The 144179-nt window shown below is 44.6% G+C and overlaps 2 protein-coding genes across 3 annotated transcripts; both read right to left on the reverse strand.

Moving 5' to 3' along the window:
* Positions 1-21881: 21881 nt before the first annotated feature.
* Positions 21882-94785, reverse strand: LOC104048075 (neuronal acetylcholine receptor subunit alpha-7). Of its 2 annotated transcripts, XM_064438187.1 has the most exons (11): positions 93957-94785; positions 84797-84900; positions 67181-67320; positions 53728-53772; positions 51884-51993; positions 49418-49497; positions 46707-46874; positions 44469-44663; positions 43096-43182; positions 27910-28019; positions 21882-22674 (listed from the first exon to the last, which is right to left on the reverse strand). In XM_064438187.1, the coding sequence occupies exons 1-11, from the start codon at positions 94142-94144 to the stop codon at positions 22153-22155; spliced, it is 1749 nt and encodes a 582-aa protein (XP_064294257.1). In that variant the 5' UTR covers positions 94145-94785; the 3' UTR covers positions 21882-22152. The 2 variants fall into 2 exon arrangements, 1 of the variants encoding a protein (XP_064294257.1); XR_010370552.1 differs by lacking the exons at positions 21882-22674; positions 27910-28019; positions 43096-43182; ... (5 more) ...; positions 67181-67320; positions 93957-94785 and adding an exon at positions 81351-83180 and having other exon boundaries at positions 84797-84881.
* A 7220-nt stretch (positions 94786-102005) lies between these two features.
* SLC49A3 (solute carrier family 49 member 3) lies at positions 102006-124666 on the reverse strand. The gene is made up of 10 exons (XM_064438450.1): positions 124514-124666; positions 117910-118068; positions 116783-117002; positions 110799-110875; positions 110544-110681; positions 109889-110005; positions 108125-108277; positions 107417-107574; positions 106285-106397; positions 102006-103999 (listed from the first exon to the last, which is right to left on the reverse strand). Exons 1-10 carry the CDS (start codon positions 124640-124642, stop codon positions 103845-103847), a joined length of 1419 nt encoding a protein of 472 aa, XP_064294520.1. The 5' UTR covers positions 124643-124666; the 3' UTR covers positions 102006-103844.
* Between the last annotated feature and the right edge of the window lie 19513 nt (positions 124667-144179).

The following is a 144179-nucleotide window of genomic DNA, read 5'->3' on the forward strand; positions in this document are numbered from 1 at the left end:
TACTTTGCATTGTATCAAACACAGGAAACAAATTTAGACAATGGTGATAAGAGGAAGATGTGATGTAAAGGAATTTACTATAACAGACAAAAATAACTGCAAAGGTTTAGAGCAATGCATAAGGCATTTAGGGCAATGCCTATGATGAGACAGCTCTTCTATTCAAATATGTCTCCTGGATTTCTGTTGAAATATGAAAGTGCTGTCTCCAAATCTACTTTGTTCTGTTTTACACCTTTTTATCAAAAGCCCTGTGATTTATCTGTTTCCATTACACTAAAATGATTTCTTTTCATAAAGCAAATACTTTAAAAGATAGATACCCCATCATGACACTCAAAGTTCTTTCTGTCCAGTCTTACATAGTTTATATTAATTATATGTATTTTATATATAATAATTATAATTAATATAATAACCTTCCCTGTACACTAAGAAATACAAACCAAAAATGGGCATATTGTTCTGAACTTTCTTGCAAAGCTGTAGATATATGTTTTCCGAAATGAAAACAAGTGTTTTCAAACACCCCTATAAGCAAAATCCTTTTTCATTTGCAAACTGTAGACCAATATGAGTTGCAAAAGATTTGTTCATTCACCATCAGATACTAAATGCTTGTTTACAAATGACTGATTTTATTTTGACATCAACATTACGACGCCCTTGACAATCTTTTTCTATATTAGAGAGGGTACATGCATGAATATTTGATTCTTCCAATAACTTTTGTGCAGAATGAATTGTCTCCTCAGTTCAAATATTAAAATTTAGCTTTTTTGTTTCTTTGTTTCCTTTTATTCTGTCCCCTTCCCTTTTGAAATATGACTAGCCAACCGTATTACTTCAGGGTATTCCTGATTCCTAAACTAGTCTGGAGAAAAAGGATAGCTTTTGTTCCTAGGCATTACCCAAGGATTTCAAAGAGATGTTACATCCATGAGAATATCAGCTCCATTAATCTGGGGGTTTTTGTTAATTGCCAGACCCTGAAAAATTAAAAAGATACTAGAGCCAGAAAAAATTGTGTGGAAAAGCAAAACCACAAGATAACACAGAATTAATTTCTAAGAACCGGATGTGTCAGCCCTTGAAGACAAACTCAGAAAAGCATGTGCTTATTCATTCACTATAAACCTATAAAGATTTCTTGGTTTGGTTTTCATTCTGCTTCTAGTACTGCTCTTGAAAACAGATAATTTCTATCAAATTTAGGAGCTATAACATTTTTTGAACCTTCTTTATTAACTGTTATCTCTTTACCATGTCAGAGATATTTGCCCTTGGAGTCAGAGTACGTAATAATACCTTTCTTCATTTTTCTCATTGCCTCGAAAAACTTTCTGCTTTAAATTTGGCAAGCTAATTGAAAATGTTTTTGATGTCTTTGATGGATTCTGTTCGCATACACATATGTAATTAAACAGTGATGATGTAACATTGATTTTAGAAGGTTTCTATGTCTACTAAGTTTTATTTATCTCTTACTAGGAAACTAGTATTTTGGCATAGAATTTGAAACATTTTTTTATATGGTCATTACCTGATATTAAGACAGAAATAGTTCAAGAATGTTGATGATCACACTAAGGACCAGAGTTTGAGGTTGCAAGTGAAAAAAGTGAGAACAAGTGATTTTTTTTGCATGTGCATGGGTTTGTTTACACAGGAAATTGGACACTTGGGCAAGTAGATGGTCAAAATTAGTTGTTCATCCACCTAGGTGGCATGAGGCAAAGAAAGGATATACAGTACACATATGCAGCTGCAGCAATGACCATAGTCAAATCAAGTATGGAATTTCTTATGTATCATGTTGAAAATTCAATATTTACATTATTTTTATTGCTTGACATAGATATTTTTTAGTACTGGTTTATACTTTAACAACTGAAAGGAACTGTTTATGATATGAAAGCACTTCCACTTCTATGTACATGACAAAAAAAATCAATCTCTCCTAGATTCTAAAACCTGGAGATTAGGAAATATAAAATATTATTTCTTTGTGTATTTTAATGGTCAGTAGAAATATGTCAATACTGTAGCTGAAATTACCTCTGGAGGGAAGGGTACTGATAGCTAGGATCAGAGATGTCTTCATACAGTCTTGAAGAGATTTTTTTGCTGACACATTGAAAGATGACTACAAATATACAGAATCAGATAAATATATTTCAAAGAAAGGATGAAAATTCTTCAGGTGACTGAAAATCTGAGTAGAATAATTAATTCAGTCTTGGGCATTATATTTGTGTTCCGTGACTGTGAATGGTTGTGTATGGTCATGTATGTTCATGTCTTTTTTATGTGATATACAGAAACGAATGTTTTCAACTCGGATCAAGCTCACTCCATGCATCTATACAATATTCTAAAATTCAGTTCAAGTCTTTATAGATATTTATGGAGAAAACTTATTTTCTATGGTGAATTATATTGGTGGTGTCCCTTCATTCCCACAGGCAAAACTTTCTGATCAGTAGGCAGAGTTGCAATCAGGCACTCTTGACTCAATCTTGGTGTTATTTAGTAATCTTCTGTCACGACTCTTGCTTGTAGATTCTTTGAGCATTACTTTATAAAGTATTATCTCCATATAGCTAAACTGACCTAACTGTTTTACTTAATTCTTTCTTCATGTCGGGGGCTAAAAAGGAGTAAATAAGCCCCCTCCATTTCAGTGACAGCAGGTGCTTAATTTGGCTCAGTTGCACTGTAGGATTTAATTTTTAGTGTTAAAACTTGAAACAGATCCTGGGATTTCTAATTCTTTTATGGTACCTGTATATTGTGTGTAGAATGGTTGGTATGTGTCAGACAGGAAAACTTCATATTGTCCTCCTTAGTCAAGGCAGAGTATTCCAGACTGACAGCTGGGGTGGGAAATGGGACAAACCCCTCCATTCAAGGCTGCATTATGAGGCTACCTGTTCTAGAAAACTCAAAAGGGTATGAAGCAGGTATGATACTTCACTGATGGTTTAACAGAGCAACATTCCAGATCAGAGTGAACCTGATAGGAAAATCAGGAAAAAATAAAACAGATCTTCAGGCTGTATGGATACTACAGAGATTATTGTATATTACACATCCTTTCCAATCCTTAGAGATCCTGTTGGATTTAGCACAACTGTAAAGATTACATATTCTTACAAGGTTCCAGAATTCCCTGGATCCTGTGACAAGTGCATCAAACATTCATTCAATGCATCCATTCTTTGACTTTGTCACCTTCAGAGGGAGATGATACATCTAGAGCATCAGAGCCCCACAAAACACTGATTTCGTGTATAAAACCACACGCAGTAGGTGACTGAGGTAGACCACACCACCTGGAGTCACTGCACATTGTTGATTTTCTGTACGTGAAACACATGCCTAGAACATAAGAGTGGGGCTTGTGGGTCATGAAGGCAATGGCTTATTTTGGAGCAGCTGTACTGCTTCCTGCTAGCAACTATCTGCCCATCCCATTACAATGCCTGGTAAAAGGAAGGCCTGCTACAGGGGTGGCCCAGGTACTTGTGTGGCTGTTGCTGATCCACTGCAGGTTACTGTCTGATGAGCTAGTATGGGTTGTTTTGTTCTTTGATATGACAGGCTGTGATTATAACACCTCCAGTTGTTCCAGCACAACAGATAGGGCATCAGGCTGTGTTAGATGGTAGTGCAAAAGGGGGAAAATGAGCAATGAGAGATGGCTGAGGAGGGAACTGCATTATCTGGTGTGGCTGCTGAAAATCGCATCTTCTGCGCTGATGAAGTTATCCAGGACATCTGGGGTGGAGCAGATTCAGATCTACATCTCCCAGTGCTTGGACAGGTGCTCTGTACTTCCCTACCCATGCTTAAGAATAATTCAGCTGGTCTGGAAGGCAAGGCAGACAAATGGTCAATATATATAAGTTGATTCTTGTCAGGCTCAGCAGTCAGGATTTGGAAATGTGTATTGTTCTTTTTATTTTCTATATGGGTTTTTTTTGTGTGTAAATGGTATCACAAGCCACATTTTGCATCGAGCTATTATTTTTACATTGTTTCCTCAAGCAACAATTTGGTTTTCTGTTCCAAAGTGTAAAAAGGTGGAGTAAATACTCTGCCTCAAAATCTTTTTCCTGAAATGCTAATGCATGTTAATATATTACACCTGAATGTGAAACTTTAAAAAAAATTTTTAAAAAATACTGTTTCTGTTAATTTCAGGATGTCAAAAGTTGATATGGATCTGTCACAACCTATGAAAATGTTGCCATCCATGTACAGTTGGAAATGTCTTCCTACAGATGTTTTCTTATGGTGACTTACATATATCTTCAGATACTTAAGAGATAATCCTTGGTTTATATTGATAATATGTTATATGTATAGCCTGATACTTCATTTTTACCTATTTAAGTCAGAAGATGTCCTGGTTTTGGCTGGGATAGGGTTACTTTTCTTCACTGTAGCTGGCACAGTGTGTTTTGGATTTGGTATGAGAATAGTGCTGATGGCACGTTGATGTTTTAGTTGTTGTTAAGTAGGTGCTAAGTGTCGCTAGGTAGTGCCTGTACTAGTCAAGGACTTTTCCAGCTTCCAATGGCTGCTAGGGGCACAAGTAGCTGGGAGGGGAGGAGGCACAGCTGGGGCAGCTGATCCAAACTGACCAACAGGATATTCCATACCATACGATGTCATGCTTAGTATATAAAGCTGGGGGAAGAAGAAGGAAAGGGGTGGCCTGTTCTGAGTGATGGTGTTTGTCTTCCCAAGTAACCTTTATGCATGATGGAGCCCTGCTTTCCTGGAGATGGCTGAACACCTGCCTGCCCATGGGAAGCTGTGAATGAATTCCTTGTTTTGCTTTTCTTGTGCATGTGGCTTCTGCTTTTCCTTTTCATTATATTATTATTGTTATTACTGTTTTGCTTTACCTGTTCAACTGTCCTTATCTCAACCCTTGAGTTTTCTCACCTTTACCCTTCTGATTCTCTCCCCATCCCAACCCGGGGGGGAGTGAGCGAGGGGCTGTGCAGTGCTTAGTTGCTGCCTGGGGTTAAACCATGAAACAAGAAAATATTTTAAAGTGTATGTCATACATATATATGTTTTTCTGCGTCAGGTGTGTATTTTGCTCATGTGGATGGCACTTTCCAAGATTTTGAAGAATACATTGAAACCTTCCTCTGACTGTTGATCCAGAAACCTTCAAATTGCATAGGAATACCAATTTAGTGTTTCAGGTTTGTATGTTTTCATAAATATATCTCTAAATTAATTATACTTCATAGTTCAAAGGGCAAATTTAATTTAACAATCAGTTTGCTAAGCAGAAATAATAAGGAGGAATGTCCGTATTACTCATTAGATCTGTTTTCTTTCACATAGGGATGTACAACAGGATTCTTGGATGTTGTCTTCAGTCTATTTCCAACTCATGTTTTAATTAATTGCTTATTATTTATGCACTGTATGTTACATACTAACACACGTTATTCATAGTTTTGAACAAATCAATCACATTTCATGGGCTAGTGGGTTTATACTTTCTGATTTCACAAGCAAATACTTTAAAGGAATACTAAGAAGCTGTTCAGATCCAAGTTCTCAGTATTGTATTTGTTAAATCTTATTCTTTTTTCCTAGGGGGACCCCAGTAATTCTCTAAAATCTGCTTAAGCAGGACATTTATAGCAGCTGAACCAAAATAATATTATATGCTTAAAACACTCAGGGTAAGGAAGTTTGAGACTTTTATTACAAACTAATGGGCACATAAACAAGAAGGAAAAAATTGTTAGTTTATGCATAGGGCTTTCGGGTAAAATTGCAGTGATTTTGTACAATTCTTGATTGTGCCACAAATCACTAGGTAAGTAATTTGATCTCTTTTTATCTTTGCTTTCACTCATCAGAATAGATGATGAGATATACCTGCTTCCTTCCCCTGTTCTACCTAATTTAAAAGCTCTTCAGATTGTAGACAGCCAAGCGCATAAGAAACTAATTTTGATTGTTCTATCCGAGTTCTTCTTTGTCTTTAATAATGACAACCAACAAGTTTAGGAATACATGTATGGTAATACTCCCTATATCATTCTGAATAACCTGTTCCGTAAATCATAATTTCTCCATTCATCTGCCAGTTTCTACAAAACTTCTAATTCTTTTAATTTCCATTCTAAATCTGTCAGGTGACAATATATATCAGTCCCTTTGTGAAGATGGCATCAACTTCAACTTTTAGAAGCAGTTTTCGAACCGAATTAATTTACTTGCGCCATAGCTCTCTATTCGGGGGGAAAAAAGCTCCCATTTGTATATATTATAGTATAATATTAATTATAAAAACTAGTCTTCTATAGCAATAAACTGAAGTACTGGGAAAATAAAGGAGATGCCTACTGCTAGAAAATAGGGAAGATAAAGAACACAATTTTTAATAAACCTTGTTCCTCTGGGCATGAAACAAGGATTTAATAACATCTAGTACTAAGATAATTAAGTAAAAGCATTAAAATTTAACTCATATCCTCATGTTTAAAGTCTCAGTCAGGAATATACATAAGGAGTTTAATGGCAAAATTGGAAACATACTGAGAGGAATAAGCCTCTTTATGCAGGAAACAGTCTCTGTAGAAAAATTGTCTTTAGAATGATCAGCATAAAGTATTAATAAATACCTTAATCTAATTTTAAGCACCTATCTTGAATTTAAATAGTATTCATAGTCTATAATTCAATTGAATGGATGCTGTGCAGAATTAAAAAATATATTGTATATTAATTCCTGGGAAGCAAATTTAGGAAATATATTTTTCCTGTTAAGTTATTCTTTTACTAAATAGCTGAGAGCAAGTAGAAAATTGGTGCAGAATAGCAGAACTAAATTTTGTAAATAAAATCATAATCCTAAATATTCTGTGGAGGATTTCCTATGAACAAAGGAAAAAGAAGGAAAGACAAGATGAATCTTCTGGTGGGAAGTGCTCTGAAGGATTCCTATTTTCTATTTCTCCCCCTCTATGCAGTGTAAGGAGATAAAGACTGTAATTATAGTAGTCCTTGAGTTGCAGCCATGAACAACAGCACAAGGATCAGGGAAAAGCTGTGGCAAAATCGTTTTCATCACTTATTAACACCATCTTGTCTGAACTTCCTGGTATGACAGTGTCACTTCCATCCTTCTTAGTGCTGCTGTTCTATATTGTAAATGTTGTTGGTTAAAGAGTGAAAATTGGTGTACTTGTGATTCTGTGATTTGTGGTGATGCCAGTCTTGTCTGATGAAATGCTAAATATAACATATAAAAAGCCCAAGCTTCTAATACTCATGAAAATTTCCTGTACTTTGAATGCTAAAAAGGGAAAAAACCCTGATCATAATTCATGGTTAACCCATGGAAGTTCTCACATAAAGCATTATTGAGCAACAAATTCTCATTTGTGTTTTTGAACATCTTCACAAAGGTGTTTTGACTAGTAAGTATAAAACATGTAGGATTAATCAAACAGATTTTTTTTTTTTTAAGAAAAATGTTCTTTTGCTAAGTATAAGAAACTGCTACACAGCATAAACATTTGGGTGTAGCAATTCGAATGCTTCAAGAAGAGAGACCTCTAAGTAATCAGTTTTAAGAATGATGATTAAAAGTGTACTACTGGGATAATTATAGTGTTGACCGTCTCTTTCAAAGTGCCTCATGCTGGCCAGTGCTGTAAACAGCATACCTGGCTAGATGGAACCAGCAAAATAAGTGGGTAATATAAACCAGTGCATTGGTTCCTGCTGACCTGCTGCTCTTGCAAGCACAATCAGGAATAAGTAATCAGCAACAGAACACAACTTAGAAAAGCATCAGGAGCCAATTTCAATGCATGGTAAATTCAGTTTGTTAAGCACCTACTTTTGGGATTTCCTCAGTTTCCTGAATCAGAAAAGTCCCTTTTCTAAGAATCATTTTCTCAAATGCAAGGAGAAGGGCATGAAAAATGTGATAAATTTAGGTTCAACCCCTGTCCTAGCTGAGGTCTTCCCATCTCATCTCTTTTTCAGAAGCTAATCTTTGATGGGCCCACCAATTGTATGGGAAGAGAGTCCTGGAGCCAGAGTAAGCACTGGACATTTTATGGTATGATAGTAAAAGTCTCGGTGCTGGATTCAGGAACAATTCCCACTGAATTCAGTGAGACTGGATGCTGGCAAATGCTCAGCCTTTTCAATACATCTGTGTAAATTGAAGCAGGAAAAAAATTTTACTAGTGTAGTTCTGGCTGCCGGGCGAGCATATAACAGCTGTGAGATTTCTGCATTTTAGGTGATATGAGTGTTAAAATTTTATTTTAGAAAATAAATTAAAATAAGAGCTATGGGAATGTCTAATAGAAGCTGTTTTGCTGTTTATATATTATGCTATTTGCATAATATACAGAAGATCATATTTTCTGTAGTGGAACAAAAGATGTATACTGTTGCTATGATACCTCATCATGAAAATTTATTTGAGCAATAGAGATGATATTTTCTAACCACCTAAGAGTTCTAAATCCATTTAGAAATACTGCCTTCTTTTCCCAGGGAGACACTGCAGTCAATATTGCACAGCCAATACACAAGCAAGTCGGATAGAGCCACTCTCATGCCACGTTCTTCTCATGAACACCTGCCCCTGGTTGCCTATAGGAATATTACTGGCTTCGCTATAATTGTAAAGGTATTTTTCTGGTTTGTAATACATTTAAAAGAGTGTAGTCTTAACAGTTCAGTGTTTTCTGATTACAAGATGATGAAAAGCATTGATTTTAGAATACTTTTAGGAAACCTCCAGGTTTATCTTCTATTTTGGGAAGAATTTTTTTAAAGCCAGTTCTCTGGTCACTGTCTAACATGTAAAGTGTTAAATGCAATTCAAAAGTGTGGCCACTTTTGATCCACTGTGGAAATAAATTGGTATGATTTTATGACCTGCTGTTTAGTTGGCTGACACAGCATGAGACATCTGGGTTTTGTCTTATTGTACATGATAAGGTTAGTGATCGATAACCTTCAGGAGATATAGTTCCTCCCTACAGCAACACAGCTTTTGACAAGCACATCAGAAACAAGTCTGTGCTGCATGCAGGGATTCAGTGCACAGATACTGGGCACACATTCAGAGGCAGAGTGAAGATGAGGTAGATAGCTTTTTATTCCATCAGCTGATCTCCTTGTGTGATGGAAAGAAGGTTCCTGTGAAGTACTAGCCACTGTGCTTGGGCAGGAGGTGGGTAGATTCAACAATCTGCATGAACTGTTAAAAGTACGGCACTAAAGTAGCTCATTTTGCACTGGGTGGCAGCTGGTGTAGGTGTCATACTCTGGAAATAAGTCTGTAAATTCTGGCTTTGAACTGCAAATAATGATTGTTAGATTTGATTATTCCCAGCTGCCAGAGTTAGTCATGTCTATCACAGAGTTAGTAATTTTCATTAAATACTTATTTTAGAAATTTTTACTACACTGGTGAAAATCTGAATTGTGCTCAAGTTTGTGGACTCTGAATACTTAGAATATCTCTTATTTTTACTATGGCTCTGAAATATAAGAAAAGAAAAATGGAAAGTGGAAGATACTTTTGTATTACTCTGTTATTATACAGCTTTCTGCTGCTTGTAGTTATTTGAGGTCATTGTCTTAGCGACTTCAATATCTAACAGACACCAATAGCTCTTTCATCCAGTCGCCATAAGCAAGTAGAGCAAGATTTCAATCTACTGCTTACATATTGTCAGGGACTAGAAACTTGTCTCAACATTGTTGGCAGGCAAGTTTCACTACTAAAGCCTGATCTCTACGGCAGCTGAGCAGAACAGTTTAATTACCAAGGCCGACCCAGCAGGAATGTACGCCCTGTTATCTCGGAGTACTCATCCTCCACGCATACACACAGGCCCAGGGTCGACTGGTAACATATGGGGGGGGGCTCGGACCCTCTAGAACTTTCAGGCACCTTCTAGCTACAATACTGGGCATTCACCCCACCACCGAGGGGGAGGTAGGGGCATGCAGAACAGTTACTGACTATGCAAGAGAGCAACCTTATAAAAGGGGAAACCAGCGAAGATGATGGAGGAGTGATCTGGAACATGCCTCACCTCCACTGGCTTCAAAGATATATTAGATGCCTGGACTCCCACTGCCTGGACTGGACGGACTGCCACAGGTCCGTGGTGACAGCTATCGCAACAGTCCCGCTCTCTCCCTCTCTCCCTCTTGTTCCCTTTTTCACTTTTTTTTTTTCCTCTCTTTCTTTGCTTTTCTTTCACGTATCTATTTCTGGCCAAATAAAGTGACTTGGCACTTGATTCTGTTTTGAGTCTTAGTTCTGTTTCTGAGAATGTAAAAGGAACCTAGTCACGACAACACATTGGAGTTAATCGGAAGTTAAGCCCAGCCGCCCCCAACCTCCCAGAATTATCGGAGGTCAATTGGAAAGCAAGGGGGTTTAACCTCTGCCAAACTGTTCAACCCAACAGTGGATTGTGACACACATTACACCTGTGCTCTGCAACAGCTCATTGAATGTTCCAAGTTAATTTTACTAATGTGACCTTACATGGGATCCATAAGTTGTTGTTGGGAATGCAAGATGAGTGTTTCTGTACAAAACTGTAAATTAGATCTAGCACATTTTTTGGAAGCTCAAGTACTTGAACCATTAGTTTAGGTCTGTGGAAAGCAAAGGTTCTGAAGATGATTCAAAACAAAGAAAATCTGTGTTTGTATACTGAGGTGTGAATGTAGACACCGGACTGGAAATTCCCTGTTTGAAATCACCCTTCTGATGCCCTTGAGAAGGTAAAACAAGGACCTACTTTTCAATCAAGATACCTTTGTACTTTGGTAGTTAGTCCTCCTTGATCTCAAAGCTATTATAGCAATGCTGTTTGTAAGCAACAAAACCAGCAGAAATTCTTTACATCCATGCTATTGGTAACAATCAAAGAGAAGAGGTGCCATTAATGTTTCTTAGAATAGAAAAGCACAAGAATAAACTGGCCTGTTTTGTGAGCTTAAGTGTTCCTCAGTGTGCAGATCACTCACTCCTTTTTTTGTTCCTTCAGTCAGTAAAAAAAAAAGTAACTAGACACTTGTACTGTTTTTACTGAAATAAGGTCTAATTCTGCCTGAGTATAGACAGCATAGTCTTCCATGTCTGTCTGTCTTCACCAGAAGTACAGGATCAGCCAAAACCACAGCACCTGTTGTGGCAGGTGCACCCACCCTTATAGAGACTAGGGCCTTCAACTGTTGGAGCAGAGCAGCCGCTGCTTTTCCCACCTTACTTTTGCGCCCTGGCTGCCTTGCCCTGACTGCTGTCACAGACAAAGCCCTTGGCCAGTAGGAAATGGGCTTGACCATATATAACCTCAGGTCAGATTTGACAAGGGTATAATCAGAGTCCTGCCGAATGCAGTCAGGGACTCTCCCTTTAGGTCAGGACGCCGCCTAAGGTAACTGCTCGAGGTGGAGATCCCTCATCCTCTTACGTGAATGATTGCACATTTTGGATCCTCATTCTAAAAACCTTAAGGATTCTTAAGTTGGCTGTGCAGCGATAGTTCCCACCTAGCATCCTGAACCTGTGATTAGTTAATGTTCGTTGGAGCGTTGAATTGACCTTACTTGAAATAAATTTCATTGAAGTATAATATCTGATTTGTTTATGTTGATAACCTTCTGTGACACCGGTACATGCTTCTCAGCTGCAGTACTCCAGTAATGTCTATCACAGTATAGAAAGCGCTTTTTTTGTTGCATTTTTTTGTTTGTTTATTTGTTTTGTCAGTCAGTCTGCAACAGGCAGTGCTGGATCCATCCATCAGGACGGGTCCATCCCCATTAGAACTTCACCACAGGTCACCATGGTAGAGCCTTTCTCAGTTGCTTTCTCCATGCTAAGTACAAACGGAGCAGTGCCCAATCCAGCAACAAATCCTACACTGCAGTCAGAGAACAGGTGTCTACTTCTGTGCATGTTGTGGGGAGAATAATTCCCTGCCCAGATAAAAAGAAAAAAGAAAGAAATTACAGCCACCACTAGTATTCATTAGCCTTACTCCTGAGACTGTTTCATAAAATCGGAGAAGGCCTAGGAAGGATAGCTGAATGGGAAAACAGATTTCACCACAGCTCATCATTTTTAGAGATGTGTAATTTCTTAATGGATTTTGCTGTCAGGAAACTTTCACCTTTACTCCTTAGAAAGTTTACAGGTACTCAGTGATACCGGTCTTGGGCTTAGTTATGAATAGGCTGATATGTCAGCCAAGGGACGTTGCCACTGCCCTGATGGGTGCAGTGTTTTGCGAGTACAGCAAACCACTGCTAAATACTCAGTAGATGTGCACTGTTCACAAGTTGTTCACTGTACAACAGATTAGTACTCCCATGTCAGGCACCTGCCATAATCTTAGCTCTGAGCTCAGGATAATACAGAACTTGGAGTGAGATTTCCTCCTGGTGCAGAGGAGAACATTAGGACACACCAGGGAGTTGTTACTGTAAGGTAGTTAATATGTTGCACTTCTGGGAAGATGCCATAACTTATTTGCCCTCTGCCCTTTAAAAGTGGTGAATAGTATGGCAAGATGCTGCCCATGATGAACACTGAACCTTGAACAGCTGGTTCTGCCACTGGCCAAATCCCCATTTCACTTGTCACATTTGTCTGTTTGGGAATTCCATCAGACAGACTTCAGTTGTGCCATCTGGAAAAATATATCTCAACTGAGAGGAACTACACAGTCTGTCTGCGTAGTCTGTTATCTTGCCAAGGCTCTACTAATATGTGGTAGAAAACATATGGCCACTGAGCTACAAAAAGCTAGAACTATTTTGTGATGGTTGTTCAATGAGATAAAAGCCAGGCTCTTTTGGTATGTCTGTGGAAAGGAAGCTTATGTCCAAAACAATGACAAAAACCACTATACAGTATTTTTACACCAAAACCTATCTAAAATGACAAGGTTGTTGCTGTCTAATCATCCACAGTGCCTACCACTTCTGTCTTTTAACAGCGATGGAAGAAAAGCATGGGCAGATGTACAGTTGATTTTTTATCTCATCCAGTTTTGGAAGATCAGTAGTCTGTCTTTATTTGTAGATGAGCTACAGGCCCTGACATGCATCTCCAGGAACTGTGCAAAAGACATTTCTCTTTACAAATATGTCTCACTCTCACTACTGAATTCTGCCAAGTTCACAGGAATCTTCAGTGTTTTGCAGGTGCTTGTCATCAACCCTTAGATTTCCAAAAGCCCAGATTTTCACTTGGCAATCTTAGTTGTCTGTGGTGTAAATCTGGCTGCTTCTTGCTATTGACATCCTCCCAGAAATACCCAAATACCAAAAGTTGAGACTGCTTTTTGTATAAAAAGCATATTATTCTTAACCTGTAGAGGCAACTAACGAAAACATAGCTATGAAAAGGTGGTAAGTGGTCCACTTCTGATTCTGTGACACCACTTTAAATTTTATTTTTAGAGCTCTTTGGAAACTCTCAAAAAAGCCATTGCTGGTTTTGTGGTTATGTCAGAAGAGATGGAGTATATCTACAGTAGTTTTCTAAAAAGTCAGGTTCCTGCCCTGTGTGCCAGTGCAGCATATCCTCTGAAGCCCTTAGGAAGCTGACCTTGATTTCTCTCAGCTTTAACTATGTGAGCTGCTCATATATATGAAGGAAGAGGCTGGCCCAAATTTGCATAGCACATAGCACACCCACTGAGAAGTCTGCTATTTGTTATTACCATTACATCAGTTGAGTCTGTTTCTGGACCCTTGGTTTCAATCTGCTGCTATTCTTTAAGGCAAAGACTTCTGGACAGTGGAAAGAGTGTACTGAGGCACAGCCCTGGTGGCACACGTGGTGGTCAGTATCTTCACAGCTTGAGCCTTCCAGGTCATTGCACTACACCAGTCTCTGAGATCAGGTCATTCCCTTCATCTGTCTGATCTGTCTGGGACTACTGTTTCCTCTTCCTCTTTGAACAGCATGTGCTTAACGGCACTTTCCCAGGCTTGTGGTCTAGGTTTGTGGCAGCAGCATCCCACTTTACACTGATGTCACTTAATAATTAGAGAGACCTAAGTCTCTAGCTGTCCTCCTCATTACCACAAACACTACTTGCCATTCAAACATCCCCTGCTGAGAACCTGAAACTGTGGCAGTCTTTTCCGCTGATGCTACATCTGTTTGTGCTAGAATATGCTGGGTCACTTAATCCCAGAGCAAATTCGTTTTAAATTCAGGAGCAGCAGGAGTTTAGCATAAAGATTTGCTAAACTGGTAGTATGCACTGGACATATCTTCAAAGAATACCCAAGGGACTTTGACAAACAAGGCATTTCAAACATTGGGTTTGGAGCTGGGCAAGTGCTTGAGATGTTACACAGTCCTAAAACCTCAACTTCTCCTGTTCTGGATCTTATCCACCCTACCACTAATGTAGAAACTTTCCTTTTGTCACTTCCACTTTCTTTTGCTTATGTGTGCCTGTGTTTCAGGCGCACTTCTGCAATGATAGTTCAGCATTTAATTGCATGTAATTATAAAACTGGAAGCTTTCAGAACAAACATTTTTTATATTCTCAATACTTCTCAACACATACCATGTAGCCTGCTAATTCATTAAAGACCACTAGTTGCAAAGCTATAGAAACAAATTTCAATTTAGGAAGGCATGGTCAGATCATAGACATTATTGGTCCTCTTAGAAGTTGGGCACTGGCCTACAAGGGTCAGTCATCCACCCCACTATGGATGTTTTAAAAGTGCTTTATATGGGCTGAATTTAGCCACAAACTTCTAAGTTTAACAAGTACAGTTTAAGTACAGAGTGTTAAACTTCACAACAAACATTAACTAAAATACTCAGGTTTTATAACCTTGGATCAAAAAAAGTTCACCCAAGATCTTTCTGGTTCTCTGGTTTTTCTTTTCTACAAGGATTTTTGACAGATAAAAAGAAAAAAAAAATAAACAAGAAAAAAAAACACACCCACACCCTATATAGAAATACATTTGTTTGCCACAGAGTTCTAGGTGATAGGTGCTAGTTGTCTGTATTATTCTCCTGACATGATGCCTTCTTTTAATTGCCCCTAACTAAGAGGGAAAAGGGAGCCAGCAGCTGCCATTTTGGATAGACCTCATGGCCTGACAGACTCTCCGGAGATGTAACAGCCGTTCTGCACCACTCTTCTATTGATTCTAAAACGATGATGAAGAAAAGGTTACAGGAGATGCCTTGCCCAGGCAAATGAATTCACTGTTGCCAGTGATCTGTTCTGAACTGCAGATGAACCAGGAAGCTGGTCCACAGTTGTACCATTCAGCACTCCATAACTGGGGCCAGGGCAGGTACACTGTCAATGACAGGTAAACTTCTCTTTGAAATTCTGTTTTTCTGTTCAAAAACTTCACTTGTTTGAGCTGTTAAATGAAGATCTTGAATGCACAAAAGACCAAATCTAAACCTTTGCTAGGATGTTGAATGAAAACCACTTCCACAGGGAAGGATGCAGACAGGTTTCTTTCAAGATCTGCAATTATTTATTCTAAGCAAATAATCCAGGAATAAAATTTGGTGAATGGACTGGGGCTATATGCTTTTCCTGTAATGGAGGGTTTAATGAAACTCAAATGTGTAAAATCAAGGAAAAGCACGATTAAGATATATTAAACCTCATCAGTGCTGCTTTAGAGTTGGTCGTAGTTAACAAGAATTATTTGTACGTATAGTAATTGCATTCACTGGCAGTATAGCTACATTAAATAGTGAAGAAATTAATCCCAATATCTTAACAGAACTGATGGGATATGAAGTGATCTGTGAGGGCATGAATATTTTCAAGAACGTGATAAAAGGCAAAAGTATATGTGAGATGTCCCTCCTCTCCACTCGGACATCTCTTGTGTGAGCTATACTGGGAGCTGCACGTAGGTCTTGCAGTGACAAGGTGAGACATAAGTGAAATTCAGAATTTACTGCATTATGGTAGACTGAAGTGCATTTGTATGTATGAACGTGTAGAAATATGGTATACTTTTAGTTCAGTATTCAGTTTTGGACATTAGGACTGGTAGAACTCAAAAGGATGGGAGTGGTGTTGAAATTGTTTTCAGGACTTGCTGCATGGGGGCAGAGTTAAGGTGGCATCAGTGTGTGCTGTAACTCTGTACTTCATAGATTTCAGAAATCTGTACCTGAAATAACCTCAACCCTATTTTTTTTTCAGTATTTTCACAAACCTTTACAAGATAACCTTTTTGGGACTTTTTTTTTTTTCTTTTTGCTTTTCATGCTTTTTTAGTTAAAAAGGTCTTTTCAAAGTTCTATTGAGATGAAATTTCTGAGGAAAAAGAATTTATTTGTTCACTTTTAAAAATATAAAATTCTTGTAAAAATACCTGAATCTACAGTTGTAACCTTGAGGGATGCAAACACTTAAAGGATATTGGGATTCCTAAGTATACCTTCCCCTTATTAACATATGATAGAACATATGTTCTACCATTGAATGTAAATAATGGTTGTGCATTGAAAATTTTGGAATGCAATGTCATGTGTCTAAATGCCAAGAATGTCACAAATATGACCTTAAATTTTATTTTAATTAGAACTCAGTGGATATCTCATTGTGCTGTGTTGTGTGTACATTCACTTTTTGGATGTTGTATAACCATGTAAATTATTTCAACAAAAAATAATTTTCTATGTAAGGAAATAGATACTCCTAAACCCACACTCTTGTATTCCTTTCCTTGGTCTGAAATTTAGACCACTTTCTCTGATAAACAGATTTAAAAACCTGAGAAGATATAATGCTGGTATGAGATAAGCATGTGTCATGGTTTTAGCTGGGATAGAGTTAATTTTCTTCACTGCAGCTGACCCCAGCTGACCAAAGTGATATTCCTTACCATATGACATCATGCTCACTGTATAACCTGGGGAAGAAGAAGGAAGTGGAGGACGTTCGGAGTGATGGCATTTGTCTTCCCAGGTAACCATTACGTGTGATGCAGCCCTGCTGCCCTGGAGATGGCTGAACACCTGCCTGCCCATGGGAAGGAGATAATGAATTCCTTGTTTTCCTTTGCTTGCGTGTGTGGCTTTTGCTTTACCTGTTAAACTGTCTTTATCTCAACGCACAAGTTTTCTCACTTTTATTCTTCCAATTGTCTCCCCAGTCCCAATGGGAAGTGGGGGTAGTAAGTGAGCAGCTGTGTGGGGCTTAGTTGCTAAGTGGGGCTAAACCACAACAGCATGCACCCTGAAAATGCTCATCTTTTAGAGTTCTCTTTCCTGCAATAATAGCTTTTTTTAGAGTTTACCATCAGAAAGACTGCATGTTTTTTCCTAGTATTCTGTCCTTTTTCTACATTCTAATTGTATTTGAATTTATTTTTGTTCAAACATTTGTCTTGCCAATTTTTTTTCCATTAGTCAGACAAGTCCATCCAGACTGTGTAAAAACTGTGCTTTACTTGGGGAGATCTTCACCAGTTTCTTACATTAAATGAAAATCCAAAGGCAGAAGGTGCTGATAGCCTGCGTAACAACTCAGAGGTTTTTGTTCACAAAAGCAATTGGCTATGTGTTGTAGCACTAGGAAGGTTTTTCTTCCAAAATCATAACTGTGACATGATCAAGTTCTTGCAAATATTAAAATAGATGTCTCATGATGGATGATCATTAGGGCTTTGGTTACTACTAATAATCATTATTAATTTTTACTGATACTGAGTCAGCTTATGATCCTGAAATTTTGCCTTCTCATGTTTTTTTTAAATTATTCAGCCTAGCAAATTCATTTATATGCTCGAGATTAACAAGCAGTGATAAAATATGTCAATTATACATTAGGGAAATCGAATTCTGTTATGGAGGTTTAAGTTCAAATGTGTGTTGAAAGCACTTGAGACACAGCTGCTCTTAGTCCCATACTGGGACAGGAGAAAGATTGTGTGGATGATTTCTCTGATTCAACAGACTTAATAAGGAGTTGGAGTTAGAGGAAGAAGACCATCTTAAATGGTAGTGGAAAGCAGTTGTGATGGAGTCTAGGTTTAACAGGTGTTGTATCAAATTAAACCCAAGAGATACTTCTACTCTTGTCTGTGCAAGCCTGTATAGGTAGAACATTAGTAGCCTCCAGTTCATCTAACAAGAAAGGGAAGCAGCTTTCTGAGCACATGCTTTCTTACTAAATTGAAATTTGGAGTTTTATATGTTTTGTGTCCTTTCTCCTTTAGTCTGTATGTCATCAAGAGAAAAAAAAAAGACTAAGAAACAATTGTTTTGCTTATAATTCCAAACTGGATATAATTCTGGGAAGAGGAGGTCTTCTAGCCAATCAATCTCTGTTCAGCAGAACTTCTTAACGCAGACACACTCTTTCACAGTGTTTATTAGTTTCAATTTTGTCTTCGAAATTCTGCCAAGAGGAGCCTCACAAAAATAAAGGAACTTCAGCTGTCTTCACTTCTGTTTATTTCTATGGGGCGTTCACGGTGTTTGACACTCTTGTCTATAATCTCAGATTAGTCCAGTTCTTCATTAACATTCTTCAGATTTATATCATCCTCTTATCCTCAGTATGTGGTAATTTAGACTATGAAAATTGTTTTAGCTCTTGATCTTCTACTTCTTTATTGTAGTCACTACTAAAAAGTTAATGTTAATGGAAAGAACTATATAGTAAATAAATACTTGATATTCACTGTTGGAAGTTATACAGCCATACTTCTCACGGTGGTAGATAAAATAACAAACTTTCAAGTGTGACTAAAGTGTTCCAACAAGAATGGAAAACACATTGTTTCAGGTATATGTAGGTATTTGATCAAGATAGTTAAGGTGTTTCAAAAAAATTGGTAACCCATGAGTAAAAGTTGAAATTATGTTTGATGATAACAGGTTCTCACCTTCTGATGCTGTATACGTCCATACTCGTAATCTACCATGCCTTCTGGAAAATAAGGTACTCCTCAGCAAGAGAAAGTGCACAAGGGCCTTTACTATCATGTTCCCGTGTCACCAGGGGAGGGTAAGGCCAACACTCTTTATGCAATGTTTGTTTAAGTGCCTGGATTTTGTAGAGGATTTCTGGGTTAGTTTCTTGTTGTGATTCACCCTTTGCAATCAATCTGGGAATTTTTCCTTCTTTTATAATTATTACCTTCATGGCTGACTCTGTGACTAACTAGGGATGCCATGAACAGCTGTGAATCAGTATATACAGATGATGCATCAATCTTTCCAAGTGTACTGTAATTCTCAGGAAAGTCTTAAGTGCATTTGCAGTTTATTCTGCAATGCTTTGTATGCACAATAATAATTTTTCTGTGCCATCTTACACTAGGTCATTCTACAAATTTTGTGGTAATAGTGTTACTACCTTCCAAAAGGCCAAGCGGCAACTGGATATCAAAAGGATCTGCCTTACTTTGTCATCTGAAAAAGTAAGCAGCCAGTAATTTCAGTCCAGTGTAAGGATTTGTAAACTGCATACCATTAACAAAATTTGAGGTTTAGGACAGTTCTATAAGAGACAACCCAGCCCTGGAAAGCTAACAGTATAAGTTAGTAATCTATAAATGGAGTTTTTTTGTTTGCACTGAATTTTATAGAATAAAAAAATTGTTGAAATTAATTTTGAGAAGTTGTTTTCAGGTAGTTTCTGTCCTCCTCCTGATCCTAAGATATATGCATCCAGTTAAAAATACTCTTATACAACAACTCTGTATTTCATGTGAGGAAAGACGCTTTGCATTAGGATGCTAAGTTATTGTGGCGGTGTGATTTAACATTAGCTTTTATTTTTTTATCCTGTCACTGGAGATTACTTGCAAAAATGGAGATTTTCAAGAAAAAATATTAGTGGTCCTTGAGCAAGTGTGCTAAAGGTCATTTAGCATCCTGCATCCCAATCTGCAGAAGTATTTGGATGTTTAGGTTTTTTGTTTATTGGTTGTCCCCATAACTAAAGCAATAAATTACAATGAGCCTTTCAGCCACTGTCCAAGAGCAGAGCCTGATATAACTAACCCAAACCTCCCCCAGACCAGTTCTGCTGTTTGGTAGATGTTTCTATTAGGCAAACCCCTCTTGGATTCTGTACCTCAGCAAGGCCAATTTTGTAAGTAGAAGTAGCAAAATGGGCAGGAGAAAGAAACAGAGGTCATGAGAGTTTTCTCCTGCAGGGTCAGAAAGAGCTACTTAGAGCACTAGTGCTCCCATGAAGGAAAACAAGATCTCTCTGAAATATGGGTTAAATTTTCAGTAGAGGCTCTTATTATAAGCCGTTATAAGCCTTTAAGCTGCACCCAGAACTGAAGTAACTTCAAGAAGCACAAAAGCTAAGTATTATTCAAAACAGGTCACTGTAGTCAGGACCTCCGATAGCCTTTAGGTGCTTTTTTGAACATAACTCCAAGCAATGTGATAAATCTACTTGTGTGATGATCTAATCTTACAGCTACAGAGGTAACATTACAGTGAGGTCTTTACTTAAAGGGAGTCATCACCACCTAATGAAGAGTAACAGCAGAAAAGCTCAAGCACCTAATCCTAAAATAAATAATTGCGTATTCCTTCAGTCTGTAGAGCTACCAGCTTCACCATCACTTAGATGGAAATACTTGCCATTGAGTAGTAGCCCCATGATCTGTTTGTTTCTCTCCAACAGTGATGGTGGGAAGGATCCCATCATGAAGATATGGGAAATGTTAATTTTGGTACACTAACAGAGGAAGAACAGGAAGTTGAAAGTCAGTCAGAGAAGGTATTAGGTAGTCGTTTTCTTTTAGTGAACATTCAGAAAAGTGCTGTGTTAGCACAAAGAGAAAAAGTGTCTACATGAGACCAGATCCTTTTTTTAGCTCTGCTGTGATCAGCGGCCAAAATAAAATCACACAGATAGAGGTATCGTTCCCATCCACAGTAGTGAGTGGAAAGAATAATATGAGAGAATGGTTGAGAATATGTTTTTTTGCCCTTCTCTTCCAGGAAAGTGGCATAACTGGATTATTTTTAATTAATATAGAGACATTATATTAGAGTACTTACGGACCAAAAATTGATAATAAGCATTGCTACTTTAAAATTTACCAAATAAAATTAGCCTTTTACACACCCCTTTTAACAAAGCCAGACAGAGCAAGTTGTAATGGAGACTGTACTAATAGCATTTTCAAAAAGTACTACTTCAGTGGTCTAGACTAAATATGAAATCTGATCCTAATGAAATCAGTGGCAAATTTCCTACAGATACTGCAGAGACAAGATTCTTGCCCTGATTACACAGAGTTAGTCAGTATTAGGCATTAGGTTGGCCAAGTGTCAGAGAGATTTCAAATTAAGTAGACTGTCAAGATGACAGCAACAGTTAAGCAACAGTAGAGCTTAACTAAGAGCCATCAAGCCTAAAAGAAGGCACCATTAATATCTATGATTGTCAGCATGGAGAATGAATTTTTTTCCCAACCTCAAAACCAGCATTTCCTAATTAAAAAAAAAAAAAAAGAAGAAAAAAAAGAAGTATTATTCTGGGAAAAGTACATTCTGTTAACATATTTACTAAGAAAACATTCCAGTCACTGCAGTAGTAAGAGCTAACATGATGATAGTTTATTTTCGTAAATACAATATAATAAATATAAGACTGTGGAGATACATCTGTCATATTTGAGAAGTGAATGTCACAGCCACACTAAAGAAAAATGATAAAACACAAATATACTGAAACAACAAAATGCTGTAAAGCTTAGGGTCATCAATCATCATTTAAATTATTAACAATAGCTAAAAGTTCACAAATTCATAGTAACACACTGATACTAGTGTTAACTTGTAATAAATATATTGTAGATTTGAATTATTGTCTATTATTCGTCACAGACCATGACATAATTACACGTGGAACTAGTCTATGAAGTAAGCAGGAGACATCAATATGTTTACTATACAATCACTAACATCAGGAACAATTACCTCCTGAAGTTATTTTCATCCCCTTCTGTGTATGTAAGTACATATAAGCACATATAAGTACACTTCTCTATTTGAGTTAAATTATCTAGCAAAATTACTGGCAATCATCATATTGTGCTCATCTCTGAAATCCTTATGCAAAATCCTTTGAGACAGCTTCTATAAAATTTGGAGCAGACATGAGTATTGTAAATGTGCAAATGATGGCAAAAACAGTAAATGCAACCAAGCATAACCTGTCTATGACAGCAGCTGCAAACTTCCACTCACTGCAGATCTCTTCACCCTCATCTTGTTTCCTGAACCGCATTGCTATGAACTGAACTTCCTCTAGGATCTTCACAATCACTGGAATAGTATCCATTAAAGCCTTCTTCTGAACAAGCTCAATATCTTCCGGTAAGGGACAAGTAATCTTTCCGCTCTTGTTACCCAAATCATTCTTCTGGGGGCAGCAAGTATTTTCCATCACATGGTAGCTATAGATTGTGTTGCCATTGCTGGACTGGTGCCCGGGTAGGACATTCATCTCCATGCTGTTTACACTCAGGTGGTGCTTGGGATAGCTATATTTGCAAGACAGGGGTTTTATATTTTCCCCGGGCTTTTTCATTCGTAAAAACCAAGCACACCAATTCAGCAGCATGACACGGACCTGAAATAGAGTGATCATCATAGAAATAAAGGGGACTTCTGTGTATTTTAAACATTTTTGAAATATTTCATTACTATAATAGTTAGTCTGTATGGTACTTCAGAAAGACTGACTGCTTTCTGTGTTCTCCAGTTATCTGCTTTCAAATGCGGTTTTTCAGGGTCTGGCTTCTTCCCAAGAATGACTTTTTTTTGGGTATGTCTTGGACATAGAGGTGTTCAATGCGCACTTAGGTTATAAATCAAAAAAAGATACAAAATCTTACTTTACACAATGATTGTTGAAGTCCTATCTTTAGCAAACCATCCACAATCTCTCTAACTGAGCAGAGGGTACAGAATTGGCTGCATCATTTTCAACCATTTCTCAGATAGTATGGAAAGAGATATTCAAATATTTGAGGGGAACAATGTTTTTGTATGCATGTATGTGTTTTATATGTATGTGATTATTTTACATATGTATATGTAATATTGCACAATTTACATATAAATGTAAAATCAATTTAGATTCTGCTGAAAAAAAACCTACACCACAGACTAACAGCTGGTTTTAGCACATTCCCCACCTCCATCTCTATTGTTTAATTCTAAATAAACAGCCTTGGTTGTTGGTTTGGGTTTTTTATTTGAAAGCTATTTTAATACTCCTTTGAAGAGTTCAGCCACATAATACAGCAGGCCTTTTTTCAAAAGAATAATAGTAAATCAATTAAATTGAGTGCTACTATTAACTGCTGTCATTTCCCTGTGCTCTGGTGTACAACTGCTCTGGCACATCTCAAGAGCGCTCTAACCTGCACGTGGCAGATTGTTCCCCATATGTTTCTTGTCAAGGTCATCAAATAAGCTAACTCCAGAGAGAGCATCCAGCATTTTTTCCCAGTGAATCAACCTTCAGATGTGTTGGCTGAAATCTGAGCCTGCTATGATTCCTATTGTTAACATCGTTTGCTGTGAAAGGCAGTAAAAAGGCTGTGAAATCAGTAACATAGTGTGTGAAAAGCAGCAAACTAAATTAGTAAAATCTTGTAATGATAAAGTCCTTCAGTATTATGTATACAAAATGGGCATTTGCAATGTGCTTGTGAGAGACCCTCTGGGAAGATAGGTAGCCTCTTTCACTACTTTATTTTTCTGATTGCAAGTCAAACAATCTGATGTCCAGGAGAGAACAAACTTGACATCTGTTTCACTTCTGAGCATTGGCCCACGACTCCCTGTGTGATCCTGCTCCAGTCACTTTAGCCATGTTTGACTCAGGACCACAGTTTGCCTCCAGGGTTGTTTCAGATGCTGTGATATCTCCTGTGTTGGCACAGTACAGATGCAGGGATGGGGAAATAACAGCTAGCATTTGAGTTGCTGCTGTAGTGACAAGCATAATTTCAGAAAGGAGGAGACATTAATTACCACAGGTGGGAATAATAATAGTAAAAGCCAAAATAACAGTAAAAGCCAAAAACAATGACCTGTGGAAGATGGTTATACAATTTTTAAAATGTGCAGTGAGAGCTTTTTTGGGTCACAGCCCCATGCCATTTCCTGTGAGCATTTCTGCTTCTCTCCCACTAATGAATCTTTTATTCTTCATGCTGAAAGGCTGTTTTCCTGTGTTTCATATTATTCTGCTTTCATCGGGGTCTTTAAATATTTCATTATTTTCTCCATGGTCACCACAGGCAAATGGAAAACTATAATACAGCAGCCTAAAAAAACAATGCTGGATTTAATTGAACTTACTTCATTATAATGTCCTCTGAGTGCTTATGGACACAAAATGGAACATCACGGAACAAAATAAAGGTCTTTAATTTGTAGCAATATTTCCACAGTGTCAGTGGCAAAGGAGACAGATAAATTAGTTCTCCAGTACTGTGAAATTCCAAAATACTAAACCAGAGAAACTTTCTTATTAGAAAACGTTAATATGTCTGCCTTAGCTCTGGAAGGAGACATGAGGTGAAAAAGCTCTATTCTACAGGAATGCTACTGTTTCTTTCAAGACAACATGTTTACTCCTTAGGGAAATTACATTAGAAATACAAGCAAACCCATTTCCCATAGAAAAATATATGCAGAGAGGACAGCAACACAGCTTTTAATTTGCTTGAGCTTCCAAATGCCCTATTTCCTTGAAAACATAGACACTCAGGCATCTATCTGTCATACTAATTAATTCAGGAGGCAGCTGCAGTACAGGGATTTTTGGAAAACAGCACAGGCATGATGGTATGAATCTATGTTCTTACCTGCATTATTAAATTTGGGTTTCTGTAAAGGAAGAACACAGATACACCCGCCCTCAGAGGTCAACAGCCTAACCCTGCTGTGACCCTCTCCACCAAGGTCCTCCCCTAAACATAATGCAGCTGTACTGCTAGCTCCTATCACAGACACCTGCCTGGCCTAATCCAGAAGGGAGAGTCTCCAATTAAAGCTCTCCCGATGAGGCGCTTCAGCACCTGAGCAAATCTGTGCATGTCCCCATTCAAAACATATCAAAAGACAAGCCTGAAACCTGACAAACCATATTTAGCTACAGCAAAGAGCCAGAGTGCTCTTACCTTTTCCCACAAAACCCTTTCTTATCTCTGTGCTTGGTCTCTCCATATCTCTCACCTATGCAACAGTTTTGGCTGTCAGCAGAAGTAGGTCAATGGAGCTGTAACCCATGTCCAATACTACCCACTCCCAAACTGCTCCTTAGCTGAACCTTCTTTAGTGATCTTCTCTATGCTAGCTCAGCAGACATTATCAAAAGTGTTAAGCAGCCAGCAGCTCTCACTTCTCAGCTGAGTAGCCAACAAATGCCCTGACTGAACACCTCAGATTTAAACTCCTTTCTTGGAAAATGGAGGCACAATTCTCAGCAATGGAGTAAGGGGAGAAGCAAGCACCTACAGAGAGGCTAAATATTAACACACACATCCCCTCCCTCTTCTGGTTCAAAGGCCAAGCACAGACCCCTTGAGAGATAGGCAGGGGAAAGAAGCTGCTTAACTGTAAATAGTTTAGAAAGCAGGTGTTAAGGCAATGTGGTCAGTTAAATCCTCTAGGTCTGGAACTGCTCCCACACAAGCCCAATGCAACTTACTCCAGCAGCTAATTCCATTTAAGCAGGAAGTGAGAACAACCCTGTAACTATTAATCAGGGTTAGAGCTTTGCAATAAACTGACATCTGGCTCTGCCAGGATGAAGAGGGTGCAGGGAGTAAGTAAATGGTGGGGCTGTCTGTTGGGGCTGGAATTGCAGAGAACAAATTTCAGGTAACTAATTTCCTTCTTTCTGCAGATGGCTATCTCAGATTCCTGGATTTTACTGAGAAAAATCTTTCAGGGTGTTATTTGTAAGAAATATCTGACATAGGTGGACAGAAAAAAAAGATAATAATCAGAATTTGCCATGAATCCTAATGTCTGAGCCTTGCAGAGGACTAATGCCCACTTTTCTAGGGTCAGCCTCTTCCATACACACTTGGCATTTACTCTTTTTCTTGAGATCTCTCAGCCCTGTCAGCTTGCCTGGTCTACAGTTTTCACAGTCTACCATCTGTGCTTTCCAGTAGTGCTTTCCATAGTCTTTGCTTCCTAACTGTATTTTTAATGTATGCTAGTTCAGCTGTCAGGCCATTGAGAAAGGTTCCTCAACAGTGAGAATTATTTGCAAACTGTGTTTCCAGCCAAGAAAGCAAGAGACTGGTGGAGAGCAACAGCTGACTTGCAAGGCCTGTGAGCAGATTTCACATGAGCCATTGTCTCTAGGCTCCTTGAAAAGCAGACAAACCAAAAAATTGTTCACTGGGGCTGTTACGCTGCTGCATACCCTGTCCATGTAGACGTCTGAAGCACATTTACCCAGAATTGTGCCCTCAGGTGTTGCTTACATGCAGGGTCATCCAGAATTCACATGCTCTGCTGTCTTGAAAGTATGATGACTTTAAATGATACAGCACTTGAAAAAATAATCGTTAGTATGACTAATTGCTACTGGGCTCTTTTTTTTTTTGATTTGCATTGATGTTACTGTTTATTTTTAGAGAGGCTAAATTAGAAAGCTGCTCTGTACTCATGCTTACATTGGTAATGATGTAACATTTAACATCATGTCAGGATAATTGTCTAGCATGACAAATATGGTGAGTGAGATACCAGGGATGCTGTACAACCAGATTTCTGTGAAACCAGGTGGGTAGGTAGCTCACTGTGACTATTAGTATCTGCTCCTGCTTTCGTTCCTTTTTTTTTGTAAATACAAAGCATACCTTGCTATTCAAAAATCTATTCTTAGGAAAAGGAGAGAGAAAAAAGCATAATTTTCTTTTAACCTGAAAATCTAAAGGAAACACATTCCTCCTGAAAGCCAGCTGGCTTTGGTGCCAGGCCTCGCTGGGCTAACAGAGTCTGCTGTAGAGAAAAGAGGGTCCACGTGGTAATGCACTGAGAATTGATCAGATGACAGCAGACAAAATTGTTTTTTCACACAGAGAAGTGGCTGTGGCTTCAGCAGAAGTCAGATTACCAAGCCAGGGAAGTCCAGGGGCCTCCTCAATACAGTCGGGCTGAGGCCAACAGCATTGCCTTTCTGTTTCTGCTGGTGGTGCAGCAGCAGTGAGCTCCGAGCTGTGAGAAGCATAGCTGCGTTCACTGTTTAACACCCTCACTACACTGAGGTATTGGGATTCCTGATCTACCAGCACCTCAGGGACCCAGCTCACAACTGGAATAGCTGTAAGATGGAGTAAATTGGCTTCACCTCCTGTCTTTGTTTTGGGAGATTACAGCTCTGCACAAACGGCAGTGAGAATCTTTGTAAGGGAACAAACTAGACAAACTGCCCAGCAGAGACAAGTAAGTGCTTGTTTAGTGCTGGGAAATGTCCACCACATTTTATCAGTACTGGTGTCTGCTGGGTAAGAAATCAAAGGTGTTTGCCACGGGGTTAGCACTTGCAAAGTACGTGCTGAGCAAGATTACTCTGCCATGGCTCAACCATCCCATTGTAAATTTAAATAGAAAACCCAAATAACAGATACCATTTTGATGAAAATCAAATTTAGTATTTTTGTTCTTTCCTTCCAATAGCAAACGTGTCACATGTATTGTCTGTAGCTGACTCTTCAGATTAATGGAGAACAACTTCTGCCTCTCATCTATAACTAGTTTACTATAGCTTTTAGATTAGGTTTTTTTCCCTTCAGTAGGCTGTTGAATATTTACCACCAAAGCTGCTTACCCATTTGGGCATCTTTCCTGCTTGAGGGTCATGATGGTGAAACTGCAGAACCAGCACTGTTACCACCACAGACAGACCAACAATGACCATGATGCTAGCGAAATACTGAGCTGCAAGTGAAAGGAGGACTTGGTTAGGAAAGGCAAAAAAAACCAAAAACCCAACAAACAAAAGGCAAATAATATTCCTTGGCCATGCCCTGAGATCTACATTTGAGGAGCACCGCATCACATCCAAACATCCTCTTCTCTGGTCTTCCATATGGGAGCATTTGAGACCTTTTCTGGTTTTCAGTGTATCTGCTCAGCTCACTCCTTGCCAACAAGGGAAGGGCTATAACCAGTGAAAGGCATAAACTACTTGGGTTTTTTTCCCAGAAAGGAGTGCAGGACCCCCTGCTAAAGACCTGCTCCCTATCTGCTGCCAGGGCAGTGAGGAGCTGAGCTAACCAGACCAACTGAACACCAGCATCCCCAGCCCAGGGCCACCCCACAGTATCAGCAGAGCTGCTGGAGAGAAATGCTGTTCTCCTGGTGACACTGGACCCCCTCAGAAGCATCACCAGACCTTCTCCCTCACCTCACCACTGCTCACAAGAGGACAGGCATATTTGTCAGCACTGTCCTCAGCCCTCAAGACCACTTGTTTTGGTTCCTATGAAAGCATGCTACACCCTTGCTGAGTGCTACATTTAAGCCTGCTACACAGGAGAGAAATCAAGTTCCTGAGTGCCTGAACTGAGATATGAAACTGTATCTCCTAAGTGGCAGCACAACTTCATCATGCCAGGAGTGAGGCTGATGCACTGGAGTGTTAAGAGAAGTTATCCACAGGGCTAATGACATTTGAAGGCTGCTGTGGCAAAAAACCAGGGTGCATTACTGTTGGCTGATAGGATGGGGCAATGTGGGAGAGCACATGACAGTGCCCCAGACTACAGCCTCTTTCCACCTCTGGTCCTACCTCCTGCAGCTTGCAGGAAAAGTCAGAGGTTCAATACAGGCTCCAAGGCAAGTTTTATTCCAGCTCTGTGTCTTAATAACACTTCCCACTGGCTCAGCAGCAAAAAGCTTGCTCATAATAATGAGGTTCTCAGGGCTTGCTGAAACCAGTGCTGCAATTGCTTCAAGAGGTGGGCATGGCTTTCCATAGCAAAATGAATTATGCAGCTTGCAGCTGGATTAGAAGAATAGTCCTGAGCATGAGGTGAATTGAAAGGTCTCTCTTCTCTCATGAGTAGGTGCAACAGAGCCAACAGCCAGGCAGAAGCAGAGCAAACCAGGAACTCAGGTTTCAGGGAAACTGGCTGATCAGATTCTAGTATGCCCCATGTAGCACAAACACAGCAGTGTTGATGTTGCTGGTTTAATTACTTCCATAGGTCACTAAATAAATTCCATAAATTCTATGCATTTTGATGCCACCAGACTTCAACGGCCTGAAGTGGCCCATTTAAAATGGCTTTGGCTAATATTTTTCACAGATCCTTAGAAAATTAGTCACCTAGTTGAACTTGGAAACACCTTGGTATTATCTTACTCAAGATCCCAGCCAATGATTAGCAGAGGAATTGACACTCTCAGTTCTTTGTGCTGTAAACCCAGGAACAGAGGTCAGGAAACTACTACGGACACCTGGTAGTAAACAGGGAAAACAGTTCTCTCAAGAACAGACTGGGAACTGTAGGGGGCCTGTGGACCCTTAAAGAAAGATGTTTTATGTTTTTGCCTGGATATAAACAAGGAAGATGGCTAGGCGTGCATCACCTGCTGTCATGGTTTAGCCCCAGTTAGCAACTAAGCACCACACAACCACTCACTCCCCCCAGCCCAGTGGGACCGGGGAGAGAATCAGAGGAGCAAAAGTAAGAAATGTCATGGATTCAGATAAGAACAGATTAATAATTAAAATAAAACAGAAACAGTAACAATAATAACATTAATGATATAATGAAAAGGAAAATGGGTGGGGGGATGGACAGACACATGACACATGATGCCTGGGGAGGGGGAAAAAAACAACCAAACAACAAGCGATGCAACCGCTCACCACCTGCCGACTGACACTGCGAGTCCCCAACTGCCATCACTGATTCCCCCAGCCAACTCCCCCCAGTTAATATACTGGGCATGATGTCATATGATATGGAATATCCCTTTGGCCAGTTTGGATCATAAGCCTTGGCTGTGCCCCCTCCCCTCCTGGCTTCTTGTGTGCCTGGCAGAGCACGGGAAGCTGGAAAAGTGCTTGACTAGTGTAAGCACTACTTAGCAACAACTAAAACATCAGTGTGTTATCAACATTATTTTCTTACTAAACCCAGAGCAGCACTATACCAGCTACGGTGAAGAGAATTAACTCTATCCCAGACAAAACCAGGATACCTGCTTTTTGCAGGGGTAGGGGGCCCTTAAGTTACAGTGAAGTTTTCAGTTGGAAAGTAAGGATGGACCGAATCATAGAATCATTAAGGTTGGAAAAGACCCTTAAGATTATTGAGTCCAACCACTAACCTATCACTGCCAAGTCCACCAATAAACCATATCCTCAAGCACCACATCTACCTTTCTTTTGAATACCTCCAGGGATGGAGACTCCACCACCTCCCTGGGCAGCCTGTTCCAATGCCTGACAACCCTTTCGGTGAAGAAGTTTTTCCTAACGTCCAACCTAAACTTCCCCTGGCGCAGCTTGAGGCCATTTCCTCTCGACCTATAGCTTGTTACTAGGGAGAAGAGACTGACCCCCACCTCACTACAACCTCTTTTCAGGTAGTTGTAGAGAGCGATAAGGTCTCCCCTCAGCCTCCTCTTCTCCAGATTAAACAACCCCAATTCCCTCAGCCACAAGACTGACAATAGGGCATGGTACTTCAGCCCTATTATCAGTGTCAGGCAATCAAACGTCACAAGGTATCTGTGAAATGAGAACTGGCAGGTAGACTTAGGCAGCCCAGGTAGGTGCAGGTGCTGTATTCATTTCAGGGGGACAAAGCTCCAAAGCCCTGAGGTAGCCCAGCCTCCTCTAGGGCTGGATTTTGCCAGCCCTGCGGAATCAGCAGTGAAAGGGTGTGGCAGGTGCACCCACCCTTATAGAGACTGGGGCTTTTGACTGTTGAAGCAGAGCAGCCACTGCTGCTGCTTTTCCCACCCTTACTTTCCTGTCCTCATTTTCCGGCTGTGACTGCTGTCATTCACACAGCTGCCAACAGACAAAGCCCTCGGCCCAAAGGAAATGGGCAAATACAATCTCAGGTCAGATTTGACAAGGGTATAATCGGAGCCCTGACGGATGGCCTATTGAATTGGTCCTTCTCAGAGCATCAGGTCTGCAGTCAGGGACTCTCCCTTTAGGTCAGGATGCCACCTAAGGTAACTCCTCAAGGTTGAGATCCCTCATCTTATTAGGTGAGTGATTGCACATTTTGGATCCTCATTCTAAACCTTAAGGATTCTTAAGTTGGCTGTGCAGTGATAGTTCCCACCTGACACCCATAACCTGGGGTTAGCTAATGTTCATTGGAGCATCAAATTGACCTTACTTGAAATAAATTTAATTGAAGTGCATATATATATCTGATTGGTTCATATTAGTTCATATTGATAAACCTCTGCGACGAAGGGGAGGAAGGAAGTAGCAATGGCTGGCACACTTGTCACATTAGCCTTTCACGTCTCTAGTTGGAGATATGATGAAGGCTGTTGCCTCCTTTCCTGTGGCAAGACAAGGTAGACCAAATAGCCATTGCTGACAAAGGAATTGCTAGATCTTCTGCCCATGGGGCTCTGACTGAAAACATGACTCTGTGCTTACAATCCAGACCATGCATTGAGGCACAGCCACAGGTACGGATGGCCAAGACCTAGCTGGGCCTCCGTTCAGTGACAGTTCACCTGTAGGGGAAGGAAAGGACCTAGAACTGAATGGGTATGTCCATGAAGCAAGATGGTGCTGGGTCTGAAACGGTATCCATACCCACTCAGCACTTCCTGATCTTCACTTTCGGGTTTAATCCTATAATCCTATATTCTCTCTTTCTCAGCAGCAGAAAAACATTATCCATCTGCAGCACTCAGGGGAGCTGGTAGGGAAGAATTCTGTGCTGTCTCCCATGCACCTCCGTAAAAGCATGCCTTAATCCTCCTCCAGTCTGCTGGCTTGGCATCTCTGTTCTTGGCTGTCTTTATTGCTCGCACCAGCCAGATCAAACCCTTCACATGGTGACTGCTACAAGGGCTGCTGTCCCTTTTCACCTCTAGCACCCCTTCTGATCTGACCATGACTCGACTTTCCCAGCAACCTTATGAGCAGAGGTAGCTAGCTGCTGAAAGAATCAAGCTAAAATGTGTATAGACAACACTTTCCTTGGAGCCACAGCACTACAGTCTTCATTCAACCTACCCTAGACCCACACAGCCCTGAATTAGTTAAGTGTATTTCTAGGCCTCCACTGATGTTGCAGAGCACAGAAATAGGATGCTCTTTTGTGAGATGTAGTACAGGAGACAAGCAGTGAGCTTTGGTCTCCCCAGAAGCAGCCACAGTCCAGACATCAGACCTTTTTTCACCAGTAATTTAGGGTCCATCCTAAATCCTACAGCACTTATGTAGATAGGGCTTTGAAGCTGCTGCTCCTTCAGAGTCTTACCCTTACGTGTGTCTCTTGGCAGTGCTAAGTGCAAATCTGATTTTACAAAGAAACTCAGCCCCTTTAATTTAAATTGCAGAAGGGAAATGCTCAGCAACTCTCACAAAGCGTCTCTCCGTATCCTACTTAAGAACTCCTGGTTACTAGAACGTCGCTGGTATGGATGGGTCATCTTGGAGACTTTAACAAATTACTTCACCGTAGGCAGTATCAGGAACAGCAATCCCAACCCAGAGTGTATTTGAAAGAGCAGGGACCTTGTTGCTGTATGTCAGCTGTGCTGAGGCGCTGAGGGCAACGGACACCTTCCAGAGGGGAACTGGCTCATTTGTGCTTTCTGCCCTGGACAGCTGACATGGGCCAGGAAAAGGGACCAGAAGACCTGTGGTTGGAGCCCCTCAATATCCCTGACTTACTCAGCGACATCTCCCTTGGATACCAAATTCTGCACTGGTATGTGCTGAACTAGATGTTCTTCATGTGTTTTCAAACCTGCAAGCTGCTTTCTTCAGCAATTCTGTGTGAACAGAAAAGCTGTTTTGGATGCTCAGTTGATCTCTTTCAAGTAGTATGAAGTATTTGCACTTCTACAATTTATTTTCTTGCCTTTCTTTGCCAAAGGAGGCATGATGTAACATGCTACTGGGAGAGCTGTTTTAACATCTGGGAGTTGTCAGCCTCAGTCCCAGCACTGTCAGAAAATGATCAAGTGCTGTTGTCATAACAAGTACAGATCCAATACAACTACAGATAGCCAGATAGTCTTTTTAAAAAATTAGTGACAACAAATGTTTTTTCTTGCAGACATCCTCTGACATCACCTATATCAAAAGGATGGCAATGACTCATAATTCATAACTTGAGGAGCTTCCAGTACTGTTTTTGGACCTTCTGTGCCATTATCTGATGTTAGAGAAGCATCTCAGGATTATTTTAGAGATGTTTTGGAAGATCTGCTGCTTGAGTGGAACTGGATTATCTTTAAGGACAGATTAGGAGTAGTATAAATAAAGCAGCAGAAGAGCAAGATGGATTCTAGATGGGTGCTTTGCCTTGTTGACTTTATCACTGAACACTGACAGAAAGCAGTATATTATCCAGATTTGTTAACATAGTTAATCACAGGGTAGGCAGAGCTTCTCCACTGTGACCAGTTACAGTCTTCTCTTCCTATGAAATAGTGGGGGAGGGAGGAGTGTCATGCTCAGTATTCCCAGTGATCAAGTTGGATACACTGGTGTTCCTCTGTGTTTCTTCTTTGCAGGAAACTTCAGGTTTTGCATACAAAATGATGGACTGGTTTAGAGCTGCTCTGTCAGGTCATTTGAATCATTCAGTGCTGAGTGCTTCTGGTGAACTCTCAGAAAATGGGAGAAATGTCCCAGAGCATGCACAGCATGAGATATTCACTGCTTCTTCTTCTGGAAATGGTCCAGGTTAATGAACTGTACCCTGTGGAGGATGCAGAAAACCTCAAACACCAGCAGAGGTGATTCCAACCATCCTTCTGCTTTTCTCCTATGGCAGGGAACAGGGCTGGTGCTGGACAGATGCTGTTGCAGTCTACAATGGGTGATGGCAGTTTCTCATAGATCAGGGAAACCAAAAGGTAAGGAAGAGATTCCCTTGCTGGCTGATTTACTATTGTACACAGAAGAGGACATAGGCAGGAAAACAATTTCCACCATTGTCAAGATTTTCTGTAGCTGGGACACCTTGTGTCATCCATTAGCTCTCACTGACAATGGAAAGCTAAGAGCATCATCTCAGTCCAGCAGGTCCCTCATAACCATGAAATGTCTTAAAAGAGTGAGAAAATTCAAGATTGGACCCTATGTCTACCTTTTGGTTATGATACTTGTAGAGGGCACAGGGGCAGTATTTTCACAGTGTTTTCAAACTCTTTCTCCTTCCACAGGCTTTTGAAGAATAGAACTTGGTGTTTGAAAAGGAAAAGTGTGGTTTGGTTTTTTGTTTGTTTGTGGTTTTTTTTTTTAAATAAAGAAAAAGTGTCCAAGACCTGTGGCTTTGGGAAAAGCACCATTGGTCATGAGGCATGAAACCATAAGAGCTGCTGTGAATGTTTCGTGGAAAAGGCTGAACAGGGTCCTGCCGTCAGAAAGGCACCCTGCAGGACCATGAAAGGGAGGGGGGAAAAGCAGTCCACAAAATAAAAAAGAGACAGAATAAAGTGAAGTGGCAGCAGCTGAGGACATACAGGCAGATGACAGAAAATGTAGCAGGAGATTAATCTCATTTTCTCTCTCTAGTCAGAACCACTAACACTTTATGCTCACAACTTAAACCAATCTGTATCTCCTGGAGGTGGCAAAGCACCACATTGCTTCCTTGTCTTAATAATTTGCAGCCTCATTTGCTGTACGACTAACTGCAAGAAATCATCCCAAGCATCTGCTGCAAATATATTTGCAGTGTAAAACCTTCATTCTTACTGAAATAATGTAGGCATGATAAAGAATGGCAAGGAGGGGACATGGCTGCAAATATATCATGATAGTAGAGCTCTAAGCAGCAAGAAAGTGTTGTGGTTTTTAAAGAATCAAGTAGAGGAGCTCAGCAAAAGAAGAAAGAGAGAAATGCAGTTTTGTTCTCTGGAGGTGAAGGTAATTTTTATTTTGCACTATTTGATACGTCCAGCCAAAGTGTGAAGCCCCACATGAATTTCAATCATAGGAAGTGATGGTTCCTCATATTCATGAGCCCTCTGTTCCTCTTTCAGGCACCCTCTGCACACACCAACTTTCAGGTGTTCCTTGCTTTCTGCTATAAAACTTCTTCTAAAGCAAAATACAGATTCTTGATCTAAAACCAATGGTGTTATTTTGAAGAGAGCTGAAAGGAAATAATGATCTGCAGCACTTTGGAGTTATTTGGGCATGGAAAAAAATCATAAATTATTAAGCACTTCACCTGTGCAAGGGGGTGCCTTGGATTTCCAGGTGTAAAAAGTGTTTATGGGAGAAAAAAAGCCATCTGACTGGCTTGAGACTTCTGAACATTTCATTTCAAGATTTGTCTTTTTTGGAAGAAGCATGCCTTACCTGCTTTGACAAAGTACTTCAAAAGTGATACTTCCTCAGAGCACTGGCTAGGCTGGAGGAAGAGCAGCCAACTCAGAGCTTATTGCAGCTTTGATCTCAAGCTGAAAGTGTCCTGCTGTTGGTGCTCCTAGCTGTTTCTCTGTGTGACTACTTTCTGTGCCATCTGGGGCCTAAACCCAAAGACTGCAGTAGCTTTGGACCAATATGAGAGTAAACAGCTGGGTGGGATTTTCAAAGAAAGCATTTTAGGCTCTGTCTCTGCACAACGTCTCCCTGTTCTCACAGCATTGGGACTGCAGCACAGTAAACCAGAGGTGAGTGCAAGGTGGATGTGGGTGGGTGGAGGAGGGACCCCACAGACTGTGTCTCAATGAAGAGTGGAACAAGAGGTGAACCTGCTGCTTACTAGCACTGGGGGCTTAATGGTCTTTTCTTAAAAAAAACCCATCTGGTGCTGGAAGAAGCCAGGATCATGGAGGGAGAGGGAAAAGTGGGGACAGCTACAAAGTTTTCAGTGCCATCTGCCCTGAATGTTTCCTTTCTGGAAGTGATATTGCAGGCGGGGAGAAAGAAGGGTTAAGAAGCTGTGCTGATTATGCTTATAACTGTGTTGCTCTCAGTTTTTCACAGCAATGTCATTTGGCCATGCCTGACTTCAACATGGGCTGTGGCTTAATCTGTCTTTCTGTTTGGTTTTGGTTGTAATTAGGACCTGAATTTTTTATTTTAAGTCTGTGAGTCCAAACTAGCAGCTGAGACATTGATTTTTTTAAGGCATTCCTACAGCAGTGCAATATGAATGAGATTCTGGTCACTGCTTTATCAGGTACTGCTGGATGTTGGTAAGCATGACCACTAACTGTGTAATCTTAAGGAGGTGCTAGTCAAAAGATAGTCAAGAAGGGGCAGCGTTACAGTTAGGAATCTGTCTTCACTTAGGGGAACTTCCTCCTTAGTGACTTCTTAATGCATGGTTTGGTAGCCTTAACTACAAGGTTGCTTTCAAATGGAAAACATGGTTTAATGAAACAGGTCAGGGATATGGAGACTTTAAACAGGGAGGAACAGTGCTCATTAAAAAAAGGAATTCAGGCATATGTCTATTGCCTAAGGAAGGAACTCATCCTTTCTTCAGAGATGGTCATAAAACCATTACCAAAACTGGATCTGATAACCCAGTGCTATTTACATGGATCACATTGTATTTACAGAAATAAAATGCCCTTTCAGTTTAGATCTAAATGCCTCAAGTGTAGTTCTCAGATGAATTACCTAAGCCTTTTGTTTCAATGGGCAGGACCTGAGCTTGTACAAGAGCTCAAATTGAAATAACAGCATTTTTTAAATTTCATTTTGGTGACTGAACCAGGAAATCAACACGGCGGGTCATGAATATCCCTTCTTACATAATGCACTAGACTGGGTGCAATGGTGTTATGTGGTAGACGCAGGAAAGTCCAGGAAATCCTCATGAAGTCACTGGCATTTATAGTGCGAGACAATACTGTGCATAATTGCACAGGTTTTTAGAAGCAGAAAGAAAAATTGTTGTCATATACATGAGCTCTGTCACACAGGCTGTATGATTTTACCCAGTGATTGGTGCACTCAGACCAGTAATTTCAAGCATTTAACACATCTGGAGTTCTCTGCATTTCTGTATGTCTTTTCCTCTAGTAATGAACCCCAGCTGTCTACTTAAACAGACGCTTGATGAAAGAATTTTTAAAGAGAGAAATTAAAGGTAAGTCAAATAATGAGTGCAGCCAGACACACTTCCCATGAGGCATTATTAAGCTATACTAGGAAGGGTAAGTTTAGGACACAGCTGCTACTGTATAGTCCTGGTCTGAAAGTCTTTTAGGAGCTACACTCTAGAGATTTTAAGTGACAGGAGGGACCTCCAGGACCCTGTAGTGAAACAAGCCTTCTTCATGCAGTCAACTTGTGTTGGATTCTGGCCAAGCTGTTGTGTTTGTAGATGTCATGGGACTTTAATGCTTTTGATCCAAATGGCTGAGCTGATTTCTGTTGCTATGGGTGGTTAATTTTTTAAACAGAAACAGAGGCATTTTTGCTCTGGTTCCCAGGCTTCTTCTTTCTTTGGCATCACAGATGGGTTTGCAGAAGGGCAGGATTCAACTTTTGAAAGATTGCTGTGCCTTGCTTCACCTGTATGCATGCTGCTGAAAACTGGTTTTTGGAAATATCTTGTTTTCCAAAAAATGGAGGCTCTTCTGCAGAAAGACAGGACCAAACATGCTGCTGGGCGAGGGGTAGCTAGTTACTGATATGAATGCAAGCCCTCAAGAAAGCTGAATGAGAGCCAGGGGCAAATATAGTGACACAGCCTGTCTGACTAGAACATTTCTTGGCATGGAAAGGGGCTTTCTCACTGTGGAAAGGAGAGCTTTACCCATCACCCTGTAGTGTAGAAGAGCAGCAGGGTCCTGGTGTTTAAGGACATTGAGCAGACTGGTGTTGATTTCTAGGCCAAACTTTATCTCTTGCTCTTTACAGAAAAGAACTTGGTTTGTTTTTAATGTCTATGAGCACAGCAGTCAGAAGGCTACACAGAAATGGGAGTCCATCATGTGGGGAAATTGCACATGTGGAGACTGCTCTGGGCAGCTTTACAGACAGAATGCAGAGGACATACCAAGGAAAGTGGGGAGCCACTTGCAGAGAGGTAAAAAAACCCCAAATGTCTTGCCCCACCTTCTTCCTTGTGATTATTTAGGCTGAGAGTTGCTTCATTTATTGTAAATTAAGTTGAGGTCAAGGGAGAGTGGCATCAACTAAGAAGAACAGAGATATGATTTCCACATCTCTTTGCAAATAGCAGACCTCCGAAGCTAGTTTTTATCTTGGTGTCATAGTAGGCCAACTTTCCTTTGCTCCATCAAGAAAGACAATCCAAACAGCAGCCATGAGAATTTCCCATGTTATTACAGTTAGGTAGCTAAAGCTGAGATCAGAAGGTGGAGAAAAGTAAGAGGCACAGCATGCTAGGCACTAGTGGTTTTGTACTAGTAAAGGCTGGGAGTGTTCATCCAGGTTGAGGTAGGTGTAGATGCATGTTTGCTTTTAAAACCCCAGATTCTAAGAATATAATGCAGATCTTTAAAGTGTGTGGGGTAATTTTTTTTGGAGCATCTCTTCTCCCACATGCGTGGAGACCAGTGACAGTGGCTTTTCTGCAGACCGCCAATGGTTCTTTATACTGCAAGATCAAATTGCTTGCAGCCTTCTCAAACCACATGCTTTAGAAGATTTGTTTATTCCTGTAACCTGGCACTAACCATGCAGATTCTCCAAAAATTGAACAAGCTGTCCAAGCACCCTCCTTTCCTCACAGTGATTCCTAAGGATTTTCAGCTGGCCAGAGATCACACTGAAGAACTGTGATCAATGACTGGTATATCCAGTTCAGCAGCTAAAATACCCCATCTGGGATCACCTGTAGGATCACTGTTGAAAAAGTAATCTTTGTTACCCCATTAGAGTACAGATAAGTTTTTCAGAGCTCAAGAGCACACAGCCCAGCTTTGAGCACTTGCTGAACAAGGTCTGTTTGGCTGCTGAAGCCAAATGGGTGAGCAGTCTTTCCTTGCCTATTCTGAGTAGAGCAAGGAGTTAGGAGCTGGGCTTTTAAACTAGGAATACTATGGAAGGACGATTACAACCCAAATTTAAACAGAGAGACAGTGGACAAGGGTGAAAAGAAAATAGTGCTAGGTGGCCAGAGCAAGAAAGGAATGGTGAAACAAGGTGGAAGTGCTCACCTGCAGAGTGAGCAAATGCATGAAGCCTGGGAAATATGCAGGAGCAATTGGAACTCTGTGTGTGGTCATGAAACAATAATGTTGCTGGGATAACTGATATGAGGAGGGATATCTCTCACTACTGGAATGCTTTGATGCATAGGTACAAGCTCTTCAGGGGAACAGACAGTGAAAACAACATGGGTTGCCCTCTATGGAAAGGAGACACTAGGCTGTGAGAGACTTTATGGGATGGATGAGAACTGCTGGAGAGCTTGTGGGTCAGATTCACTAGAGGCCAACAAGAGTGGTGCTGTGGTGGGAGTGCATTACAGGCCACTCAAACACAGTAGATATGGGCATGGGGCCTTCTGAAAGCAAATCAGGGAAGCCTCTGTATCACAGATCTTTGTTGTCATAGGGACTTGGACCTCCCCGATGTCTGCTGAAAAGGCAACACAGTGTAATGCAAGCAGTCAAGAGGATTTCTGAAGGATGTCAGTGACAACTTCTTGATACAAGCACAGGACAGACCAACCAGAGGTGGTGCACTCCTGGCTCTGCTCTTCATTTGCAAGGAAGAAATGGTTGGGAAGATAGTAATCAATGGCAGCCTAGGCTGTAGTTATTATGAAATAGTGGAGTTCAAGACTGTGAAGGGAGTGAGGAATGAGAAAAGCAGAGTATAAACATTGGTCTTCAGGTAAGCAGAATTCTCATTTTGGAGGGAGGTAGTAGCTGGTACCCCACTGGAAGAGGCTCTGAAAGATAAAGCAGCACAAGAAAACTGCAGGGGCTTGAAGTACAGCAGCCTTCAACTGCAAGAAAAGTCCCTTCTACTACTCAGAGAAATAAGCAAACACATCAGGAATGAAGCAGGGCTAAGCTGGGAACTCATGGTGCAGAAGAAGGGTGGATATTGGAAGCAGGGGCAGGCTGTAAAAGGAAAACGCAGAAGCATCACCTGGGCATTAGGGTTGGTGTAAGGAATGTTAAAGTGCAGGAGTTGAGACTGACAAGGGAGTCAAAGACAACAGGAAGGGTTTCTATTACTACACAGACAGTAAAAAGTTGAACAAGGAGAGCATGGACTTGGTGCTGAATGGGGAGGACAATTCAGTGACAGTGGACAGAGATAAGGCCAAGACAGTGCATACTTTGCCTCAGTTTTCACCATCAAGGTCTCCTATGTCTCTGTGCTTACAGACATGATTCACGGATGAGGAAAACAACCAGCAGCATACAAGGATGGAGTCAGGGGTTGATCTGAACCTGCCCAAGTCCACGGGACCAGATAGATGTCACCAAGAGTTCCTAAGGGTATCATTCCAAGGCCAAAAGAACAATCCAGAGAACTACAGCCCTGTCGCTCTGACTTTGGTGCCTGGGTAAATTGGGGATCAAGTTCTTGGGGAACATTGCTGGACACTTGAGGGTGAAGGTGGGGACAGGGAAGAGCCAGCCTGCATTTATGATGGGTAAATCATGTCTGACCAGCATGATTGCCTTGTGTAATAAAACAACAATATTTGCAGAGAAGGGGAGAACAGTAGATATAATTTACATCAACTTTAGCAACACTTTTGACACAGTTTTCCACTTCCTGAGGTATTTTCCAACCTGAATTATCTTGTGATCCTATGAAACAAGAGCTTCCATTGCACAAGGATGGTCGAGTTTCAGAGCATGTAGCGTGACTTCGCCCCAGTGTGTCAAGATTCAGATTGCTTTTGGGCTGTAACAGGGAAGCATCAGATGACAGTAGCCACAGGATTGTTTTAGACATCCCTCATCTGGGTACCTGAAGTTAGTCTCCAGGGTGTTAAAATGCATCCATGTGCAAGGAGTATTTTTTACAGCGTTTCACAATATAAAATCTAGCTAATGAACAGATGAAAGAAACAGACTGTGTTTGACCTACATGACAACTTTGAGAGGTGTGTTTCTAATACATTTGATACGCTCTAATTGTTTGGGCATTAGGAAAAAACTTGCAACAATACATGTTGTCAACAAGGCATATTCATGAGAAGACTCCCTTATCATCTCCTTGACTTTGTGGTCCAAATAGGGTAAAAAAGATGTGAGAGGTCCTAATAGTTGAGCTAATATACACCTGGAGAAGGGGAACTTGATGCAACAGGGTTCCCCAACACTGCTGCCCCTCACCCTCTCCTGATATGTGATGTTCACATATCTATGCTGTAATAAGTGGAAATTAATCTGTTATTACAGCATCAAAATCTTTAATAACACATAATTACTCACAGCTTTTCTTGGTACAAATCTTACCTTCTATAATAGGGGACTGTATCAGTAGAAACTGGTCTGGTTAAAGCTAGTAGACTGGGCATAGGCAAGTGCATCCCTTTACTAATTCCAAATGGCTTTTGTTATGCATTACACAAGCAAAATTACATCAACACTGGTCCAAGATACCTTGTGTCTCCCCACTACTCACGAAGTTTCTCTTAAAATTATATCTGCCTCTGTGGAGTCCCAGGTGTATCTTCAGAGAAAGGTTTTGTTAAGTTTTTTGGAAGCTCCTGTGTGGCTTAGAGGCAAGAGTTCCTGCTGACTTTCAATAAGATGTCCAAGATATTTGGAGGCTTTCAGAAAGTTTTGCCTATGGGCATTGTTGCCCTCACTGTTGCATAGTCACTCTCCTTCCCCACAGTTACGTCTGAGGTTTTAATCCTTGAATCGAGATAATGAGGTTGTCTGAGTAAATGCTCTTGTCCTATTCATATAACTTGTACGAGGCTTTAATTATACAATGGTGAGGTGCACCTTCCATCAGCTCATAGATATATTGTTTAATATTTTTTTAATTTCTACTATCTGGAATGTGCACTTCAGTCACTATCTGTATGCAAAGATAGACCTTAGCTTAGGACATCATAATTAAACAGGTTCTGAGTTTTCCTGTGGTGTGCATACTTTATTTTGTGAACCAGAACAGGTTTATTTTTCTCTACTGTGCTATGGTGTCGGTCAATAACACTTTCTCCAGTTCACAGTTGAGAAACTGAGGCTCCATGAGATCAAGGTAAAGGGATGGTCCTGCAAAAACAGAGGATGTAACAATGTCTGTCTAGCTCATGTTCCCAAGATGATAACCTGTCCCATCATTTTCAGCACATATTAAAAATGTTCCAGCAATATATTTGAATTTTGACTGTAGTATCTGGAGTTGCTCTTGGGGTAGAGAGAAGAGGAGCAGAAGGATGCAGGCAGGGAAGAGATGCATAACAGCAGGGAGGGTGGGTGATGTGGAGGAAGAAAGATTGGTTTTCTCCAGCCAGCAGCATTGAGACCTTCAAAAGCTGTCTGTGCAAGCAACTTCATCCAAAGAGCTGTTGAAGGGACCTTATGGGTAAACTCAATGACTCCAGAGCTAGGGCTGAGCGCTATTCCAGTATCCCACTCATACCTTGCACTGGTGGTGTTGACTTTGTGCTTTGCCTACACAAATCTCCATGTTGCGTGTTGATTCTTTGTTCCCTCAATCCTTGCAGTTACCACCTTATCTGATATTTCCTGAGCCCTCATGTAGGGTCTTTTCATACATGCAAAAAGTAAAGCCTGGACAGAGACCTACTCCTGACATTGCTGAAAGGCAAAACTGTAGTTACAAAAAGAGCCAAATAGGCTTTGAACAACTCTTGAGAAGCACCACACATTGTTCACAGAGCAGAGAAAATCAACTTACCTATTAGTGGGACTGAGTCAGAAGTTGCAGGCATGATCTCAGCCACAAGCAGCATGAATACAGTCAGGGAAAGCAGGACAGTGATACCTGCAGGGAGAGAACGTGGAGGGGAAAAATGAGGAACTTGAACTCTGCAGCTGCTCCTCTGGTGTCTTTGCTGTTAATTATAACCATGTCATGATCTAAGGCTAAGCCAAACCTATGACTTCATGTCTGTCAGTGCAGATGAGAAATTTCACAAAGTGAGAGCATTTTTGGATGCAACTTCATCTGCTGCCCTTTCACTTCTCTCAATTATACCCAAACCCTTGCTCCTCTTGAAGTAATCTTTCCTGCAGAGTGAAATTAAGCTTGCAGAACCGGTAAAATACACTGCTTTTCCAAAATATAGTGTAAACAATGCCCAGATGGTTATTAAGGTATAGGAGATACTTGCACAGACATGTCTAGTTTTTGGCTATTACATATTATATAACACCCTCCAAAGAGCTGCAGCCTGTTTTAAAAGTAGTTTTTTGTTCTACCTGGAAAGACTGTTGCTAAACCTAACTGCCCTGGTGCTGAGAAATCACAAGGTCAATGCATGAACATTATCTCCTATTTTTGTGTCAACATTGTACTTCAGCTCAAATAGGTCTTTTCCTTGCACCCATCCTCTCTTTGATAGACAGCAATTGTATGCCCCATATCCTGTGTTTTACTGCTTCTAAGACAGGCTGCTCAGACCCCTAATTGTTTTACTAACAGCGAGGGTACTTCATACCATTTAAAGGTCTTTGTCCTGATTGGAATTGTGCACTACTAACTCATAAGGTCTTGCCCGGACCAGTCTTGTGTATTTCCAGCTCTCCCTGTCTTCTCTTGGAAGCACCCCTCCTGTCTTTATTGACACACACAACAGTAAGTCTGATATAGCCCTTCATTGGCTGTCACTGCTTTGTGTTCATGGGGGACTCACGGCTTGGTGTTTTGAGAGCTGAACGTGGAAGGTGAAAATCCAATGCCCAGCTACTGCTGCTCACAGCCCTTCACTCTCTCTGTGTTAGTATGCTCTATTTGAAAAACAGTTAATCAGCTGTGAAATGAGTTTAGACGTACTTAAGAACAGAACAACAGAGATGACAGAGTACTATCACTGCTGCCTGTACCAGCAACAACTTCTGCCTTATCCAGGGTAAAATCTAAAAGATTTTAGAAGTGTTTAGCACAGGATGTGTGAATGCCATACAGAAAGCTGTTACCCTGGTTTCTGCAACCAAACAAGTACTTGTATTGCTCCTCCAGGAAAATCTTTATGCATCAAGCACCACAAGTTATTTATTTTCCATTTTATAGGAAATGCTTATGAAACAAACGAATTCTTTATCACATACCTAAAGAAATCTTCTCCCCTGAATCAGCTGGCAAAAGGAAAACAAGCAGTGCCAGGCCCGATATCAGAACACAGGGAATGAGTAGGTTTAAGCCGTAGTAGAGGGTACGTCGACGCATGGTGATGGTGTACGTCACATCTGGGTATGGTTCTTTACAGCATTCATAGTACATCTCATTCCTCTTTCCTGGAACACCTACAGAGAGGGAGATCAGAGTAGTGGGGAGAGATGAGGGCTCCTGGGTAACCCTTTGGAGGCCCAAGAACTAATGGTTGTTGAGCCAATATGCGGCACCTCCACCACACGTTGTGCATTGAAGAGTGCTTCAAAGTGTCCTTTAGCAGTTGGTAAGGGAGGAAAGACACCCCCAAATAAGTTACCAGGCAAAAGACATTTCAAAGCACTTGTGGCCAATGATGCACATATGGATGAATAGATTAAAGGGGACACAGCACAACATGCCTCTGTTCAATGTTGTTTGAAAGCTGAAATATATGACTACAGGGTTAAATGAGCCAATGTCTTTAGCAACGTCTGAGGCAACAGTGCAAGACGTCTGCTGTTCTTAGTCCACCTTCTGTGTTTTCTAGGGTTTATTTTAATGCCTTCTGAATCATTAGAACCTGGCTTAGCCAAGAAAGGTCATCTGGGCCAGATCAAAACAGTTCTGAGCATCCCAACCTCAACAAGGAAAGATTTGCGAGCGGTGGCCAAAGATAACTCAGTAAAACATGCATTTTACCTTCCTGCATCCAGGGAATGGTGACAAACACCTGACGTCATGTTCACTAGACCATGCTGTGGATTTTCTATGTGACAGGTGCCACAGGTTCTTATTTTCCTGTCATTCTCTTATACATATTTGCTTTGTTTTGTCAGGAAAAACAGGATGTGGCTTAATTTTCAAAAGAGTTTAAGCTTAAAATCTGTCATATCTGAAGGTTAAGAGACATAGTTGTCCAATATAGTTGTATTGCAGGGTTGGCCGTGGTGACCCAGCTGCAGTAGACTATCTGAGATGCTGCATGGCAGGGACTGCAGCAGCCCAGGAAATGTCAAGGGAGCTGGAAGAACTCAGCACCTTGTACCTTTTAGGCCACCATAGCTCACCTCTTTTCTGTTTCTGTGCATATGACAAAAGATGTGACAATGGGTACATTTTGGCAGGATCATGGCAAAGTCTCCATAAAGGATATGCCCATGGCTTGCCTGGGGTGTTAATAGTTTTGCTGTATGAGCTAGATAAGGGCCTGTTTTGTCCAATCCTGGTCAGGGTTGAAGGCAATTAAACCACAGGCCAGGCTCTTAATCAGATATGCAAAGTTATTGGACAGAAATAAGCAATATAAAGGAGAACTGGAAAGTCAGGAATGCTCTGAAATGGATGGACTTTAGGAGGACTTCCTTACGGAGGACTTCCCTACAGAGTCCTTTAGCTTCTCACGAAACTGAACACCGATTAGGTTTCTTATTGTATTATTTCTCAGATGCCCTGAATGGTAAAACAACTGCACACAGTTGGTCAGTGACAGTTATTTCCTTGTCTGTATATCCAGAATGGAAGATGAAATGTCCCTCCTGCAAGCTCTCCTGAGGGTGGTCTAGGGTCTATAAATTTCCATAGCATTGCTTCTGATTTACACCTGCATAGATGGGTTCAAAATAACTCACTAGGAGCTCACTCTGAATAGGTAGATCTGAGCACAGATTCCTCTTTTAAAAATGCAGGTGTCTTCCAAAGCACAGAAGGGGAGAGAGACATGCTGAACTGTAGTTATTATGAACTGGTAGACACTTTGATGGTTTTCTGGGTGAGAGAAATGAGCTGTAAAAGCTCATTCCAATTTTGCTGAAACAGTATTTTTCACTCCAATCAGTTTTTGATTGACTTGTCAGAGTAGATGTGACAGTAGTGTTCCATGGACCTGCATAAGACAAACCCAAGTTTAGTACTGACAAGCTGCTCAGATGCCTCGGGACCAGTAGATTTCTTTCACAAACTCAGTTGCAGGCAATTGCTTCAGAACACAGTGTTTTCAGACACAGCTCAATGAATGTGGCTGAAAGGTTGTCTACGATCTGTGATTTTTTTTCTTTTTTTTGGTTTTTTTTTCCTATCTCTGCATATAAACTTCTAATATCTGTATTTCATGTCCCAGTGGGATTGATAATTTCTATATATTTGGGGTTTGCCTTTGAAAATTAGACTACTGAAAATTTTTAGGCCAGCTGATTTACCCACTAAATCCCATTCTCCATTTGAGATGTAGTTGGAAATATCAGCCTCGAGCATCTGCAGGTCAATCAACCAGCCACTGTGAGTCCAGGAGCCAAACTTCAAATCACACTTCTGCACATCAAAGGGGAACCAGCGGACATCAATGTAACATGTGCTCTTCAAAATGCCTGTGGGTAGAGATCAGTCAGAATGAAGCACATATAGGGCGCAGTTCATTTCTACCCTATTTGTCCAAACAATTTTGAGTAAGTTTCTGCTCCAAAAGCATGCGTGATGTATTCACAGCATAACCAAACGAGTAGGACAGGTGAAAGATGCTACCATGAGTGGAATAACCTCCCTTCCTGGGGGCCCATGAAGACCCCTCTCTCTTTCACTGCATCCTTCAGTTAGGTTGCCCAGAATATTCTGGCCATGCAGGAGCAGCCCAGCCTGTCTCCTAGTGTTGGCTGGCCCCAGCAGATCGCAGGCAGTGCTGCAGGGCCTGACAGGAGTGTAGACTAGATAGATGTCCAGGTACTGTGGCTTGAAGTACTGTGACAAGCTCTTTGAAGAGAGTTCCTTGTCAGGCCCTGCACTACACCCATGCCCCTTGAAAATAGATTGTTATGCTAAACCTTGCTTGATGCTCACCTTTTTCTTCTGTATACCTGAGCCTAGACACTCTGGATGTGTCTAGTCTGCTATCATTATTTCATGTGACATTTTAAGCATTTTAGGAGATGAATACTTGTATAGTGTTGCAATCTAATTATTTCCTCTCTTTTTTTTTTTTTTTCGTATTATCTGAGAGAAGAAAAAAAACAACTGAATAGACGCTCCAAACTTTCTTCTTGGGGCCACAGGTATGGCTGTGGGACTCCCCCAGCTGTCCAGCAGCATGGAAGTCTTGGAGGGTAGGGAAGATGATCTGCACAGCCTTCCTCACTGGCAGCTGGCGGCAAAGCACAGAGGGCATCCCTGCACATTCTCCTCCCTGTGGGCCTGCATCTTTGCAGCCTTCATCTTACCTCACCAGTTCACCATGTTCTGGCCAGCTCAGAGGCACTGTGTGAAAGAAAGGCAGCTTCTGCTTCATTGCAAAATTATCTCCAACACTGCACTTAGTCTGCCTGCGTGCTTTAGAACACAGGCTAATGTGAATCCCAGGTCTAAGTCACCTAACTGAGCAGAGTTTGATGTTTTGCAGTTTTGCAGTAATCCCCAAAACAGAGATCCTTGATTATTATCTTTGCCTGCTGCTGCAAAGGCTGAGGGCATTGTGGCATAGCAATGTGTGTAAGACCATGTCCCTGCACAAACACTGGTGCTCTGGGGTGACTGGGATCCCTTAAGTTGTCCCTTTATGTTCTGGGAGGTATGACTCTCACCATCATGGCTATTTTTGAATGGGCTACATGGAGGCTTTTCTCAGTTTCTCCTGAATCTTGGCTCTGCTCCTTTCCTTAACAGCAGACAGCTACCCCCTTCTTGTTCTTTCTCTGTACTCCTCCACTGATATTGTTTGTCTAATGGAGAGCAGCAGTGAGTACAGCCTGCTCTCAGAGTCACGGGAAATAAAACTTTCATGAAGCTTTGGAAGCACCATCTTCTCTCTTCCATGTTTTTCAGTGTCATGATTAATCTAGTTGCTTCTGTAAGCCCTTGTTGCCAGTCAGTGGTCTGATTACCAAGTTTTTCTTCTAAAATTTTGCAAAGTAGTTTGGCAGCAGTTAAATCCCTGTACCAAAGGATTTCCTGTGCTTTATACACCAGAGTTCTGTCATTACTTTTTCTGTCTTTACTCTTTTCCTTTTGTTCTTAAGGAACCAGTTCTTCACCATGGAGTTTGTAGCTCACCAAGAGATGAGCAGGACACCAGATCTGCCCATATAGGCATCCTCTGCATCACCTCCCTGCCTGGAGCATGGAGAAGGCTCTGTCTGGTACATACCAATTTTATTCCTGTCTCATGTGGCTCTCTGGAGAGCAACCCTACCCATGGGTCTGTCCCAGTGAAACCACAGGGGTGATATAAGAGGTCTCAGGGGTAGGGATCAACAGTGGACCAGCCATCAGCAAAGACCCACTTTCTCCCTGGTGGGCCCTGTGGAGATACTTGGATTCAGTCCACCAGCAGCTATGACAAAAAGCTGGGGTGTTTCTTGTCAACTACAGTGAGTGACTGCAGGGATAGCTTATGTATTTGCTGGTAGGTCCTGGCTCCTAGGCCCTACAGACTCTGAATCAGCAATACAGATGGAAAACAGGCTGAGGCTCAGGTCTGGCTGGCTGAGACCAGTCTCAGTTTGTCTTTGCACCCAGAGTTGTAGCCTCAACCTGGCATGGAGGACTTCACTGCAGAGGAATTGCTGCTCTTGGGGTGTCCTGTGGTAACATGACTCTTCACTCTCAAGCAAAAGCTAATTGGATTGCACATGAAACATGATGGGAGGGTGCACACCACCCTGCCTTAGTCAACACCTCAGCTGGGCCTCTGAATGTTCTAAGCAAACCTGCTCAGGAGCGTGATTTATTGATTTATTGATTTGTGAAGTGGAAATACACCACTGATAATGGACCTAAATTATTTCAGTAGGTTTGTCCCATAATTACAAAATTTCCACAGACTGCTTCTAAACACCTTGGTTTCATTCATGAAGGAAAACTGCTTGTAGTTATTCAAAGCTACACATTCACTTAAAGCAAACAAATGCTCTCTGTGCCCTACCTGGAGGAATATATTGGCAGGATCCAGAGTAATTCACCAGCACATTTGTGTGATATGTTGCATCAAATCTTTCATCCGCACTATAACACAGTATGAACGAAACAAAACAAAGAACAAGCAAGATGATGTTTGAGTTAAGATGTAGTAACTGTCAACATAAAAATAATCTTCTGGCTGAATTTAATGCACAGAGTCTGAATTAAGGTTCTATGCCTGGGAGAAGAGTCCACCCTCAATCACTGTTTTGGCTTCTCATAAACACTGTTGGTGTACACCCAGGCATGCTGCTTGCATGCTGTAATGTCCTCAAAGAAGTGAGAGGCAGAGCTGCTAGATGTTTCACAGCAAAGGCAGAACTGAAAGGAGTAGCTGTACACGAAGACTGGACAGTCTGGCTTTTCTGGGGATGCTGTCAGAATCAGGCAGCTCACAAGAAAAATCAAGGTATTTGTACCCAGATGTCTGCTATAAGAGTAATGGTGGCCTGAGGCAACAATTCTGCAGTCTTTTAGGATGCAGAGGGGCCAAGGGTTTTCTTCAAGCAATGGAGGAAATAACTGAGGAGAAGTTGTTTTAGATTTGTGGCTTGGAGGAGGAGATTAACTGAGCCTCTAAGAGCAAAAACCAGGTGAAAGGGACCAAGAAAAGATAATTTCTTTAGTATTCCAGCAATTCTGAGAAAATTAAGGGAGTAATGAGCTGGACAAAGACAAGAATTCTTCAAGGGAGAAGGTGTGGGGTCTTGCTCCAGAGGGTCTCTTGGGAAGAAATTAACTACAGAGGGTTACCCTGGCTGATGCTGTAGAACCTTGCCTGTAATGGCTATGTGCAGGTCTACGTTGCATGACTACACCATCTTACACACCCTGTCTGACAACCAGACATGGAAATTCAGATTCTCCATCCCTCCTGTGACCTATTCTTTATTCACATACAAGTCATCACTCCCCAGCAGGAAAAAAGGGTATCAAATTGAAAAGGTTAAGTGCAGAATGAATGACAGCTATCAAAAGACATAAAAGGCAGCAAGAAAGGTTTTTATAAATGCAAGGAAACAAGGAAAAGACAAAGGACCAAATAGATCCATTACTTGCTGTTGAAGGAAAGGAAACAACAGGGTGCAGAGAGCTGCAGTATCCTGCATCCTCTGTGCTTCACTCTTCACAGTCTGTGGCTCACCACAATTAATTCTCGCACAGTGGCAGGAGTCCAGGGCAGAATAGGGGAGGAACAGGTTAAAGACGTGTAGATAAGACAGATTCCGGTTGGCAGGGCTGATGACGTTTACTCTTGAGAACTGAAGGGACTTGCCAAAATACTCTCTGAAGCAGTAACAATTATCTGTGAGAGCTTGTGGAGAACAAGGAATGGCTCAGTGGATTAGGGAAGATCAAAGAGAACTCTGATTTTTTTTTGTTTTAAAAAAGGTCAAATTATAGACACATCAGACTAACTTCAAAGATAATAAGATGAAAACAGCTGGCACAGATGTTGGCACAAGGGCCAACTGCATCAAATCAATCTAATTTTCTTACTAACTCAGAGGAGGCAGGTGATATATCTGAACTTCAGAAAGCCTTTGCCACCTGATGTTCTTATAAACAAACTGCAGTAATACCAGGACCAGGCTATATGCCTCCTTTTCAAAGGCTGAAAATGAATAAAAAGACTGAGGAGTAAAATGTAGAAGAACACTTAAACAATTGAGGATACTGCAAGCCTCCTTCGGATATCTTGTAGTGAGGGCTTGGAATGGGAACAGATCTTGGTGAACTGGACACAAACAGAATGAAATTCAGTTTTGATGATTAGAAAGCATTACCCTTAAAAATGTCAGAAAAAAAATCTAGTAAGACGGCAAGGCTGAAGTACAACATCTGGGGTTTGTGACAGATCAAAAAACAAGTCCAAAACTAAGATGTTAATCAGAGCAAAACCAAAATCCTCTCCTCCTAGAAAGCCTTAAGAAAACATCTGTCTAGAGACTTTCCACTCCATTCAACACTGCAGAAATGCTGGCTAGAGAACTGGATTACCGCTCTGGAGGAAGAAAAACAGATTAGAGAGTGTTCAGAGGGGAACAGGAATGATGGAGAGATTTATAAAATATGAGTGATGAGGAAAGTGACAAGAAAATTTGTTTGTTTAGTTCAGGCAGGAACACTATGGCAGAGATATGATAATAATCTTCCAGGACAGCCATGGTAATTATAAGGATTGTTTTCTCTCTGCATTCACTGGGAAAAGGTAAAGAAGACATCTGCAGAACTACAGCAGGGAAGACACAGACAGACTCTTAGAAATATCTATTAGCTGGCATTTGTTTGCTTTTATTGTTACTGTTTCAAAAGTAAGAGCGAAATTCCCAGTTGGAAAAATCCCCAGAATATTAGTGAAACATGGTTGATTTTCAGTATCTAATGCTCTAGTTCTAGGCTCCCACTGGCCATTACATGTCTTGCTTACCTGTTATACAGAAGAATGTCCGGCACCCAAATCTGGTCAGCTGGAAATCGCAAGTTCTGCACACCTGGGTATTCATACTGATCCCAAGACAAGTAAACATCAACCCAGTACTGTTGGCAAACACATACATGAGATTATATGAGCTGGTAAATGTCTTTTAAGTTTTCTGGAATATTATGGGAACAGAATGGATTTTGCCAGTAGCAATAGCAGTAGTATGACAATAGTTTAATTCTTGGCTTTAATTATTAAAAAAGGTTGGCATGCATACTGTGGAATCCACAGTGTGGTGACTGAATGCTGTGAGCTGTAATTTAATTTAGGGTCTAACTCCTCCACCTTGTGGCATGAAGCCAGGCATACCAAACCTTTTCTGGTGGGCTGGCAGAAACACTGGCAGTAGGCACCTCCATGAGGCACACAGTTTCTGAGCTGAGGTGGCTTGAATGTCTTGGGTGTCATCAGTGGTACATGGACCATGGTCTGACAGTCCCTCTTTGGTGGAAATAATTTAATCTGTTACAAAGGTTGGGTGATTCTTTTAATAACCACCTTGCTATGAGAGGTGGGCAAGTGAATGGTATATCCCAAGGGATTGTTTCCGATCCCCCCTCCTCCACCCCAGCACAAACAGTAATTCAAGAAAGGTGCAGGCACAGCTTTTGCACCAAACTTTGTGACCTACAGCAGAACTGTATCAAAGGGCTGCAAGGGAAACAGTTACCAGTGCTATAACTGTGGAACATCTTTGCAGGGGTCCCACAGGCCCCATCCTAACAATCCTGTAGTTCTATAGGTTAGTCTGGGTTAGGTTTTGCAATAGAAAACAACTCATTTCTGCTGTAAATCCCAGCAGCTAGCCGAGGAAGAAACAGTCTTTCATCTGCATCCATTAACATGAGATAGTATTTGGCTGCTCAAGTCAAAGCAGAATAAGTTCAATCATTCAGGTCTCTCACAGGCTTTTCCCTCCAGAGCTGCATCTTTACTGAGCACAAACCATTACGGACATCAGTTTATAAGTGATAAGAAAAGACTATACCTCTTCCCGTATGCAGCCAGCAGCAGACCTGATGGGAAACTCCCTCCCCCAAAGCCCTAAGTGAAGATCAGTTTTGTTTATCCTGCATGGCCAGTGCAGGTCACTCTTCAGCTGAAGCAGGTTGCAGAAGAGGGAGGAGGAACAATTATGGATGAGGTTTGTAAAGTGCAAGGGAAGGCAATGCTTCCACTGACGTGCATGGGCACTGCCAGTAGCAATGCAGCATGGGGATCCTTGTGGTCCCTGGCCACCCCACCACCCAGTCCAAGCAGTCTCCACATAGTCCAGCATGGCTGCATTGCTTCTGTGTTCAGGGGCAAGTGCTGGGGATCTTTGTGCCCTGCCCTCCACAGAGGCACCCCTGGCTCCACATTTCAGAGGGAAGTGGGGATTTGCCCAGAAGAAACTGAGTGCAGGGTGCCTGGGTCTTACTGGCTGTCTGGTCTCTGTCACTGGCCTTGGAGAGGGCCTTGAGGCCCTTGAAGAGTGTCTCCTTCTGCTATGGTGTCACCATAACCTTGGGCTCTTCGTTACTAGATCCCTACATCCACTGGCCTAACAACACAGTTGATTTCACACTCCAAAGGCCAACAGGTCTGCCCAAAGGATTAACGTAGTCTCCTGCATTTAATTTTCAGCTCTAAAAGGAGCACAAAAGAAATTTCAGAGGACTCAGAATGCCTGCTTGTTTCACACCATAGACAAGATAAAAGACAGCAGTCTTGCTTTTCAGCCAAGAAATCACATTCAGTGGTTTGCTATTAGAAAGGGTTTTTTTGCTTTATTGACACAGGTTACTCACCATCTGCAGCCAAGCATTTGTGATCAATACCTGATTCTTCTCATCCTTTGAACAAATGGGGGAAGGAAATGGAAGAGAAGAGAAAAAGGGATGAGACTCAAAGTACAGCTTGATTACAAATGGAAGAGTTTTGGTTTCCTTTAGAAAACCCAGACTCTTGGGGTGAATAAACACAAACCTTATAGAGTAGATTGTGAGCTCAGTGCAAAATTACTCAACTGCATTATATGGCCCAGACAATAACGGCTCTTTTCTATCTTTTAAACCTACAGACCTCCTGCATTTATCGTAACCAATGAACAACAGAAGTGAAAATAATAGGTAATCACTCTTAATTTGCTGGGGACAGTAGGACTGCTTACCAAAAGCACAAGTTTTTCCTTCTAGCTAGTTGGTCAAAACAAGACAATTTCCAGTACCATGCAGCATGCAGTAGTTGGAGAGATTTTACATTATATTTGCTGCCACTGCAAAACACTGTTGAAACAGTGCTGGTAGTGCTCTTCCTTTGGAGTGTGTGTTATGTAGCTTAGTTCAGGCTGAAAGGGAAGAAAGGGCTGACCTTGGGCAAAACCTAGCACATGGCAAAAGGACACAAATGCTGCCTGAGAGGGAGCTAACATGGCACCTGCACAGAGCAGGAGTCTGTAGGTTCAGACACCTGCATGCAGAGGCCACAGGGAAGCAGCTCTGACTCACAAAGGAAACAAAGAAGCTCTCACTCAGCTTGTCTCCAAGTGCTGTGGGGAGCAGCAGGGTGCCCAGCTTGCTGCAGTTAGCCTGCAGGTGCAGGACCCTGTGGTGCTACTGCCACAGCCCTCCTCCCCTTAGAGTTACCCTCAAAGTACATATGCAAAGAAACTGACCCAGAAGCACCAGGAAAGATGTGAGTTATTCAAAAGCAGGCTGCCTCATCTCACGTTGAGCTGCATCATGAGGTGTGTGCTTTCTTCTGCGAGACCTTTGGTTTACTTATTGAGTGTTCCATGCAGGAACCACTGCATGACTGCAGACTCCCAGGCTAATGCATGAAGCAGAACTGCCTGGAGAAGCCTTCTAATTACTGATTCCCCAGCACACATGATACTGGTACTGCTAATCACTTAGCACGAACCCAGTCTGTGTCATGTCTCTTTTCTTCTCTCACTTGGGTTGTTGGACCTGCAGAAACACCCCAACCTAAAAAGGGAGACATCATTGATCTGGAGGATTCCTGATTGTTTGGCACTGTGGGCAGAGTTATCCTCTGCAGCCAGGCTCCTGTCCCCAGGGAAAGCAAACTTCAGGTATGAAACGGGCCTTTGCCATAGTCCTCCACGCAAAACTATCACACTACTTCCTCTGCTGCTCCTCTTGACTACCCTTGAGACAGGCCTAAACTGCTTCTGCTGCTGGGAGATGCCACACAAAAATCAGCTGGGATTTTATATCATGTTACACTGTTCATACATTTCATTTTCACCTCTCTACCGCTCCCCAAATTGTGGCAGAAAATATGTGCCTCTCTTTGTGCAAACCACAATCCACCTCCAGAGGCCCTGTCCATCTGATACTCCGTTTGTCCCCTTAGCTGCAATTGCTGAAACAATTGTAAGAAAGTCCGCAATAAGAGAAGAAAAATCACACACAGGATTAAGCTTGTTGAGACATGGTTTTTAGATACTACAGGATTCAAAAGGATAAACACCACCTTGGAAAGGTATAATATCCTAAAGTGAAAAAAACCAGAGCTGGTAATTGATGGGGTTATCAGGGCTATCTGTGTCAAATGACCTGGGAAATGAAAGCAACTCATCAATACAGAGGCCGTATCCTGGGGATACCCAGAGGCTAGCCCTTCCCCATCCGGCTGATGCCTTCCTGGCCACCAGTGATTCCTCAGGTGCCTTCTAGGGATGGTGAGCATGATGCTTGTCTGAGCTGCTCATTAAATCCTAGCAATACTTTGTGTTGCTAGCCAATAAATATCTACTTGATGATTGTAAGCTGCATGTGTCCTCCTTGCAAAGTCTTTCTGTGTACTGCTAAAGAAGCCTGAACACCATGACCAAAAAGATGGGCTGCAACAGTTAGGCAATTCCTTTACGGTGTAAAAGGAAGGATTTTCCCCTATACATTGCATGCTATAGGGAAGGGGAGGAGGGAACCTTCCTCTGTTCATTAGCTACTTGAAAGCCACAGGGGGATGCGTTAAAGTGCAATGTAGATCTGGTGGGCCTGTGGGTTTCCGGCATGTGGAGATGCCTCCTGTCAGGAGCCTTTTATGCGTGGCTCTGGATTTACAAGCAAATTCCCTTTTACCTGACATAGTAAGTTTGTGCTTGACAGAATCCATGTCTAAAAAAGAGAACATCTAGGGCTGACTTCTGTATTTCACAAAACAGTCTGCTGCCCTTATTTGCTCCCCTGTCACATCTCTGCGAGCTCCTTGTTCCAGGTCAGATGCTAATGACCTTAGTAATCAGCTTTGACTCCAAACAATTCATCAGCCATGTATTTCAGGTAGCATTAAATTTATTATCTATCTTGGATATGCTTTGCCTCCTTTTCACAGGGCTACTGTGCTCATCATGTTTGTCCTGCTTCTCAGATTTGTTTTGCAGTCAAAGGAAAGCTTGTCTATTTCACTTCTCAAGGGTTTATCTACAGTGTAACCATGCCCTCCATGGTCTTCCTTGTCTTGCCTTTTGATAATAGCAGTCAGCAAAAGCACAAAGTCTCACCAGGGCTTTAGGTCTCTCAGCCTTGGGGGAAAAAAATGTCACTTCAGGATGTTTTCATGGCCATTCAAAGTCTATTCTTGTCCTTGCCCTCAGGTTGCTGAGCTTTCAAAGGGCGTTTGTCTTTATGGACAGCAAAATATAGAAAATGTTACTTCCATATTCAGCACCAATCAACGTTATTGCAGGATGGAACAGCAAATTTTCCAAACAAGAATATGAGTTTGGCAGAAGTGCCTCGTTTGCAGAAGCAGCAAAACACACTTTACACTGGGCAGGCATTTGTCCAGGTGTAGCTCTCTTGCTAAGCCCCTTCTAAAGAAAGACTCCAAGGATCCTGGCCAGGAAAAGAGTGCATGCTGGGGCTTCCCAGGAGGTGAGGACTGTGGGAGTGTCCACAGTCTGAATCCATCCCCTGTTAGAGAAAGAGGATTTCAAGGGCAGAAGTGTTTATGGAGCTTTCAGTTTCTGCAGGTATGGTGGTTTACTGAGCCAAGTAGCTTTGCATCCTGTAAGGAGATAGTTTGGCCTTCGGAGTAGTCTGATGGCCTTGCCTTTCCAGAGCTGCAGAGGAACCACAGGTCCTGCTGACTTCATCATGACCTGTGGACTGCGTGCATTGCTGAGATACCCGGGCACAGGAAGGACCACTTTTGTCAGTTACAAAGACACTTACAGATAACCATGAGAGTGTCCCCCATACTCTGTCGCAAAAGGTCACTGGCCAGCACTGCTTTGCCTAAGTAAAAGCTAATTGTTGAGCTTGGGAAGTGCCGGAGGAGCTTCTCTTACTGTGTGTCATTGGTTTGTGCAGAGGGATTTAAGGTTAGTTTTGAGGCTGCCTTTCCTTCCAGGAGAAAACTTGAATAATCCATCATACTGCTTTTCCTGTGCAAGGTTTCTGTCTGACTTGGCACTGTCAGCCTCGGCGATGACCTTCCCTCCATGTTTAGCAGTCTCTCAGCCTCTGGCTCTCCCTGCAGCAAACCAAAGCAGCCCTGCTAAAATCCCAGGTGAGGCTGGAGATAACTAGTCCCCAGAGATGCTTTTCCAGCACTCCCCTGACAGTTCCCCTGCATTGCAAATGTTCAGCTCAGACAAACCAGTTTCCTTCTGGTATTCAAAAATGCTGGAAAAGCTAATGCTGTGGTCACTAGCTAGGGCAAAAGTTGTCCTCTAAATCCTTCCTGTCTTTATCTGGGTCACTTTCTCCCCTTTCTATCTCTGGCCTGAGCCAAATTAATCCTCTGCCCTGGATATCTGCTTATTCCTACAGCCACATTTGACCCGTGGAGAGTGTCAGGGTTAGTTTGGTTTATTCTTGTGCACATGCTGTGACATGTGAGTGTTTTAGTTTGGTTTTGTTTTCCCTGCTCTCAATCCAAAGCTTACAATGTATGTAGGTCTGCCTGCCTCCTGCACGGCTGCCTATCAGTAGATTCTCCCTTGCTCCGCCAACATCTAGATAAATATAACAGCCCTCAGCCATGTAATTATCTGGTTCACAGCACATGGACAAAAAACCCAAAGCCCTTCCTGGTTCACTAGTCACATCATATGGTAATGTGTCATCTCTGTAGCAAGGTGCTTGTTAACAGGTGACTGACAGATATGGTTAATCCTTGCCCTCTCACAGAGCCACAGAACTGGGAGTTGAAGCAGCCATTGATTTATTGCAAGACACGGCTCAGAAAAGACCCAAACTGAACAGATAATTCTCAGAGGTCACCGAAGGCCATACGTGGCTACATTAGTTAATTTCTTTCTTTCTTTCTTTTTTTTTTAAACACTGTTTTTGTGCCTGAATATGAGGAGGGATATGGTGAAGAGACATGGAGACATTGACATGGAGGCTTGGAAAGTTTTGTTAACAGAGGCATTGGTCTCTGCACAATATTTTGATCAAGAGTATCAAAAGGAATCGATGAGGCTTTCTAATGCCTGAATACTCCATCTATGGCTGCAACAGGCAGTCCTTTCCATTGCTGAAATACCCATCTGCCCACAATCTTTGGTTGATTAACTGAAACTCAGCTTAAATGCATTGTGTGGTTGAAGTTTCGCAAAACCAGACAGTTTGAGGAAAACATAGGTTGCCTTGGCAACATTCAGTAAGTATCGCTGGACAGCCTTTATATTTCAGGGGTCTCATTAAAAAGTTTTAATAAATGTTGCTATGGTAACGTCAGCTGATCAAGAGATACCTGATGCCTAGGTACTTCTCACTCACACAACTGGTGACTGAGGGTCTTCCAACACTACAGATTTGTGCCTCACCTGCCTTTTTGCCCACATTTTCCAATTTACTCTGCCACTGTGGTGAAAAAGGGCAGAATTGTTCTTGCCCTGACATGTCACATGATCTTCAACTACAGCCCAGGGCTGTGGGTACCTGTCTTAGGAAACTAATTTTATTTTTCAAAGATGCAGCTTCTCAGCAGTGCCTGAAGATCAGGACTGCTGTGAAATGTGTCATGTTATAGACTCCATCACTACGTTTGAGACTGTTTGACCTCAAGCACTTCAACAAACACCTGCACATCCTAGGGACTCTCTGTCCCCACACTGACACAGGGTCCTGGGGAAACTGAAGCAACCAGCTTTGTCCCACTATTTCACAGATGCTTCTCATGGAAACACCAAGAGCTGGGTCAGAGTGCCTCACATGCTTGGTTCCTGGGGGAAAGGACCAGCCAAAAGCAGCCAGTCCTCCATTAAAATTCCAAGTCATCCACACATAGCATGTAGGTGTGTTTGTATGGTGGTTTTTGTATTCTCCAGGGTGCATACCTCATCCTGAAATAGCCCTCCATGTGTTTTGTGCACATTTGGCAGGTGTTTCAATAAACAGGACTAGATACAAACTGTTATTCCAAGCTATTTATTATTCATTGCCTTTTTCAGTATTTGAAATAACAGGGACAGCAGTGGGAGGAGGGTTGAGAAAGGTCCCAAATAGGCCAACTCTGAGTACTTATCAGAGACACACTCAAGCTATCTACAAGGCTGCCTTCGTTTTTTCTTCCTGTATTTGCACTCTGCTGTGACAGCACAGTGAAGTAAGGGGACATAGGCCTGTTCCAAAACTCAAGTGAGCTCTTAAAGCCTGTGATCAGGGATGAAAAATGGGGAGAAGGTTTTTACTGAGGAGCTGAAGTCACTGTCTCTCAGGAGTTACACTCAGAGAACACAGTGTTAAAATATTAACCTTCCAAACACTGAGACTAAGAAATACTAGGTTCAAGACCACCCCAACAGCTTTTATTTAACTGCTTTATTGCACCTAGTGGCTTTAAATTTGTGACCATTTGCAGTGCCCCTGCCCCATGCAAGTTTCACAATACCCTGGCAACAGCAAGGCATGGCCAGAAGTTGTCTCTGATTTCTGGGGACCCTGCTGCCTTTCCTGGAAGAAGATGTGGAAAATGTTTTCCATTTCAAGCAGCTGAGTGCTTCCTGAAAGGATGAATTCCTTTGCCTGCTACTGCTGCTAAGTTCCTGAGGGATATTAAAGAAAACCTCACTTCAAATAAATTTTGCTCCTGTGCACTTTGGGGAGCCGATGTAAAAGTACTAAAGTCTCTTTAAAAATCCTTGATGGCTCAGATTAGTTACCCAAGATTAAGGAATATCCATAGGCTCAAGATCTAAATTCTCACAGCTTCAAACAGCATGCCTTTCAGCACACAGGCAGCAAATTGGCTAGTTAATTGTGAAATGCCCACACTGGATGACCACCACTGAAAACCCCAGAAGGAAATCGGCCATTCTTTTGTTAGAGCCATGGTCCCCAAGTACAGCTTGTGGAACCATGCCAAAAGAAAACAAACTGTTGAATTGCTGCTCACTAAGTGAGCCCCACACACACTTTTTGCCCTGAGCCAGTCAGAAGCCAATGACAAAAAGCTGCAGGTAAAATTCAGGTAATCAAGGCTTCATCATAATACGTCATGCAAGTGTGTGCACAAAGTAGTATTAGATGTGAAGCCATAATACCCATGGTGCCGAACTTCATTATGCTAGCAAACTCATGTGTCGCATGTTTAATTGGTGTAGTGACGTTTGATAATGCCTGACATTTATAAGGCAGCCAAAATACAGATTCATGGCTCAGTTAGCCCTGGCTTTCCCACTTTTCAAGCTCGTTCCATGGTAATGAAGAGGTCATTTATTCCAGAGTTCAAAATTGGTCACAGTAAGTGAGCTGTATGACCAGGAGAGAGAGTTTGGTATTTAACTTTAATGAATCTGTTGGTCTAGCTACCTATCTGTAATTTTTCTGCCTGCAGTTTTAATTACTACTATTTATGATCACTAATTACTGATTTTCAGCTTTTATAACGATGTCCAATCCGTTTTCCTTCTCATTTACACCATTTTGCATCAGTCTATCTGAATTTGTTCTCAAGCCTGAAATTTCTGCTGAAGAAAAAACTTCCTGGAATTACGTGGTTTGGTACAGTAGGTCTATACAAGGAGAAATAGAGTAAACATAGCTCACAAAGGAGAGGGGAAAAAAAGGATACTTCAGAAGGTCAAAGGAGTCAGTTTATGTCTCTAGCACTTATCAATGCTTTGTAATTAAATAAAATTCAGAATACCGGCTTCATAACCCTTTCCTTATTACTTCTCTTTTTCACATACTCCGTGTTTCAGTCTTGAGTGGTCAAGCTTATGTTGTTGATGTTATCTATCCATGAAAGATTGGTACAGGATATTCTATCACTATCGTGGTTTAATCTAGTGAGTACTGATACTATATTGCAAATACTATGTGAACAGGTGCTTCTGTTTACTGGCATATTTATATTTGTTTCCTTGAATCACTTTTCTCTTGATCTGGGTTTGCTACGTAACACCCAATGCAGAGATTTGGACATGTGATGGTTCTGGGAGGGGATGATCTATCTGCTGTAAAGTCAGTTTAGGAAGAGAGACCTAGAAATTTAACCCTTGAACTTTCTGGCTTTTTAATTCACCTGCAGAACCAGCCGTAGAAAGACTGCCCTAAAGGATGGGATGGTTAGGGGGATGATGGCTTGGCTTGCCCCAGGGTCAGCACCTCTGGCTGCCACCCTCCTCTGTTCCACTGGCAGGACCACTGCCAGCACTGGCTGCCTGGCAGCCCTGTGGCACCTCTTGCATCCAGCCACACCTTGCAAAGCGGGAAACAGTGCTTATGTTACATTAAAGCTTGCCGGAATGAATAAGCACATTTTCAGATAAGAAAGAAGAGCTGCTTTCACAAGTTGGTTGAGTATAACAAGACCCTTCTCTGTCTTGCAACTTATGAAACAAAAGTACTTAAAAGCAAGGAAATATCTGCTAAAGGCACTCAGGTTTGATAGAGATTATGTGAAAAAAATCAGACTACGAGGGCTGTATCAGACAGAAGATATCACAGGGCTGGGCATTGCCTTCCTCCAGCCTTCTCACCTTCACCTTATGGCATAGAATCTACTTGCAGGCAGCCTCTAGCTTTAGCAATTCTCACTCAATTGGAGAACGCTCCAGCAAAGAGCTCATTGCACACCAGCTCTTGGGGACTGAGTTCAAACGTCCTGCCAACTGAGGAGCAGATCACCCGGGAACTGAGCAGGCTGATGAGGGCAAGCCTGATGTGAAAAGATGCATGTATTTGAAAGTTGTTCTCTTACCAAACGTTTCCTCAGAAAAACCCCAAACCAACCCAAAATCAAAAATTTCCAAGCCCATCATGTCTGCAGTCTCTGATTTAGGGGAAAACCAGTGCAAGCTAAAGCTTGACCCCAGTAGTTTGAATCGGTCCTGGAGAAAAAACTGCTGTGCTGCTAAGCTAGTATGCTTCTTACAGTGGTAGTGAGTGCATCTGAGCACTCAGGGGAAGCACATGCAGACCTTTCCCCTTTGTTTCTCTGCACAGCAAGGCATGGACCCCGTTTTCAGTAGAAAAACTGAACCTTTGTTCTTTGTTGCACCACTAAGCTCTTCTGTTACCTTGTCTTGCTGCTTTCCAAACCCGTCAAGAACTTTGACACACTGCAGCAACAAAAAAATGCATTTTAAGTGGGATTGTTTGCAAGCATGTGATCAGGCTTGGGATGATCCTGCAGTCCCTAGGATGTACAATCATTTTACCCACTATTGAGTACTAGTACTATTACTAGTAGTACTAGTAGTTAGTAATAGTAATAGTTAGTAATAGTCAGTAATAGTATTAGTATCTAGTATTAGTACTAATACTATTTAGTACCTAGTAAATATTCCAGATATAGCATTTGTTTTGATTTTGCAGTCCAAAATACAGTAAAATTATGTATTTTTTGGCTTCTGCAAGTGAAAAATGGCTTGTGGGTAGTTGGGGTTTTTTCAGTATTTCTGTTGCTTCTCCCTGGGCAGTCTCTTTTTCTAGTTGTTATGCCCTCTGAAACAGGAGGAAATTTCCAGAAGAACATCTTAATAACCACGTAGGATTACATACTCAGGCAACCTGTTATCTGCTGGGGGGTTTCTGGGTCAGTGGCAGCTCTAAGGGTCAACATGAAGGAGAAAAGTACCACAGGACTCACCATATGCAGGGAGCTGAACAGCCAGACCCTGCAGGCTCCGCAGGAGGCAACATTGTCAGGGACAGTGTGGCAGCTAGGCCCTCTTTCTTGCACAAGTCTAATGAGTGTATTTAGCAGTGTACAGCCTCTGAAAGGCAACAACACAGTAGTTACTAGAAACCTCAGAGGTGTGTTTGCTTTTGGAAGAGGATTTTGAGGCATTTATTGTCTCTGCAGCATCATGTAGGCACCTGGTAGCACTCTTCTTAAAATTAGGCTCTTCATTTAGATTTTTTTTTTAAATGTGTGATATATTTCTGGTCTGGCGTGGTTTTCTTCTTCATACTCTTCTGCTGATTGACTGTTTTGTTTCTTTTTGTCTTTGTACATTTAAATTTGCAGTTTGAGGAAACATGCGGCCTAGAAAGCTAATAAAACAAGTGTTTCCTGTGGACCACCAAGTGCAGCGAGACTATCGTTGCAGTGGTACTGATGCACTGACCCAAAGATAATAGTAAATAGTATCACTAGCAGAAAGAAAGCTGGAAGATAAAGACTGTATTTTTTAAAAATATCTCTCTAGTGCTTCCACATAAAGGATGTAGACTCCTTCAGATAAATTCCCCTGTAAATGCTAGCGGAAGCAATGAAAAATGTCATTCATGATGACAAATGGTTTCTACCTAGTGGGCTCCTATCACAACAAGCCAAGGGAAAAATGCTGTATTTCCTCTGCTGTGAAAAATATCATGCCTCATTTCTTAATTGCTCTAGTCTGACCAACTGTTTCGGCTCTTAGACAAAATAAGAAGAGACTTTTTTTCCAGGTACTCTTGGATGTGGTCTACGCTTGCTTGGGTTGGCAGAGCTTGGCAGGGCCTGACAGTGCTCTGTGGGAGAGACCACCAGCTAAACGCCTTGCTGATGCAAGGTGAATGTCTGGCTTCTGCCAGGGAATGGTGGAGGGCAGGCTCCAAGCAAAAGTGACCCTCAGAAACTGCATACACATGAGATGGCTCAGTATGAAGTTGTCCTTATGCTTATAGGGCAAGGCAAACTGAACTGAGCCCTGCTGCTAAACTGGGGGTGTAACTGTCCCTCTTTCTGCTCATTCTTTCATGGATGTAAGAGGCCTGTCTTGGCTGTAGTTGTGAATTAATATAATTTTTGAAAAAGTCCTAACCCTAATGACAAGAAGTCCTTCACTTGCATTTGTCTACCACAACTGTGACAAGCAGAGAACATGTTCTTCATGGCTTTGAGTATGGTGGCACAGATCCTGTGCAGATAAATGCATGCTGGTAGGAGCAGAAAACCTAATCCAAGGTAGTCACACTGTGAAATTTTCTCCAATGGATGTGAGAAGAGGAGGTAAGATTCTAAGTAAAGTCACTTGTCAATACTATTTGGCAAACCACAGGGACCTCAGAGCTGTCATTCCCCTCTAAATAGCAGAGTGAATCTGGATTGTCATCAATGCTGTTCTCAGCAGGCTGGCTGCAGAAGATTAATTTAGATTTAATTACATTATAATACAGTATTTGTAGGAAACAGACTTATGGAGGCATGCCATGGAACCTGTCCCAGGTAGAAGTGCATTAGATGTGATACCAGGTCTTGGCAAGGGTAAAGAGTGAGTTTCTGTGAATATCAGTGGCAGAGCCCTTCTTCCTTGTATGCAACAACAAAACAGTAGACTTGTTTTCTGTTCTTTATATTGTTTTGTCCCACAGGGAAACCAGACCAGGGTCCACTGTCTCACATCTGTTGCAGTGACTACTTGCAAAGCATCCCAGTGAGTCCAGCAGTACTTTTGTATGCATTGGCACACCACGCTCCTCTGAGCACAGAGTTTTTGTTTCCTCCCCAGGGAGAATGGTGCATGAAGTTCCCTCAGGCTGGGACCTTGCCTAGCACCCTGGTCTGTTACGGTAATGGAGCAGTCAAGAAAGAGCCACTTCGTGCTTTGTTAGTTCATATACCATTGTCAAGACTGTGATGCTGTCTATCCCCTCCCCTGAGCAAGAAACAACTGTGCACCAGTTCCTTTGTCTTGCACCATGCAGGGCAGCTGAGGAGGCAGAGCCTACTCACCCCTGGCCTCCCACCTGAGTAAACAGAGGACGTGGTTTGCCCCATGGCCTGTCAGCTAATAGAGGTTACCTCTCCTTTGTGCCTTGCCTGCTACTCTTTACATCACTGTGGCTATCATGACTCTCCTTTTAAACAAACATTTTCTTCAACAGCTGGAGCATGCAGATGCTGCAGTCTGTCCAGCTTGCCATGGAGGCTGAGGAACTGTGTCCATGCTCACAACCTGCTTCCTGGTTTAGAGATCCATGGGAGCAGTGTTTTGTAGATTTTTCAGGCGGTTTGGTTTAGCCACTTGTTGATGCCACGGTGACCCTTCTTACCACAGGGACATAACTGCCAAAGGATTTTCTGTCTACCCCCTCCCCAAGAGACAGGAGACAGGCATCTTTTTATATCACGCAAGATAAATATTTCAGGTGACTCCAGATGTTTTTTAAAAACACCTTGAAGTGCAGTTCGCAAGACCATGAGCCTGGGACAAGTCATTAATGCTCTGAGCTGATTAACTTCTAGCATCTGTGTGTATGCAGAGATGGAAGGAAGCAAAGCTTTGTTTCTGGTGTATATGACCTTTTAGATTACCGCTTTGCTGTTATGGACAATCAAAGGGGAAGACTGGAATTAAATTTGTCGTAATGGACATTGACATAAAGTGCTTAAAGAAATGCTGATTTCCTGAAAGATGGGTTTCATACATGAATGTGAAACCCAGCTGAAAAAAGGTTTTATGTAACTCCTCCTGACTGACTTTGAAAATGTACAGTCACAGCCCTAAGGCTAAAAAGTTCCCTTCACCACCCCAACCTTCAAATTACTGCAAGAAAATACCAGTAGAAGAAGAAGGGCTGGAGCAAGATATTTAGCCTCTGCTAAACCTGGAATTGCTTGCTGAAATCTACTTGAAATTAGCTGGAGGATTTCTCTGTTTTTTCATTCATGAAGATGACTGTGAGGTCCTGCCATGAATGAGTGACTTTAATTGAGAGTACTGATTTTCTTTCTCTTCCAGCTCAATGCAGTTGCTAACATTTCAAAACAGAAAGCTGCTTACCCTGCCTGAGTGGCTGCTGCCTGCCTCCAGGAACACCACAACTGGCTGGATCTGCCACTTGTACAGCACGATGCTGGAGTGCGAGTCTTTTGGAGTCCTGCTTACCCCTCCAGGAAGAGCACCTGATGCACTATGCATTTTCAGAAAGATTATGAGAGCTTTAAAAAGTTTAAATATTTGAGGCCTCTGTCAAATTGGTTTGCAACCGCACAAAGGTTTGCACATCTCTCTTTATTCCTTACTCCTTCCATGACAGTGACAGTGTATTGGAAACCAGCCCATAATACTGACTATGGACAGGGTAGTATATGGAAAGGAGCACTAACGTGTCCAGCTGTTTGCTGTACTGACCAGGTGAAGATGGTGAAAATTGTTCTCCTGGCTTGTTTTTTCCATGTAGATGATAGAAATTATCTCTATATATCATGGTTTGTCATACAGAATCATCTTCATTATGAAGAAAAGGATTTGGATTATTATGTTAAAATTTTCCATGGGTTAAATCTCCAATTCTGAAAAAAGCATCTTGCAGTCAAGGCAATTAGAGGGCTGTGCCTCCAGGTTTTGCTTTCATATATTTCTAGCCTCATCTCAGGGCAGGCTCCTCCAACTGCATTGCATAGTAAAGACAAGATGGGAGAAGCCAATGCCATTATAATGTCTAATGAAAAAGTATAAGTGCAGTGATGCTAGCTTTGAATGCTGCATATGGTCTTCAGTAATTGCATCGCTCATGGCTCTGAGAAGAATATATTATTAAAAATTTGTAGTAACACATGGCTTCTAATTTATTGAATTCTTTCTTCTTCTTAAAACAAACTGAAAAATCTTCATAATTCATTTCCTTGCAGCTCATGTTGTGAGCCATCAGAGATGGCTGTGCTTTTGGGAGGGTATTCACTCCTCCAAAGTGTCAAAGCATGTACTCCAGCATTTAGCCAAAGACAGTCTGCCTTTACCTCTGATAGCCTGATTAAGAGGAAGAGTATGGTCCCTACAAGAGAGATCAGATTTGTTATGCTACATGGGTGCCATAGAGAACAGAACAGCAAGTAACTTACCACATCAATTATCTGCAGCAAGGAAAGCTGGAGCTCGACCACAAGGGGCTGGGAGTCATTCACTACCGGTCGTTCAAGACGATTGTAGTTTCTCAGCAGTTCTCTATACAAGCGTCTCTGGCTTTCGCCCTGCTGAGAGCCTAAGGGACAAGAAAGAAGGCATCTGTCATTTAGGCTGGTCACACTGTCCCCATTTTTTCTCTGTTTCGTTGAAAACCACCTCTTAATAGGTTTGTAATTTGAAAGCCATTCCCAAAATAATCCCCAAAATTCTGCACATGGGTGTGACAGACACATCTTTTCTGCATACATGACTGATGGGTTCTCAAAAAAAAAACCAAACTACTAACACTCTAACTTATTACTACCACTTCGGAAACACTGAACAGCCTTTGGGGCTTTGTTGGTGTCCCTCCTGCTGATGATCAGTGGAGATGTGGCTCCAAAACCACAAGGCAGCTTCCTGGAAGGCAGTCAGAGCACTTTTATTTGCTTTTTCTTATTTCCTGGAGACTGGCTGCTGTAAGCCAGATCTGGTATTGCTTGGACATACCGTGTGTTTAGCCAGCATGAACAATATGTATTCTTATTTCTTGGAGCTGATGTATCAGGCCCTTTTCTGTGCTCAGGAAACAGTAACAAGCCTTTTTCATATCCTCTTCAGTTTTGTGTGGCAATCTTTCCAACCTTTGGTTTACATGCCTTGCCATTTTCCTTCTGAGGGCAGCACACTTTGTTAACATCTAATGATGTGGTGGTATAAAGGCTAGAGTATTTGACAGGTACAGATAATGATATTGAATCTCTGGTGTTACATGCCTAACTCAGCTTCAACTGGGAGCAGCCTCAATGCAGAAGCTGTCACGCAAACACATGAGCATGTTAAAGACTAGGAAACTTTCAGTCTATGCTTAAATTGCAAGATGCCCGTTGCTCAGCTTTGGGGTGGGTATGGAGAGCATCCATCTAACCTGCATGACCATGTTTGCTTGGTCACAACAACCATGGATGGGGCAGGGTAGCAGTGGTGGGCTTGGATCTCTTCCCACGGCAAGTTGAGCACTTTGCCAGGACACACTGCCAGGACGCACTGCCCAGGAGCTTGGGTCCCCCAAAACAGTGTAGGTGTTGAGGCTTTGGCTGGTGCCAGCCTGAGCTTTACACAGGGTCATGGCCTACAGGTTCCCTGAGGCCAAACCAGTCATGACAGAATGAGTGCATATTCCCTGAACTGTAGAAATCTAATCCCTGGCAGGGTATCTGCACTTTAAATTATTATTACTTTGGACTGAAGTGTTTTTTTATACACTGCAGCTCCCAGTCTCTGCGTGACTTCTTTTAACTCTTGAGCAGAGCTCTCCACGTTGAGACCAGGACTACTCTCACAGTGGTTATGATTAATATCTTTTTGACAATGCAAACAAGCCATAACAACCAGTTCTGTCTTCCCCAGGCTCCTACTGCACTCAGCAAACCTTGCAAGCCTGGAACAAGCTGCTCTCCAGCACAGCAGCCATGCATTTTAAAGCTAATAATAAATGTAGTTTATAAAGAGTTTGTAAGTCTGTCTAATTGTGTTCTCTTCAGTTTTCCTGACGCTAAGGGGAGCTTTGTGGCTCTCCATTATGGCAGAGCCTGGTTAACAAGGAGGAAGAGAATTTTTGATTATTTTGGTAAGTTACATCCTGTTCATGAGCCCTCTCCACTCTGTGTAATACATTACATGATCACGGGGATGCAGAGGAGCAGATGCTGTAAGTACTACTCCAATAGCCCTTGCTGACATGTCAGTATTGGATGCTATGTATTCACCATCAGCAAAGACAAGCTCTGGCCACAGTATCTGTCCTTCAGCATCTTAAGTAAGCTTCCCTGCAAGACAGTGATTTAGGTCCTCTTTTAGGGCTTTAATACTTGCTTTCCAATGCCTCAGCAGACCCCGACTCCCTTGTGAGATCCTTCTGTAGAAAGGAAACCAGTGACAATCTCTACCCGTTGTCCTACAGAAAGAAGCTCTACACTTTGAGCAAATCTGCTGTCTTTTCACTCACCTGCCCACCCCACCACCACCCTGCCATCTTCCTATGCTTTAGGGACGAAATGACTGCCTGCACTATTGCTCTCATCTTGAGTACTTATGTAATATTTGCCTTTAGCCTTCCCTTTAAACTGGCTGCCTCAGCTATTACAAGCAAAAAGTGCCCTTCATGAATCTCTGGAAGTCAGCTGGGCTGCTAGAGTGCCCTGGTACCATTGCTGTCATGATGCATTAAAACAGCCCCCACCAAGGAAGGTCTGATGTGGAGAGATATGAGCATAACCTTTTGCTGTGTGCTTTGGGAAGCTGTCTTCATACTGTGTGCTCCAACCATGCTGAAGCCAGGTCCCTTTCCCTGTTAAACTCCATGAGCTGAAGGAGCCCAGTACTGCAATTTTGCACCTGGCTTTCCATGCTTCCCCTGTAACGGGATCCTATTACCTTGCAACGTCTTGTATCTGACATTGTTAACATAGCCTTAGCTGATCTATTCTTAGCCTGCCGAGTTGGTGTTGGAGATATGTTTGTGTGCTGCATGGTTTTACTTACAAAATTACGTAGATTCAGAAACAGAGGAGCTTTTGGGGTGTCCTGGCAAATAGCCATGGCACCTGTTGGTACCAGAAAGACCTGGCTAGTCTAATCACACTGCCATCCCTCTGCTATAGCTGCTTTAGAGAAGAAACGGAGGTGGGTGACAAGTCAGACTTGTATTTTCATAGACTTTTCCTTTAAATTGCAATCTTCAAACACTTCATGTTTCATACTCCAGAGAGATTTCCACTATTTTTACCTCTATTGCTTGTGCTAATGCATTGTGACCCTACATCTCTTTGCGCTAAATGGAGTGTTTGCTGGTGATGGGCAAGTCTGGATGCCTCAGGAGTAGAGATGGAATAAGCTTTACCACTGCCTACCCCTCAGTCGCAGAAATCTAACCAAAAGCCGTGGCACTGTTCCATCTTTTCAACTGGGCTGGAAGCTGGACATCAATATTTGAGGTTGCCAGGACAGTCTCCCAGTAGCAATGCCAGACTTACTTGCTGTGTAAGTTACAGAAAGTACAAGTAACTGGCAAAAGGCACAATGCCTTCTAGATAAAGGATCTCTGAGCAACAGAGAGCCTCTTATGTCCCACTGCCTCAGACAGTGTCCCCTTCTTTTCTGAATTATCTTTGAAACAGTAGGAAAACTGAGGGAAGAGCAGCGTATGATGTTTATCTCAAGTTTAACAAGACTTTTGACACCTTTCCAAGAACATCCTCATAGACGTTTGTCTATGCCTTACAGGCTAGATTAGTGAACAGTGAGATGGATTGAAAAGTGGCTGAACTGTCAGGCTCAGAGGGTGGTAGTCAACAGCACAGAGTTTGGCTGAAGGCCAGACAGTGGTAGAGTACTCCAGGGGTGGATACTGGGGCCAATTCTGTTTAACATCATGACAAATGATGAGACAGAGTGCACCTTCAGCAAGTTTTCAGATGCTACAAAACTGGGAGGAGTGCCTGATACAGCACACAGTTTTGCTGCCATTCAGAGGAGCCTTGGAAAACTAGGGAAATTGCTGACAGGAACCTCATGATGTTCAATGACATGAAGTGCAAAGTCCTGCACCTGAGAAATAACGCCAGGCACCAGGATAGGCTGGGGGGGAAACTGGCTGGAGAGCAGGTTGGCAGTAAAGCCCTGGGGTTCCTTATAGATACCAAGCTGACCATAAATCTGCAATGCACCTTTGCAGGAAAGGCCACCAGCATCAGGCAGAGTCTCATCAGTAGGTCAAGAAAGGTGATCCATCCTCTCTACTCAGCACTGGTGAAACACACCTGGAGTGCTGGCTGCAGTTCTGGACTCCTCAGGTCAAAGGAGACTAGACCAAGGACTAGGTTGTCCCTCAAGGTTTACTCTCTGAATAATCTGAAATGGTTCACTAAACTGCTCCTGGAGTTTACAGGCAATTGGGAGGCACAAGGCAACCAGTCCCCTGACGGTTTTGTGAAGAACTCTATGGACAACAGAGGTATTAATGGACTACATTCAACTCCTAAATACCTCTTTGAATTTCCTCCCATGCTTCTGCATGTGGAAAGAAGTCTGCAAGAAGCCCACTGATTGATCAACATGACCTATAGTAATCTCTTACGAACAGTAATCTCTTGCAAATACACGCTCTAGTTGAATTACATCTTCCTTTCTAGGATGGAATTGCTGAGAAATGCACAGCAAGGTAACCTGCATAGGAGCTATTCCTCTATTGCAGAATGCCACCACCTCCTCTAACAGGAGGTACAAGAAAATCTGCGCCCCCCCAAACGCATTACTGTGAGACCAGGGAAAACCCCAGGTAGGGTGGTTTTAGTTGATATCCTTTGTGCTGTATTAGGGAGTCCTATGATGTGAAGGAAGAACCTGTAGTAAGAAAACAGAAGATGGCAGGTTCCCTTTGGGCTTATTTCTGAAATGTATCTGAAAAGCTGTCTTTTGCCTCCTTTTCACCCCTCCAACATGCTTGTCTTGAATTATTTCAGCAGGGAATAAAGTAAGTTAGCTTACAGTCTGAGCTCTGTCTTTCCTTCAACACTCATGGGCTGCATGTAAGATTTCACTCCCTTTATTAAATGTTGCAATTTTCCAGACAGGTTAGGCCAAGAGACAAGGACTGAAACATGGGATAATTGCATATTAAAAATAAAAGAATAGCAGAGACCACCTCAGAACAAGCCTAGCAGCAAGTTAATAAATGCATCCATGTATTTTGACAAAGTGTGGATTCATAGCTAGAGGGAAAGAGGCACCTCTGATGAGGCTTGCACAGATGGTGTCTCATACTGACTGTGAGCCTTCACAGTATCTATAAAAGGGTTTGAATTCTCTGAGACACTACAATTAAATTAGATCAAGCTAATGTCAGCTCCAAGTCAGCAGCTGTGCATGCCCAAGCTCAAGCTTAGGCTCAGCTCCTCATGTCCTATTGCTAATGATGGCAAGGAGAGCTGCCTCAGCTGGCCTGCGTGTTCTATGGTGATCTAAGACATGCTGACCTTGGTGTAACTCAGATATCTGCTCTGGCTGCAAAGGTAAAAATAAAATAAATAACACAAACCTCTGGGTAGGAAAAAAAAAGGAAAGAGAAAAAGAGAGAAATAAATAAAAAATATATACAAATAACATAAACATAAAAAAAGAAAAATAAAAGGAAAAGGAAAAAGAGAAGGTAACAGAAAAAGAGAAGAAAAAAGAATTAAGAAAAAAAAGAATAAAGAAAAAGAAAAAAGAAAGGAGAAAAGAGAAAAAGGAGAAGAAAAAGCCAATAAGAAACAAAACAATAAAAATAAAAAAAGGAAAAGAAAAAGGAAAACAAAAAGACAAATGAAAGGAAAAAGAAAAAAGGGAAAGAAAAATAAAGAAAAAGAAGAGAAGAAACCTGACTAAAACCAACAAAGCCCTTCTTCCTTGTGTGCTGAGGATGGTTCACCTGCTGCACTGGTTTGTTCCTTCACAATTTTCTTGGCCTCTTGATGAGACACAGGGTTCTAGGCATACGGCTGTGGGCTAACAACAAACCTCTTCCACCTTCGCTGCCTGTATGGGATCCTCTGGGCATGGATTGCCCCTGCCATGCTTGACTGTCATCCTGTCCTCCCCACTGTGCCACCATAATCCTCCTTGCTACTTGTGTGGGTTCATGTTCAGATCTGCAGAAATGTTTGTTGGGGCTGGAGGCTGATTCAGCATTGTCTGGCAGGATTGGCTGTCAAAATTGCAGCTAGCTGTGGCCAGACTATCCATATGCCATCTCCAGGAAGGCAGATGCTTCCTCCTTTCTTAGAAGCTGGGCTGTCGTGTCTCATTTTGGCTGGTCAGTCCTCCTGCTCTGCTTTGCATGCAGAGCTCCCCGAGCTACAAGGCAAGAGTCCAGCCCTTGCCAGTTCCCCAGGTTTGCTCCAAAACAGGTCAGCTCCTTGACTGAGCATCCATGGTGTGGGCCACATAATTACTTGCTGTGTACAGTAAAGAATAAATAACAAAATATTAACAAGAGGGTAGGCAGATGCCATGGATTTCCAACAGGGGTTCAGCCACAGTACCTGTATTTATTGACCATTCCACCTCTGGTTCATAGTGTTCCCTGGTTTTATTTTCATGATCTTTGAACGTTTTATTGGGCCAACTGCAAGCTAAATGTTTTCTAGCTGTTCGTCATTTCTTTTGGGAGAGGTCTGAGCCTTACATACAAGTTATTGCTTTATTCATACAAGACTATGGGAGTTATTGGTACCTAAAAGACCAATGGTTTTCAGACCAAATATATTCTTCCCATATAACTTCATATTTACACATTTGCATGCTAACATGTCTCTGAATTACAAAACATGCCCTTTTTTAATTCCCTTCTCAAAAACAGTTCCTAGAATTGTTTGCATATACAACTTCTTTGCAGAGCACAGTAAGTTAAAATCAACAGCATATTCCTGGTCCATCACATTGTTGATTTTAAATATTTTGTCACCTGGTACTCCATAAAAGATCCTAAACTGCAGTAATATTGTGATTGTGGTAATTATTCACTCCCCTTGTACCTTCTGCCAGTATTTCAGCACATCTATGCCACTTCTTTTCTCTCTGTGTTGTTACTTTGCCACGTTCCCTCTGATTTGTTTTGTTTGTTGTTTTACTATTTCCTAAAAGAAATTGAGTGGAATTCTGGCCTCCTTTGATAAACAGTGTCATTAAACTGAACGGTATTGTTATATTTTTTGTGTAATGATTGTATATGACCTCGTTACAACTGAAACATCTACAGAGCAAAAAGCCATTAGGAAAACCTATGGGTATTGGAGCCAAATCCTAGAACTACCAAGTATTTTCCTAACAACATGCTGACTCTCCTGCCATAGCTCCTCTTCTATTATTTTCTTTTCAGTTTATCACTGTACTCTTACAGGGATTTTTTGCTATTTCTTTGGGAATACAAATAGAATGATCACACACACACTATATGCAGTTATAAATTATGAGGGAAGTAACAGGAGTAGCATAAGAGAAAAAGCAGGTTGTGTCACAGGCAACTTCATTGGCATGAAGAATTGGAATGGTAAGAGCACTCACAAAAATGTGGTATGTTCTAATGCTTTGGTAGGTATTTTAAAAATCCACCTAATTTTGTACAATTTGCAGATTTCTGAGAATGTAACACATGTTACTCAATCCCCAGAGACACAGATGTGTCCCATCTGCTTTTTTTCTTAAGCACAGCATTGTTGCTTTTATCTGTAGCTGCAAATGCATTATTTCTTTCTGCGTCCTTTGATTAAAATGCATGCCATCACACCTTCAGGGAAGACCACTCACATAAGAAACAATGGAATGACATCAGTGGCTTCAACCCTGTGTGTGCGTCTGTGCCTGTGACTGTGTTTGCGTGCTGTGTATTTGAATACCTCTCATTTAAAACCTCTTTTTAATCTACTTCCCTTCTGGGTAATCTTTGACTCTAATCTTTGGCTCTCGCTATGGTTTCTGCATCTTACACACAAAACTCATTAGATACGCAGAGGAATGAGAGAAATGCCATGTTTTCCTAGGCAAAAAGGACCTAATCTTCCTGATATTGGTAATTTCTGTTCTTTCACAGCAGATAAAAAGCTCCCAGCAGAGATGGGTATTAAAGGGTAAGCCAGGAAAGGTTTCATCTCAAAGACTTTAGGCACATGACAACCTGCTAAAAAGAGAATATAGGTCATTACATAACGAAAGGATGGGATTATATTTTTGGTCCTGCTGGCTTGGTGCAGATCTTTTAAAGGCTGAGATACATGTGTAAGGTGAAGAGACACACATTAAGATATTAACAGTGGGATACCTCTCAAATGTATGATAGTTATCTAAACTGCCTCATTGATCCAGGTCAGAAACATAACTGCCTATAGGCAGAAAGGGGAAAAACTGTAGTTTTAGTGTAAGGCTAGTTTACATTAGCTCCATGCAATATAACTGTAATTACTATAATACTAGATGTGGAGGGAGCACAGGAGGAGTGAGCTGGAGCAGTGATGATGAGGGGGACTCCCTTTGATAGATGTTACAGAGAGCTGTGGCTGTCTGAAGATGGCTTTGGCCAGCCATCCCGGGATTTGTGGGGAGGAGCAGAATGGAAGCCAATGGAAAGAAACAAAATCATATGACAAAAGTGAGATACCGGTGGTATGGTCAACAGTATACTGGAGTGGGCTTCTAGACTCCCCAGCCTCACTGGCTTGCAGAGCAGCTTGTCACATCCCTTCACCTCTACATGTTTCAGCACCCAAATCAGTAAACCAAGGGAAAGCCCTTCTCGGGAAAGCACTATGAACTTCACTAGCCAATGCAAGCCATGGCAATCGGCACAGCATTCACAGATGGCTCTGAAAAGGGTCACAGGGAATCTGCACCTCTCCATCAAAAGCCCACTCAATGCCATGCCAGGCACATGTGGAGAGCTCAGATCTGGGAAAACAATATGTGAACAGACAGGTGTAATGATTTAAGTGGAAACAGATATGCAAGTCTGGTTAGGGCTGAGAAGACAGTAAGTAGGAAGAGGGGTTTTTTTCTTAAACCCAGTGCAGATAAAAACAGTGAGAGAGGCTGCAATGAAATCTTCAGTTTACTGTGCAACACAGTTCTTCAGGCTCTACTTTTCACCCTGAAAATGTCACAATATAATTAGAAAGAAGCCCACACCAGGGTCAGCAGGACCCTGAAAGAGGAGGAAGATACTTTAACTTCCCAGGAAAAGAAAGATAAGTCCTTTTGTCCTCAAGACATGAAGACAGCAAAGATAAAAAACTAAACTTAGTTCCCCAAGTGTTATTCCTTAGTCATAGACATGCTTTTACTAGGCAGAGAAAGCTTGTTCCTTTTTTCATAATTCAGAGATGAAGGAGGGATCTTGCCTTAAAACCATTGCCTCAGTGTGTTGTCACCACAGCAGCGATGATATTGTTTAACTTCTCTGGGCAATGCAGAGGGCAGTTTGGAGTGGAAAATGTTTCAGACAGTAATATTGTGGAAACGAACCACCCAGTGTGCCCAAAGACGTTGCAGTGATGCTTTTCCCTTCTCCTTCTGCAGCGCTGGTCAGCAACAATGGTTACAACCCCAGAGATGGCTAGTTTCTGGAACAATGAACTTTCGCCTCGCCAGCCTGCCAGCTGTACTTGCATAGCAATGCAAAGCAGCAAAGGTACCACGGATGCAATAGGCAAGGTTAGTGATGGCTCCCCCTGCCCTCTTCCCGCATCGCTCAAGCCTCACTTGTTGCCTGTGAGCAAAGTGAGAGCTGCACTGGCTGCAAGGCACAGCGAAGGCACAAATGTCCAAAGGGAGCATGGATCTGGGAATATAGAGAAAGTTGCAAGCTTGTTGTTCCAACATCAGAAACTCAAATGCTGGATGACATGAAACATGGTGTTAGAACCCTGTGAAAGGCATGTGGGCTAACCTGTTGGAAATTTTGACTGCATCTTGAATGGCTGCTTATTTGTCCTGCTTTTCAGTGCTAAGTACCTGAACTGGGAAATATGGAGATACATTTTCCCAAATATGAAATAGTTTCCCACTTGGGAGGCAAAACTTACATAAACCGTCTACAGCTCAGCCCTGTTTTAAGCAGCACTGCTGAGCTTTCACTAGGCCAGGCTAAACTTGGTGCTTGTCTGTGTGAAAGATGCTGTGCTGGCTGGTGATAGTTTAGAGGTTTTGGCAGCAGAAGTGGCTGCTATCAAGGTATTTTTCCAAGGGAAAGAAGTCTGAGGCTTTGGTGGTGCAGGTCTTCAAAGACAAAGGGACCTGTAAATAGAGGCATGAAAATTCTTATTAGGGCATCTGAATTTATTTCCCACTGAAGACAAAAGCTGCTTCTAAGACTGCCTGGATGAGGTAAGTGGCTCTGAGCAAATTAAACTTCTGACCAATCTGTGGAGGTCTGACCTAGGACACTTGAAATTGTAAGAAGTGTTTTGTTTTGGCTGATTCAGCCCAGTTTTATATATATATATTTAGTTATATGCATAAAAAGTGGCTAACCATTGTCTGTATCATGAAGTTTACAGCTGTTTTTTCCCCCGACGCTGAATGTCACAACATCTCAGTGACAGCTAAGCATTAGCTAGCCTTGATCTGTCTGTTTTCAGAATGCTAGATGATATTGTCTTTTCCTCAGGTAGAGGCCATGACACCTGGTTTTGTTGGGATCAGTGGGGATATGAAATATGTAGCTCTCCTTGATGCACCCTGCCAGCCAAATCTGGCTGAGTCACTGATCCTGACTAAGAGCAGAAATGAGCTACAGGGAAAATGAGGTACTTCAAGACAATGATGATCTGGGGAGCCTGATTTTGTCTTAACTTTACTCTGTTGATTTAAAGCTTTGGTAACTTCAGTCTAATGCTTCTGAATTACATCAGTGCAAACAAAACAAAATTAAAACAAAATGGTTGCCCCATGTGTCCAAGTGGAGTATGACTGTCATCTTGCGATACAGTAGCAATGCCTGCAGATGCTGGATGCTTAGTCTCTGAGAGAGGCCAAAAATAGCCTGAAAACCAGAAAGTGACCCTGTGTTGTCTGGCTTGCCCTCTTGTATTCCCCAGCATACAGACCACCTGGGTGTGCTAGAACATTTTGACCCAAAGGGGAAATGACTTGCCCAGTGGAGAAGGATGTCTCCTCTCCTTACCCACAGACCTGCTCCCATTCGATCTATCTTTCCTTTCATCCTGCCCTCTCATTGTCATTGTCAGAAAACACGTAAGTAGATCTGGCGATGACAGGAGTACAGAAGTGCCTGGGCTGAGATACTAGTCCAGCAAATTTGAATTATAAAGTAAATGGAAACTGGAGATTCTAATATCTTTGGAGACTACATTAGAAGGCTTAGACCTTGAATGAAACACTGTTGAAGAGAGTATGCTGCAGGATAGCTGTTTGGCTATATTAGAAAGTCAAGTTTCTGCTTAGAGCTCTTGAAGCTGTCTAGTTGCCTTTCATGAATTGTGTGTGAAGCCTGAACAAGAATGGGTGCAATTCAAAGTTGCTGCCCATTTGCCACTTGAAACACTGACAATTGCAAACCATCTAACAACTATTTATTTCATTTTTTTATCTCCTCTTCCTATTGTTACAGCTGCTCAAGGTAGATTTCAGTTTGCTAATGACTTTTCTAAAATGACACAATATTCATGGGAATGTACTCCATCATCTGTCATGACCTGCTTTGCCACTTTGCAGACTCAAGGGAAGGAAGCTCTTCAAAAAGAGCACATGATGGATAAGAATTACGGAATATATTTCCTGCATCATTCTATGACCTACTACTTTTTTTTTCCAAACCTACTAACTCAGAGGTGATGAGAACACTAAGCAACAGCCTCCTCTACAGCCAGCCTATATTCAACATCAGTGAGACCCACTGCATAACACAAAGTTAGCTCTGGGCCTAATAAAGCCTCCCCAGGGCAACACACAACATACATTGACCCTGTGGAGTGGGTCAAGTGGCGTTCACTGAGACAACAGGCTGCTGGAGCACAGCATGTCCAATGAGAGGTGGAGAGACATTCCTTTGATCAGTTTGGGGATAAGAAAACAAGGGAGACCTCTTTTGGCTGCCTTCAGCTGCCGTGAGGAAGGGCTCTATGATGAAGCAGCCAGACTGTTCTGGGAGGTGCAGAGGGACAGCATTAATCAGATACACATTGCATCATGGGGCATTGCCAGGGTATCAGGGGACCCTTTTTTTATGTGGAGGGTACTCACCATAGCAGATGCCACCATCCTTGGAGATCTTCCCAGCCTGACTGCCCAGGAATCAACCAAATAGAGCTGTCCCTGCTCAGAGAAGACAGGTTGGACTAGGCAACCTCTGGAAGTCCCTTCCAGCCAAATTATTCTACTGGTCTATGAATCTGTACAGATCAGATACTCTCTCACCTCAGCTGCCACAAACGCATCTTTTCCAATTTACAACTTTCCATTTTCCCTCTTGCCATGGTGGAGATCTCAGTGATCAGATATTCTTTTCACATAGCCACAGCTGAGCTTCAGGGAACATAGTGTGCAGTCTTGTCAGCCCAATCTGCAAACTGACTTTAGGCTGAGTCCTCAATGTGAAATGAGATCTTCTCAAGCCTGCCCCTTCCCTCTAAGACCTTTTTCTGTCCAAATCTATGTTGCATTAAGGACAGAAATGAGGACCGTGGCTTTCTCTGCAACATTCTGGAATGCCAGAAGTACTGAAGACATCAATTTCTGGAAGATGGTACAGATTGCAGACACCCATTTCAGTGCTCTGGTAACCACAGCTTCTCTGCACAAAGCCAACCGATAGCAAGGCAAGACCAAGTCACCTGCACTTTACTGTTGACATGCATAAGTACTCAGGTTGACTACAAGTTCTTGTTCCATTGCAATTTACTGACTTGGTTGCAAGCCCCAGGTGGGAAGACTGTTATTTCCAAACACATCACCTGGTTCTGGCCTCAGCCTTGTTATCAGCTGCTTTGCTCAATTCAGAAAGCGCTTGATATGCAAAACTTTCTCCAAGCCATATTTGCTCAGAAGTGTGTCCCAAAACAGCAACAAACTCCTGTCTGCCTTTTTCATTGCCATGGTTGCTACTGATTGCCAGTGCTAGTCCTACCCGTCTCAGGCAGATTTGCTCTCTTCCTTAATTAGATTACACAAGATCTCTCAGCAGTAGGCATCCTTGAACAACTATGTCAGGAGTGATGCATAGGGTTTTGATCCACTTTAATCACACCCTAGAGCTGGAGAGACTTCATATTTCCCTTCTAGCTTGTAACATACAACCAAAATTTTGCACTACTGTTTGTTCAGGATGTACAGTTGAATTGAATGGCGTTTGGGTACATGCGTTTCCTTGAAAACCACAGCCATCATGTTCAGATGGAAATATTTCCTGTTTTGTGACTGATGTAACCCATTCTTATACTCTGGAAAGAGTTATTTCATCATGCAGGTGTGAGAAGGATTGCTGCTCTTCACTGTTCTCACTGCATCACAGAGACATAAGATACCTCTTTCTTTGCTTGGACAAGTTTACAGTTGCTGACAAGATCATCCAATATGTTACCACCATCACCAACACATGTTGTCCTCCACATGTCTTAGGACAAAAAAAAACAGAGGGAGAAGAAAGGTCTGGAGCTGTCCTGAGGACATGAATCCTGTGCCTGGAATGGGAACTTCTGCTCTGACCCCATCATAAGGTCCCCTGCATGGGAGCAAGGCTGAAGGCTCCCAAGGCACCATCTGGCATCATCCCAAAGACCAGATAGATGCCACTTTCTCATGCACTGTATCTGCTTCTGGACACCCTCCTACATGCAGAATGCTATACCAACAGGTGCACATAACAATAGGTGCTGGTGATGCCAGGGTCCAAGTGCTTTTTCTGGACCTTCCTGCTTTTTCCAGCGAGATTTGTGGAGAGTTAACACAAGAAGATTTGGCCCAGATGGCTATCAGCAAATGTGCATGGAAATACCTCCAACTTTCCTGGAGTTTGGCAACTTCTCACAAGCTTGGGCCAGCTCTACAGTTGCAGCTGTGCCTGCGATAATACAGGACAGCCTTAGAGCTCCGCCAGTGAACGCACACAGAAGATTAGTCACTGAACATGAAGTCTGGTTCATTGAACTGAAAAGTCAATCTCAGGAGAAAAGCAGGTACAGCAAGTTACTGTAGCAGAGAGCAACTCATAGGAAATTGTATCAGAGATTTGCCTAGGACTCTGCCTGCCTGTCTTAAATGTGTTGACATGTTTCTGCATTAATGTTCTTGATCATAGAGCAGCGTGACACCTATGAAGAGACATGTGCTGTAACAAGCACATTCAGTCTCACCTGTCTCCAAGATATGTGATGCCTTAGCATGCTTTCAGAATCCAGAGTGACCAGAGTCTGGTGTCTGTGCTCCCAGGTATTATAGTTATGGCAGGAATCTGGCAGGAATCTGTTTCTGCAAGGTGCATGTGTGGCATCTTTTTAGTCAATATGGAAGAAAAGACTGGCTCGTACAACCAAAGGTCTTCTGCATATCTTTTTTATTTTAAACTTGCATCAGCTGCATTGTTATCTTTGAAACTGTATATCATTCAGTGGGATGATACAATTCAGAGCATCACACAGACAATGTGGGGAACTGAGGTGAATGAAACCTTCAGACCTCAAATTAAGAGTATGAAAGATTCTAAATTATCTGACTTTAACACCTGGTTCTAGCCTGGTAACATTTATGAGATCTGAAGGTGGAACTCCTTCACCAACCACCTAAATTACCGAAGACATTACATTGTACTCTATTAAGGCACAGGACTTCTCACATCTAATCAACAGTGTCTCTTTGGCGTAAACCAATTCAATTAACACACCTCACTGCAGTTCCATCAGTCCTACCCAGCTGAGGCCCAAAGTTTAGACTCCATATATAGGTGCTTAAGTACCAGCCTTGGTTCTTCCTGCTACACAGATCTCTAAACTCGTGTGACCTCAGTCTAACTAGCTCACGTTAGAGCAATTGTAGCTTGGCAGCAGAATCTAGCCTTTTGAGACTGTCTTGCCAATGCTACTGCTGCTGCAGAAATAGCACCTGCTTGCATGGAAGTGAACCAAGAAAAGTATCCCTGTGAGGATTTGCTCCTAAAGATCATCAGTTGTGTTCTGATGTGATCACTAGTTCACTAGAGCTCATCTGAATCAGCAAAGCTGTGAAAAAGCATGAAATGAGTGTGGCGCAGGAATTCAACCTCACATATGAGTGAGACAAAAAAAGCTGTTTTGCACCAGCAGGGTACACCAAGTCAGGTTGACTTACTTCAAAATTTACATCTATTAGCTGGTTAGTTTGCTTGCAGCATCGCTGCCATAGGACTTGTCCCATACTGCTGAGCACTTACATTCCCAGTGGACTGCAGAGGAGGGTCTCTGTCCTCTGCTTGCCTTTGCCTTTGCTGGGCTTGTCAAAGCCACATGGCCAGAGTATGACCCTGATGTCAGGCTGCACAGAGCAAAGAAAATAAGAGGTCTGACTCTGCTCTGTGTGGCATGTGTTGCACTCTAGTGGCCTCACTTAAAAGATATAAAAGCACAATAATTAGAACACATGGGTTTACTGTAGACTAGCAAAGTGCATGCTGAACTTCCCTGGTGTTCAAACCCAGCAGGTGCCTGTGCTCTGAGCTGAAGGCAATGCATCTTGGAGAGGCTAGGTGCCCATGTGGTCACTGGGACATGTTTTTCAGAAGGACAGCTCCGTTACAGGGTCATCTGCATCATAGCTCCCAGACTGCATGATGCTCAAAGAAAGGAGCAGGACCAGGGCTGATCCCTCCCTTCCAATCTCTCCCTGGAGCAGGGTTTTCAAGTCCCTGCACCTGAGGGTGGTATGTAGCTGCTGGGACTCACAGGATCCTTCCACCTCCTGGGTGCTCCTTCAAGGATTGCGCCTGGCCTGGAAGGGATGTCTGGCTCTGAGATATGTCATCTGGGATCCAGGGAGGCTGAGAACAAGTTCCCTGATTTTCCCTAGGGCCCATGTCCCAAGAAAGCACCACTAGCTCCAAATTCTTCAGGAAGGAGGGCTGCACTGAGCAAAAATGAATGACATGGCTATGAGGGCTCCTAGCAGTAGTGGAAGCAGAGTAAAGTTGAAGCAAAAAGTAGTAGAAAGGACTGGAAAAAATGATGGAGTTCTTCACATTTTATTTTGTTTTGTTTTTTACCTAGTCCTTTTCACAATTTTCCTGCCAAACAGCCCTGCAGAAGTTTTCAGTAGTTGAGAAATTGTTATGAATTCTGTTGAAACAACTCAGCACTATATAACAGTGATGTTAGTTATGATGGACTTGCTGTGACTTCCATGTGGGTGCACTGAGGAATCCATTTGGACTTCATTTGGAACCTGTTGTTAAAAGATTCTGCTACAGATGAAATGCTAAAATCATCTTGACTTTTTTCTCTTCTGCCCGAACTACTTTTTTTTTTTTTTTTTTCTTTAAGACTGTCCACAAACCAGAAGTCAAATACAGAGCATCTTCATCAGAGGCTCATTTCACTCTGCTTTAGCAGTTGTCTGTAAAGGTGCATACTTGTAAATTTTGGGTAAAAGCATCTCACAAAAATCCTCTGATTTATTTATAAAAGCAGGTTGTGTCTTCATGTGCTTCTCAGAGAAATGAAGCATCCCCCCAGTGAATTAGTGATTACTCAGAACGTAAAAGACAGTATTTACATGATACACAACTGCTCAAAATGGGACTGCACACAAAGTGAGTCACGTCATAACTAGCTGCTATCACCTGCTTGTTAGTTCAGCTCCTGGAGTAGCACAGAAATGTCTTAGAAACAAAGATAGCAAAGTTCTTAATTTAGAAAGGTGGGGAAATATTTTTCTGCAATACCATTGGTTCATTAGGCAGCTGAAATGTGGAGCTGTAATGAAACGCATGGATGTTTTGAGATTCAGCTAAACTCATGAGGAATTATCTGCATGGCATGAATAGTCTAGTGCAACACCACATGTATGTAAGTTCCCCATGCCCCTGCAATTCTGAAATATGCAGATCACTTTCTCTGCTTTAAAAAGACAGTCCTTTCTCCATGCATACATCATGGGTAACATGACATGGTCTGTCACTCCTGGAATACTCAGTTTTAGAATTTATAGTTGCTGCAGGCATTCATGTTTCATGTAACAAGCTGTAGGGAGTAATAAAAGCACATTTTGTGTACAATCCTGAACATCTTTCAGGACTGTGGCTATTTCAGCCTCACTTCTCACTTAAAAATTCTTTATTGTCAGCCTTGCAATCCTCCATGTTTTGGAAGAATCACACAGTTCCTACTTTTGTTTGTATCATGCTGAAACTTCAGAAAATAGCTTGGTCATGGGTGAAACCATAGACTACAGAAGCACATTATTATTTTTATTAGATGTTTCCAACTTATACCCATCACTGCCTGGAAGAACTCTTATTAAACATAGTAAAAGTTAGAAGAGAAAAAACAAACCAGAAATAGTAAATCTATGTATTTATGCAGCTATAAATCTTCCCAAATGATGCATAGAAAGTAAACTGTTACAAGTTTTTGTATGGTCATTTTCCTTTGTAGAACACCACCATTTCACTCTCACACCTACAAGGTTCTCACAGCCATCCTGTCCAGCCTGGAGTTATAATTTCTCATCCCCAAAGAACACAGACATGTTAATTTTTTAAAGGAGAGCAAAACCATATTCCTTCTGAAACACAATCATTCCAATTCACTTCTGAAAGTAAAAATGCCTCTTTTCATCAAAAAACACAACAAATCCAAACCTTTTCCTTTTTTAAAAGTAGGTGCCCAGCACTGTAAGATCCACAAACTTATTCAAACTGATTACAAAACTCACTGGACTCTAACAAAGTTCAAGCTACAAGCAGATGCAAGTCCTTCTGAAAATAGAGTTGGGGTAAAATATGACTAGTGCTTAGAAAAAATAAAAACAAAGAAATGGACAACCACAGATGAGCTTACCTTTAAAGAAAGACAGGAACAAGGATGCCCAGAGACATAGTCCAGAATAAACAAATCCCAAGCACTTTTTCGTGAGCATTGTCAAAATAGGCTGGCTATCCTTCCTGAGCAGAGGGTGAAAAAGGATGAGGTCTTGAGGACAGCCCACAATGACTGACGGATTTGGTAATTACAGTAATAAGACATCAAACCAGCTTCCTACCAGGAGACAGACATGCATTTGCTCGTGTGCTTCTCCAGTCCCAAATCACCTAACTGCTGGGTCAGTAAATCCAAACACAAAGGGGTTGGTTACTTTTCTTGGGACTTACATTCCCGGGCACTCTGAGTCTTTTCTTGGTCAGAAGCAAATGCTAGCAATCCCTGCACACAGCTGTGTACAACAAGGAGGGGGAGCGTGCTGCCTGGGAGATGCTTTCCACATCCCCACAGATTGTTCCTAACTCAAGAACAGCACATCTGCAGTGCTTCCAGTGCTTGCACTCGAGTGCCTCTAGAGCTGTTTCCCAGCAAAATGAGTTTGCGTCCCTCTATGCTTTCTCTCAGCTGCGAGTGCAACTTGCAGCAAGCACCTGTGGCATGGTCCCCCTACCATACACCTGCCCTTTCTCCCAGCAGAGGTGGCTGGGGAGAGATTCAGTAGTGCAGAAGTCGGGGAAGGTGAAACTAGCCAGTTTCCTGCCCTTTTTAATGTACATATTCCTGTGATCACTTCCACCAGAGGCAGAGAACAGCCCTGAGCATCCTCTTCCCCAGCTGCCCACTGCTGCTGGGTCACAACTGTGGAATTTTGCACACACCCTGGCTCTCCTGGCACAGCTTCTCTACCTCCCCACTCCATTTATTCAGCAGCCAGGCAAAGGCAAGGCAAGGCAAAGGCTTGAATATATTTCGTGATATTCATCATTTGGGCCTTTTTTTTATTCTTTTGCCTGTTCTGCACTCTCACTCACTTCTCTTTCACTGAAAACAGGTGCAGGACTTTGCACTTCCCCTTGCTGAATTTCCAGGGGCTCCTGCCTTGGCAGGGTACAACCCTAGGCTGACACAGAGAGCAGCACCAAGTTGTGACTCTGTGTAGAAGGGATTTGCCACCGCAGCAAGTCTGCACTGGGCAGTACAGACTGGTAGCAGAGCAGAGCCCCAGGACATGGGGGCAGAGGGTGCGGTGAGGAGGCGGCCATGCCTGGGACGATGAATGATGGGGCATGGGCTGGCCCTGGAGACCATGGGCTAGAAGCATCTGCCCTGGGACCAGCTGCAGATATCCGGGCCTGACGCTGGGCAGCACTTGCTTTTCAGAGGAACAACAATATAGTACCTAGCTTGTATAGAAGGACCGGTCAGCATCAACATGCCACCCTTCCTGGCCAGAGGCTGCATCACCATGCCCGCTCTCTCACCAGGCTGACCCCAGCAGCCATAGGGCCCAGCAGACACATAAGGAAACAGTGGCCATAGCACCAGGAGAAGCGGTGGTGAGCAGCACAGGTGGGGACAACAGGGCCAACAGGATTGATAGCACTACTGAGGCTTCTTCTGCCCTTTTCATGCTTCATTTCCTTTTATACGGTAATTAGATCAGAGAAGCCAGGACCACAAGGGGCTGGTGTGTGCCCCAGCTGTGGCTTGGCCCTGGTTTAACTGGCCTCTGAGGCACCCTCCCAGTGTCACCAACGACAGGGTGGCTTCCTGGGGAGCTGGGAGGGGCCCTTGGACCTGCCAGCCCTCCTCTTCAGGGCTTGCCAGGCCCCCAGTGTGAACGTTTGCTGCCTCAGCTACGTGTGGAGGGCCCAGACACCGCATCTTGCTCCCCATGGGTGGGAATGGAGATGGAAGGGGCACTGCTTGGCCTGCATGAAGGGCTGGGCTGGGGGCAGGAGACCCCCTTAGGAAGCAGCAGGGCCAGGGGCAGCCACAGCACTGCCCCCTCCACTCCTCAGCAGCACGGGCCTCCCCCAGGTCCATCCGATGCTGGGCCTCCCAGCTGCAGCAGCGCACAATGGTGTCAATCAGATAGTGGACAAAGCTCCTTGTGCGCCTGCCCAGGGAGGCCCACAGCAGCTGTACCACAGCCTCCTCATCCAGGCCAAAGTATTGCAGGCTGGATTTGATGATGCTCTGCGCTGCTGCTGCTTCCTGGGCATCCTCAAAGAACTGCCCCAGCTCCTAATGCAGCCAGGGCAGCAGAGGATGGAGGACAGCAGGATAGATGCGGGAGATGGATGCCCAGACACAGGCATGGAAGCTGCCCACTGGAGCCCAGGGCAGCAGCCCCATGGCCTGGGGTGCTGCAAGGTGACAGAGGCTGTGGGCAGCTGGCTGTCCAGGAGCTTCTGCTGTCAGGTGGACAATGACTGTTGGTGCCGCTGGCAGTGGGATGACATGCTCCTCAAAGTCGTTGTCTGCCCGCACCAAATGCACGATGGAGCTGACCCTCCTCTTGCAGAGGGGGCACTTAGGCTTGCTCTCAGCCCACCGCAGGATGCAGGTGTAACAGAATTGGTGGAGGCATGGCACCACGTAGCTGGCCTCCTCCCAGCTGTCTAGGCAGATTGGACAGCGGTTCTCCAGCTCCGTGGCCATGCTCTCCATGAGCTGCAGAGAGCTGGGGATGACAAGCTGCTCCCTCTCACTGCTGCTGCAGCAGCAGGCATCATACTAGAAAAGGAAGAGAGGATGCAATTGTTAGCTGGCCCAACAAGAGATGGAAGAAATGCCCATGACCCTCAAGAAGGAAACCCTCCCAGATCCCCAGGGTGAGGTTTCCCTGCACCACTCACCCTCTGCTGGTGTAAGCACGCCTCCTGGGTGCATCAGCTGCTGGAAGTTGTCAGGGCCGAGGAAAATCCTCCAGTGGCTCTGGGGTCAGTAACCAAGAGCTGCACTCAACAATTCCCTGCATGACACTCCAAACCTCACATACTCGCTCTACAGCAGGCTGAACCAGAAGCAAGGAGACAGTAAAAGTAGTCTCTTCTGGCAGGCAGAGCTCTCTGCTGTCCAGGGCTGTGCTCTCCAACACTCGCTTGCCATTCAATGCTGAGCAGGGTTCAGGGATAGTGATTTAGGACCAGTTCTGTAAAGGGATTACCCTTGGTATTTGGCACTGAAGAACTGTACATACTGGCGTGCTTTAGGTTGTGTTTGCTCTGGGCACAGCTTTGTACAGCAATAAACACTCAGTGGCACGGGCACAAGCTTAGAACCTGACTGTGTTGAGGACCTCCACAGCTACACCTTAGGAGAAGCTGTTGGTGCCAACCCAGTGCAGAGCCTTCCCAATTCTTGGTAAAGGAGTGACAAGAAAGATGTGTTTCCAGGGAACCACATGCTTCTTTACTACTAAAATTCCCTAGAAAAGGAAGACGCTGGCACAAGGACATCAGTAATGTGTATTTCTAAAAATAAAAGCAATGTATTAATCCACAGCTTTATCTAGTTTTGTCCAGTAGGTCAATTACAATATCACCGGTTTGGTAAGCCATGTGGAAAGCTGCCATAAAGACACAAACAAAAGGGTGAAGGCAATACCCACTGACCTTAAGATCACTGTAGATCCTCTCAAGTGCCATTGTAAAGCAAATCCAAAAAGTCACATCAGTAAAACCAGAAGGCATTAATCGCCTCCTGCTGGCTCAGCTCCAGGTTTTTTACCCACTGTAGGTTTGTGTTCTACTTCTTTGCATATTTTTGATGTAAACATGGTGAGGATTATTGTCAGTTGTGAACAACCTTATGATCAGAAACTTGTTTCCCTTTCTCCACTGAGTCTAGCTCAGAGACATCCTGTCATTTCCCTTGCATTTGGGATTTCACTCTGCGTACAGCCAGCCAAACTCACAATGCTGATGAAGCACAAAAGTCAGGACAAAGGAGGACATCCACTTGCCTGCGGTGCACCAGATGGGCAGCCTTGCTTCTTCATAAGATTATTTAAAACCAAGTTACAACACGTAGCAGGCTCTCCAGTTCACAGAATCACAGAATCATAGAACAGTTTGGGTTGGCAGAGACCTTTAAAGATCACCTAACTCCAACCCTTCTGCCACGGGCAGAGGCACCTTTCACTAGAGCAGGCTGCTCAAAGCGCCATCCAACCTGGCCTTGAACACTGCCAGGGCTGGCGCATTCACAACATCTCTGGGCAACCAGTGCCTCTCCACCCTCATGGTAAAACATTTCTTCCTTTTGCCTAATCTAAACCTGTTTCGGTTTAAAACCATTGCCCCTTACATGTCTGGACCAAGAGTTCTCTCAAATATTTCCACCTTTCTTCTTAGGTGGGTTTGGCACTGAACTGCCATAGCCTGAACACTACAGAGTTTTGTGTGCTTTAACTGCTCCTTCTTCTCCTTCCCCCAGTGTAACACCCTGTGAATAGGCTCTGTACCGCCTGCAGAAGGCAGAGCTGCATCCACGGACCTCTGTGCAGAATGACCCAGCCGTAGTGCAACATGAGGTACCTTGTTCTGCTGAAGAGCAAGGGTTGGGGAGAAGAGTGGAAGGTGCTGGAATGTCTGTGTCTGTGACACACCAATGAATGTGTGCATGCAGACAGACAGCCCTGACCTACACCAACAAAACAGAAACACGAAACATGGTAGAAACGAGAAACACCAAAAAGGAGAGTGCTAGTTTAAAGAAGCTGCTGAACAGTGATGAGGGTTATGAAGATAACCACACCACAAGCATCAAGTAAAGGCATGAAGTCAGCAAGCCCAGGACCACTGTGGAATGAGTCAGCATGGGAGACTGCTTATTTGGAATGGGATGAAGATGCTAAAAAGAAGAATACAGCAAGGGAAAAAAGGGATATGAGGAGGAGCAAATCATGCAGGGGAGGCTAATCATGGAAGCGGATGAGCTGCCCTGAGCCAGTTGGGCACAGCAAAACAGGAAAATAGGTCTGTTTTGCTCTGACCATACGTGTGTCTGACTTGCTTCTGTGCTCAGAGGAGACCCTGAGATGCTTTCCTAAAACTGGGGCACACAGATGGCACTTCCTAAAGCTGTGAAGTTCAGCTCAGTAGGGATAAATGGTGACCTGAAAGTAAACTTTCCATTTCGGTTTCCCCAACTAACAATACCACATGCGGAAACTTTATTTGCGTGACTCGACAAGGTTTAGAGTTTAGAACCATCGCTCCTTGTCCTGTCACTACAGGTCCTAGTAATGTCTCTCTCCCTCTTTCTTATAAGCTCGCTTTTATACATTGAAAGGCCACAATAAGGTCTCCCCTGAGCCTTTTCTTCTCCAGGCTGAGCAATCCCAACTCTCTCAGCCCTTCTTCATGGGAGAGGTAGTCCATCCCTCTAATCAGTTTTAGGGCCCTCCTCTGGATCGGCCCGAAAAGGCCCATGTCTTTCTTGTACTGGGGGACACAGAGATGGACACAGAACTCCAGGTGGGGTCTCACAAGAGCAGAGCAGAGGGGGAGAATCACCTCCCTAGATCTGCTGGCCATGCTTCTTTTCATGCAGCCCAGGTTACAATTGGCTTTCTGGGCTGCAAGCACACATTGCTGGCTCATATCTAATTTCTCATCTACCAAAATCCCCAAGTCTCTCCCCACAGGGCTGCTCTCAATCCGTTCATCCCCCAGCCTGTATTGACAGTGGGGATTGCTCCCATGTGCAGGACCTTGTGCTTGGACTTGTTGAACTTCACGAGGTTCTGTGGGCCCAATCCTCAAGCCTGTTATGGTCCCTCTTGATGGCATCCCTTCCCTCAAGCCTATCAACTGCACCACTCAGCTTGGTGTCATCCACAAAATCACTAAGAGTGCACTTCAGCCTACTCTCTGCCTATGATGTTAATAAATATATTGAACAGGGCAGACCCGAGGAGAGACCCCACTTGTTACTGGTCATCATTTGGACGTCGAGCTGCTGACTGCAACTCTCTGGATGTGGTCATCCAGCCAATTCCTTATGCATATGCTAATCTGTCCATCAAACCCATACCTCTCCAATTTAGAGGCAAGAGTGTTGTGGGGGACACTACCAAAGGTCTTTCAGAAGTCCAGGTAGATGACGTCTGTAGCTCCTCCCTTGTCCACTGATGCAGTCAGTCCACTGTAGAAGGCCACTAGATTAGTCAGGAACAATTCACCCATGGTGAAGCCATGTTGGCTGTTATGCAGTAGTACCACAGCAAGAGTAACTATGCACTCTGGACAACGCCCTGATGCTGCTACTTGCAGCAACGCCTCAGAATGGGAAGAAAATGCCAGGTCTGGGGGGTCAGATCCAGAGCAAGAGAAACACCAAATTCATTACCATAGGACTGCAGACTAGCAAGACAGTTGTTTGAACCTTTAGATGCAAAAAGCAACAACCCCAGAATTACAGATTCAGACCAATGTCCAAATGGATCACAGTGCATTTGTACCCACATCAGTATCTCAAAGGAAGGAATTCCTTTGCAATGGGACATGCTGAGCAATCCCAACACTGCTAATGAGGTGGAAGAAAAAGGATTTTTCCTACTCCAAGAGAGACACCCTGCTCCATTTCTCCAGCCAAGACTTCCAAAGCGTGCTTGACTTCTACTACAGCTTTGGAAGAGGCTAAATCTCTTTGCTCCCAACATCATCATAGACTTTTAAGTTGCTGAATGCTGTCCATGGTGTAAATCTGCAGCACCTACCCTCCCACGGAGGCTGGGGGATGTTTCCTCTTGGTGGCATGCATCCATGGCTTATTTGAACACTTAAATTATTCTGCCAGAACAAGGAGTTGTCAAAAAGCTATGCTTTCAGCTACTCCCAGACAACTGATTTCACCCTTTTTGATCTGGGCTTCCTCACCTGTTCCTTTTTCTGTCACTCCACATCCCTGGACAGAAGGCCAAGTGTTTAACCAGCAGCCTAGGGTGACGCACGTTTTAGGGACAACCACTGTGAAATGTGAAGGCTTACTTGAGCATGAAGATGGCAGGCCTGGTCCTTGAGTATTTACAGCTTGGGGATGTTAGAAACAGGCCCATACCTGGCCACAAACCCAAATCTTCAAGGCCTTCCTTTACCAAGAGTAGAACTATGTAGTGACAGGGTAAGTGCCCCCTAAGACAAGCCAAAGTGAGCACAAACATAGTTACAGGCCAGGGCACATGTTCTCCCTGGGATAACCACAGCCTCTAACACTGCACCATCAAATGATGCTACCTGAACTGCTGTCGTCCCCCCCCACCCCTGAGCTGCCTGACAATTCTGATTCCTGCACTGTTGCAGGAGAACAGTGCTCAAATCACACGCCTTAAAACCAGCCAGAACCAAAGCTGTTTACGGGTTTCTCAATCACATGCAATTAGCTGTCACTCAGCTTGTACTTCTAGTCTCCTAAGAGGTCTTGGGCTGCAACCAAGGAGGACAGTTGGGCAGGTCCTACCTTAATTTGGGTCCCAGAGCTCTCCCAGAGGGGAACAGTGCTCAAGACAGAGCAGAAAAGCAAAACGCAGCTGCAATTGCTCCGTGCAGCAGGAAAAGAACAGCCTTGTCACCATCCTGACCCAGCATTAGGTACCCCCAAGCCACAGTGAGAGAGAAAAACACAGCCCTGGAGTATTATTTCCCTTCCAGGTTTAGGGCCACAACTTCACTCTGTACTCCAGGCACATCTGCCTCTGCTCCTGAAGACGAGAGTCTTGAGATATTGCCTACTCATGGGGGATGGCAAAGGTCTTCCACGTGTTAAGAGGAGCTGCAAATACAGGCTCCTGGGCTCAGGCCACGCATGCAGGTGATGAGCCTTGGGGTCTGCTGGGAGAGGTGAGCAGCAGAGACAGGCAGCTCGGCGAGGGCAGGGAGGGTGCAAAGGGCTGCTGGGGACAGAGTCAAGCCCTGAGCCTCTGCCCATGTAGGGGGCATTTCTTCCCGTCCCCTGCCCCACAGCAATTGGGCTTTTCTCTGCCGGCAGGGCTGGGGCACGTGGGTGCCACAGAGTCCTGGTGTGGTCTCTGGGAGTAGGCAGGCTGGGAGCTGCGTGGTGGCCCTGGACCAAATCCCCAGCACCGGGATGCTGAGCTGCAGGTGCTCCCTCAGCCAACAGGGGAGACAGTTCGGCACAACCCCAACAGCACCATGCCTTGCCTTTGGTTTTGGAAGGCCAGGGCTCCTCTGGCTTTGGTGAGACACACAGGGGCCTCCTGGCCCCTGAGAGCCTGGGACTCAGCAGATTTCATTTCAGACCTGCTGGGAGGCCTTACCAGGACGAAGCAACCCCCGCAGCAGCTCTGAGAACACTGGCCATCCTTGGGCCTGGGACCCTGCTGACAAGCCCAGGCTGGGGCACAGGGGGCATTTTGTAGCTGAAGCCAGAGCCCAGATGCATGCCTGGCAGCAGGACAGACTTTTTGTGTACCATCATGAGGCATTTGGTGTTTGCAAGCATGAGGGTTTTTTATTTGAAATTAAATGACCTTCCCCTCCTGTTTGCCACCCCCCACGCTGAAACTGGTATTTGCTACACTGTGGTTATGCAGCAACCATCCTTCCTACCCCCTGCACTCTACTGTTGTAAGGTGTTCCTCCTGTTGTTGTGGGCAATGGTCTGAATAGTTACTTGGGAAGACAAACGCCATCACTCCCAATGTCACCCCATTCCTCCTTCTTACCCCAGCTTTGTATACTGGGCATGAGGTCATATGGTATGGGATGTCCCATTGGTCAGCTTGGATCAGCTGCCTTGGCTGTGCTCCCTCCCCTCCTTGCTTCCTGCCCCTGGCAGAGCATGGGAAGCTGGAAGAGTCCTTGACTAGAACAGCACTACTTAGCAACACTTAGCACCTACTTATCAACAACTAAAACATCGGTATGCCATCAACGCTATTCTCCTACCAAATCCAAAACACACCACACCAGCTACAGTGAAGAAAATTAACTCTACCCCAGCCAAAACCAGGACACCAACCAAGCCCTGTGGACTGCAGCAGGCACTGCCAGCCCATGGCCCAGCTGACAGGGGCTCAATGGGGACAAGGGGTCCCTCCCAGGAGTGTCCCAAGACAGTGCCTGGCCAAGATGCGGGCTGTGCCGCTATCCTATGCAGTGCAGAGGCAGGGGCCCTGCCCTGGAGTCAGCTCTGGCTGTCCTGGCCACGTGGCAGGGCCCAAAAGCATCTCTGCTCTCTGCTGACCTGCAGGAGACGGACACACTACCTGAGATGCAGCGCCACTTTCTGCTGCAGCTGTACTGGCTCCAAGCTCCAGCCCTCCCTCCCAGCCTCACTTGCCAACGGCAGCTGGACCGACAGCTTCCCCCTCATGCTTCCGCGGGGTGGGCCGCTGCCGCCCAGTGCATGCGCACAGCCACAGCCCCCGCTGCATGCGCGGGCCGTGAGGCGCATGTGCACCACCCCTCTTGCACTCAGTCCGCATGCCCAGTCCACGCGCAATGCCCACGCCTTGCCTGCAGCGCCGCGGCCACATCCACGCGCAGGCACGAAGTCCCCCTTGCGGTCCTCAGGTAAACTGCGGGCACAGCCAACGCATGCGCGCTGCCCTCCCTTGCCCGCATCACTGGGGTCACCGCCCGGAGAGCACAAGGGCACGTCGCCGCCTGCTCTCAGCCCGCGGGACGGCTGCCGCGGCGCGGCGCTGGGCGGTCTGCAACGACTCTTGCCGCCCCAGCGTTATCCCTGCGCGGGCGTCCCGGCCACTCGCCGCCCTCCCCCGGGGCTATCCCGCAGCACAGCCCCCATCCCGTCACACGGGCCCGCTCCGACTGGCCGTGTTTACTGCTTCCCCGCGAAGCAGTAAAAAAGCGACCAGACGCCGTCCTCGCCGCTGCTGCTGCTGCCGCCGCCGCCCACCGGCAGGCAACGCAGCATTTCTGAGCATCGGTGTGACCGGGGAGTGCGTGCAGCCCTGAGCTGCTCCGCGGTGCCCGCGCACCACGACTGCCCCTCTGCGGCCACAGCCTTCCAGGAACGAACGGGGCAACCGCGGACCACAGCCCCGCCCCTTAAGCTGCGCCGCGCAAACGCCCTCGCCGCCGGAGGAAGTGCACATGCGTGAAGGCGGTGCCTGCGCAGCCTCGGGAGCCGAGACCTGCCGCTCCCGCCCGCCCCCACAGCGGGCGCAGGCGCAGTGAGGGCAGCGGCGGGGCCGCGGGGCCCGCGGGCGAGAGTGGGCCGGGGCGGGGCGGCTGTGCGCGGAGGGCGACGCGCTGCCGGGGCGCTGCTGAGGCGGGCGCGCCCTTTGGGTGGCCGCGGGCGCCGGCCTGTCTTCTGCATGCAGGGACCGTCGCCACCCGGAGCCGAGGAATGCGGCAAAGCCACCCGCAGAACATGTCCCAGCGGTACTGAGCCAGCCCTTCACTACGCGTACTCTCAATTTAAAAAGGTTCCCACGCTTGCCTCAGGCTACTCAGTGGTTCCTGAGTGCACCCAAACAGGCGCAATTGCCCCAAGAAAAACCCAAAGCAGTCCCAGGGCCCCAAACATCCAAAACTCTGCTTCAGACCCCCAAAGACTCAGCTTCACGGGGTCCTGAACACCTGCCTTACTAACCCCAAAGATCCCAACGTTGCCCCAGGGCCCCAAAACACACCCAACACTGCTTCAGCCCCCCCACCCCAACCTTCCTTAGCAGCCCTTGGCCCCCCTCCCACTGCCTCACCTGCTGTCTAAATGCCCCCAGCACCCCGTCCCTATGCTAGCAGCCCAAAACTTGCTAAACACTACTCCAGGGTACCCCCATTTACCCCCACATCCTCCCTGAATATCCCCAGTGTTCTCCAGTCTTGTCACAGTATACTCCCTGTTTGAATGCTCACAAATACCTCCAAACACTCCACAAAGAATGTCTTGCAGGTGTCACGAATACCTGCAAACTCTACCCAAGTCCCTCCAAAGTCCCCCAAATCTGCCCCTCAGCCCCCCAAAATCCCGAGCCCTGTTTCTGAGCCCCTGAAAGTCCTCCTCCAAAGCCACAGACCCTAATTTCCCACAAAGCCCCCACAAACACTGTCCCAAAGCTCCCATGAAACCCCAAATATCACCAAATGTGCCATAGTTCTTGCTGGCTCCAACAGACCCTGTACCCTGTCCAGTTTTCCTCAAAGAACCCAAAAGTTGCGCCAGGCCCCCAAGAAAACCTTGCCCTACTTCAAGACACTCAGAAACTTCCCCAAAACCCTACCACAGGACCCCAAATAATGCCTCAAAATCTCCTAGCACTGCTGAAAGCCCTATACCTTCCCCAGTGACCCTAAAGACTCCAAACTTGCCTTATGCTCCAAAATCCTCAAAGTGTGCCCCAGGAATCCAGAAATACCCTCAGTTGGACCCCAAACCAATGACCAGGGCTACTGAAGAATCTCAAACCATGACCAATAGTCCCCGAAGATCTCTGAACCTGCACTAGGGCCCTAAAACACCCTAAAGCTTGCTCTGTCACCCTCACAGGAAAGTTTCTTCTCATGTTTAGGTGGCTCTTCCTGTGTTCCAGCTTGTGCCCAATGACCCTTGCCCTGTCACTGGGCACCACTGAGAAGAGTCTAGTCCCATTGTCCTGACTCCCACCCTTTAGATATTTATAGGTATTGAGGAAATCCCAACTCAGTCTTCCCTTCTCCACGCAGAACAAACCCAAGTCTCTCAGCCTTTCCTCATAAGGGAGATGCTCCAGTCCCCTGATCATCTTGGTAGCTCTCTGCTGGACGTGCTCGAGCAGTTCCCTGTCCTTCTTAAACTGGGGGGCCCAAAACTGGGTACAGTACTCCAAATGCGGTCTCACTAGGGCAGAGTAGACGGGGAGGATAACCTCTCTCCACCTGCTGGCCACACTCCTTTTTATGCAGCCCAAAATACTGTTGGCCTTCTTGGCCACAAGGGCACGTTGCTGGCTCATGGTCAACTTCTTGTCTACCAGCACTCCCCGGTCCTCCTCAAGAGAGCCCCTTTCCAGTAGTTCAGCCCCCAGCTTGTACTGGTGCATGGGGTTATTCTTCCCCACGTGCAGGACCTTGCACTTGCTTATGTTGAATTTTGTCAGGTTCTCCTCAGCCCAGCTCTCCAGCCTGTCCCATATCTCGTTGGACGGCAGCATAGCCTTCTGGTGTACCAGCCACTCTTCCCAGCTTGGTATCGTCAGCAGACTTGCTGAGGTTACACTCTATCCCATCATCCAGATCACTGACAAATATGTTGAACAGGACTGGACCCCTGGGGAACACCACTAGTGACAGTCCTCCATCCAGACTCTGCCACGTTGATCACAACCCTATGAGTTCTCCTGTTGAGCCAGTTCTCAGTCCACCTCACTGTCCACTCACCCAATCCACACTTCCTTAGCTTGCCTGTGAGGATGCTATGGGCGACAGTGTCAAATGCCTTGCTGAAGTCAAGATAGACAACACCCACTGCTCTCCCTTCATCGACCCAGCCAGTCATCAAGGCTAACAGATTGGTCAATCATGATCTCCCCTTTGTGAATCCATGTTGACTGTTTCGGATAACCTTCTTGTCCTCTACATGCCTGGAGATGACCTCCAGGATGAACTGCTCCATCACCTTTCCAGGCATGCGGGTGAGGCTGACTGCCCTAGAGTTTCCCAGGTCCTCCTTCATGCCCGTTTTGAAGATTGGAGGGACATTTCCTTTCCTACAGTCCTTGGGCACCTCTCCTGTCCTCCATGACCTTTAAAGATCATGGAGAGTGGTTCAGCAAGAACATCTGCCAGCTTCCTCAGCACTCATGGATGCATCCCATCGTGGCCCATGGATTTGCATGGATCCAGTTTGCCTAGGTGATCTCTGACCCAATCCTTCTCAACCGATCTTAAGCGTTCCTTTCTCCAGACTTTTCCTCTCTCTTCTGGGGACTGAGATGCCTGAGGGCCAGCCTGAGCAGTAAAGACTGAAGCAAAGAAGGCATCCAGTAACTCCGCCTGCTCTGCATCCTGCGTTGCCAGGGCCCGTTCCTTGTTCAGCAGTGGGCCCACTGTGTCCCCAGTCTTCCTTTTACTGCTGATGTATTTAAAGAAGCCCTTCTTGTTATCTTTGACATGCCTTGCCACATTTCATTCCCAGTGGGCCTTGGCCTTCCTCATTGCATCTCTGCATGCCCTGACAACATTCCTATATTCCTCCCAAGTGGCCAGTCCCTTTTCCCACGTACTGTGAACCTCCCTCTTCCATTTGAGGTTCTCTAGAAGCTCTTTGCTCATCCATGCAGGTCTCCTGGCTCCTCTGCCTCTCCTCTTCCTCCTGGGGATGCACCGATCTTGAGCTCAGAGAAAGTGGTCCTTGAATACTGACCAGCTCTCTTGGACACCCCTGCCTTCCAGAGCCCTAGCCCATGGGATTCCTCCTAGCAGGTCTTTGAAGAGGCCAAAGTTGGCCGTCTTGAAGTCCAAGGTTGTAATCCTACTTGTTGCCCTGCTTCTACCTCGCAATATCCTGAACTCCACCATCTCATGGTCACTGCAGCCAAGGCTACCCTCGACCCTCACATCCTCAACCAGCCCTTCCTTGTTTGTTAGGATAAGATCCAGCAGCACATCTCGCCTTGTTGGCTCCTTCATCACCTGCATCAAAAAGTTGTTTTCTATGCTCTGCAGGAACCTTCTGGACTGTGCATGGCTCACTGTGTTGCTTTTCCAGCAAATATCAGGTTGGTTGAAGTCCCCCATGAGGGCCAGGGCCTATGACTGTGAGGCTACTTCCAGCTGTCTGTAGAAGGTTTCATCAACTTCCTCTTCTTGATCAGGTGGCCTGTAGCAAACAGCCACAATATTGTCGCCCATATTTGGCTGTCCCTTAATTTTTACCCACAAGCTCTCAACTTGTTCTCCTTCCACTCCAAGGCACAGCTCAATACTTTCCAGTTGCTCCCCCACATAAAGAGCAACTCCCCCACCTCGCCTTGCTGGCCTGTCTTTCCTGACAAGCCTGCAGCCATCCATGACCACATTCCAGTCATGTGAGCTATCCCACCATGTCTCTGTGATTGCAATGAGGTCATGGCCCTGCGACCACACACAGACCTCTAGTTCCTCCTGTTTATCCCCCTTGCTGCGTGCATTGATGTACAGGCATTTCAGAAAGGTGCTTGAGCACACAGGTGAGGAGTGTACAAGGACCCACTGTAGCCATGCAAACTCTTGAGGTGTTCTAGGTTCCCCCAAAGCCTGCCAAAATCCCCCAAGGATCCTAAAACGTGTCCTAGTGCTGGAAAAAGAGAAAAGGAAAAGGAGAAAGAAAAAAAAAAAAAAGAAAAAAGAAAAACCTCCAGCAGTTTCACAGGCTCATAAGATCTCTCCCAAACACCCCTGAACCCTGTCCCAGCATTCCCAGTGTCCCCAAACTCTGTGCAAGTTCTCCCAAAGACCCCTGCACCTTGCTTCAGGTCACTGTAAGACTTCCCTGAAAATCCTGCCAAACTGTGTTTCAAGTACCTCATTTGCTCCACACAGTACCCAAACAGTCCCAGTGTCCCACAGTTCTGCCCAAGGGCTCCAAATCACCACCAAAAACTGCTTAAGGACCCTCAAAGACCCAAAACCCTAACTCAGAGCTGTCATAGGAACATGGACACCCCCAAACCCTGACTGTGTGCCCCCACAAACCCCGAAACCTACTCCCAGCCACAGCACAAGTCCTGCTTCTAAGCTTCCCAAACGTTCCCAGACTCTGTCCCAGAGCCACGAAACCCCACCAAAACTGGCCAAAGTGCCCCAAACACCTCCAGACTCTGCTTCAAGGTCCCCGAAAGCCCTCCTGCAACCCAACTCACAACCTGTCCCTGGGGTCCCAATGACCCCCTCCATGCCCTGCCCAAGTACATGCAACTCCTCCCAGTCTGGCATCAGGGTCCTGAAACACCCTGATAACTTGCTTCAGGACCCTCAAAGTCATCAGTCCCTAGACTCTGCCCAGCTGCCACCAATGAGCTCCAAACCCTGCTCCAGAACTCCTCAAACATCCCCTAATCTACTCCAAGTAGCCTCTACTGCCAAACCCTGCCCCAGGATGCCCAAACACTGGCAAACCATTCCCAAGAGAAATCAAACATCCCCAAACCTGCATGACAGGTCTTGAGGCTCTGGGGGTTGGAAGGAAATTAATCTTTATCTCAGAAATGTATGAGGCACAAGAAGGTTTTGTGTAGCCCCAAAGTATAATTGCTTTCAACTTTCAACTTGTATCTCTCCGGTTTACCGAGTCCTTCGCTCATGGCTAAAGGTGTTTGAACGCAGTGGTCCCAAAAAGGGTCAATAACAGCTCACAGAAGGACTACTCCAGCCATTGTCATAATTTAGTTTTTTCATTACGTGTTGCTTCTACTTCCAGCTCCAATCACTGCAATGTTTTTGTATCTATACAGTTTATACACAGGTTTGGGTTTTTTTGTTACAGGATTTTCTTTTTTTTTTGAAGAAACAAAAGGTATCTTCTGCCTTAAAGTTTCACTAGATGTTTTTTTTTTTTAACATTTTGATTACAAGTATGTTTTTACTTACTTAAAAAGACAGTCAGTGTCTTGTTACCAATGTTAGTTTTGTTTGGTTGGGGGGGTGGTTTAGCATGTAAACAACCTCCACCCTAACTCCAGCAAGGGTGACCCAATCCTGTAGAGGCAGGCCTTCCTGTGCTGGTGTGCAAGTAGCTGTGGAGGCAATGTGGACTTTGCTGGTATGTTCACTGGCCCCTGTGAAGGGTGCAGCTTGGGAATACTGGACACTGACAACTCATTCCATGACAATGCAAATGATCTCACCTGAGCCTTTCTACAGATCTCTAATGAGGCAGCTGTACTAACAGGAGCATCCTTAGGGCTGCTTTTCTTCAGTACAGCCCATGCCCTTTTCACCTTCCTGGCACTTACAGCCAAGTCTGACCAGTACAGGACAGGGCAGGCAGGGACTGTTTGGTCTTCAGACTGCAGCTTACCTCACCCCCAGGCTAGCGTGAGCTTGACCTTCCTCTGCCAGCCCCATGCAGTCCCCATGGGAGGCTGCAAAAAGAGGGTAGAGAGAGTTGGCTGCTCTGAGGGAATGCAGGAAACCTGTAGGGGTATCTCACTGAGCAGAGTTGCTCTAGAGATAGGTGGTGATAGTGTCCTGCAGAAAGTCTTTTGACTGAGCTGCTCCAGGGTCCTCAAGACTTGATGCTGTGCAGGAGGAGCAACCTTTCTTGCAACAGAAATGTTGTCTTGGCCCCAGCTGTGCACAGGATGGCAAGAATGCATATCCCTGCCTGTGTCAGAGGGCTTCTCTAGGATCCACAGCTGTGATGGTAGCAGTTGATTGACCTTTATGTCCCTCTCTTTCGACTTTACAAAAGCAGAAGGCCTCTAGTGAGACCAGACCACAGCTAGCACCATTCACCTTTGCAGGAGGCTTTCTGCAGTACCGGTTTCCTAGTGACCCCTATAGACTTATTGTAGAGGTCTCTGCTAGGGTTACTGGGGTCACAGAAGGTTTGTTAAGGCAGCCAGACCGCTCCTTTGGCAGGGAGAGGACATGGGTCCACCCCCCAGCATACTAGGCCAATGCCTTAACAGGAAAATCCCTCTGCCCTGCTTTCAGCTTAACACTTTCCACAGGCTTTCCAAGGAAAGGCACATCTAAATGTGAAAGACAGATGAGTTATGCACCCTTGAGAAGAAAAGTGTACAGCACTAAGCTGACTTCAGTTATGGTGGCAATTACAGACTAGTACAGAAATTTGAGCCTCTTGTGTTCTAAAGACAAAATGTGAAGTTAGCTGAGCCAGCAGAAACAGCTGATGCTGCAAGGTAGGTATTTGAGCAAGCTACCTGGCCTCACTCTTAGAAGTCCCATAACACCTCTATGGCATGCTGCCGTGGTATGACAAACCATATAGTGGAGGAGCAACCTGCATTAGTGGAGAGAAAAATCTCCCCTTTCAAATCTCTTACATGCTTGGATAAAGATAACAGTGTCTCAGCTGGTGCAAGGCAGACTCTCTGACCAGGGCAACGGCAGATTTTGGAGACATTTGCTAGCAGTATTTCCTCACTCCTTTAACCTATCCTTCAAAATAGAGCTAATGTAGTTTAACCTAAAGCTAATTTCATGCTGTCATTTTAAGGATCTGAGATACCACTTCACATCATCATTTTGTGCACAATTTAATGCACATCTGGCAAATACAGAGACCTTTGGTTTGTGCTACATAGCAGATCTGATGTACCTATAAAGTACTTCTTTAAGTTTAATATAGTGAGAAAAGATTAATCTTTTCTTAAAGCACCCTTTATTAAAAAACATAAGCATTTGTAAATATACAAAATTATAAAGTACCAAGTGCTTCTTGCTTCCCAGTACAGTAGGACGCAGGAGTGGCAGGTAAATTTCATGTTAATCTGCTTTGTGTACTAGGTCCAGGGCTGCAGAACTGACCAGCTAGTTTTACAGAAGTCAGCTAATCTCATTCTCTGACAGGTCCAAACTGGTCTTGTTTAACCTCAGTTTCAGTCCTCCTTCCTGCTCCTTTCGACAAACATCAGTGCTCACTGGTGAGATCAAGGCTGGGAGCTGTAGGAACTAGCAGGCTCTCTAAAAGGATGCAGCCAGGTGTTTTACAAAGGGACGGATTTCCAGTTGCTAATGGGGAAGAGAATTCAGGCACTGAGAGGGCTCCTCTGTACAGTGTTCCTCAGGGAAAACCCATCCTTTGCTTTGTGACCATCCTTTAGCTGGACTGGACAAAGCCAGTCACAAGTCCACTTTGCATCAAGTTCCCTTAATCATCAAGTACTCAGACCCCCTTTCAAAATGCATGTTAGGAAGCATCACCAAGTCCCATCTATCTTGTCTTTTACTGCTGAAATATTACGGGGTAAAAGTTCTCAGGTGGTACACCTAGACCTGAACACCAAAGCAGGACACTGGACTGCTGTGGAAGTACTGTAAAAGGAAAAATCCAGTTGTAGCCATTGCAATTGTTAGGGTAAATGAACTGCAAATGGGATCTTTTGTGTCACTACCCATCTCTTCTAACACTGAAGAACAGCTGTCGGTTGCAGAGAGAACCAGGTGTTTGTTGATATTGTTTCTTACTTGGTCTTCCCCAAAAAAACCCTTTGCAGAAACTTATGACAGGGCTAACTTATGACTTATCCCTGCATTCTCTAAGTGGTCACGTTTGCCTGTTCTCCTGCCAGCTTCCACCACCCCAGGCACTGCTGTGTCATCCCCCCAAAAGAGACCCGCCCTCTCAGTGTTCCCCTATAGGAGAGCATGACTTGGCCTGCGGGCGGTACACTACCCTAACCTTGCCCCAGCAGGTTTGTCGTTTTGTGGAAAACTTAAACCACTGGAATTGCAGGAGAGGCAGAGAAACAACAGAAGCCTGAGTAAAATAAGCTTATCCTTAATGTCTCATCATCTGGCAGGGGACCAGAAAGCAAAGGAATACTGCCACATTCTGTGGCTTTCTGTTATTTTCTTTTACAGGTGGCACTGTAAGAAGGGCTTTTCTTTTCCTGTTTGTAGGAGAGATCAAAGGGGTTCATTGTAACAGACTTGTGTTAACAGATCACAAACCTACACTTCCCTGCTGCAGTGGAAGGATGCCCAAGCTCCTACCACCCTTCAGCTAGGATGTACTCCAACCTTACAGTGGAAGAGTTGTTATGCTGTACAAGAACAACAGTCGTTAAACAGAAGTTTTCCACTAGGTTTGTGACAGACATGGCTTCCACCCCTCTGAAAGCTTCACCCTGATCCAAATACACAAAAATTAAAAAATGGCTGAAGTATGATGCCCTTCTCCTCTGCAACATTTATTTACCTTGAATTAAGTCAGCTAAAAATCCCTGCTACCTGCATAGTTGTCCAGTCCCACTTTGACCTTTCTAGCAGCATAGCCTTTCTTAGAGCCTGGACTCACAAATAAATACAAGATTGCGGGAGGCATAGCAAAGGTGCCCCAGTGACTCTGCTCTAGCTCTTCCTTGCTGTGCAACAGGACCCAAATATCCCAGTCTGCCAGCTGAGCATTTGCAGTCATGGTCCCTGCCCACAGGCCTGAGTCCTTCCCTTACTGGGCCCTTGGCATCCCCTTTTTGTCCCGGTTAGGCTTCAGGAACATCTGGTGTTGCTGTATCTTCTGCCTTGTTCAAATCACCACTGCTTGTCTCAGCATGGAGCCGCTTGTAGTCAGTGTGGAAGAAGATGACGTAGAAGCAAGCCATAGCACTGCAGAGGCCAGCCAGCACCAGTACTGGAGCTGCAATCAAGATACACTTTTAGATGGTGAATTCAAAACTCGCCACAGGGCCACAGGTGCAGAAGTCCAGAGGTCAGCTCCCCAGCAACTACACGGCCTGGGTGATCTCCTCCCAAGGGCTACTCCTGAGGACAGTGTGCAGCTCAGAGTGGGGCAATACCGATTTGGTAACAGCCAAACCTTGTCTTAGGTAACACTGGCACAGGATTTGGGTGAAATGTGGAAGGTTTCCAGGATTCTTGTCCTGCTCCACAGGTTGGAGGTCTGACACTGGTGCACAGTGTGTTTGTGGGAGTGTGTGTTTCTGTGTCTGTGTACATGTTTGTGTGTTGTGGGGTGGTGAAGAAAGTTACAAGAAAGACTGAGTCAAAACACTTGAGCTTCATAAGAAAACACGTCCACACAAGTAGTGCTTCTTGTTATATTATCCAAGAGCAAAGTGTAGGAAAGGTTCAATAAGAATAAACTTTAATAAAAGAAAAATTTATATTGAAAGAACCTTTTCTGAAGGAAAAAAAAAAGTAAATTAAAAAAGCTATGGAACAAGGCCTGGAAGTAGTTGCATTCTCATTCCAGCAGTGTCTCAAATAAACACCACCATGCCTTTCTCCACGGATGTCCGTATATGTATCAGACCACAAAATGAGTAGGAATGGGTACCTAATCACAAGATCCAACTCTGATCTGATGAGATGGAGAGTTGCAGGTTTTCAGACATGAAGCAGTGAAATTCCTTTTGGGGTATGTTATTGTGACCTGGACAGGCTGGAGAGCTGGGCTGAGGAGAACCTGACAAAATTCAACATAAGCAAGTGCAAGGTCCTGCATGTGGGGAAGAATAACCCCATGTACCAGTACAGGCTGGGGGCTGAACTACTGGAAAGGGGCTCTCTTGAGGAGGACCGGGGAGTGCTGGTAGACAGGAAGTTGACCACGAGCCAGCAACGTGCCCTTGTGGCCAAGAAGGCCAACAATATTTTGGGCTGCATAAAAAGGAGTGTGGCCAGCAGGTGGAGAGAGGTTATCCTCCCCGTCTACTCTGCCCTAGTGAGACCGCATTTGGAGTACTGTACCCAGTTTTGGGCCCCCCAGTTTAAGAAGGACAGGGAACTGCTCAAGCACGTCCAGCAGAGAGCTACCAAGATGATCAGGGGACTGGAGCATCTCCCTTATGAGGAAAGGCTGAGAGACTTGGGTTTGTTCTGCGTGGAGAAGGGAAGACTGAGTTGGGATTTCCTCAATACCTATAAATATCTAAAGGGTGGGAGTCAGGACAATGGGACTAGACTCTTCTCAGTAGTGCCCAGTGACAGGGCAAGGGTCAATGGGCACAAGCTGGAACACAGGAAGAGCCACCTAAACATGAGAAGAAACTTTCCTGTGAGGGTGACAGAGCAGTGGAACAGGCTGCCCAGGGAGGTTGTGGAGTCTCCTTCCTTGGAGACATTCAAAACCAGCCTGGGCACAGTCCTGTGCCCCCTGCTCTAGGTGTGCCTGCTCAAGCAGTGGGGTTGGACAAGATGATCTCCAGAGGTCACTTCCAACCCCTACCATTTTGTGATTCTGTGATTTTAAGCCCTGTTGCCTACCAGCTGGTGGACCTTGTTCTGGGGAGTTTCTGCTCAGTCAGGCAGGATATATTTAAAAGGTGTTTGCCAGCCTTTGTGTTTCAGTGTGTCCCCAGGACTTGGTGTCAGTACTACATAAATATGAACCAGCTGAGAGATCAAGACCAGTGTTTAGCCTGCAGTGAAAACACATTTGTGCTCCTGTTCATCTCAGTTGCTGTCTCTTCTCCTGACCTGCTAGGAGAGGAAGGGAAATGCGGAATAAGTCAGAACAAAGCTGTACTGGGATGTTACAAACCCAGGCAGCTGTGTGTGTGGAAGCAAGGGAAGTAGATTTCACTCGATGCATTTGTAGTCTTGGCCTCCCACACTGCAAATCAGTGCAGGCTGTGCTATGTGGACAGTGTCTTTCCCCCAGAACAGCTGCTTTCCAGCTGGGTAGAAGCTCAGGTCTCTGCAGGGTTGCTCTAGGAGATATTTTAATGCAGAGCCAGCAGCAGCATTCATGGCACCTTAGAGGTCTTCCCATTTCAACCTTGCAGGCCGGGTTTAGCAGGAGCAGCAAGGAGTGTACCATCAGGTTCAGAAAGGTGGCTAAGAGATATGCTACAATAGGAATCAGTCTTGCAGGCTCCCTCACAGTGAGACCTGGAGGAAAGTCGGGGGTATGTGGGGTGCAATCAAGGGTCCAGCATAATTTCTCAAGGACATACTTACTTGTCCAGTCCAGAGCCCCGTCCTGGTCAAGGGCGCAGGTGGAAGATGGATCCTCAGAAACACGCACGGTGAGGGCTTGTAGCAGAATCATTAAAATCACACCTTCAATCTGGCTGTGGGGAGAAGCCAACATACAGTCATGGCACCTGCCCAATTCATCAGTGTTGCAGAGAAAGTGAGGCCCTTTTATAGAGCAGGGTTCTTCTAGCAGAGAAAGCTACTGCCAGCTTCCTCTAGCCCAATGCATTTAACTGGCTGTGGTTCACAGGGTGTTCAGGTCAGCCTTTCAGCATACCCCCAGACACGGGGCCAGTGTGGCAGGACCAATATGTACTCACTCTGGAGGCAGGCAGGTGTTGAACTACAGCTGTCAAGGAACTGAGGATTAGTCACTGGGCAGAGGCTTGGAAATACCTCACTGCACAGTTGAGCGTGGGAAAAAGTCATGCTATGACTTCAGCCTCCTCCTCATTCATAGCTGGCTGGCAGCAGCAACAAAGTCCACAACCAGTGGCAGACAACAGCCTTCAATGGCAGTGTCTAATCCCCCCTTTGACTGATGTTTCATGCTGCTGCAGCTCCACCTAACACACACATATGGCACCAGGCCACGTATATCACAGCTTATGGCTCCAGCAAGTAATTCCTGCTGCAGTCCAGTGCCAGTGTTAGGCATGTAAATCGATCATGGGAAGATCTGCCACTGCCCCATCTATTGTGACCAGCTGCCCTGTGAGTGATGAGCCCCATCTCCTTCAGCAGAACACTGACACCTGAAAAGTCCCTGTACTGCTGTGGGAATGGGTACCCCTCTCAGGCCTACAACCTGCATCTGCTTCAAAAGCTGGGCATGGTTAAGTCCCGCTTTGTGCCAAGCAAGGGAGACCTTCATCTTGCTTCTTGCTTTTCTTGCACCAATTCCACATACTCATCCTTGCTTTAAAACCTTCAGCTTTTCAGCTCTGTGGCTCAGCCAGCCAGCTCCCTGCTTGCCGTGGTCATATGCATGGACGCCAGAGAGAAGTTTGGCAGGATGGCTAGTACTGATGTCCACACCCCTCTGTGTGTACGTCTGTGTGTATGTGTTTGAACCCAAGATCAGCTGACAACTGGATTTAACCTGCCTGCTTACCTTGCAACAAAAATCAGGCCTGTAGATGTGCCTTCTCCCACGGGGTAGGAGCACTCCACAGCCAGCTCCATGGCAATGGGGTAGATGGCAAAACCAAAGAAACCAAAGAGTGCGCTGGTGATTGCCAGCGTGACAGCCTGATGCCTGAACCGAGAAGTCTGCAGGCAGAAAAGCAACACCAAAGTCTCAGTGTCATCACTGCTGCACAGGTCTCTGAACCCATAACCTGCAGGAAGTCCCAAGGGCTCACTGTTCTCACCACTACCTTCCCTAACAGTTCCTGAAATTTCCCTTTTGCCTCCAACCCTCTAGAATCAACAAATGGCTACATGACGGAGATTTATCTGTTGACTTTAACAACATTGAATTTTTTCATTTTTGTAAGATGGATATTTAGCAATTCCATTTCCTTCTTGAAATAATGGTCTCAGGGCCAGCAAGCAGACAAACATGGTGATCCAACATAAGGAAGTAAAATTATGCCAATTTATATCCTGAAGCAGTCTGTCTCAGGCTCCAAGGTGACTGTGAAATCCTCAGTGAAGTGTTTTTCTTTAAAACATTCCTAGCCCAGAGAGGTAATTCCAAAGCGTAACACATAGCTTAATAAATACTATGACATCAAATGACCTTGGTTTGAGTTGATGATTTATCGGATGGCAACAGAACTAAACCCACAGGTATGGTGCAATGCAAGGGAGAACTCACCACTGCAAAGACGATGCTGGCAAGTGCACTCAGACAGAAAGAAATCTTGGTGGACTCTATGAACTTCCTTGTCCAGTCGACATACAGCCCTAGCAGGAAAGCACCCAACAAACCACACACTGTGAACAGTGCACCATTCAGGCCAGCAAATTCCTGGAAGTCAAAAGAACAAGTAACTGAGCAACTATAACAGTTAAGAAAGAGGTTTTAATGTTACTGACCCATCTGCCTGCTGCTAGTGGGTCACTTACTGAGGGAGAATAAGCTTCCCTGCCCACTGCAATATCTAAGGGCTCTGCAGGGCTCCAAGTAGCAAATACTGGGGCACAGTTGCTGCGACAAATGTGTGGAGACAGCAGGGTCACAGCACTTCCAAGGTCTCAATGGATGACAAGTCTCTGCACACGGCAAGGGAACCTGGGTGCAGAGCAGCAGCAGTTCCCTGCCATTAAATGCTCCAGCCCAGGAGTGAGACTGTTCTTGGTTCCTTCAGGAGCAATCAGGTGCCTTGACCACACTGGTGGTAATGGGTCCAACTGCCCTGGGATCTACTCTAGTATATAATCATGCTCCTGGCCCTTTTCTTACCAGGGACCTGCACTGGCAGAATGCCTTCCGCAAGGCTGGCAGCCCCAAAGCATGTTAGATGAGCACAGCATTGCCTGGCTGTAGCAAGGTCTCATCTGAGAGGCAGTGAGCAGTAGTTAGGATAGGATACGTGCGCCGTTGCCTGCAGTGACTATCTTTGCTTGTCCTGCTCCTTCAGATCCTTAAGAATTCAAATGCAGACACCAATCCTGAAAGCAGGGAAGCTTTAACAAATTTGGGTAAACATTTTTGGGAGCCTCAGGGGCAGAGTGGAAGGAAAGGGTATCTGGAATAGTTTCCAGGGGCTAAAAGGCCAGGGCAAGACAGTCACACACAGACAAAAGCATCATGAAAGACAGAAAGCAAGGTTGCAAAGTCTAAAAGGTTTCCAGTTAAAAGTCAATGGAGTGTGCAAATGTGACCTGAGCATTGATCCAGGTATCAGACCTGGGAATTGAGAGGGAATGGGCAGAGACCAGACCAGCAAATGTGCAGACAGAACAGATAGAGAGGTGTTTTAGGAGGACCTCCATGGAGATACAAGCAGCAGGACTGAAGTACTGCCTGCCTGAGGAGAAACATGGGAACTGGGGCAACCCCTTGCTATTGCAGGGAGAGAGCAGGAGGCACCAGCTGTGCGCACACTGTACTCAGCTGCAAAGCAGCACCTGCTCGGTGTCATGGGAAGGATGGGGAAACAGCTGCCTCAGTACCTGCCATTTTCTCTACTGCCTGGCTTCATGTAATACTGTGCAAAGAGGAAAAGGTGCTTGCATCAGCCTGCATTCAGGTTCACTCTAGGGCCTGCCTGGGCCCCATCCTACTCTGGGGAAGGTGTCAGAAGCCTGCACAGACATCAGTGCTCTGGAGAGGCTTAGAAAAAACCCATTACTCTTTTTCCCTAAAAAGTGTTTGAGGAATAAAAGTTTTTTATTTGCAAATGGGAGCCTGGCCATGGGCAGTAATGAAAATGCAGATCATCCATTAGACTGAGATATTGACTGTGCTCTGGATTAATGTGCTGCTTAATCTATATTAGACAATGTGAGCAAATAAGATGTGAGACAGAGCAGCATATTCAACTGTCTTAATTTTGCTCCGAGTCCCTTCTCAGGGAAAATTTTTGTATGGAACATAAATGATGTGGACAATGGGAAGGAAAGGAGGAATACTCACATTTGAATACCCCTTTTCACAAAGAATCTGTTCTAGCAGAGCTGAAAAACAGGTGAACATCCCAATTCCTCCTCCAAAGCACACTGCCAGAATGATGTATGGCTTGTTCCTCAGGAGCTAGAGAAAGAAGTTAATGTATCATTTAAACAAGTGGAGGGCAAAAAAGGCCTGGCTGTGACAACAGACTTGAGAGTCAGTGGCTCTGACCCCTCAGTTGGAAATGTTGACAGGGCAACCCTGTGATCATTACAGAAGTTTGGCTCTCTGCTGTCAGTTCAGCCAGAGGACAAGTTAAAATGGGTACCATGTATGGAGGAAGGATCTTTTCAGTGCTCAAATTCTTCCTTCACTTTGCCATGTGCTGTCCTACCTGTTACCACATCTGCTCAGAAGGCTCAGGTTGTGTGGTCCTCTTGAATGAGCCCAGGTGTGCCTGTTTGAGCTAGACAAAGGGCAGCCAGCCCTCAGCTGAATGGTCAGATAGTGTCTCTTGCAGCTTTGCTGTGACTGGTCTCCTTCAGGGGGCTTTCCATGGCAGGTTTGGTGGACTGGAGTTCAGAGACTGCTTTGACAGTAGATTCCCCAGCACATCCCTGTCTGGCAGGGCTGCATCCCTCACTCCAGCACTGGTTTCTCTCTGTGCTACAGCACTTACCATTTTGAGCCCCGTGAGGAATGGCTGGGAGGTGGAGTTAGTGGCACTGGCTGAAGGAGGTGTTGGAGGAACCTTCTCGTGAATCCCCACAGTTGCTAGAGCACAGGCTGTTACTGCTGGGATGGCATAAACACCCAGCTACACAACACAAAGAAAAGACATGTTACCAGTCTTTCCAGCACCACTGCCTCCAAACAAATAAATCAGCTGGACCCTAATCAGCCAAGGTGGCTGATTAAAGCAGTTTTCATTTACCATCAATGGGATGTGCTTTCCTTCAGGAACTAGTGCAGGTGACAGCACATTTGCTATAAGAATACCCAAGGGATTGGCTGAAAGGAAATAAAACAGAGAGACACTTTTTTCATGCAAGCAGTCAGAACCATGTGTCCACCCCTACTGCCAGTCAGCACCAGAGCTGCAGTGTGCAGCAAGCAGTGAGTAAGGACAGAACAGGCACATATAGGGAGAAACCAGGAAAGGAACATTTGGAGACTGTGTAAGACTGTGTGGTCTTACTGTTGCGACATCTGTTCCCTCAACCCTATGAAGTCCATTCTATAAACCTGCCTCCCTACAACCCGCTAACTTGTGTAAACTGGTTTTCCTCTATGACTTACGGTGTCTGCACCCTCACAAGGCTGCCCAAGTAAATGCGAAGCTGAAGGGACAGAACAAAGATGGACAAATCCATGTAATCTGTCCTGATGTTATATAGCAGCAGTAACAAATAGAGGTCCTTTCCCTTCTTCTCTCCTATGCCATTAAACATGTATACATATGGATAAGGTCCCCTTCTTGAGGGTGAAGAGTCCCAGCTCTCTCAGCCTCAGCTGGTGTGACAGACACTCCATTCCCTTACTTGTTTTAGTGGCTCTTAACTGGACTTACACTAATATGTCCATGTCTTTCTTGTACTGAGAAGCCTAGAACTGGACACAGCTCTTCAGATGTGGACAGGAGACCTCCCTCTAGCAGCTGGCAAATGGTTGCCATTGCTCTTCTTTGCCAAAAGGGCATGAGAAGCAGGAAAGCCCTATAACAGCTCTCTAAAGTCACATTAGGTCATTCCTGACACCTTTCAAGCCAATACATTTCCTGAGTAAAGCTCAGGCTGGCACATAAGTTGATGTCTGCTACCAGCTACAAAAATCACATGGCAGAAGAGAACACTTGTCTGTACTGGAGGAGGGGGTTGCATTGTTATGGAGCTGGAGCTGAGCAGCATGTAAAGCAGCACTCCTGTGACTCAGCTTGGAAATGTCCAAAATTGCAGGAGACAATTTTTTAACGTTAAGGCGATGTTCTGCAGTCAAATGAGTAAAGCTGATTTTCTGCTAGTGTGCAGGGATGGGATTAGGAAAGCCAAAGCCACCCTAGAATTGAGTCTGGTGAGAGATGTGAAGGGCAAGAAAAATGGCTTCTACAAGTACATTAGTAGCAAAAGGAAGGTCAGGAAAAATGTGGCCCTGCTGCTGGATGGGGCAGGAAACTTGGTGACAAAGGACATGGGAAAGGCCAAGGTATTCAATGCCTTCTTCACCTCAGTCTTACTGGTAAGACTAGCCTTACATCCTGAGACCAGAGGTAAAGTCTGGAGCAAGGAAGATTTACCCTTAGTGGAGGAGGATTAGGTTAGGGAACGTTAAATAGACCAGATATACACAAGTCCATGTCCATGGGACAGATGAGATGCACCAATGAGTGCTGAGGGAACAGGCTGTTTTCATCGCAAGGCAATTCTTGGTTATGTTTAAAAGGCTGTGGCAACTCCAAGAGGCTCCTGAGCACTGCAAGAGATTGAATGTCACTCCCATCTTCAAGAAGGGCAAGAAGGAGAATCCAGGGAACTCCAGGCCTTTCAGTCTCACTTCAATCCTTCAGAAGGTCATGGAACAACTAATCCTGGACACCATTCCCAGGCACATGAAGGACAACAAGGTGAACAGGAGCACTCAGCAAAGGAGAAGTGCTTAACCAACCTAATAGGCAGTGAGGTGACTGGCTGGGTGGATGAGGGGAGAGCAGTGGGTTTTTTTATCTCAGCTTTACTAAGGCTGTTGACACTGTCTCCCATAACATCCTCACAGACAAGCTGACAAAGTACTGGCTGATAAGTGGACAGTGAGATGAACTGAAAGTCAACTGAAGAGCTGGGCCCAGAGGATTATCATCACTGGCATGAAGTCCAGCTTAAGGCCACTAGTGGTACACTCCAGGGGTTGATACCGGGGCCACTACAGTTCAACCTTAATGAAAGACCTGGATGATAAAGCACAGTGCACCCACAGCCAGTATGCAGATGATGTGACACTAGGAGTGGCTGATAGAATAGATGGCTACACTGCCATTCAGAGGAACCTCAACAGGCTGGAGAAATGGGCAGAGGGGAACCTTGTGAAGTTTAACAAGAGGAAATGTAAAGTCCTGCACTTGGGGAGGAACAACCACATCCACCAGCACACAGGTGCTGAACAGCTCAAGAAGGAACTGGGGTGGGGGGGTAGAAGTCCTGGTGGACATCAACTTGACCATTAGCCATCAACACAAACTCATAATAAAGAAGGCCACCAGCATCCTGGACTGTATTAGAGAGTGTTGTCAGCAGGAGGTGATCCTTCCCCTCTACTTGGCATTAGTGAGGCCACATCTAGAGTACTGTGTCTAGTTCTGGGCTCCCCAGTGTGAGGAAGGCATGGACTTACTGGTCCAGCAAAGGACCAAAAAGATTATTAAGGGACTGGAGCTTCTGTCATGTGAGGAGGGACTGAGAGAGCTGGGACTGATCAGCCTGCAGAAGCTGCTGGAAATCAGGTTTGCAGAGAAGTACATAGGGTCCAGGTAGACTGCAAGTTGGCCATAAGCCAGCAATGCACCCTTGCAGAAAGGTGTCCAACAGCATCCTGGGCTACATTAGGAAGAGCGCTGCCAGCAGGTGGAAGGCAGTGGTCCTACCCCTCTACTCAGCCCTGGTGAGAAACACCTGGAGTGCTGAGTCCAGTGCTGGGCTCCTCAATACAAGAAGGATAAGGAGCTAATGCAGCAAGTCCAGTCATGGGCCAAAGACCCATGATTAAGGGACTAGAGCATCTCTCATACATTAAGAGGCTGGGTTTGCTAGGACTGCTCAGCCTGGAGAAAATAACTTTGATCAGAGGTTGTAAAGGTGAGGGAACCAGACTTTTCTCAGTGGTGCCCAGTGGCAGGGTAAGAGGCAATGGGCACAAACTGTAACACAGGAAACTCTGTCTGAATATAAACTTTTTTACTGGGACAGTGGTAAGTTGCAACATCTCCATCCTGTCATCAAAACCTGACTAGACATGGCCCTGGCCAACCTGCTGTAGCCAACCCTGCTTGAGCAAGGGGTTTGATGAGATGACCCCAAGAAGTGCCTTCCAACTTTGTCTTTTCTGTGATTATGCTGAGGCATCATTAACAGTGCTATAGCACACAACAACCGTAGCATTTCTACTCTGTACTTGGGAAAGTACTAGCTTACAATCCTGGTGAAAAGCTACCTGGTTCTAAGTACATGGACACAGTTAAACAGTTTCCAATGAGATTGATTAAAGCTTCTCTGTTGGGTAACATGCACCCAGGCGTTGTAGGGGACTGACTGAAAACTACTGTCAGGTGTTTCCATGAACTACCAGCATGCCGAAGCTGTTCCAGTGGCATGGGTGAGGGGTGGAACTGTAAGCACTGGGCTAAATTTGAAAAGACTAAGTGAGACTATCTGAGTAATTACAGGGTTTCAGCCATCTTCTTTTCCTGAGAAGAGAAATGATATGAACGTAGACTAAGAATAGAAAGGAGATCGTGGAGTTAATCACTGTACATTATGGTTCAGGGGCCCTGGTGGATTAGCTTGCAGTACTCTGCAATGGGGCTATGTGTTTTGTGGACAGTAATGCTGATGCACTAAAACTCTGCAGGGTGCAGAAAATGACATGCTGACAGATCAGAGTAAATGAAAAATCCCATGGATGAAGCAGAGGCCACTTCAGTGGATTCAGACAAGTCTTTTTTTCTCCTGATGCAGGAGAAAATCTCATGGTCTTCACAGGGGACCAGTTCTTGGCCCTGCACTGCTTCTCTGTAAGTCTCTACAAGTGATGGGGAAGACCAAGATACGATAAATACTGAAGAGCACAGCTGAGTCACAGTGATTTCAGCTGCTCAGCAGGATCCAGAATGCACCATTTTTTTTGTCTGCACACCAAACACAGGGAAGCCTACCCAGAGGCACTAACAGGAGCTGTGTGGATAATGACAGGAGGCTGTAGGACCAGTTTCTGTGTCAGCACTGATACTGACAGTACAGCAATGCTGTGTGCTGCTCTGCCATTAACACATGAAATGGGTTTTGATAAATCAGAGCAAGCTAAGAGAAAAAGCTCATGTGATCAACAGGCAGACATGGAGATGTGGGAATAGGCAAAGGGAAATGTGCCTGTAAAGTGACTGGGTTGGGGCCATTCAATCTTTCTAGACAAAGGACAGAGGAGGTGACTCTGTCCTGACTACCTGACAAACAGGTGCAACAAGACTGAATAGCTGGAGGATAAGGAACATAGAGATGAGAAGTAACATGTAGGCATTTGCCAGTTTGCCACTGGTGTAAACAACAGCAGCTGTGGCAGATACTCCTTCTAGGCAATATTTAAACTCTCTCAAAATGAAATCCTGATTTTGTACAGCAGACAGTAGTGGGTGTAACCAGATATAATTTATGGAAGCCCTCTACACAGCAATAAGCAGGTGTTGCAGCATATAATAACAGCCCATTCAGTCCTCACACCGACATCTCAACATGCTACAGATTAAACACCATCTTGGGTTTCCACTGCTCCTTGCTATTCAGTTTTCTTCCTTCCCATAGTTAGATCCATTTGGTCCTATAAGGACTGAGAATGCTATATGAAAGAAATGCTCTTTGGCTGCTCTGGTTGCTCTCTCACTTAAAGAGAGCAAGTTGTCCACAGGCTGGGGTCCTTCAGGGCAGTGAAGGACTGAGTGCCCAGTGGTCCCTGCTAGTAACTGTATTCCACCACACTGATAATGGAGCTCCTTCTCTAGCAGGGAAGGTGAAGGTCTATCTCAACCCTGGGAAAAAAGGTAAGCCATCAGGTCTACCCTATTCTAGCAAAGGCAGTGCAAAAATAATTTATTTTTCTGACACCATAAATCCATTCTTGCTAAACAACAGCGCAAGTTTTCTGGATTTTCAGCAGCATTGGGAAAGCAGCTTAGGGGTGCTCCTATACTGCCCTTTTCCCCATGCCTTCCCGTTCCCCACAACGCCAAGGCAATGGGGAGAGAAGACAGCTGTTGGCAGATGGGGGTCCCCCACATATGTAGGTACTGAGAGATTTCCCAGCTGGAGCCAGTGAGCCAGCCCAGTTTCTGGGGCACCTCTCAAGTCCTTGGAGAAAGGAGGAGGACATTTATTCTGACTGCTTGGGAAAATGTCACATGGAGGGAGGAAACAGGTCTGTCAAGTGCAGTATCCTGCCTCTAGCAGGTCCCAAAGGAGCCAAGAGAGGAATGAGATTAGAGCAAGTGTATCTGGTGCCTCCCCTCCAGTTTTCCAGCTTTCAGGCACTTTGCAAGGCAGATGTGGTTTCTGCATGGGTAGTCCTGCTGCGTTTAGGATCCCAAACGTGTTTGCATGGCCAGCTGAGTATATTTTATCTGTGTGTGCATACATACCAATTGGGAATACACACTCAGCCTTGCTACCGGATGAACTGGTGGACAAAATTGCTGCAGCAGCCTCACTTCTATCCAGTTACAGAATACGGCAACTGTGACTACTGGCATCACATGTATTTTGGACACCTTTATAACAAACTGCAGAATTAAGGCCACTACAGACTTTATGTTTAGTAACACTTAGGGCTGTCCCCAACCTCTATGATGTTTAGGCAAAGATGATCACCTTGTCACAACAGAGAGGAAGAAGGTTGGGAGCCTGGATGTCTTACTTTGAACTTTGTACCTGCCTGTGGCTAAGGCATGCTTCTTGCTCCACAGCATGGAAATGCCTGCCTGTCTTGCAGGGCCTTGAAGGCACTGGTTTATTGCACATGGCTATGAGACTCTTGGGTGGAGCTGTATTTGCAGGGCCAAATGGCTGTAGTACAGAGGGTTTCCTCTGGCTGCTGCTTGTAAAAGGCAAACAAATGCTAGCAAGTTCTGTGAGGCAGCAATATTACTTGGCAGCTATCACTTACACATTGATGCAATCATATTTGCTGTTGCTCTCTGGTGGTCTGGGAACCATAGTGCTGCCAGTTTAGTCGGTGAAAAGATGATAAGGGGCTGTGCCAGTGCACAGAGGCATTGCCCAATAAACAGGTACCAGTAACTCTGGGAACCCAAGCTCAGGAACTTCAGGACGCTGAACCCCCGGATGATGCTACCTGTCATGTTCAGCCACGCGCTCAGGATCACCTGCAGCAAGCAGAAACAGCCAGCAGTTATGACCTGAAGCCTGAAGAACAGAACTTAATGCAACAGAGTAGCATGAGCAGGGTCTCAGATGTACTACAGGAGATGCTGGGTGTTAGTAATCATAGCATGGAAACTTGCCTGCAGATGACCCCCACCCTTTTGGGCCACTGGAAGATGAGTTACCTGTCTCCTTAGGGAGCAAGGTGGCTGTCCAGGCCCCACGTGAGAACCACACCACAATGCAGCTTATGCAAGACAGCAGACACTGTCATGGTATTGGTGAGAAATCAAAAGTTCACTCTGTTTGCAAGTTTGCACCATCACCTGCACTTTGCTGTCACAATCTAAAGATCATGGCAATGAGTCATCCAGCATATGGATCCTGCAAATGCTCTTCTATACCACTAGCATGCTAGTGTTTCATTGCCACATTCCACAACACTCTTGCTTCTGGGAAGACTGTGCAGAGACCCCAAGCTAGCTTAGCATAGACCAAGCTCTGAACTGTCAGGGGTCTCTTGCTTGCACCGTGCCCTTCTACTCCTTAAACTCACTCTGCAAACAAAATAGCTGCGCTAACACTCTTCCATAGCAAACCCTACCCAATTACAGCAAGTTCTTCACAGAGTCAGCCCACAGCATCTGTCCCCATCAGTTGGCTAAGGCAGTAAAAACTGAAGCAGGAAAAGGCAAGTAGGCATGCAACATTTTTCTGACTTTTCCCACTGCTCCCCAGCTCAGACATGATGTGACAGCTCTTACTGAACTAGGACAGAGCTTTCAACATCCTCATCCTCAGCAGCATTTGGCAAGACTCCTATCCACAGTATGCATGATAGTGCTTTGTGCAGCTACTGCTATGTCTAGGTGAAACACCCCCTAAGGAAACCAAAACAGTTTAACTCACGGCACATCTGAGCCCCATGCTGTCGAGAACCCATGTTGCCACCAGACCAAATGGGATCGAGATGAGGAGGTACACTGTTGAGAGCCAGTTGACCATCTCCAGGGAAATGTGGAAGTAGGCAGCTGTCTTATCAGCCACAGGAGCAAACGTCAGCCACAGCTGCAGAGTAGAGAGCAAAGATGGGTAAGCATGAACACCTCCACCAGAACAGAAATTCAGCATCTCCTCACACTGTCTAACTGAGTTGTGAAATGCCTCGCTACCTTAGTCTGTCCTTGAAATTAGGATGTTAAGGCTGGTAACAAAAATTCAAACCCCCAGTGTCTGCAGTTCCTCATTCTAGGCCTATTTTACCACTGATATCACCATTATCTTGGCCAAGAGCACCCCATCCATTTCACTATGTCATGCCCAATCCCCTAGTCCTTCTGCTGGGAGCTGGCAGAAGCAGAGGTCAGTACCGTTTTCTATCCCCAGGTTGAAATAGCCACTGCAATAACATACACCACTTCTTCTCCAAATGCAGGAACTGTAGTTCCCACACTCTTCTCTCCTGAGCTCAAGCCTTAGAAGTGTGTTTATCTTGCTGTGATTTCTGAGTTTAGAGACAGCAAAAGCTCCAGTGCATGCTAATCTGGGCAGGAAGTCATACATCAGCACACACTCTTCACTACACAGTGGGCACAGTAACTGCTGAAGGCGACAGAAGGTCCACTGAACACCCAAGAGCCTGTTCTCGCTTGCAGTGGAGTACAGCTGCAGCTCCCACTGCCTTCAGCATTCAGCTGGCTGATTGGGTAGCCATATCCCATCACTAGATGAAAAGGACAGAAATGTTTCCACCCAGAGCCTATTTATATCCTCAATTACAGGAGAGCCCCCTTTACACCTCCTTTAACAATGGAGCATGTGGGACCACCAGGGAAAGCAAGTGCACTGAAATGCAAACCACCTGACTGGTACTGATGTTGGAGGGGTACTGGCTCCACTTTCAGCTCTCCCTCCCTTTGCTTTAACATTCTTCTGGCTGAGATTTTGTTTTCTCTTCTCCTGCACCTCCCAGAGACTGCCTGTGGCCTTCCCCATTAATTGCAAGCCTGCTTGGGCACTCCTGTAACCTAGAACAGATTACAGCTGTTCTCATCCAGCCCCCATTTCTAAGCTTCTTTGTTGTTCTTTCTGATACCCTTGTAAGCCTTTAAAGGATTCTCAGACATGGATCCAGCCCTCTTTGTCCCCGAATCAGTGCAAATCCTCTAGTTTTCTTCCTGCTCTCATTCCCCTTCTACCTCCATCTTCTCCAGGTTCAGTTCCTCTACCCTATTGCCTTTACTGTTTTCACTCCCACACAGACTCTCCAGGACCTAATTCACCTGCAGGACCCAGTTTCCCTCCACCCATTCCAAGGGAGCCCAACCTTCATCCTCCCTCCCCCTTCTGCAGGAGGTGGGCTGTGAGCCACCAATTCTCTGTCTGCAACGGTAGCAAGGTGATGGATGAAGGCAGAACCCCATACAGACTCTACACTTTCGCAAGCCATAGGTGTGGGCTGCAGGAGACAGCATAAATAAACACAGCCCCAGAATTTTCATACCTCAAAAAGCAGTAATGATATATTGATGCATCACACATATACCCAGGTGCAGTCCTGCCAGAAGAAGTACCAAAAATGTTTTCCATGAAAGGCAAGCTGTTGACCAGCATCTACCCTCCTCACCAACAAATCAAGATTCTAAAAGTGAAAAGCAAAATAATTTGCAGAATGCTAAGTGAATACGATCAGGCAGGGTGGAAATTTTGCCATGTCAATGGGGGTATCATCTAGCAAAGGCTGCCATATGGAACACTCTTCGCTGTCTGGCATACTGTATAGATGTGCGCAATGCCCCTGTGATACCTTTTCTGTCAGCTTAAAAAGGAGGAGCCAAGGGGTATGACTTGCATGAAATGGGACCTTCTGCTTTGTAACAGGCAGAGGCACAGCTCACCAATCCCCCAGTCAGGCATTGCCTGCAGCAGCTCTCCCAGCCCCAGCATGCTCTCTCCCATGCACCCGGACACTGCTTTGAAGGTGATGTAGGATGTCCTTCTGAGACACGCAGGCTGCCTCGTCCTCCCCTGGCACCAGGGCCTTACACCAGATTCCTTATCTTCAGGGTCAAAAGGGCCACACAGTCTGGAAGCAAACAGCCCCTGTCCTCAACTGAAGGCACCCACGCTGACACAGCAGCCTACGAAGTAAGGACAGAGGCATGATCTTTGGAAAGGTCAGATCCCTGCCTACATGTCACTTTTAGCCTCTATAGCTCTCAGGAGGTCTAGCAGGACACAACAGGGATGCAGCAGCAACAATGTGTGCATGTGTACCTACAGGGGCACTGCTGGAGCAGACAGGCGTGGGTGAGGAACGTGCACACCCTACCCTGGAGCATGCCAGTCTCCACTTGTGCAGCTCTCCTTCCTCTTCCAAGTACACTAAGTGGAGGTGGAAGTCCTCCAGTCTGGTGAGTCAGGAACTACCCAGCCAAGTATGAGCCAGCTCCAACCCTCTGCTCCACTCCTCCTCCCCAGCTTGCTCATGCTGACAAGCACAGAACAGGGCAGGAAACACTCTTGGTTTCGTTTTGTGCATTTCTCTGTCCCCAGTGCTAAGGCAAGGAAAAGTTCCACCTGTGAAACACAAAGTTCCCACCTGTTCAGTTTTACTGGAAGGAGGTATTTGTCTCAGCAGTTCACTGATACGGCAGCTGTCAGCATTCCATGAATACTCTTAAATATCAAGTCTTCAGATTAAAAAACCCACACGCTCAAAACCACAGCACCAGTTTGACAAAACAAATCTGGGCAGCAAGCGCAGGCATAGTTACGTCACCCCTCACCAGGAGTGTTGCAAGAGACAGATGGGGAGCAATCATCTAAGCTTAGCTGTGGTCAGAAGAGCCCCTCTGTCCAGGACTTCAAGCAGCAAGTGAATTATACTGGTGACTACTTTTGGCCTCTTAAAATAATGCAAGGATTTCTTACACTACATTGTCAGCCAGGGATTTCCGGACTAGCTGTATTTAGGAAATGAGAACCAATCCCTGGTAAGATAGTACCCACTTTGTACAGCAGGGAGAGGCAGGGGCTTTTGAACTCTAATAGATTCAAGTAAGGGGCTGTTTATCATTGGGTAAAAGCCTCCCTTATACTTATCCCACTGTGCTCTCGTTAAAGAAGCGATTTCATATGATGGAGCAGGAGGAAGTAGGGAAGAGCGCCCCTTTCATCACCACATGGTCTGGCCTGGCTTTGCTCAATGACAATCCTAAACCAGACTGAATTAAGGAATACTTCTTTCTCAGCCTGCCCTTGCTGCATTACTGAGTGTGCTTTCCTGCAGTTAAGTTCCTCCTACTTTGCCTTCCTGATATTGACAGTCTCCCCCTCTCAGAATCATCTCCTGTCTGCCACTGTCAGTGTCATTGAAGGCCACTGTTAGAAAGCAGCTCGTGTGCATGGGTAAGACTGGGGAATACAAGGCGTTGTCCTGGAAGCTTGGTCCAGCACATGAGGTGATATGTTCTTTCAAAGTCAGACAGTCCAAAAGTCATGTGTCCTCATCATATGCATTTTGCAGATAGCCTGACACAGGAATACACAGAACACAGTGCTGCATGCCACATCTGCAGAGGAATTAAGGACACATCTTAACTTGCAAGGCAATTTTTACACCACAGAACCGGTAAGTTAATCTTTCCATCTGGAACTTTTAAACAGCAACCAACCACTTTAATTTCATGGCCTTTCAACCACTCCCTCCATTTTAATGTGATTTTTATCAGGAACATTTAGGAGAAACTTCAGTATCAGGAGTTGTTTGGTTACAACTTTGCATGTCAGTGTACTTGCCATTCCAGACCTTTGCAGTGGCTTAGAAACAGTACTTCCACTTAGGATATTTTTAATTTACTCTGAGGGTGACAGAGCACTGGAACAGGCTGCCCAGAGAGGTTGTGGAGTCTCCTTCTCTGGAAATATTCAAAACCAGCCTGGACACCATCCTGTGCCCCTGCTCTAGGTGTTGCTCCTCAAGCAGGGGGGTTGGACAAGATGATCTCCAGAAGTCCCTTCCAACCCCTACCATTTTGTGATTCTGTGATTAAGCACCCAGTTTTGAAGTAGTGAAGGTCTGGCTTAAGTTAATACTGTGGGAGAATAATACTGCAGACAGTCAGGAAGTTGGGAAGAGACTGGGCAGACAGACATCTTTTAGGGTTACAGAGTTTTCAGCAACATTACTCAGGACACAGTTATACTTGTAGATGCATTGAAAGGAAGGACCTTTTTGAACTCTCCAGTTTAACTGGTAAGGTTTCAGCAAAGTCAAAGACTGACATGACATCCTGGAAAGGTTTTTGTACAGCTTCCTTCACCCATGCCATCACCATCCACTTCCAGCAGAGTGGTTTTTTTCCTGTTGCATGATGTTCTTGTGCTGTGCCAATTTAACTGCAAGCAAGCAGTGGGACTTCACATTGCTTTTCTGCAGGACACTTTTACATTCTTAAAGGATACACTGATTTTCTCTTGAGAAGGCACGTTTATTTTTTTGGTTTTCATATAGAGCCAAACTGTCACTATATTTTTCCATTTCTCTACTCCAGTACTCTTGCGTCATGGAATACCTACTGTTCCTTCCCAGCATTTAAATGTTTGCAGGTTGCAGTGCCTGATCTTGGCTGCCAGACAGCCTGCATTCACAGCATGGTAATCATAGAATCATAGGACAGTTTAGGTTGGAAGGGACCTTTAGAGGCCATCTAGTCCAACCCCCCTGCAGTGAGCAGGGGCATCTTCAAGCAGATGAGGTTGCTCAGAGCCCCGTCCAGCCTGACCTTGAATGTTTCTAGGGATGGGGAATCTACCACTTCTCTGGGCAACGCATTCCAATGTTTTTACCACCTTCATAGTAAAAATTTCTTCTTTATATGTAGTCTGAATCAACTTTCTTTTAGTCTAAAACCATTATCCCTTGTCCTGTCACGACAGGCCTTACTAAAGCATCTGGCCCCATCTTTCTTAAAAGCCCCCCTGAAGTACTGAAAGGCTGCAATAATGTCTCCCCAGAGTCTTCTCTTCTCCAGGATGAACAACCCAAACTCTCTCAGCCTTTCCTCATAGGAGAGGTTTTCCACCCCTCTGATCATTTTTGTGGCCCTCCTGTGGATCTGCTCCAACAGGTCCACGTCTCCCCTGTACTAAGGATGACAGGCAACTGTTTGGTATCATGGCCAGCACTGATGTAAATGGTTTCTACCGTTCTGGGCACATTCAGGAGTACATCTGTTCAGTGCCGCACCCCTGATGGCCATGGGAGGACAGCGTGAAATGGCCTCAACCAGACATTTCCCATCAGGAGGGATGGAGGGACAGGATGGCGGATGCATTTATCCTCCATGTCTTAGTAAGCAAATATTTGGGCTTGCATGCTACAAAGTCATTAAAGGGAAACTTTATGTGTTTGTCTTGATAATTACTGAATTTAGTTTTAATCTGTTCAACAGATGGGATATGATCTGGCATCCCTTTTTTTAGGTCTTTCAGGATAAAGTACCTGTAGGCAATAAGTTCACATTCCAGTATATTTAGTGCAGAATCACTCCTATACTGTTCTGTATGTGCAACAGATCCCAAAGGGAAACCTACTTGCTCCTTTTTCTGACTAGACAAATCTGCTGTTGCAATCCAGCAATAAGACAGAGCTAACTCCTGCTCCTCTATCCAAGGAGTTTCAACACTCTTCTTAGGCTTGAAACATGTGACCCTCTCAGATGCTGAATAGTTTCTATGCCTCCCATGGCCTACGAAGTGGACTCGGCAGCAGTTTCAGCTGTGCTCCTGAACACATTCTGCTCCATCCCAGTCCGGCTTGACGCCGCAGCACTTCTGGACTGCACACACCCTCCTGCCCCATCTTACCCTTTCCCCCATTACCACCCCTCCATGGCCCCGGCTCCCACCGGTCAGAAAGGCAGGTGTGTAGGCCGAAGCCGCAGCCAGAGAAACAAAGTTCAAAAGGAAAAGCCGCTTCTTCGGTCCCTACAGCACGGCCAGTCTGAGGCTTCTCTGCAAGTACAACCGAGTTCCGGTGCTCCAAGGATGAGGGGGTGGATCTGAGAGGGCACTGGGGCAGAGACCTGGAGATTGCCTGGCTGCTTCTAGGAAGAGATGGGAGGTGGTTTTGGCTCAGGTGAGCCCTGTGACCCCACGCTCCCTCGGCGGCAGCAGCAGCCAGAGCTGCTCGGCACAAGGAGGCAGGAGAGAGGGCTGTTCGCTCTGCCTGCTCTGCACCTCCTCCGTGCGCTCACGGCTGCTCGGGTACCCCGGGGCTGCCGGCAGCCGCCCCTTTCTACCCCCCCGTGCGGGGCCGCCGTCGCCCCTCCGGAGAAGCGTCCCCGCTGCCCGCCGCGGCCCGCAACGTCCCCCCAGGCTGCGGGGCTCCGCCAGCCGCGGGGCGGGAGCGGCTCCCCGCGGCGGGGCGGGGGGTGCGCGGGGGCGGCAGGGGAAGCCGGGCGGCCGGCGGGTCTCGGCTGGGCCGGTGCCGCCCCCGCGCCGCACTCACCATCGCGTTGGAGCAGTTCAGCAGGCACACAGCGGCCAGCAGGAACCACCGCCGCCGGTAGGTCTTGAACTGGGCCGGCCGCCCCACGCCATGCTCCCCCAGCAACCTCGCCGCCTCGGCACCCTCCATCACGGCACGGCACGGCACGGCACGGCGCGGCACGGCACGGCACGGCACTGCCCCGCCCGGCCCCGCCCCGCCCCGCCGCGCCGCGCTCGCCGGCCTCCCCGGGGCGGCCCCGGCCGGGCCGACGCCTGCCCCCCGGCCTGCCACGGCCCGGCTCGGTACGGCCCGGCCCGCAGCGTGGGGCAGCGGTGCGGGAGCGGCCAGCGGAGCCGCGCCAAGCTGAGCTGCAGGCGCTCCCCGCGGGTGCTGGGCCCGGCCCGGAGCTGGCTGCCGGTGCCCGCAGAGCTGGGCTTGCTCTGTTGCGCTTGGCAGAGGGGTGAAGTCCTGTGGTCCAAAACGGGACCGCTAAGGCGCTCGGGGGAGGAAACTCCTCTCTTCCCCTGCGTGTCTTTGAAACAGCAGCAGCAGCAGCAACATCGCTAATGCCTGCTGAGAGCTCCGCGGGACTGTAAAAGTCACCGTTAAAAGTCACCTTTCCTCGAGGCAGCGCCAGAGCGGCAGCTTCATGGTTGGGGGTGCTGGTGGTACTAGGAGGGAGAAGCTTTGTGGGAGCAGCCCTGTCTGTGGGTGACCACTTACTGGAGTGGAAAAGAGACCAGAGTAGAATAAAGGGAGGGTGTTAAGACCCGCAGGGGTCTATCAGCTGTGGGGTGCGGGAGTTCAGTTACGGCTTCATATGACTGATTTTGCTGCAGGTGGCAGTATCTTCTTCCCCCGGTGTAAGACACCCACACTAGCTGTTACCTCCTTCTCAAAAACCCACCAAGGGAAAAAGCCAAGGGTGCAAAGCAAAAGCCTCCTTCACTCCTAAACAAGACCTGTGCCTACCGGTTGTCTGGACATCAATAGCGCCTGGTCTTTCTCCCAACCCTGAGATTTGATCACTCGTACACAGCCCACATCCTCACAGTTCAGTCTCAGAAGTGCCGAGCAGACTGGCCAGTGGATTCCTGAAATGGCTGTAAGGAACTGGCCTCCACCATGACATGTCTTGCTCAGCCCTTTGAAACCTTTGGGCCGGTCCTCACCACAGCCTACTAAGAGCACAACATCCTCTCAGTCAGAGGCTGGGGTCACTTACTAGGAGAAGGGCTTTATTTCAAATGCTTTGGACATCTGGAAGAGTGGATAGGGAGGGTTATCCTGCATGCTAGTATTCTCTCATGAACAATTTTAGCTGATATTTTCCATGCCACAGGCAGGGTGGGGAGCGGGAGGGAGAGAGAGGGAGGAGGTAGAAGAAACCCTTTCAAACCCAAGTTGAGCTTGTCGATGCAGGATAGAGAGAAGCATGTGTTGTTTGTGCTAGTGAGCAAGCTTTACTGACTGATAGATTGTGCCTTCCGGTCTCCCTCAGCTGGAATTAGGGGTTGACATTTAGTAATAGGAGGTGGCACTATTAAGGCAATATTCATGATTGACCTGTTCCTATATCTACAAGTGCCTGATAAGGTTTGCCTGGCTGGTAAGCTGCTGACAAAACAGCATTGTTGTCCATATGCTGTAGGCTGATGCACAGCAACTTCTGTCCTGCTCTGAAGAGACATGCTGTAACCTGGGTTGTGTGCATGAGTTAACTGCCCTCCTCACCCATCAGTGCTGGCACATGGGGAGAAACTTGTACATCAACATACTAGAAAGAGGCCCGGGTGTTTGGGACAGCAGAAAGACCCAGAAGACGGTGCTCACCAGGACAACCATCATTCCCATCTCTCCCTGGTCTGTCCTGTTGGCAGGCAAGCCCTGTATGAAAATGAACTTTTCTGAGGCTCTGTCCACTGCGTCCATTCCTTTTTCAGCTCAAAAAGCTGTGTTATCATCAAAGGAGTCTGAATAATGCTGGCAGAAACCAGGATCCCATGTGAAATACCTTTACTGCTTCTGATCTCTGCTGTCCATTTTGTTAATAAAATACATTAAAATCTCAATTTGCACATATCTGTAGGACAGGCCAGAATCAAGGGTGCCCTGTTTAGCCTCTTTCTGCGTTATTTTTTATGTTAAGGTAACATAGTGTGCTGTTTTCTACTTGAAGTAGGGTCCAGGAGTGAGTTGTAGCTGGACAGTGAAGGGCATGCTGTCCGTGAGACCTCTGTCACCTTGACTGCAAACATTATAAAGTATGTGTCAGCAAGGTCACAGAAAGGGGGAAGTACAAATGCAGCAGGAGAGAACTGCTCTGCTGTTTGGACCAGAATAATCAGAGGAATCTGTGTAAGTCACATCTGGGAGGAAATTAAATTTTTTCCCTCTCATGCTTCTCCTAGGTGTATTGCCCTGCTGTACATACCCTGTGAGGACTAGTCCAGGGCTGCAGGGAGCAAAAAGCACTCAGAGCAGCTCTGTGTAACTTCATTCCTCTACTCTATAGTACATCACCCATGAAAAGGGGCCCCACTTGTTACTGGCAGCACACCAAGGACAGCGGTAGGATTACTGTTGAAGAACAGCCCCATCTGTCCTGCATCTCCTCATCCTTTTCTGGTGCCCTGCTTCTGCCTGATACATCTCCACCAGTCCCTTTCTCCCCAGTGCCACCCTCTCTTCCCCACATCCCAGCATATCCTATACCCTCTTTTCATCTTGGCTTTTGTTTTCAGGAACTGGCAACTTAAGCTAGGTGACACAGGTGCTTCTCAGTTACACAGTTTGTTTTTTTTTGAAGGTACTTCTAGTGAGGTACCTGTGGGCTTTCATGTTTGACCATATATGCCAGCTACACAACTTGTATACTGAACAGTCCCTGCCATAAAAAAAAAACCCAAACAAGCAGACAAACAAACAAATTTAAAAAACCAACACCACTACCCCACACCCCCATGTTTGTATTCTGTCGGGGAGGGAAATGCTGAGAGAGTAGGTATGTGAAAGAAGGTTTTCAGCAATGGGGTAGTTGAAGTCTCTGTACCTTGGTTGTAAAATGCGTGTGGAACAACTTAGTGTTGGGAGAGGATTCTACATCCAAAGCAGCTTTCCAGTACTAAGCACTCATGGAAGGAATTACAGGATCATTTAGGTTGGAAGAGTCCTCAGGAGGTGTCCAGTCCAACCTCCTGCTCCAAGCAGGTTCAGCAATGAAGTCAGACCAGTTTGCTTAGGGCTCAGTCTGATCTTGAAAACCTCCAACAATGGAGCCTGAACAACCTCTCTGGGCAACCCATTCTACTTCTGGACTGATCCTAGAATAGATGCCACAGTACAGCCTTCACACAGAGTACAACTCATTAACTACAACCCTTTGACCCAATCCAACCAGTACTTCACCCATCCAGTTGTCTACCTTTTTAGACCACGATGTCCTAACTTAGATACAAGACCACTGTGGGAAACAGTGTTGAAAATCAGAGGATCATAGAATGTCCTGAGTTGGAAGGGACCCACAAGCATCATCAGTCCAACTCCTGTCCCTGCACAGGACAACCCCAAAATTCATACTATGTGTCTGAGGGCATTGTCCAAGTGCTTCTTGAATAGCGTCAGGCTTGGCACCATGACTGCCTCCCTGGGGAGCCTGTTCCAGTGCTCCAACACCCTCTGGGTGAAGAACCTTTTCCTAATATCCAAACTAAACCTCCCCTGGCACATCTTCCTGCCATTCCCTCAGGTCCTATCATTGGTCGCTAGAGAGAAGAGATCAGTGTCTGCCCCGCCTCTTCCCCTTGGGAGGAAGCCGTAGACTGCAATGAGGTCTCCCATCAGCCTCCTCTTCTCTAGGCTGAACAAACAAAGTGACTTTAGCTGCTTCTCATATGGTTTCCCCTCTAAACCCTTCACTAACTTTGTGGCCCTCCTCTGGACACTCTCTGGTAGCTTTATATCCTTAATGTACTGTGGCACCCAAACCTGCACACAGTACTTGAGGTGAGGTCACACCAGTGCAGAGTAAAGCAGGACAATCACCTCCCTCAACCAACTGCAATATCCTTAATATACTGTGTTGATGCACCCCAGGACATGGTTGGCCCTCTTGGCTGCCAGGGCACACTGTTGGCTCATGTTCAACTTGCCGTCAACCAGAACCCCCAGGTCCATCTCTGCGGGGCTGCTCTCCAGCCTCTCTCTCCCCAGTCTGTATGTACGTCCAGGGTTGCCATGACCCAGGTGTAAAATCTGGCACCTGCCCTTGTTAAACTTCATATGGTTGGTGATTGCCCAGCTCTACAATTTGTCTAGATAATGAAAAGGTTGCTAAACTCATGGTACATGACATCCACTGCTCTTCCCCGCATCCACAAATCCCATTGTTTTATCAAAAAGGCAATCAGGCAGGTTTACCAGGTATGATTTATTGTCATTGAAGCCATGCTGATTGTTCACAATTGCCTGCTTCTTCATGTGTCCAGAAATATCATCAAAGAGAACTTGGTTCCTATTTTTTCCAGGGATTGAACTGAGGCTGAACAACATGCAGTTGCCTGGGCTGTCCTTTGAGCGCTTTTTTAATATAGGTGCAACATTTTCCCAGTCGGCAGGGGTATCTATTGCTTCTCAAAGATGATTGGAAGTGGCCTTGCTCTGGCATCAGCCCACTCTCTCAGCATCCCTGCACACAGCCCTTCTGGTTCCATAGACTTGTGTAAGTCAAATTTTCTCCAGCAATCCCCGATTCATCCACTAATGGCCATACTTCCCCTCCTTGCTTCACCTTTCTTGTCCTTTCACCTTGCTGGTGAAGATCAAGGTAAAGAAGGCATTGAGTTCTTCAGGTTTGTCTGTGTCCGCTGAATCACCTAGTCTATTCAGGCACTGTCTGCTGTTTTCCTTGTTCAGCCTTTACCACTAATTTAGCAGTTGAAACTCTCTTGTCACCCTTGACATGCAAGTTGAAACTCCAGCAGAGCTTTGGCTTCCCTGACACCATTCCTACATGCCCAGGCAATGTTTCTAAATTCCTCCTTTGCAGCCCAACCCTGCTTCCACCTCCTGTATGCTCTTCTTTTGCATTGGAGTTATGCCACGACTGCCTGCTTACCCAAGCTGGTCTGCTGATATGTCTCCTTTTTTTCCTGAATACTGAGATGGCCTGTTCTTGTACTTGGTTGAAGCTTCAGAGACCTCATCACAGCTGGAGACAGTGATAGAGTGCAAGTCTGCTTCTTCCCCTGCTGTGCACTGAAAGAGGCAAGGAACAAGGTGTCCTGAGCTGCAGAACTAAGAAGCCAGATATCTTTGGGGTGAATCTTTGTGTTGACTAGTGTTGAGTAAGTTGCAACCTTTCATCATGGTTGGGGCATTAGTAATATCCCCCTGTTGGATGGATTATCTGCTTGCTGCTGACACTGCAGGTTTTCTATGCTAGGGTGCTAGTAAGTTCCTCCAGACTTTTGTGACACTGTAGGAACTTCACTGGTTTTGAGAGGCCTGTCCCTTTGTCAAGTTCCATTAAAACCTGCTAACATAAAAAAAAACAAGGAAGGGCAAGGAAATAGCAAAACATACTACTTTTGTGCATTCCTCAGTACCTAAGGAGCCCAGGTTAAAATGGTACCTGAAAGTGTAATTAAAGATTATGCAGGCTCATTAGGTGCAGGGTGTGTGTATGGGGGTGGAGGTGGAGTTGGGATTGTTCAAAGAATTTTTATTCTGTCATTTCCTATTGTTTTAATGTTTAAATTAGCAAGCCTTGATTAATTTAACTCCACAAAAATTTAGTGAAAAGTGCTGCTGTTACAGAAATGGACCCACTATCCACTGCTGTTCTGTCTCTCAGCCTGATAATAGAAGCATGACGAGACTTCCCCAGAGAATCCTGGGTTTTAGTTAATCTGGACCTTTTAATGCTAATTATAGTGTGTATTTGTATGGTTTGTGGCAGAGAGGGCTCTGAAGACTCATTCTGCATACCTGGAGGCCAGCATCCTGTTAGTTTTCGCAGTGCACACTGGAAGGTGAATTGGAAGAAACCAGTAAATCTGCATTTCCAAGACTGTCACGATGTGAGTCTAAGACACCTCATGGAGCAAAAATTCATACTTAAAAAAAAAAAAAAAAAGGAAAAAATAGGAGAGCAACTGCTAATGGCACAGAGCAAACCAGCACAAAGGATCTCCCAGAGTGCAATTCTGAAGAATTTCTGAGTTGTAACTGAGTTGCAATACTGAAAAAAAGTGCCTTAAGTAGCACATTTGTGTCCCAAGTGTCCTGTTTGGTCCCCTCTCTGCACAGCAGGGGTCCCAGTGGTGCACTCTGGTAGACTATCACTAAATGGCCGCTCAGGAGTTACTCATACAGATTGCAGATTTTTCCCTTGGCAAAGGGTAGGGTCTTCTAGGAAACTAAGCACAGCACTAAGGAAACTGTGCTTCTTTCCTAAATATTTGCTAGCTCACATTTTCAGTGGAATTAAATATATGCATGACAAGTATAGTCACTGTGCCATTTCTCATCCTTTTAGGCTAGTTTAGGGCCCAATTGGTTCCTTTTATGCTTAGTAGTCATTTCTGGTCAACAGCTATTTCCGAAACAGAAGAAGAACTGAGACCACTCTTAAACAGTATCATTACTTCTGCACTTCTCTGAAGTTTTCACATGACACTTCCTGCAGCTACTATGTAATAAAAATATTGAATTGCTCATTTGCAATTACACAAACTGACAGCAGAAGGCCAGGAGTAAAGTAAACATGCATGCCTCCATGTGTTGCGGGGTGTGGGTGTGTGAACATACTGTGTGTCCCTGCGGAGAGATTAAGAAGTCCCATGCTGGGGATTTCTGGTAATGCAGAGATAGAGGCAAAATAGAAGAGAGGGAAATGTGCTTATAGTCCTTTGCACAGACTTGTCTAAAACCCTCTGTCAGCCTATATACCTCTCATCCAGCCTGTATATTGTAGATGCTCTCTACATCTGTGAAGCAGTATAAGCAGAAGGAATACGATAGTAAAGCTGACTAATGAAAGGCAAAAAAAAGGGGGAGTTGAGAACTTTTCTGTAGTTATTGGCAATCACAAATAGCAACATTCACTTTGGTGTTTTAAATAATATTTAGGAAGGGAATTCCATTGCATGTAAATGTTCAGCTGAAAGAGTATGAATGAGTATGCACTCAACCACATGTTAAATCGCACTGAAGAGAAATTGCAGTGACCACAAAACAAGCCTTCCAACCACCAGAAATTGAACTAAGATGACCAAACATGCAGGAGAGGCACAGATAAATCATCCAACCTTGTTTTGTCTTGCAGAAAGAAAGAAAGGGGAAGTGGAAGCGGAGTGGCGGGAGAGAGAGAGAGAAAGGCAGAATAGGGAGCCACACAGGCATCACCACTTTCTGGGAATACGAACAATGAAGTATTGTGATATGTACTAATTGTGATCATGTGGTCCTTGCACAGCATCCCTGCAAAGCAGATTTCACAAAGTCCCTTGCGTGCTCTACCTGGACACAAGGTCTATCTCTATCTTGTCTCATCTTCATCTTGGGTGCAGTGTCCCTGGATTTACAGCAGTTGCTTTCTGGGACCATCACACATCCAATCTTGTTTACAATATGTGAATCTTTACTCCATTCTTTAGCTCCCATATAACACATTTCTTTGTGCAGAGAACAAAGGATAAATCTGGGAGTGTTTTTGAGAAAAAGACTGTCTTTGCTTGTGTCATTAGCACTGTGCCTGCAATACAGCAGCAGCTGCTTGGGTGTTGAGGACAACTCTGAGGACTTTGGAATGGGTCACCACCATTGTACTGGGGATCAAGCAAAGATGACTCAATGTTGTATTAGTTAGATATCGCTGTGCACCAGCGTAGCAAGGAAGAATTAGCAAGAACTGTGAAGATATGGTAATGCTAAAGCCCTGACTGCTAATGTTTAAGAGGAAAATGTTTAAAAGCTTACAGTAGGGAAAAAAAAAAAAAGAAAAACATAGAAAAAAAAGAAGAAAGGAGGAAGCTAGAAAATCTTTGCGGTTAGAATGACCTAACAACAGAGATTTGGAGCAAAGCCAGGGCAGGGAAGAAGCATGCTGCACCAGCACCTGTTGCTATCTGTGTCATACCAGTCTCATGCCTTCTTGCTCACTAAAACATCTCTGTAGGTTGCCGCTACAGTAAAACAGATGGCGGTAGGCGAAACTCATCATGCTGCCAGTGTCTCCCTCTGCCTGGCGCTGGCTGGGGGCTCTGCTGGGCATACCTGCAGGAGGCAACCACCTCCACCACAGGCTCAGCGGCTGCAGCAGGCAGAGCAGTGCAGAGGGGTAAGCAACTGTCCTTGGGACATACCTGCGCTCAGGGGGAGAAGAACCAGCCATCCAATGTGCAGGTGACGCTGCTGAGCAAGTGTGAGCCATGCTTGTGCTACAGATGAAATATTTTAAAAAGAACGATGAAGACAATGCTGCAACAGGAAAGCTGATGGTTAACATTTCCTTTCGCTTCAAAATGTAAACTGGACACCTACTTTTTTTTGTATTTTGCACTCACTTATTTTAAAGGGAGCATGAAATATGGTCAGATACAATGATTCCAAAATAGCTTCAGCTACTCATGTTTGCAAAGCCATGAAATTGATTGTTTTACATGGGGAAAAGAAAAAAAGAACAGAAAAGGAAAAAGAAAGAGGAAAGAAGAAAGAAGAAATAGAAATAAAAAAGGAAAGGGAAGGGAAGGGAAGGGAAGGCAAGGCAAGGCAAGGCAAGGCAAGGCAAGGCAAGGCAAGGCAAGGCAAGGCAAGGCAAGGCAAGGGAAGGCAAGGGAAAGGCAAGGGAAAGGCAAGGGAAAGGCAAGGGGGAGGCAAGGGGGAGGCAAGGGGAAGGCAAGGGAAAGGGAAGGGAAAGGGAAGGGAAAGGGAAGGGAAAGGGAAGGGAAGGGAAAGGGAATATGATTTCCATTTCTCTCCTTGAAAGATTCATCCTGCAAGGCACCAATGTAGCTGTCAGTGCACAAATGATTGATTTTTTATGTATACATAATTCCACTTGCTTCTCTTAGGCAAGTGGGTATAGACATAAATGAAAAAACCTGGCTGAAGGACAACTAAATACCAAAATAAGAAAATACTTTTAAATATCAGATAATGTTTTAACTCAATTAATTGAGTTATCTCAGGCTTCAGGAGAGATTGGTAGCTCAGACAGAGCAATCAGGAATGTATTTTATGTCATGTTTATAGAGTCCACAAGCAGAACTTTCTAAGGCACATGTAATTTATTTTAGCCAGAAAAGTCCTATTGTTGAGATGGGTCCACCCATTTGTGGGAATGGTTATAGCAGTGACAACAAATCTGTACTTTGCCTTGGGAAAAGGAACATCCTCTCAAGGAGGAGTGAGTCAAAGTGTAGACAAGTCTTTAAAACTATTCTGTAGAAAAATACTCAGAGATAAGACTGCATAATATCAGCCTTACTTCAATCCCTGGGAAAGTTATGGAACGAATCCTCCTGGGGGCCATCACAAGTCAAATGAAGCACGGGACTGGGAAAAGCCAACATGGCTTCATTAAAGGCAGATCGTTCTTGACGAACCTGGTGGCCTTCTGTGACAAAGAGACTTGCCTGGTTGACGTGGGGTGGGCGGTGGACATTGTCTATCTGGACTTCTCCAAGGCTTTTGATATGGCTCCCCACAGCCTCCTCCTGGAGAAATTGATGTCTTATGGCCTAGACAAGTGGTCTGTGCAGTGGGTGGGGAACTGGCTGACAGGCAGCACCCAAAGGGTGGTGGTAAATAGCTCTTTTTCAAAGTGGCAACCTGTCAGAAGCGGGGTCCCCCAGGGATCAATATGGGGCCCAGTGTTACTAAACATCTTCATAAGTGATCTGGATAATGGGATCAAGTGTAGCCTGATGAAGTTTGCAGATGACACCAAGTTGAATGGGGAAGTAGACACTCCAGAAGGGAGAGCTGCTCTGCAGGGAGATCTGGATAGGCTGGAAGAGTGGGCCAGCAAGAACCTTATGGAATTCAACAAGGACAAGTGTGGGGTCTTGCACCTGGGAAAACATAACCTGGGAGTGAAGCACAGACTGGGATGCACCTGGCTGGAGAGCAGCTCTGTGGAGAGGGACCCGGGGGTCCTGGTGGACAGGAAGCTCAACATGAGCGAACAGTGTGCTGCTGCTGCGGCCAAGAGGGCCAACAGGATGCTGGGTTGCATCAAAAAGGGCATCACCAGCAGAGAGAAAGAAGTCACCATCCCGCTCTACTCAGCGCTTGTCAGGCCACACCTGGAGTCCTGTGTACAGTTCTGGTCCCCGCTATACAAAAAGGATGTGGACAGGCTGGAAGGGGTCCAGAGAAGGGCCACCAAGATGATCAAAGGACTGGGAAGCTGCCATTCAAGGACAGGGTGGGAGAACTGGGTTAGTTCAGCCTTGAGAAAAGGAGGCTTAGAGGGGTCTCATCACCATGTACCAGTACTTAAGGGGTAGCTACAAAGAAGATGGAGACTCCCTTTTTACAAGGACAAAGGGGAGTGGACACAAGTTGCTCTTGGGGAGATTCCGACTGGCCACGAGAGGTAAGTTTTTCACAGTGAGGAGAGTCAACCATTGGAATAATCTCCCCAGGGAAGTGGTTGACTTGGCCGTTATCGGACACTTTCAAGATTCAGCTGGATAGGGTGCTGGGCCATCTTGTCTAGACTTCACTCTTCCTAGAAAGTTTGGACTAGATGATCCCTGAGGTCCCTTCCAACCTGTGATTCTGTAACAATAGGCTAGTCTCTCACTGGTGTTCAGGGTGACAGAGGTGGCTGTTAGCTCCCTGCACTTCTTTCAGCCGCTTGCAGTTCTGTTAGGGTAGATGTTGGTTTTCCAGGCTCACATCTGCCAGAGATGACAAGAGGAACCATTTTCCATCTGTCTGTGCAGACACTGGGAACTAAGGTCTCTAGCCCACTACAGGGTTATTGGTGCTGCATCCCCTCTGCAGAGCATGCTAAAAGGTTTGGCTTGTATTTAAAACATGAGCAAAAGCACATTTCAAAATAATGAACATTTTTGTACAGCAAAGTACCTACCTCCACCAAATTCTCCTTAAAAAGGCTTCTAAAAGATAAGTTACAGGCCTGGCAGCTGAGCGAGCAAGAAATGGAAAGTGGAAAAATGCCTACTGTAAAAATCAGCTCTGTCCTGAGCAAACTGGGAAAAGAGCAACTTTTAGACAATAACACATCTGGTATGACAACACGGTTCATGAAGTCCTTTTTCAGAAAATGCAACAATAGCAAAACATGATCAGGGCTTTGGCCTAGTTGTCAGGCCTACATTTGCCTGACCTAAACATTCATTAATCAAAAACAGCTAATCCCTACTCTGCCCCATTTTCCCCAGTGCTACTCAGATGGGAAATCACTCATTTAAGAGAAATAAAATGTGAATTTTGTCATTGCTTCCTGGTCTCCAAGCTTTTAGGATTCATTTGATTGCCATATTCTTTTCAGAAGACTGGAATTTTACTCCTGTATTTTCAAGGGGTCTTTTTAGTGAAAATTTGACATTCATATACAGTCGTTCAGTACCATGAGAACTAGATCTCATTGCAGAGAGACCTGGACTGCAATAGAGTATGGAAACCCCAGTCCTCATTTGCAGCAGTCTCTGCATTGTCCAATATGGTTTCCCTTGTGGGTCTTTCTACCCAGACTCATGCTTAGCATAAAACTTGGCAATATACTGTTGCCCTACCCACATCTCTAAATCACTCTGTGTTTGGAAATTCTGCCTCTTGCTTCTATTTAATCTGAGTCAGCAGCTGAATTATGTTTGTTCAATTTATGTCCAGCAAGAATGTCTTGTTAGGCTAATATTTTTTCAAGTGTCCATTTGAACAGGATTTGCACAGAGGGCAGAATGACAAGTTCTTTTTGTTGCAAGAACATTAAAGAACATAATAAATTCTATCAGCTATGTTCAGGTCATTTCTGCATATAATCTGTAATACTGGTCTTTAAAATAACTTTAGAGCAGGAATGTATTTATTTACATTACCAATGTCCTGAAGGGCAATGGAAAATTAACTGAGACTCATGTCAGCTCCTTCTATGCCAAACTGAATGTTCTGCCTCTGAAGTGCAGCTTAATGACATGCCTAAACCTGTCACTTTTTTCCTCTTATGAAGCCAAAGTAAATCAGACTGAACTTCAGGTATGAGATAGTAGAAAGTAACCCATCCACTCCAGCATCCCTTGAGGACAATTTTAAACAGTGCTGGTGCAGTGTTAAGGAACTACTCTATACACCTTCTTCTGTGTCATTCACACTTTGCTGACTCCTGGAAAAATCAATGTCTTGTGTGCACCAACTTCTGACCCAAGAATTCCCCTCTCAAACCCAGGGGAGAACCAAGGCCACTGCTTTGGATTACCCCAATAGACTCAACTGCCTAAACTTGCTTCTGTGCCACCTCATCCCAATCCTAGGGATCCTCCCCCTTGCATCAGCACCACTGAGCCTGACTGCATCTGCTGACCTGTGTCCAGTCTGGGCTCCCCAGAGCAGGGCAACCATATACTCCATGGAAAAAGCTCAGCATATGCCACAGACATGAGGATGGTGCTGGAGCACAGCATATCTGGAAAGAGGTGGAGAGAAAGGCCTTTGTTCAACTTTGAGGCAAGAAGGGAAAGGAGGACTCTTTGCAATGTCTTCAGCTTCCTTGGGGTGGGGGAACAGAAATGAAAGAGCCCCCTCCCAGCTTCTTGTGCACCCAGCAGAGCACGGGAAGCTGAAGAAGTCCTTGACTAGTGTAAGCACTACTTAGCAACAACTAAAAGATCTGTGCATTATCAACACTGTTTTTAACACAAATCCAAAACATAGCCCCATACTAGCTACTGAGTTAGTAAGTTACTAAGACTAGGACAAAAATTGACTATTCCAGCCGAAACCAGCACAGGCTTCTTTGCCCTGAAGCTTTAGTATTGTTGACACCTGCCCTGACCTCAGGTCACCAAATATATTTCTACTGCTTGTTCTTCATCAAACTGTTATCCCTGAGTTTATGCTGATTTCAGAAGTTAGTTGTGTTTTAAAGTGACTTTTGATGTTTTATGTTACAGCCAGGCAAATAAGGTGGGATTCATCCAGGTATAAAGCTTTAAGAAAGCCTTACAGGAGGAAAGGGAATCTGGGGCCTCTATAAGTAAACCTAGATGATGCCTTGGCTACTGGAGAGGCATAAGAAAAGCTGATGGCAGAAACTGTAGCAGCAGCACCAGGTACAAGCAGGTAGAAATGGCTAATAGTCTACTCCTAGGTGGAAAGTAGCACAAGAAGATGTTTGTGAAGGTGTTACTTGAGAAGAAACAACAGCAAGGAAAGGGACAGAGCTGAAATCTAACATGGGTATATGCTTTCATTTTGCCAAAAAAGGGGAATACTATCAGCCTGGCTGGCTTAGAACGTGAAGGTTCTTCAGAGGAAACCAGCACAGAACTAAAGGATAATATGTTTCCCTTTACAGACAGCTTTTCTACAAAATACTGTGTGGTTTATATCTAGATATGGACTTTGGAACTATTTTCTATTTCCTGGGTCGTAGTCTTGTCTCCCATGATTTCCCTTGGCTTCCTTATAAACAAAACCTCAATGTGCATGCTGAAAAAAATTAGCTGTGATATCTTCCTAATAAGAAGCTGAAAATACATCCTTTGTATTCCTCTGGTATCCAGCTTCACAAGTGTGCCCATTGTTTCTCCTTGTTTTCTGCTTGTTGCACTAGATATACTGAAAAAACAGTGTTGTAGTCACAGAGCTGTACTTGGGAATCCAAGAGCCTATGTACTGCAGCTCCAAACTTCTACATGGCTGGGACAGTCTTTCTGTCTGTATTTTTGTTTTGTTATCTGTTTGAAATATCTTCTTGCTCCTTTTAAAGTGTACTCAGCTTCCCTAAAGATCTGCCTTTCTTCAGGAGTCCTGACTTTGCCATTAACATCTCTTATCACTATAGTCTAAATAAGATGCTGCACTGTTCACCACAGAAATACCCTGTGAGTCTTTCATGCATTTCTCATTATACAGAAACATTTCTCATTTTGTTGGTTTTTGGTTTTTTTTTAAGTCTGAACTGCAGTAACCTAACCCACAAATGTCTTGACATGATCCATTATTAACCACTGCCATTTCTTTGTAGGAGCCTGGCATCTCAGTTTATCCTGTGTTTGCAGTTTGCTCCTTGATACTGAGGCTAACCTGGGAGGAAGTAAGAGAGAAAGGTGGGACAGCACCTTCCTTGCACTCAAGTTCTTGCACATCCAGGGCTGCAAAAGCCTGTGGAAGTCTTATGCCACTGAAATAATTCTGCAGCCTGCAGATCCTCCCCCATGTGCTTGGAAATGCAGCACAGATGGAGCTGTGCTGTCAGTAGGGATTACATACTGGGGGAGAGTGGCTACGTACAAGAACCCTGTCTGTTTAAACCCACTCGCTGGAGGCTCATGGGGTGCGTGGGAGGAAGAGAACATGGGGAAGAGCTGTGACATCCCAGCTCTGGGTGGGATCTTGTCCCACACAGGGAAGCACAGCTTGAGAGGCTGTCTTCTGACGATGGACAGAGGAGTACCTCTGGAAACCTACAGTGGAACTGGATTTCTTAGAACTTCTAGAAAGGCCATAAGTGGGTCTGAAAAGAAGATTTTTAATGAAGGAAAGACAGTCAGGAAAAGAAGTCAAACCATGCCTGCACAGAGTGAGTTACAGCCCAGGGACCCAAAAAGATCAGATCGGGTCAAATGGAAGTAACTTCTGTCTTTCTGTACTGTTCCCTGCAGAACTGTTCCTTCACAGCTCCTATTTTCAGGGCACAGTAACTCCTACATGCTGCACCACTTGAAGGCTACACATGCTACCAAATCAGGATGTGCCGAAAATCTTAAGAGAATTTCTCCTCCTCAACAGAGAATCATGCAGTATTTTGTATTCAGGAAATTTTCAGTTTTCAGTGTCTGTCTGGTGTTATACATGGGGCTAATGAGGAGGAAGTACTTCTGAGACCACTTACTCAAGTGTAGGTCTTTTAGCTTTTGCAGAGATTTTATTGCTATACTTTCTTAACTATAGATGAGCATTACCTGTTTTTTTCAGATAATATGGTAACTGAGCTGGTGTTATTGGCCAAACAGGCTATTTTAATGAACTGCTGGATGTCTGCTCAGTATGCAAATGCTATAATGACACTGAACTCTTGAAAGAGAAAAGCACTCATAGCATGCAACAAATCTTTGAATTACCTAGTGTTACACATGCCATACTGAATCTTTAAATAAATGGGTGTAGATTAACTACTAGAGATTTATCTTCAGTAATCAAATCAATTTTAACCTGCAGCACTCAACAGGATTCTCTTTGGGCTCCACAGTAGGACCTGTTCCCATCCTCACCCACATCCTACCAAAGTGAAACATCCTCCTGTAGGACCCTGCTGTGGACCCATCTCTAAATGAGGAGGCTAGAACAGCTGTAGTCCTGTGCTGGGATGGTCCCAACACTGTCTCAGTCAATGCAACAATGCATTGAGCAGACTGCCCAATTCAGCAGACTGGAGGTAAATGGGAAGATTTGACTCTCTCTTTCTATATAATGGAAAATTCATTTAAATGTCTTAAGCATAGATTTAAGTACAAAGCTTTGTGTTCAGAAACCTGTTTGGATTGACATTGGTGGCTGAACCTGATTTTACAGAGTGATGGCTAAAGGAGCCATATAATTGATGTTAGCCCTGTTAACTGCTCACCTTCTCCAAAGTCCTTTACTGTCAGCCTGTTTTTCCCCAAGGTTAACAGTGAGGACCAACTCTCCAAAAAGATCAAAATGGTGCTAATAAGCTAGATTTTGAGGTATAAAGAAGGCAGAAAAATGCTAGGGAAAAATTCAGGGTTTCAAAGCAGGTTAGTACAAGGGTTGGTACTTCAGAACTGCGTGCAGTTTTATTCAAGTGACCTAAGCAATTGTCTTTCTTCTCAGAGAAACATGGCACTCTTTCATTCAAGCCAAAAACTTTAGGGAACCTAAACTGGGGTTTCAGAATGGAAGTAGGTTGCTAAGTTAATTTTCCTTCTTATAAAAAAACATTAAAGACTAAAATATTTCAAAATGGATCAAAGGTATCAATTTGAGAAACGAAAACCAGATGCCTGACTTTCAGAGTGAGCATGCAATACTTCTGTACTGCACCTTTTCAAAACACCCCAAATCATCAGTCACTGGTGAATAACTTCATCTTCAGAGTTCACAGAAGGGATAAATATGTTCCTGTCCATGACTGGGGACCTCAGCAGACTAAGATTCATTAATGAGCATGGCGTCTTCCTCAAGGAAAATGACAGGACTTCTGAATTTTATCTGTAGTTTTCATAATATGTGGGTGATTTAGCTGACTCATTAACCCTGAGACGAGATTGTTAATCAGTGAATGAATGCTATGTATGCCGCAAAGCCATGATTCAGCTTTGCTCCTTTATGGGAATGCCTGATTGAAATAAATTGCATGTCTTACATTAAGCTGTAGTCTTCTTATTTTGATCCTTGTTTTCCTAAGAAACATGGCTTATGTAAACAGTCCCTATCTTTTTTCTGCCTTCCCTAAATCTCTGATTTCCTCTGTCAATCTCCAAAAAATTAATCAATGAAGTAGTGACCTCAGCCTCTATTTGTCACAAGGTTTGTGACGGCAGGTGGTTGGGTCAAGAGATACCACATTACTGTAGCCCTCTTGAGAGAAAGAGTTGCAGTCCTTACTAAACCTGGGTGGAAGAAGGAGTGTGGAAGCCAGGGCTTCACTTCCCATGTTACACCCAGTGAGTGCATGACAGCAGGAGGCAGGTTGTCCTCCTGCACACCTTCATGGCCAGTACAGAAGAGTTTTTAGTTATGCAATTACAGATCTCCAGAGGAATTGCTTGTATTTTTTCCACTCAGACAGCTGATTTATTTCTATTTTCTGTTTTGATGTAAAGAGTTCTTCTACATCTCAGTGTGCAGTTACAGAACAGGACAGATGTTGCAGGTGTGGAGGGAACTAAGAGGAGGCAATTAGAGACTTTACCCAAGTCTTAGGATTCTCCACTATAAAATACTGTTAAAAAGTTATCCTATTCATAAGCCTGGAAGTGTTGCAGGGCTTTGTACACAGAGCTGGACAAAAGCTAGCTGAGTGCCCCAACTTGGCAATTCTTTAACTAAAGCTGTTTAAAAGAAATCTGGAAAAGCTCAACCCAGAAACCCCTGGGCTTTATAGTGACTGGCTTTTAGAAGGCCCACATGCTGAAATGTCCTATCAAAATTGGATGTAAATTCACAGCTTCAGCTGTACCATAGTGCAGTGTACCTTGGTTGGAAAGTAAAAGAGAAAGCAATGCACTAGTTTCAGTTCGGAAATACAACCCAAATCCGACAGCCCAGTGGCTTTAGGTCATGGCACAAAACCTTGAGCCACTGCCACATAACCTCCCAGGCTCAGTCACAGGTGATGTGCCAAACAGAAGGGGGACCATCCTTTACATTTTGCCTACCAATGTTTTCAAGCTGCATGCAAGAAAGAAGTGTGTTTGCAGTACGGATACCTGAAAGCAATAAATAGGGAATCAGCTTTTATGTATAGGTACTACATTTTCTGAAAAACTTAAGAAAAAAACAAATCCAGACCTCATATGCTATCTTCTCCACTCTCTCTTCGTCCCCTTGCTCCCTTCCTATAGACTTTCACAACAAGTTTGTATTAACTCTTTCCTCTGCAATATTCTTCTCCTTTAGTGTCAATTTGAGTTTAATTTTTTCCTGCTTAGCTTGCCTAGTGGATCTCAATGTGTACATCTCCCATCCTCCCTTTGCTCTTCTCACACAGCCCATTGCTTTGCTCATGACCATTCCTCCTCACCCCCTGCAGCCATGGGCCCATTAATTTGCTACTCCTCCATGTGTCTGCCTCCTTGCAGTCCATATCGTTTGCTCCTTCCTTAGTCTTCTGTGGTTTTGTCCACTTCTTTTCTTATGACTTGTTCCCCATCAGTGCCTGAGGCTCCCATGCACTCGTGACCTCTCTCCAGCTTTCCTCTCTTCTTTCTAGTTAGCAAGTGCTCTTTATCTCCCCACAGAGCAACCCAGACCCAACCTACAGAGTTTTTCAGTTGTATTTGGTTTATGTTACAAGTTTCATAATGGAGGGGCTGTAGGGGTGCCTTTGTGAGGAGAGGCCAGGCCTGCTTTGTGCCAGACCCACCACAGAGCACAGCTGAGCCTCTCAGCCAAGGTGGTGGCATCTTGGGGAGGAAGTACTTAAGAAAGGGCAAAAATGCCACAAAGGCAAAGAAGGAAAGGAAAAAAAAAAGTGTGAGAAACAGCCCTGCAGACACCAAGGTCAGTGAAGGAGCAGGGGAAGTTCTTCAGGCACTGGACCAGAGATTCCCCTGCAGCCCATGGAGAAGACCACGGTGGAGCAGGTTGTGTCCTGGCAGCCCAAGGAGGACCCCACGTCGCAGCAGGTGGAGATGCCCTGAAGGAAGCTGCTGTAGCCAATGGAGAGTCCATGCCAGAGTAGGCTCCTGGCTGGAGCTGTGGCCCGTGGAGAGGACCCCATGCAGGAGCAGGTTTTCTAGCAGAAGTTGCAGTCCATGGGGGACCTACACTGGAGCAGTCTGTTCCTGAAGGACTGTACCCTGTGGAGAAGACCCACCCTGGAGCAGTTCATGAAGAACTTTATCCCATGGGAGGAACCCCATGCTAGAGCAGGGGAACAGTGTGTGGAGGGAGGAGTGGCAGAGAGGAACCATTACAGACTGACCACAAACCCCATTCCCCATTCCCCCATGTGTCTGGGGTGAAAGGAGGTAGAGGAGTTGGGAGTGAAAGGAGTAAAGCTGAGCCTGAGAAGAAGGGGTAGGGTGAGGGGAAAGTGTTTTACCTTTGTCTTTGTGTCTCACCATCCTACTCCATTTCTAAATGGCAATAAATTTATATACTTTTCATGAAGTTGAGTCTGTTCCATCTGTGAAAGTAACTACCAAGCAAATTCCCCACCCTTATCTCAACCCACAAGCTTTTCCATCTTCTCACCCTGTCCTGTTAGTTAGGGGGAGTAAGAGAGCAGCTGGGTGGGAGCCTGGCAGCCAGCTGAGGTCAAACCCACACATCACTCTTCACTGGGCATCTTCCCTTGCCCTTTAACTGGACAGTCAGCCCTCTGAAATCCTGGTTTTTTTCTTCATGACAGCTGTCCTCCACACTTACCTCAGCACTCTTCTCTCTTCTCCCCAGCACCTCTGGTACTTCACTCCTTGACTGCTGATTTCCCTGTCGGCTGTGGGACCCCATCACTGTCCCATTCTGACATGGCACTGCAACACTAACCATGTGGGTATGTCCATGCTCAGCCTCTCTCTCAGTGTTAGTCCTCTGCCTTAGCACATCCAGGAACCAGCTGCCTTCTGAAATCTGGTTTGAACTTTACCTTGGTGCCCACTCTCCCTTCTTTGATGTAACAAAATTCCCCTACACTATCCCCACTCACTATAATCCCATGCTCACACATATTGTTTAGATTCCTCCTGCTCCTCTGGGTAGTGGCTGCCTTATTGTGCCCTTAAACACTAACAGCCAAGCA

The sequence above is a fragment of the Phalacrocorax carbo genome, chromosome Z (assembly GCF_963921805.1).
Source record: "Phalacrocorax carbo chromosome Z, bPhaCar2.1, whole genome shotgun sequence".
Taxonomy (NCBI): domain Eukaryota; kingdom Metazoa; phylum Chordata; class Aves; order Suliformes; family Phalacrocoracidae; genus Phalacrocorax; species Phalacrocorax carbo.

Excerpts from the sequence above, each read along its gene's own strand:
- LOC104048075 (XM_064438187.1), bottom strand. The coding sequence starts at position 94,144 with ATGCGCCTCACGGCCCGCGCATGCAGCGGGGGCTGTGGCTGTGCGCAT. Across the intron at positions 51,994-53,727 it reads CAAATGCTTGGCTGCAGATG|TACTGGGTTGATGTTTACTT; the intron begins GTGAGTAACCTG and ends GTTTGCCAACAG. Across the intron at positions 43,183-44,468 it reads AGGGGAGAAGATTTCTTTAG|GTATCACTGTCCTGCTTTCC; the intron begins GTATGTGATAAA and ends CTCTCCCTGCAG.
- SLC49A3 (XM_064438450.1), bottom strand. The coding sequence starts at position 124,642 with ATGGAGGGTGCCGAGGCGGCGAGGTTGCTGGGGGAGCATGGCGTGGGG. Across the intron at positions 117,003-117,909 it reads GCATGGGGCTCAGATGTGCC|GTGATCCTGAGCGCGTGGCT; the intron begins GTGAGTTAAACT and ends TGCTTGCTGCAG. Across the intron at positions 108,278-109,888 it reads GTGAAAAGGGGTATTCAAAT|GAATTTGCTGGCCTGAATGG; the intron begins GTGAGTATTCCT and ends TTTGACTTCCAG.